General features: G+C 41.2%; 1 protein-coding gene across 1 annotated transcript; it reads right to left on the minus strand.

Annotated features, from left to right (window-relative positions):
* Positions 1-21525: 21525 nt before the first annotated feature.
* Positions 21526-102159, minus strand: PEAK1 (pseudopodium-enriched atypical kinase 1). Its single transcript, XM_006888280.1, has 4 exons — positions 99017-102159; positions 65169-65371; positions 47552-48294; positions 21526-22689 (listed from the first exon to the last, which is right to left on the minus strand). Exons 1-4 carry the CDS (start codon positions 102157-102159, stop codon positions 21526-21528), a joined length of 5253 nt encoding a protein of 1750 aa, XP_006888342.1.
* Between the last annotated feature and the right edge of the window lie 29711 nt (positions 102160-131870).

The following is a 131870-nucleotide window of genomic DNA, read 5'->3' on the forward strand; positions in this document are numbered from 1 at the left end:
GCGCAGGAGGGGAAGGCCCTCTATGAGGTGGACTGATTCAGTGACTGGGATAATTGGGATGGGAGTGTCGGAGACAGTGTGATTGGCACAAGACAGAGTGGAGTTTAGGGCTGTTGTACATAGAGTCGCTATGAGTTGCAAGCGACTCGATGACACATAACAACAACAAACAATATCTCGCGACTAGTAGGTAAGGAGTTGTGTTGTCAATCCAAAGTGATGCTGTTTGAACCCACCAACTGCTATGTGGGAGGAAAATGGGAGATGTCTTCCCATGCAATTTACAGCTTCTGAAAACTCACTGGACAGTCACCTGTGAGTCGGTCCTAACTTGAATATACATAGCAACAACATTGTGTTACTGAAGCTGTCAGTATAGCCTTTCTGAAAATATGGTACTCAGAAATGCTATGTCACCTATCTTTCTCCCAGAATTATTGAACATTGATTCTTTGTCTTTTAATATGTTGTGATACAAACGAGAAGACTAATGGTTCTCTATTTTGGAGAAAACCATTTTCATTAACTGAAAATTCATAGAATTTTCTTTGGAATTCAGATTTTACCAGACTTTGTTTAGTTTTTTTATTCTGCTTTGCTTTGCCCCAATATTTCCAGATTGTCCCTCAACCAGTTCTTTTTGTTGAAAAGATACAATTATTTTTTTGATTGTGGAAGTCTTTTCCTATGATTTAAAAAAAAAGTTCTGGTGGCCTAGTGGTAAGAAGCTATGCTGTAATCACAGAAGTACGCAGTTTGAATCCACCAGCTGCTCCATGGAAGAGAGATAAGCAATCTCTTCCCATGCAACTTACTGCCTCTGAAAACCTGCTGGATGGTCAGCTATGAGCCATTTCTGACTCAACAGCACACAACAGCAACAACTTATTACTTTAAAGATTGTATTCTTTTGGCATATGTTCTCAGTCTGACGATAAGCAAATGATCCAAGAACTGATACTACTGTTAGGTGCCATGGAGTTCCTTACAACTCCTAACAACCCTATGGACAATACATCTGAACCGCTCTCTATTCTGCATGATCTTCCTCGTCTCTGATCTGGAAAACTGTGGTCTTTGATCTTCTGTAGTCAATGTTTCAGGCCTACGTCACTTTCAAATAGCAAGTTTTTGCCATATTCATAGCAGCTTTGTTCAAAGCAAAAATTGGGAAAACTTACATGTTTATCAGCAGTAAAACAAATAAGCAATCTCCAATGCATCATTTCAATGGAATTCTCCTAAAAAATAAATAGACCAATACCCAAATATTCATAGCAGTTTTCTTTGGAGCAAAAATTGGAGAAATGTAAATATTGATCAGCAAGAAAACTGTAATATGTTATTTCCATAAAACATTGCTAACAAAGAGAAGATATGCTGACACTTGTAACAACGTAGATGAGTTTTACATACAAGAAGCTAGACACTGAAGAATTGCAGATTACAAGCATATCCATTAATGCGAAGTTTTAGAGTAGTCGTTGTTGTGTGCCATTGAGTTGGAACTGACCCATAGCTGACCCTCCAGCAGGTTTTCAGAGGCAGCCTATCCTTCTCTCATGGAACAGCTGGTGTATTTGAACCATGTGCCTTCGGGATTGCAGCACAGATTCTTACCACTAAGCCACCAGAGCTCCGTACCGTAAAGAAGGCAAAGCTAATCTACTGTCATAGAACTGATTAAGTGGTTCCCTCTGGAGATGGAAAAGGGGCCAGTGGGAGTTTTTGGAGGTGAAGGAAATGCTCTCTATCTTGGCAGAAGTAAGAGTTTTCTGAGCATGATCATTTTCAAAATTCATTGAGCTGCACGCTTAACATCTATATAATGCACTGAATAAAATTACACTTCAGTTAAAAGTTAACGCAAGACTTCTCAAAACCTTTAATGAGTTAAGACATATTAGGAATGTCAAGAGGGATTTATACCACAGAGAGGTTTCTAAACTAATTTACCTTTCCTGAAGGAGGTGTGGACAGAAAATGCTCCCTTTCAAGTGCTCTTGTTGTTGTTACGTACCATCAAGTTGGAAGTGGGCTTTCAGAGGCAATAAATCACACAGAAGGAGATTGCCCATTTCTCTCCAGTGGAACAGCTGGTGGATTCAAACCATATACCTTTAGATTGGCAATGCTACTCCTTACCACTAAACTACCAGAGGGCCCTTTCAAGAGCTTGAGTTGGGAGTAAATAAAAATTCTGCAGGTCACAGACTTGGCAGCAATATTAGGATTCTCATTTGGCCTGTCCCATCTGTTGGTAGAAATTCCTCAGAATGACTGCTCTGTTGATGGGACCCTGAAGACCTTGTTTTCTAACACTGCTAAAGAAATGCTATTTTTCTCTTTCTCTGTGAGCACAATGGGATTGCACTTGGACAGATGGGCAATTTATGAATGAGTCAGGGTGACAATATACGAGTATGTGAGTGATATATATGTGTGTGTGAGACACATACACACATAAACACAGAGACCAAGACAGGCAAACAGATATGGACAGGTATGTGTATGTATGTGAGCACAAATATTTACCAATACCCCTGTAGGATATACCCAGGCAGGGGAAGGGGTTGGAGAAATGGTAGGAGGCAGCAGACAGCCCAGCCAGGCAGGTGGCCAGTCTTCCCCAGGAAAAGTCCTTGGTGCACTCAGGAATGACATTGCTGTGTGGTGGGGCTGACAGATGCTCCGCAGGAGATTAGGAAATAAGTCTGCATCTCCCCTGGGCCCTGATACCATCAGCGGTTAAGAGGCCTGTCTGATTTCATTACAAATCTCCCGTTCCCGGGGCTTAGAGCTCAGCCTCCAGACTCACAGGTGTGGGAGGACAGCGGGGCCACGGCAAGGGCATTTTGCTTTTAATTGTGGCCATTAATCTGAAACCAACAGCTGGTCTGTCCTGCTGGAGAAGTGGGTGGCGGGAAACCCATCAATTGGGAACCAGTTAACTCTGTTGTTTTGCTCTCTTGGGGTGGGGAGAGGTAAAAGTGTCCCAGTCGTAGTCTGCAGGATCCACTTTCCTGGCCTCCTTAGGAAGGATCTAGGTTTGCTTCCTCCCTGCATTCTGTGGGAGTCCTCCAGAGCCTGAAGACTCCCCACCTCTAATTTAGGGTTCTCTTATTTTCCTAGGGACAAGGCCACCCTGGTGTGCTATGGCATCTTGCCCACTGCTAGCCCCACTCCAAAGTCAAGGTGTGTCCTGGTGTGAAGGGCCGGGTGACCCCGGAGTCAAGTAAGCATCCGGGACAGAGCAGTGTGTAGTGGGGAGAGGTTCTCAAAGAAGCTGAGGGAGCCCTGGCACCAGTGGGGACGAGCCCCAGAGAGTGGGTTTGAGTCAGGGCTGGGGAGGGTGGGGTGGGAAAGGAAGAGAGGTGGCACCTAGAGAATTTGATCCCTGCTGGAATTTACCAAGGTGGACCCGGGGTGGGGTACTCAGGCGAGGGGCTCTGGGAGCATTCCAGTGTCACTCAGCAAAATTGAGAGCTTTCTGAGACACTAGAAGAGGAGACGAGGAAAATCCCAGGAGACTTGGGAGGAGGTGGGGTAGACTATGGCTTTGAGGAGTGAACAGAGTCCTGCAGGCTGAGAAAGGGGGCCACGTGGCTGTGGAAGGGCTATGCTGGGCGTTGGACTGCTCGGTAAAGAAACTACCCAGGTCTGGCCAGTGGAGACCTTAAAAACAAATAAACAAACCCACCCCAACAAAAACATTCAACCCAATAAATCCCACGTGGGTTGCTGATTGTTCTGACTGGTTCCAGCTCACAGTTGCCTGTGTGCTGCTTCATGCATCTGTGCTCCAGTGACCATGACCTTTCCAAGATCCCCAGTCATTCCTTCCAGAGTGTCTCTGGGTGGCTCAAACTGACAGCCTCTGATTACTTCTTGTTTAGTGCTATCAAGTCAGAACCAACTCAAAGCTGACCCGCTAGCAGGTTTTCTGAGGCTGTAAATCCCACAAGAGGAGACTGCCCATCTTTCTCTAGCAAAGCACCTGGGGCATTTGAACCTCTTGCCTTTGGGTTGGAAGCACATCTCCTTGCCACTAAGCCACCAGAGCTCCTTTTGGCTGCTAGTGAGTACACAACTCAGGGATGCTCCCCCTAAGAAAGAGGTTCCCCAAACAGTGAGCTTGATTCCTGGGTGCCAGGTCTTGGGCTTGGTGTCTGCTCCTATGAGGACTTGGCCATGGTGGTCCTGTGTCCTTAGGATCAGTGGGGCAGACGTACCACACGCACCTCCTGTAGGCCAGGGTCCTATGTATAGGACATTCCCTGGGACCCCCCTGGCCACCCAGAGGGTAGTGATGATGGACAATTACCTCCATGAGGCAAACAAAACAGTGCATGCATGCATTGGGGAAGGGACTTTCCCAGGGTCACACAGGGAATGAACATGTTTGAGTCCAGGCTCTTCTTGGTATCCTTTGTGTCTTCCAGGAGAAAGACCACCCTCGACTGTCTTATCTCCTCCTATAGGAAAAGAGAGGCCTGGGTGTGGATTGGAAGGGGTCAGGGACCCTGGAGCTATTGTGGGAGATGTTTGATGTTGAGAAGGCCTTTGGATTTCTCAGTAAAACCTAGAGTCTTATTGCATGTTCTGTTCTATTGAGTCAGAACCAACTTATAACTGACCTTCCAGCAAGTTTTTAGAGGTAATAAATCACACAGGAGGAGAGTATTTATCTTTCTCCTGTGGAAAAGTTGGTGGATTTAAACTGTGTGCCTTTGGAATTGCAGCACAGCTTCTTACTGCAAGGCCACCAGAGCTTCCTTGCTGCCTGCTACACTATATTATTTTGATAGGAGTTGAATCTGGCCCATTTAGATGTGGAGCACACATTTATTTTGGGTTGGTTATGGAGGCCTGACTCAGCCTGGGCGAGCTCCCAGACCAGTGACCTCAGGGATCATAGTGATTGAGGGCTGCTGAAACAGAAATACCAGTAGGGGGTGACTTTCTTTTTTTATTGTTTGGTGGTTTTTTTATTTGTTTGTTTGTTTTACTAGTTATTTTTCTATTTATACAATAACAGTCTTATATAGATTTGAACTTATAAGACTTAGTTCACTCAGCATAATGTTCTCTAATCCCTCCCAAGTTATTTAGTAATTTTCTAAATCATTGTTCTGCATGCTGTGTAGTATTCTGTCATGAGACTGTACCACATCTTCTCAATCCATTTGGTGTGGACATTTGGGCTGTTTCCATGCTCTCGTGATGGTGAATAACAATGCTATGAACATTGGTGTGCAAATCTCCATTTATGTCTCAAGTTCTAATTTTCTCGGAGTATATTCCAAGCAGTAGGACATTTCTTCCTGTGTCTGTTGGCATTCTGAATGACTTCCTCTGTGAAAACTCTTTAATGGGTGACTTCCACAAACATTTCTTTTCTCACAGTTAGGGACCTGGAAGTCTGAACTCAGGGTGCTGCCGCTGGTGGTGATAGTCTTCATCTCTTGTCAACTCAGAGTGAGTGAGGGTCATTCTGAGTTGCCCAGCACTCTTCTGCTGGCCCCTTCAGCATCTGTCCCTTGGCCATCTTCATATGGCACCTGCTGTCCCTACCTATGCTCATTTTCTTTTATATCTCAAAAGTGATTGGCTAAGACATGCCCTCCACTGACATGGCCTCATAAATACAACCAAGGAAACCCTGGATCCAAATTTTCTTATACCTTCACCTTTAAGGCTCCTATAGGAGCTACTATAGGAGCTCTGTTAGCTTCATGGTAAGGAATTTCACTGCCAAATGCAAAGGTACACAGTTCGATTGCACCAGCTGCTTTGTGGGAGAAAGATGGTCCGTCTCCTCCCATGCAGTTTACTGCCTCTGAAAACCCACTGGAGGATCAGTTATGGGTTGATTCTGACTCAGTGGCACACAGCAACACAGACGTGAGGCTGTACAGCACAGTATTTTGAGGTGACACAGTCATGTCCATTTTCCAATGAGCAAGCCATTGGCCGCCTCCTAATCCTTGGTTTTCCCATCAGTGTAATGGGGTCAGAAAAGGGCTCATCTCACAGGTTTAAACAAGCTACTCAGGAAAAGTTCATGGAACCGAGTGCGGGTGCTGACAGGCCTTTGCTGCTGTTGCAATTTTTACCACCTCAGCACAGTTCAGACCAAGACCAAGTCAGTCACTTAGCAAGGAGTTTATCCAAAAGGAAGGCCTCACTGGCTCCCTTCTTCACCTGCTTCCTCCTGGGAACCTCCTTGGAGGCCCTGAACTTCAAGCCCCCTGGCCAGGAACTGTTGACACTCTTGGATACATTCCTGGAATCTAGCTCTGTCCTTATCTTTATGCATTGAGCTGAGCTCTCCCACCTGGCCCTCTGTCCCCAGCCTCCCTCCAGGGCCCTTCTCCAGTACAGCAGCCAGAGGGGTCTTCCCAACTGTGCAAACCTAGTGTCCTGCCCTCATGGAGACCATTTGTGGTTCCTATTTGCCATGATCAAAAACTTTTCCAGTTGCTGCTCGTGTCTCTCAGTGCTGTGGCACTGTCTTCCCTCCAGGTCTCATCTCTAGCTCTGCCTTGTGTCCTACATGTGATTCCTAGAACCTTCTCCATATGAACTTGCCTTTGCACATGTGGTTGCCTCTGGAGTGTCCCTTTCTCTCAACCCTGCCCACTTGATTAAAGTCAGTCTAGCCTTCAAGACTCAGTGCAGATAGTTCTCCTCTTGTAAGCTTTCCAGGCTGACTGCCTTTCCTCCCCAGATGCCAGCGGTCACCCTGGCTGGTCTCACGCTGCTTTCCTGTGTTGTTTGGGTCCCTCTGTTTGTCACCTTGTTTACACCACTGTCATCCGCACATACAGCTTCTACAAGGACAGGGAGCACCTTGGACATCTGCTATCTCTCTGGCCTAGATCCTGTCGGTTCTGGCTGGTGAAGACTGAGTTTATTATTAGTGGAGGATGCAATAGTCAAAGGCATCCTGGGCTGGAGGTGTTCCCTGAGCCATGCTGTGTGACCTTGGGCACACCTTTTCCCTCTCTGGGCTACAGTTCCCACATATTTACAAGGAGGAGGTGATCAGGGTCCCTGAGTGTCAGTAACTGCCCAAGGCTGACCTGGCTGCTCTGGAGTGAGCCAAAACTTTGGAAATCATCAATTCCACCCCTTCAAGGTGACTGGTGTGTTTGGGAGCTGAGGAGATGCTTGCAGAAGTCAGAATGTTTTTTCCTGAGAGAAATGGAGAAAGCTCATTAAGCCAACTTGGGAGAAGTGGGTCATGCCCCGATGATGCCACGCAGGGCTACCACTTGGCTCTGTGAGCGAAGCCCGCTGTTAGATTTCAGATAGAAGAAATAATCTGCTCCCTGCCCTTGCCTGATCACTTTATTAGCACAAAAGATAAATTTAAACCACAGACTCATGACAAAAAGGAGTAAGTTCACATTCTCCTCCTAATTAAACCGAGAGAAGTCAGCTAGATCCAAGGACACCCGGCCCACTCAATTAATTAACACTTATTACAATCAGAAAACAATCTAATTCAATTAAAATGTTTCCACAAAAGTAGTTTAATGACGTTCCCCAAAATAAGGTACATTAGACTGGAGCATTTATTATGCCAAGGCACAGTGTGATGAGGGGCACAGCAATGGCATCCCTGATGTGGGCAGGACAATTTGTAGGAGGTTGGGGGTCCAGGCAGAGCCCCCACTGAACAAAGGCCCACAGGCCCCTAAGGAGTAAGCACCCCCAGAGTCGGGGGGCCCTGGAGACTCCTTTGTCCTCACCCCCACGTCTTACGGCAGCCCTCTGCCATTGTTCCCCATTCAAGGATGAAGCTGGTGGTGAGAAGAAAGGGACAGGTTTGGATTCAGGAGCCCTGGACCTCGTGCCATCTCTGTGTCACCTTGGACAGGCAGCAGGTGTCCAGAGGAAGGATTATTACCACAGCTTTTTTTTTTTTTTTTAAACTCAGCCAGTAGCCATTTGGGAAGCTGGGGAAACTGCCACTTAGAAACTGCAATCAGTTTTCCAAGTCTCATGAGGCAGAGATTTGAATTCACTGTGCCTTTGTTCAGCAAAATATTCTCTTGATGGGTCCTTAGTTATGAAAAGAGAAAGCAAATACTCACTTGGGTTTACTCTTTAGAGTGAAGAGGTTTTTTTTTCCTTGAAATTTTATTTATTTTGTTGTTGAGACACAGCAACCCACTTGTCAAACCAAACACACTGCCATCAATTCGCTTTGAGTCTTAGTGACCCTTCAGAACAAAGCGGATAAGCCCCGGGGGGGGGGGCTCCAGGGCTGTGGCTCTTTGTGGAAGCTGACTACCACGTCCTTCTCCATCAGAGCAGCTGGTGGATGCAAGCCACACATGTGGCTAGAAGTCAAGCATTTAACCACCACACCGCACAGCAAACACGTACACTAAGCTGACAGCTTCTGCATGTATAATTTAGTGACCTGGACGACGTTCTTTGATTTGCACAACCATTCTTATCCTCCTGTCCTGACTTATTTCTCTCTCACTAGATCAAATTCACTGCTCTCCAAGCATTCTAATCTTTCAGGCTAATATTAGCATTTGAACCCATATTGATAGTTGTTAAGGAGGACTGCTGTTTGATTTTAAGATTTCAGGGATATTTTTGGTTTAAGGTTTTAAGATTATCTTAGGGCAATGGGTTCAGGGATTCATCTACCTCTCATGACTCCAGAAAGTACAGATCCCATGAGAATTTGAAATTCTGCCCTGTACTCTAACCTCACTTTGATCACTGGATCAAAATATTCAGTTATGGTAGCTGGGCACCATGTGTACTTCTGGTCTCACTGCAAAGGAAGCAATTAGTTACATATCCCACTGATTCCTCATGCTTCCCCCCCCCCTCTGTTTTTCCGAGTAAACAGAGATCAACAGTTGAGCCTTGAATGGCTGCTTAGAAGCCTTCAAGACTGACCCAGGTGCTATGCTGCAAACTGCAGAGTAGAACAGAGCACTGAATACATCATTAGGCCAATTTACTGGATGTCCCATGAAACTGTAAGCCCAAAACTCCAAACCAAGAAGTCAAATCCCACAAGGTGTTTAGTTGTATACAAGTAGCCTCAGTAGTGACTGTTTTATTTGTGCCATTACTATAAATGTATCTGGAGCTCTGGTGGCCTAATGGCAAGAAGCTGTGCTGCAATTCTGAAAGCACACAGTTCGAGGCCACCAGCTGCTCTGTGGGAGAAGGAAGGGCAGTCTCCTCTTGTGCGATTAACTGCCTCTGGAAACACACCGGAGGATCAGCTGTGGATTGGTTCTGACTCTACAGTACACAACAACAACATAAATGTATCTATCACACAACTTTTGCCAATTCTGCTTTTTACAGGGCAGCTTACTAACAGCAATTATAATAATCGGCTGTGCAACCCTACCCTTCACCAATGCCATTTCTCTATCTCTGGTCATCTCGTTTCCCCCTTCCTCCCACCTGTGGTTATCACTAGCCAACTTCGTCCTTTCTATGTGAGTTAGGTAATAGGATGTTCGTCCTTTCGTGATTGACTTATTTTGCTCAGCGTTTCTCCAAGCTCACTCCACGCTCTAGCAAGTATCAGTGCTTCATGTTTCCTATTGGCTGATCATACATTTGATCATATGTAAACATGACATTTCACCTTCTGCCTATTGTGAATAGTGTTGCAATGAACATTGGTCTACCAGTCTCTCTTTTTTCCCTTTTTATACTGGTTTACTTACAAAATTCATATCTATTGTTTTTCACACTGGATCTTTGCCATTTCAGCCCCTGCCCTTGCTCAGCCTCACCCTCTGCCCTCCGCCCCCCCCCCCCCCGCCAACTTGCAAGGTTCTGTTTTCTAGTCTTTTGGTGCATACCAAGGAGTGGAATTTTGGGGTCTATGATACTTGTAATTTTAGTTTTTTAAAGAAACACACAAATTTCCAGAGCAGCTGCCCTCTTTTGTGTTTCTAGTAGCAATGGGCAAGGGTTCCAATTTCTCTTGGCCTCACCCATCTTTGTTAATTTGTTGTTTATTAAGTCATGCCCATTGTGTTGTTGTTGTGTACCTTTGAGTTGCAATCTGTCCACAGCTGACCCTCCAGCAGATGTTCAGGGGCAGTTGATGACATGGGAGGAGAAGGCCCCTCCTTCTCCCATGGAGCAGCTGGTGGATTCCAACTACACACCTTTGAATGATGGTTCTCATTGTGGTTTAGGGAGCTCCGGAGGCTTAAAGGTAAGGCACTGTGCTGCCAATGCAAACGTGGATGACTTGAATCCACCAGCTGCTCCACAGGAGAAAGATGGCCAATCTCCTCCTGTGTGACATTGTTGAGTACTGGCTTTCTGAAGTGATTTTTCCCAGTTGATTGCTTGTCTTTTAATTGTTTTGGTAAAGTCTTTGGAGAAATGAAAGCTTTTTGCTTCTAGGAAGTGCCATTTATTTTGCCTTTTGCCCTTTATCCCTTTGTTCTCATATTAGATAATCCATGGTTGAAAGCTAGACCTGACACCGTTGGTCCTGTTTGCTCTTCTAAGAATGGTGAACTCTTACTATTTCTTGCCGGCCAGTAGACTTAAACATGGATGATGGATGGTGTCTTTGTCGTCTCCACTTTGCAGCTGTTGAAACAGTCTGAAAGCCTGTGATTTCCACACTCTGGTAGTCAGAACAGCTCAGACTCCAGAGAGTGAGAGACTTCTTGTTCATTGGACTCACGTGGAGCCCTGGGGTACTTCTTTTGGAAAAACACACTTCAGTGCTTATCTGGAGGATGTGACGTCTCCACACCCCATTGCATCTATTGGGGCAACTCTTGCCTGACACTCTGGGCTTAGAACCTGCAGTTCAGCTTTGGTCTCAGAAAAGTCCGTTTTCATCCATTCAATTGCCCCAGCACTGGCTATACGATGCATACTGTTATCAGCAGTGAGTATTTATAAGCTTTAAAAAGAGCTGTGTTAATTTAATGGGCTGAAAATGGGATTCCAACAATATGATCCTAATTAAAAACGAAAGCGAGTATACAACTATACTGTGAACATTAGTGGTGGTGATTTCTGGATGAGGACCTAATGGCTTGATTCTATTCTGTTCATTTTATTGTCCAAATTTTATGCCATAAACATATATTGCTTTTATAATCAGAAAACATTACTATGAGGCTTTACAGATACACCTTCTTAGTGACTCATTCCTCTTATTTCTAGAAAGGTTAAACATCTTCGTTCTTCTGTGCCTAGTTCTTATCTGGGGCTTTATGTTCTTAATGATTTGTAAAAGCTCTTTATAAACGAAAGGATTTTAACCCTATGTCTGTTATACTTGGGGAGATATTTTGTCTGGCTGGTTATTTACTTTTCAATTTTGTTTCTAATGCTTTCTGTGGACAAAGGTCTATCATCTCTAGGTAGTCAAAGCTATTGATCTTTCCCTTTTAGATGTCTTCTATTGCTTTTTAACTGAGAAAGTCCTTTTTCAACAACAGATAAAGCAGGTATTGACTTAGCATTCTTTCTAGTTCTCATGCTTCCTCTGCCCCCTTTCCTTTGTACCAGTGTAACATCTTGTTTGTTCTGTTTGGATTTATTTTGGCTCACAGTGTGTGGATTAATTATTTTCCTAACAGTAAACCAATAGTCCCACAGAGTTTAAGACCAAGACTTCCTTTCCCTTTTACATAGTCATTCCTTGTGAATCACATATTTAATATTGATATTTACTGGTTTTGGTTCATATACTTATAGAGGCTCTCAATTCCACAATTTCTGATTTTTTTCACCTATTCATTCTTCCAAGTGACTTTTTTAAAAAAAGAAAATGTTCATTTTATATTGGTTTATTAACAAAGTTCATATACAATGTTTTTTCACACTGGCTCTTTCTTTCAAGTGACTTTAAAAATAATTTTGCAAACTTTAAAGAACACCTCAAAGCAACTCCCTGAAATTTTCATTCAAATTTCGTGGAAATATTTGAGAAGACCACACAGTCTTCCTTCTCAACATCGTGGTTCATGGCTTCTTCATCTGTACAGCTCTCTCGGGGGCACTTTGTAGTTCCTTAAGTTTAATATTTATCCAGCCCTGGGAATAAGGAGGGAGCTCTGCTGGCACAGTGAGCAGAGAGCTGCACTGCTAAGCAAAGGGCCTGGCCTCTCTGGCGGTTTGAATCCACCAGCTGCTCTGTGGGAGAAAGATGGGCAATCTTCTCCTGTGCAAAGCATATCCTCTGAAAACCCACTGGAGGGTCAGCTGTGAGTCGGTTCTGAAGCAACAGACTTAGAGTTTTGAGGAGGAGTCCTGGTGGTACAGTGCTTAAAGTGCTCAGCAGCTAATGGAAAGGTTCGTAGGTGATTTGAGTCCACCAACCACTCCAGGAAGAAGAGGTGGCAGCCTGCCCCTTTAAGGCTTGGCAGACATCCCTTAGGGACATTCTACTCCAGTTCTGTTTATTCCGCAGTGTGTCCAAAGTGACCCGATGGCAGAGGAGTCCTATAGAGGCGGAAATAAGTGAACTATTACATATTATGCGATATAATACTGTCATTAGTCTGAGAAGCTATTTTGAAGCTCTGTCTCACATATTCTGGACATAGGCCAGGAGGGACTGGTCCTTGGAGAAGGACGTCATGCTTGGAAAGGTGGAGGGACAGCGCAGGAGAGGAAGACCCCAGATGAGATGGATTGATACAGTGCTAGTGTGAGTATGAAAGTGTCCTGGGCTTTGCAACCTTAATTTTCATGACAGGGCAAAGAAAATGTCTTTGATTTATTAGTGAAAAGGGGAAATTTCTATAACCGGCCTCATAGGATTGCAATGGTAAAATTAGGCCCGTGGATAGCACCCTGGGGCTGGCTCTTTAGAGAAGTCAGGCCAGGCTTCTCTGCTCCTTGAGCAGGGCCTGGGCTCAGTTCTCCGAGGCTGCCCAGCACTGCCCCTTCCCTGGGGAGACCCCCCACTGTCCTGCCACTCTCCTTCCTAAGACATTCCCCCAGCCTCAGCTTCCTGGATGCCTCATCCCCACACGGCACACGGGCCTTCAGAGGGAAAGAGCCAAACTGGCCTGAGGTGGTTGGAGATATGGAGATCAAGAAAGTGGGGAGAAAAAAAAAGTGGACAAAACCAGCGATGTGCAGATGCTGGAGGTGAGGCCCTTAGGACCCTGGCCTTTCAGAGAACATTCTGGCAAAATGTCTTTCCCCCTTCCCCAGGCCCTTCTGGAAGGTCTCAGGTGTGCTCTGCTCAAAATAACAACTCTGGTCAAAGCGTTTACACAGATGTTACCTCTGTGACCCATCCTCCCAGCCGCCTGTGGAGCAGGGTAGAAGGCAGGGCCCAGATCTACAATGTATTAAGTAAAGTCCAGAGAAGTCAGATGTACTCAAGATCCCTTCAACACAGGCTTCTCAGATCCAGCAAGGACCTGAAAAGATGTGGTAATGGTGGGCATAATTCAACAAGGATTAAGTTTATAGAACACAATGTTTGGGAATGAGTTTATGAAACACAATGTGAACGAAGGAAAGTGTGAAACACAGTGTATAAAAATTCTGCATGTAAACCAATATAAAACAAAAATGTTAAAAAAAACCCCAAAACCCAAAGAATGTAAGGATGATGTTGAACCATCAAAAAAACCAACAAAACACACAAAAAACCAGGCTTCTCCTGGGGGCAGGGTGGTTGTGGTACTCAGGGTGGGAAATTAAGGCGGGAGCTGAGAGGCGCCTGGAGGGCTCACTCTCCCTAGAGACCTTGGTCCCCTCACTCAAATCCCATCCAGCTCCCAGCCCGAGATTCCTAAGATGACCCTCAGGGTATTTCCCTGCCCAGCGTGGAGTCCAGAGGGGAAGAGGACAGGAATTTGGGAGAGGGTCCTGGCCTAAAGCATTCCCTCAGATCTCCAGGGAGTTGGGTTGGCTCTGGCAGCTTTTTTCCACTCACAAGTTTGCAAATTTGAGAACTGAATCTTGGCAACCAATCTCTTCCCACCCTGGGCCCAGTGTGAAATCCAATTTTTAAGTTTCAGCTGTAATTGCCTTGAGCTGCTCTTAATGACAACTTGTGATCCTCCAACTGCGGTTCTTGGCTCCTGGGGTCCTAATGAAGTCCCTTCCCTGAGAGAGCCCCGTGGCTCACTTCAGAGGAAGCAGCATTGCTGGGCCTTGAGGGCAGGCAAGTGGCTCCCCGAGAAGATGCACCCATAGGCCAGGCACCCAGACAGTGCCCAGTGCCAGCTAGCTCATTATCTGTGGCCCAGAGTTGAAAGAAACCAGTCTGTATGCCTATGGATGGCAAACTGTTGTCTACTGAACATGAACATGGGTGACAAGAAGTCAAAGAGAAGGCTGGTGTCCCTGAGGACCCACAAGAGGAATTTCCAGGGGTGGGTCTCACACTGAGCAGGTGGAAGGCTATTTCTCTCCAGTTAAACTACAACACAAAGCTACCCTGTTAGTAGATTGAAACCTTCACTGAAAGTCTGGCTAGGGCAACCCCGAGTCCTGCTGGCCTGTAACCAGGGCCCCGGGGTGACCACCCCCACCAGCAGAGCTGCACATGGTGACCAAGCCCAGCACACTCCACTTCTGTGGTGTCACCTCTGTGACCTCTAGCCCCCCTGCCCGCTTCTTTTTGAATTCACATCAGGAGGGGTAGCAATTTGTGTCTGTGGGTTTGATCCTCTGGAACTGACCCCTCCTTGGACCCAGACCAATATAGGGTTCACCTCCTCAGCAATACAAGACTCAAGTCACTCTTGTGGAATGTGCCTTATAAACAACGCCTGCAGATTCCAGAGTGCTTGCCAAGAGAGGCAGACGCACTGGGCTGGAGACAGTGTCCACTTTGGGGGTTTAGAATCTAATTTTAGTCTTCACGTTTGCATTTCCATTCTTTCCACTCTTGTAACATGACAGCTGCTGCTACCACTGCTGACTCTCCTTTCCCAAGCCAAAAGGCCGGCCTCCTTTCTCTGGCGCAGGGAGCGTCCCCTCGAGTGTGCCTGCCTTTGTGAGGACTGGTGTGTGACCATCTACAATGAGGAACACATGAATTTCTTGCCGGACGATGCCAGAGAGGCACTGGCCGTGCTCACAACTGCACAGCTCTGTGATTGCCAGTCAACAAGCCTCTTACCCATTAGTACAAACCAAGGACGCCTGTATTGTACAATGAGTGGTCACCAGGGGGCAATCTCACATAGCAATCCAGCAGCTTTCTGCTGCCCACTGGAAGACGAATGCTTTCATTTCCTCTTTGAGGCCTGCTGTATTGTTATGGGTCATCTAGGACTCTCAGTGGCTCTGTGGACAACAAATCAGAACCCTGCCCTATCCTGTACCAACCTCATGCCCGAGCCCCCTGTGAGAGACACTGTGTCAATCCATTTCATTGAGAGGCACTTCCTTTTTCCCTGACACTCCACCTTTCTGGGCTTGATGTCGTCTCTTGCCAAGGACTGGCCCCTCCTGCTAACATGCCCAAAGTAAATTTACTCCAATTCACTAAAACTCATTACCAGTGAATGAGAATCATTCATCAATACCAACTCAGAGCTAACCCTCCCTTGGGTTTTCAGAGGCTGTAAATCCCATGGGGGACTACTCGTCTTTGTTCCATGGAGTCACTGGTAGGTTTGACCTGCCTGAGACGTAGAGCCTCACAGTTAGCAGGGCAGCTCCCTATGGTGCCAGGGCTCCTCTACTCCAGTTGGGGTGTGTGTGGTAATAGTACATGTCAGCAGGGGAGAAGGATCCAACAGGGCAGAAGGCCCGCGGCTGAATGCTATCGTCCCTTGTCTTAGTAAGGACACATTGACCACCTTGGCAACCGCACCCTCCCAGCACACCACTGGCGAAGAGTTGCTGAAAGGACAAGAGCTCATCTGGTTTTTAGTGTATATTAAAACAAATTTATTTACACAGTAACATGTTGCCACAGAGTACACAGCAAAGTACCACAGCAAACCAAAGGGTGGCGCCACCTGGTGACAGAGGGGGCCTTGAATCGATTTATACAACTGTAAAATATGTTAAGTAGAGAGTTGAAGCTCCAGGAAAGAGTAAGGGAAACAAAAATACTCAAATATAAAAGCGTGGGCAGAGTCAGGCGGGAATCTGAGAGAATGGAATGAGGGCCACCGTGATGAAATCATCAAGAGGATGACATCTTGCTTCCTGCCTCGATCTCATGCCAACGAGCCCTACGTATCAATAGAACATCCCCACCCTGTGTGTTCACACACAGCACTATGGCCGGCAAGCGACATCCAAGTAGTGCTGGGAGCAAGTTTCCTGAAGCTGTGTGGTCTCAACCTCTCAAAAATGCTACCCTGAAGCCATAGGGCTGGTTCAACATTCAAGTTATCACGAGTGCAGACACACACGTACACACGCACTCACACACATACTTGCCTTACACTAGACGGGCATAGTGGATTTCCTGTAATACAATAATATTCATAGCAAAATATATGATTCTATGCTTCTGCTAGATTAAAAAATTTCTGGCCTCTTGATTCCCTGAAACTTCCTTGGGAAACGTATTGTGGGGGTTAGGGAGATGGGATGAGAAGGGAGGTTGGGCAGATGAAGGTGAGAAGCTGGAACAGGAGCGGAGGCTCTGGGCATGGTGGGAAATGTAACACGGTGTCTGGAAAGGCAGGCACCATCACCCCCAGTCACCAAAGTGGGGGAGGCAGCCAACTGTGGTTGATGCAAAAACCTACTCTAATTTCAAACAGCTGCAGAGAGAGGGTGTTCGTCAGCTGTATAGCACCTTGTACCTTCTGGGCACTTATAGGAAGGTTGATAAAAATGATTATAATTTGTTAAGAAATTCCCCAAGAGTTCTATTGAAACTACCATATCACTTACAAAAGGAAAAAAAAAAACAACCAACCAAACCAACCCCAAAGCCTTCAGCTAACAGTGTCCTAATGATGAGATGTTCCTAAGCTGAGGTTTGGAATATAGCTCATCTTGTCAAACTACAGCCATGGTCTCCTCTCCATAAATCCATAAATACTGGGGAACTTTGCAATCTGCCCAGAGCTTTCATCATCACCTTTTCTAATGTACACAGTGGTCTTGCTTTAAAAAATAAAACAACAAAACCCTACAGGTGCTTTTTATAAAAGAATTTATCAGCTGAATACCCTGATGTGGAATGTATGTGATTTCCCCTTCCCTGGCATCGGCCACAACTCTACCATCATCTCTCAGAGGCATCAGGATAGGCGGCTTGGGCTCTTTGGTATCACCTCTGTCCAGGGCCTGGCACTGCTGCTCTTCGTCTCCCTTTCTGGGATGGGTTGATCCGTGGAACCCCGCTGTCAGGACTTGAGGGCACACTTCAGCAAGAGCAGCACTTGGACACACCTCGGCACAGCACTTTTGGCCTTTGAAAATATCAGCTTCAATGAGGTAAAACTAATAACCTGGTTTTGTAGGCAGCCATCCTGTTCAATTCATGAGGCTGGACCAGAATTCTCAAGCTAGTGAGCGGAATGGGAGGCATGTCAGAATGGTCCTAGAAAGTCAGAGCTCTCTGTCCCCTCTCCAAACATGTTCACACTCTATTCACAAAGCTGGAAGTTTGAGATAATAGTGCAGTACCCTACAGCCATCCTGATTTCTGAGATTAGCCTGCATTTGTTTTTTCAGATCACTGCGGATAAAATCTAAGGAGGGGAGGAAAGAAAATCTCAATTTCAGATTTCCAACAAATCCAAGTCTGGTTACTTCCCAGCACCAGAGCACCTGTAACTCCAATGTTGGAGGTGAGTGCAATGCTTCTATGCCCTCCTACTCGTGAGGCCGAAAAGCTTTCATAGGCATTGTGCACGGCTCACTCAAAACTCACTGCCTTGAGTTGGAACTCCTTCAGAGACCCTCCAGTGGACGCCAAGGCTACAAATCACATGGAAGGAGACTGCACACCTTTCTCCTGGTGGATCTGAAACATCAGAGAGGCACGGCTTCAGGGTTAACAGCAGAGCTCCTTACTGACTTCACCACCAGAACCAGAATCTGAAAAGAGTTTTCCATGTTCACAAACTTATTCTGAGTTTGGGAGCAAAACTGGTCCCATTTAGTCTAACAACGGCTACTCAGGCTCACAGTCCCACAGACACGCTTTGCTTTCATCACCTCAGCATCAGTAGGTGCTTGGGCTCACTTCACCCGGCTCCTCCAGCTTCTGAGGACACACCATGAAATGCACTGCTATAATCCTGACTCCCAGTTTTCAGCCCCCATTCATAATTCTTTCATCAATGTCCATAGGCGTCCATAGGTTCTGAGAGCTCTTTGACCCATTCTGCCCCTCTTCTTCCAGAATTATGGTCTGGGCATCACATATGCAGAGAGGCACAAAGGACTCTCCCCAGACCAGCACGGGGAAGCTTCTCATTCGTGGCCCTCCTTGCGGCAGCCCATCCATTGACTCTCTTCCTTCTAAGACTAGTTTTCACTCTAGCAAGGCACTCGGCTATACATTCAGTCTTGGTCATGGCCACTGAGGCCACTGTCTTTGTTCTCCAGCACCCAGTGTGTCAGAGAGATTGTTCTTGCTCTATGTGGCATTAAAAAAGTTCCTAAAGTGGCTTATTTGTTCAAATTATCAATATAGTGGAAGAATTTAATAGGAAAAAAGCACCCCACCAACCTCCAATCAATATTGAAAATGTTGAGAAAACTTAAAGTGCTATATACTACTCACAATCCAAAACACCTGTGTGTGTGTAAATGTATGTATGTGCAGGATTTTTTTCCAGTTAATGAATGAATTAAAAGTTCCTACCACAGTCAAAACAGAAACAGCAAGTGGACAAGGTTAGAGTAACTGTCATTTGGAGACAACAGAGCCTGACGAGCATATTTGTAGTACTTCCTGCCTAGATGTACAGTTCTTTCCTGCATCCTGTTCTAACTTCCTACCCTCTTCTCTGCCGACCTCCCAAGCCTCACCATCACTCAGAGGAAAAAAAGTCATCGAGCCATTTGACTCTGGGAAGGCCCGAGGCTCTTCTGTGACTAGTTGACATTCATCTTTCTCCTTTACCAAATTTAGATATAAAAACAGTAATAAGCACATCTGATATGAGAGGTGCTCAGTTTGCCAGTGCTACAAAATTATGGGAGTGGAGTGTGTCCATGGTTATTATACTAGAGTAAAAATGAAGACTAGGAAATAAAAATATATATATACACACACACACACACACACACACACACACACACACCTAGAGAACAAAAGGGGAAGATTCTGCATTAAATAGGAAAGCTCATTAAGCAGTCAACATTCAAAATTTACATGGGCAAGGCACCACGAGAGTGACACTCGTAAGCTACGTCTCAATGTGGGGACCGTGGGCAGGGGGCTGAGGGAATGTGCTGGCTGACGCGGCCAGTGGTCTGTATTCTGCCAGTTCAGTGTATAATCAGGCAAGGAGTTATGTGCACACGGGCTATGCTAAGGTGACGCTAACACCAGCCTGCCAGGTCACCAGACACTGATAGCATGCGGACAGGCTGCCTGTAGGGATGCCCACCTTGGGGCCATTGCTGGGGGCTGAGAATGTACCTCTCCTTTGGTGAGAAGAGGCAAAACTCTACCAGCTCTCTTCCCTTGGTGTCCTGTACTGCTGGCCAGGACAAGGACAGCCTCACCATGGAGCTGCATGTATCCCTTTCAAATGTGTTTCTTTAAAAAAAAAAAAAGAGCACAATAAAATACATTCTCCTTTCTTGATCCTCTTTGATACAGGTGAATCACATGAAAGGCTGCTAAAATGTGAAAGGTTTAGAAATGTCCAAGGCCACTAATGTACTATTAAAATAATACTGCACGCTCAGTCTTGGCTTGTAGAAGCTCCGCGCTGGTGGCGGAGGGCCCAGGACGCCCTCAGGGACTCGTGCAGAGAATGTGCCCCCAGAGACCTCGCCTCCACGCCTGGCTGCGGTGCTCACCCCGCACCAGCACACTCACCACGTTGGTTGGGTGACTCTCGGGAATTCAAGGTTGCAGTAAACAGGTACTCACAGCTTGGGATAAAATAAGTCCATTCACACGCTTGCACGCACAAATACACACTCACACACCCCTGTGGAAGGAACCCTCGTCTCTCAGCGCAAATATGTGCCAGGGGAAGAACGGGGAGCGTTTCGGTCGGTCCCGCTTCAGGTGAAGTTGCAACATAAACACTGTAATATACAGCTGAAGAGAAAAAAAATACATACAGAAATTGCACATATATCCATAGGGGAGGAGCGCAGGCTCCATGCAGGGCAGACAGCGCTCAGCCGCCCATGCCGGCCATCGGGATTCTCCGTGAGCTGTCCTCCGAGCCGTTTCTCGGGAGTCAGAGGAGCAGCAGCCAGCGCACTGGGTGGCTGGCTCCAGAGCGAAGGCCAGCATTCTGAGGAGGAGGACAGCAGTCTCATTGAGTGGCTCTGTCCCCTCCCTGGCCTCGTGCCACCCCAATAGCTGGCTGCCTGTGCCCTCTCAGGTCTGAGACCTCAGTTGACAGTCATTCCGTTCAGGGCTGGTGTCCACAGAATTTAGTAGACTAGTTAACAGTGGCTACTGATGGAAGGGAACTAGCCGATTATTGCTTAGGGGGAAAACGGTGATGGGCCACAGCCAGCCCTGTCCCCACTGCAGACAGCAACCAAAGAGCTGTGTGTTAAACCCTGCCCCCTGCCCCCTGATGGGTCGCACAGCCAGGAAAATCATCTCTTTGGGTGCTGTGTGCTCTTTCTAAGATCTGAGCCTCACTCCACCCACTGAGGCATGGTGGCACCATGGATGAGCTCTGGAATGAGCCACAGGCCCCAACAATGAGAGCCAGTGGGGACAGAGCAGAGGTGGTGTAGCAGGAGCGGCGGCCGAGGGGAAGCTGTGGGGCCATCTCTGTGCAGGGCACACTCCTCTCAACAAGAGAATGGAAAAGGACCCCAAGGACGGGTTCCATCCTCTAACTTGTACTCTCAGCTGGAGCAAAGGTCGTAGTCCCCAGGAACCACAGCTGGCCTGATGCTCAGAAGGGCGTGCCTGCCTGATCCCCAAGGCAGCGACTGAGACCTTCAAGAAGGAGGCGTCTCTTCTGAGACTTACTGGATGATGGCTAGTTAAACTGTCTATTGCTTGTGAGAAGAAATATGTGGTGTTTCACATGATGGATGATCATGGGAGTTATGGGGTGACTGAAAACAGCTCACTGAACTCATCCCGGAGGATGTGTCCTCCTGTGCCTTTACGTGCACTTGGGGGGACTGTTAAGAGTCGGGGTGCTTCAATGGAAGGCCACTGCCCGTTTGTACAGCTGGATTTCTGTAACGTTTGGACAGACTCAGCTTCCCACTTGATCTGGAGCTGTGGGAAGCCTTTCTGGATGGACTTATTTGCTCACGGGGAGGGACAGAAGGCTTGTCTCTCTTTTTTTCCTTGAATTCTGTATGAGTTTAGGAAGGGGGAGCACGCGGGTGACACGAAGAAGGTGAGAACGATATGAAAGCAGCATCCAGGCCACGCTAACGGTGCTGGAGGATTTTCACAACACAACTGAGGGAGTCTGTAGTGGCAAAAGCCAAATACTGAGCACAAAGCCAGTCCTCGAGGCTGACGCCGCCCTCCCTGTCCAGGGACTTCTCGGCAAACTTGATCATCAGGAGCGTTCGCCGGATGTCCAGCCAGTTCTGAAGAAGGGCGCTCCTCTGTGCTGGGCTGGGGGAGGTGGTGAAGGTCTGGAAGATGTCTTCGCGGGGGCCCCAGAGGAGACACTGGAGGATGCCTTTGGCATCTGAAATGAGGATCCGCTCGGAAGGGTTGGGGTTCAGGAGGCAGCTGGCCAGCTGCTGCAGGCCCCGGGAGTAGGGGGAGCGGAGCGGGATGCGCGGCAGGTCTGCCCGCGTGTACTCCTTCTCCTTCAGCTCCGGGTTCTCGTCGAAGGGGTTGGGCAGGTGCAGCATCTCGTAGATGAGGATGCCCGTCTGGAACTCGTCACACTTTTTATACTGGGTGGCCGTGATGATCTCTGGGGCGAGGCGGGACTGGTCCCGGAGGATCTCGGGGTCCACCAGATGGCTCTTCTGCTTGGCCTGAGAGAAGTTGCTCACAATGAGCCTGGTGGGAGCAGACGGGGTGGGGCTGGGCTCTGCAGGCCTGAGGCCCTGGGTGGGGCCCCCGGGCTGGTAGTGGACAAGCAGCAGGTTCTCCAGGCGCAGGTCGCAGTGAGTGACGTGGTAGGGTTTGAGGTGCTCCAGGCCGGAGCACAGCTGCAGGAGCAGGAGGCACACTTGCCTCTCATACAGATCAGGGCTCTTCCCGTGCTGGGCCAGGGAGTCGCGCACAAAGTCGGCCACCGTGAGACAGGGCACCTCCCTGGTGATGACCACCACGTGGCTCCTCTGCTTCCTGCTCACGTCTCCCTGGCCATCCTTCTGGGCGGACTCTGCTTCAGAGCTGGCCTCTGGGCTTTTCCCATCAGCCTCTCCCTTCAGCTCCTCGTCTGGCTCTTCCTCTTTATCCTCGTCCTTTTCAGGGGCATCAGGATCTTCCCAGGGAAGGAGGCGGTTAGGAACTTCGGCGAGGAAATGGCCACAGTCCTGCTGGATGTTAAAATGGATAGCCAGACTCTGGCGGATGGCCAAGCTATGATAATACTGCTGCGATTCTTTAGGCTTGCTTTTACAGATCTGAAACAGACAGAGAGGGAAAGGGTGAGGGAAAGTGCATAACAAAATTTAAAAAGTACACTTCCATAACCAACATAACTGGGAGGTGGCTGGCTGGGGACAACCAGAGTTACAGCCAAAGGCTTCCACAGGGGTCTTGGGAGTTCAATGCTGATTCGCTGCAGTATGCATCTCTGGTGTCATCGATGTGCCACACTGTGCTTAGCATTTGGATCAGAAGGGACAGAGGCTTTCCTGTCCCCATCATGGAGCTCGTCTGACCCTGGTACCCCCATGTCAGAAAGAGGAAAGGACGCCGTGGGACTTTCAGGGCGATGATTTTCATGGGCACGTCTGCAGATCCTTCATAGTAAGTAGGCAGTTGTTGTTTACCACAGAGTTGGAACCAACCCGTGGTTGACCCTCCAGCGGGTTTTCAGAGGCAGTAAATCATACAGGAGGAGACTGCCCATCTTTTCCCCATGGAGCAGCTGGTTGACTCGAACCATGTACCTTTTTGTTGGCAGTGTAATTCCTTATCACTAGGCCATCAGAGCTCTGGTGATCCAGTGTTAAGGAGCTGCACTACCAACCCAAATGCATGTGGTTCAAATCTACAAGCTGCTCCTTGGGAGAAACATGGATATTCTCCTCCTGTGTGATATACTGCTCTGAAAACTCACTGAAGGGGAGCTATGTTTTGGTTCTCATTCCAGAGCACACAAGTGGCCACCAGAGTTCAGGGAGAAGGCTGAGGATCCAAGAATTTACAAAAAGGAAAGAAAGGAAGACAGAAAAGCCTAGGGTGACAAGTTTGCAAGCCTGCTTGTCTAATGTCAACACTTGCTCTTTCTGCCGCACCCTGCACCTCATCTAGAAAACAGTACAAAATAATTGCTCATTTACTTTCTGTGGAAGTTTATCGCTCAGATTCACCTAGCAGCCCAGTCAATAGCTCATAAAGGAGGCCCCAAATAGCTTATTTTATCACTCTTTGTATCAACTCATTTCAGAAGAGTGACATGGTGTCCAGGTAAACTGTGGTGGTTTCTGACTTTTCAACAAAGTGCCATTTGATGGCTACAACCCAGATGCCAATGGTTCATGGACAAGGCAGGACTAAAAGGCTGGGAGAACCATGAGCCTGATCTTGTCACAGCAAAACTAATATTTTAATGGTTAAGTTCTGAGTTTTATGCTTTCCCTTAACAGGCCTCATGGAAGTCCAAATATTCAACTAATAAACTCTTTCAGAAAGAACTACTAAACAAACAAACAACAACAAAAAATTATTACGTGGCTATGGGTCAATAAGAGTTCTAGGTTTAAAAGAAAAGAAGTGAATAAAACTGCTTGCAAAATGTTCATCCTCATGATGCCGAGAGGTGGACAATGGAAGACTCAAATCTCTATGGGTGGACAGATTATAGCAACCTGAGCAGAAAACTCCACCACAGCCCTGTCGAGTGAGGGGTGCTACTCTCCTCTTCCTATGGAGTCAGGCATGTCAACTTATTCCAATGACATCAAAGCCACCCAGCAACAAGTATTTTCTAGTGTCTATAGTACAGTACCTGTTTATTAAACAAATACTTAAGTTTATATATAAAAACAAAAAAAAAAAGTCAACTGCTTTGGAGTCAGTTTCAACTCAGGAATCCTCTGTCAGGTTTCTTAGGCTGTAAATTGCAAGCAGGATTTAGAAGAGGCCGTGGCACCGGGGATATCACTGCTGATGTCAGATGGATGCTGGCTGAAAGTAGAGAATACCAAAAAACCCCATCTACTTGTGCTTTACTGACCATGCACAGATATTAGACTGTGGATCATAATAGATTATGGCTAATATTGAGAAGAACAGGAATCCCAGAGCACTTAACTGTGCAAATGAGAAACCTAGACCTAGACCAAGAAACTGTTGTGTGAAAAGAGCAAGGGAACACTGCACGGTTTAAAATTAAAAAAGGAGTGTGCCAAGGTTGTATTCTGTCACTATACATCAGGGATGTATTATCTCATCATACCTATTCAATCTGTATGCTGAACAAATGATTCGAGAAGCCAGACTCTATGAAGAAGAATGTGACATCAGGCTTGGGGAAGACTCGTCTTTGTTATGCAGATGATACAACCTTGCTTGCTGAAAGTGAGGAGGACTTGAAGCGCTTGTTGCAGATCAAAGAATATAGCCTTCAATATGGAGAGTATCTCAAGGCCAAGAAAACAAAAATTCTTATCACTGGATTAAGAGACAACATCATGATAAATGGAGAAAAGATTGAAAGTGTCAAGAGTTTCATCTTACTTGCATTCATAATTAACACCCTTGATACCAGGAGTCAGAAAACAAGGAGATGCATTGGAATGGGAAAGTCTGGAGTCAGGAACTCTCCAAATTATCTAAGAGCAATAATGTCAGTTTGAGGACTGAGATCCACTTGATCCAGGCCATGGTCTTTCTGATCACTTGCTAGGCATCTGATAGCTGGACAATGAATAAGGATGACAGAAATGACAGAAGAAGAACTGACACCTTTGAGCTGTGGAGTTGGAGAAGAGTACTGAACACCATGTGGTCTGCCAAAAGAACAAACAAATGTGTCTTAGTGCAGCCTCAGTGCTCTTTGGAAGCAAAGATGGTAAAGTTTCATCTCACCTACTTCGGGTATGTGCTAAGAGAGGCTAGTTATTGGAGAGGGACATCATGCTTGGAAAGGCTGAAGGTCGGTGTAGGAGAAGACCCTCAACGAGGTGGGCTGACACAAGACAGGACAGGGTTCAGCTATGCTGCTCATAGGGCTGTCATGAGTCATACTTGACAGCACCAAATAACAACCATAACAACAACCATAACAACAACCTGCCATGAGTGAAGATGATCCAGTTTTACCCCAAGGAGCTGCTGGAGGACTGAAATAGCTGAAGACTTGCAACCTTCGAGTTTGTATGGCAACTTGTTACAGACCATGTCATCAGAGCTCCCTAACGTATTATAGAAACACATTTTAAAAAAGCATTTTGCTAATAATTTTCATTTAAAAAGACAAATGTATTGTTTTTTTAGGATGTTGATGGGATCCCCAGTTCTGAGAAGTGGCATGCTCTGATTTCCACTCAAGTTGTTGTTGTTATGTGCCACCGAGTCGGTTCTATAGTGGATGTGGAAAAAAAAAAGTCCAACGGCAAGGATCTGTCAGGGGAGAGGAGTATCTCTCATTCACTGATTTATGTATATTTGTTATGGCCAATGCAAGTCCAAATTGAGGCTGAAGAAAATGAAAACAAGTCCATAAGAACCAAAATAAGACTTTGAGTCTATTCCACCTCACTAAAATCCTCTTAAGACTGAGCACTAATGAATGAAGACCAGATGAGCTGTGGCATAACTTCAAGAACATCATTCACGAAGCGAGGAAACGGTCATTACAAAGCTAGGGGAGAAAGAAGACATCAAAAACAGATGTCAGAATGGATTCTGAAAATTATACTAGAACATCAAGAAGCCCCCAAAAGGGGAAGAGACACTGCAATAAAAGAGCTGAACAGAAGATTTCAAAGGGCAGCTCGACAAGACAAAGTATTAGAATGTGCAGAGGACTGGAACTGGAGAATAAAATAGGGAGAACTTAGCATTCCTCCAAGCTGAAATAAAAAAAAATCAAGCCTTGTGTTGCAATAATGAGATATCCAGGAAGCATTAAAAGAAGATTTAAGGAACACACAGAATCACTGTACCAAAAAGAATTGGCCAACATGGAAATATTTCAGGAAGTACAATCAGGATCAGGAGGAAACAGTGATAAAGAAGTTCAAGGTACACTGATGGCATTTGTAACATAAAGGCCCCAGGAATTGTTGGGATATCAACTGACATGCTTCAAATAACAGATGAGTCCCAGTCTGTGCTAATCAGTCTATGCCAGACAATTTGGAAAACACCTACCTAGCCAACTGAATGGAAGAGATCCCTATTTATTCCCATTCCTCGGTAAGATAGTGCAACAGAATGTGGAAATTATTGGAAAAATATCATTAATATTGCATATATGCAAAATATTGCTGAAGATCATCCAAAAACAGCTAGAAAAGCACAAAGACATAGAACTTCCAGAAGTTAAGGCTGGGTTTGGATGCGGCTGTGGCACCAGAGATACCACTGCTAATGTCTGATGTCAGAGGGATCCTGGCGAAAGCAGAGAATAAGAGAAGAATGTCTATTTACGCTTTATTGACTATGCAAAGGCATTTAACTGTGTGAATCGCAACAAACTACGGCTAACATTGAGAAGGATGAGAATCGCAGAACACTTACGCTCATGCAAAGCCTATACCTAGATCAAGAGATTACTGTCTGAACAGAGCAAGGGAACATTACATGGTTTAAAATCATGAAAGGGGCCTACAACAAGGATAGAACAAAAGAAATTAATGACACCTTCTAAAAATCCATTCCCTATGCACATCAAAAAACAACAGGGTAATAAGGAAAGCCACAGACTGGGAAAAAAAATACCTGATAAGGGAATCATATCTAAAAATTTATAGACTACTCCAGCACCTCAACAAGAAAAAGGTAAACAATCCAATCACAAAATGGACACAGAATATAAATAGATACATTACCAAAGGAGACATTCAGATGGCAAACACATTTAGAAAAGTTCAAAATCCCTAGCTATGAGAGAGATGCAAATCAAAACAACTAGGAAATATCATCTCATCCCAGCAACAATAGCAAAGTTCAACAGAACAGTAAACAATAAATTCTGGCAAAGGATATGGAGAGATTGGAATACTTAGTCATTGCTTGTAGGAGTGTAAAATAGTGTAATCACTATGAAAGGTGGTTTGGTGCTTTCTCAAAAAAGTTGGAAATAGAAATACCATGGGACCCAGCAATGTCACTACTGGGAATATACCCTAAAGAATCCAGAACTGCTATACAAACAGATACATGCACACCCATATTTATTGCTGCATTATTTACAATAGCAAAGAGATGGAAGCAACCCAAGTTCCCATTAACAAATGAATGGCTAGAAAATGATGGTATATTTATACAGACATTATACAATGTGGGTGACTCTGGAGAATATTATGCTGAGTGAAATATCTCAGTCACAAAAGGACAAATACTGCATAGAATCACTGCAGTAAAGCAGGTCTTACATGGGAAGTTGGAAGGAGAAATAGGATAAGAGTAGATACATAAAGAACATGGCATTGGGACAGATGAAGGAAAGAACTGTTTAAAATGAATGCATGATTAGGCATTATACTTATGACAACAGCCCAGAATAAGAGGTGCACTGCAAAGAGGACTGGGCGGAGGGCAGAGGAAGTTAATTGTGCAATAATGAATAAATATTAACAACAAAAAAAAATGAACTGGGGGAGGAGAAAGGGAGGGAGAGAAGATAAAATGTGCAACAATGAATGACTGACAATTTAACTTTTCTATAAACTTTCGTAGGGTGTTCTGCGACTTCTTGTTGACAGAACTTAGTGTGGTCCGTATGCACGCACAGGTGTTATGGCAAGTTTTTGGAGTTGAGCGCTTTTTTGGGCTTGTGTTTGACTTGCAGGACTGCTCTGTCCCCCAGGAGCAAGGCCCTCAAGGCTTGGCCTAGGGTTTAAGGCAGGAAGGGGCTTCAATCCCCAACAGGAGAGGGGAGTGGAGGTGGCCATGTTCTTTCTGGTTGGCTCCTCTCAGGGTGTTCTGCGACTTCTTGTTGACAGAGCTTAGTGTGGTCCACGTGCACACACAGGTACTATGGCAAGTTTTTGGAGCTGAGTGCTTTTTCGGGCTTGTGTTTTGGGCCTGTGGCCCTCGAGCCAGATTCAAATTGCTTTCCTGTCAAACATTCTTCTAGGTTGTATAGCACTAGTCTGTGCATTGCTGTACAGAGGTAACTTGTGGTTGCTGTGATGCTGACCACTGTGACACTGATGTGCCAAAAGTGGTAATGGTTACCCATGGTGGACAGTGTTGGCTGGAGCTTTCCGACTAAAACAAGCCTGGAAGCAGGAGCGGCATCCACTTCCGAAATGGCTTGCCTCCAGAAACCCTATGAACAATGCTCAGGCCTTTCGTTCATAGGGTCACTATGAGTCGTCTACAACTTGACGGCACCAAACAACAACAACATAAACTTTTGTTACAATCATAATTAAATTTATTAAAAAATCATGAAAGGGGTGTGTTAGAGTTGTATCCTTTCTCTATACCTATTCAATCTGTATGCTAAGCAACTCATTCAAGACATTGGGCTCTATGAAGAAGAATGTGGCATCAGGATTAGAGGAACACTCATCAATGACCTGTGTTATGGAGATGGTACAACCTTGCTCACTGAAAGTGAGGAGGACTTGAAGTACTTGTTGCAGAAGATCAAAAACTATAGCTTTCAATATGGATTACATCTCATATAATAAAAATTCATGAAAACATCAATTCTTACCACTGGACTGATAGGCAACATTATGATAAATGAAGAAGATACTGAAACTGTTAAGTAACTTCATCTTACTTGGATCCACAATCTTTGGTACCAGCAGTCAGGAGATCAGGAGATGTACTGCATTATGGAAGTCTGCTATCAGGGACTGCTCCAATTTACTAAGAAGTAGTGATGTCACTTTGAGGACTAAGGTACACCTGATTCAGTCACTTACTATGTATCTGAGAGCTGGACGGTGAATAAAGACAACAGAAGAATTCTTGATACCTCTGAACTATAGTTAGAGAAGTATACTGAATATCCCACGGACTGCCAGAAGAACAAACAGATATGTCTTGTAGAAAGTAAAGCCTTGTAGTCAAAGATGACAAAGCTTTGTTTCATATACTTTGGATGTGTTGTTAAGAGACACTATTCCTTGGAGAGCAATATCATGTGTAAAAAGGCAGAGGGTGGGCGAAAGAGAGGATGGCTCTCACCCAGACGGATTGACAGTGACTGCTGAAATGAGCTTGAGTATGTCAGACATTATGAGGATGTTACAGGATAGCAGGGGGTTCAGATCTGTTGTTCATAAGGTCTCTATGAGTCATACTTGACTTGATGGCAAACAACAACAACATTATAGTCAAAGAGACCTGATACCAGTGATTAGTGCTATAAAATATGTGTATACATACATATACATATATGTGCTTACATGTACATACATACAGATTATATACACAGAAATACACATACACAGAGACTGAAAGATAGGAAAACAAATTCCTTCAGGTCTTCTGCCACCTACTTAAATGAACTTGAGGTACTCCAGGTATTTCTTCTTAAAGCAAATTTCTAGTCTTGAAACAGAGATGTCCCAAGGCTGTGTTCAAGTTCAAATGTCTATCTTTCAGAAAAGATTATCTTTGAAAACTCTCTGAGCCTCAGCACATGCAGTGTAATATATAACCCTATCTGCTCATCAATCATAACATGAATTCTTTCTATACTGTACTGCTGCTGATATTTCATATTTATGTGTCATAGGTATTTAAAAATCCTATACTAGTCATCATTTATTTGTGCAAGAGTTGGATCCAGAACATGGTACCATTAACACCATTTTCCAGTTTTAATAATTTGCCCAATATCACATTGCCTGCTGGAATTAAAGTTCAAAGGCCTCTCAACCCTCAGTCTTTGAAAAGTCAATCAAATCCCACCGAGTTTAGCTGAATGAGACTATATAAACTCTGGCTGTCACAATACAGAAAGGACACTCACCAAGGACTTGCAGTGGCCTTTCCACTAGCTGTGTAACCTTGGGCATTTCACTTACTTTCTCTAGGTCCCCATTTCTTTAGGGAAGGAGACAATATATAAAAGAATATAAACTCCTACCTTCACCAAGTAGCTGGAGGTACTAAATGAGATCAAGTATGTGCAGTATGCCTGTAAACGACAAAGCCCTCCAAATATAACACTGACAGCTACAATTTACAAGCTGGAAATATTAAAAAGTGATATAATCTTATGGAATCATCATAGTTTTGAACAAAGAGGGCAAAGGGGGGGGGATCCCACAAAGCCACTTCCATTTGAATTCCAAGAGCCACTGCCAAAGCAGTGAGGTTATGACCATGGACTTGGTATAGAGAAACGAAAAAGGATTGAACAAGTGCAACACCTCTTGCCAGGGTCAGCCCAGACAAATGAATCCAGATCAGCAGTACGTTCTGATGCCAAAAAGGACACTCTAAGGTTAGAAGACAAAAGACCACAGCCTCTAATATGGATTATACCTCAGAATCAAGAAAACAAAAATCCTCATGCCTGGAACAACTGGCTACATCATGATGTAGGTTGAGGCTGTGAAGGATCTCATCTTACTTAGATCCATAACCTAACTAAATATCCATAGTAGCTGCTGTCAAAATACAAAGATGTGTTGCATCAGGAAAAATCTGTCGTTAAGGATCTCTTTAAAGTGCTAAAGAGCAAGGATGTCAGTTTAAAGACTAAGGTAAACCTAACCCAGGCCATGGTAATTTCAATTGCTTTGCATGCAATTGCATAATGAATAAGTTAGACCAAAGAAGAATTGATGCCTTTGAGTTGTAGTGGGGCAAAGCATAGTGAATATCTATCTCATGGACTGTCAAAATAAACAGAAATCCATCTTACAGGAAGTACCACCAGTGTGCTCCTTAGAGGCAAAGATGGGAATGCTGTGGGCACACTTCCGGAGGTGGCAGCCTTAGGGAAAAGATTAGCATACTTGTAAATGTAGGGAGTCAGCAAAATGAAATGGATAGATGAACTGACAGCAAAAATGGGCTAACCATAGTGGAGACTGTGCAGGATAGGGCTATGGTATTGATTTCACATTCACGGGGTCACCATGAGCCCTTGTTGACTGGACAGGACCTAACAACAAGCCTGGAAGGAAACTCTGGTAGCACAGTGGATTAAGTGTTAGGTTGCTAACCGGAAGGTCAGTAGTTCAAATCCACCAGCTACTCTGTGGGAGAAGAATGATGCATTCTGCCTCCATAAAGATTTACAGTCTTGGAAACCTTCGGGGCAGTTCTATTCTGTTCTTTGGGGTCATTATGAGTTAGAAATGACTAGAAGATAGCAGAGGTTTTTAAAGCTATGAGACAGAAAATTGCTTGGCCAAATCTGTAGCTTTCCCAATTCCAAGTTGCACTGAGGGGGTGGTGCAGGGGGAAGTGCCATCTTGTAGTTTCACATTAAAAGGAGAAGAAGATATTCTAATCGTGACTACTACTATTCTAATCCTTTCTGGACATAAACAAGTATTTTTAAAACATTCTCCAGAGCTCTGCGAGTAGATAAGAAAATGGATACTACAACAAGAATTTATGTTCAGCTTCACAGATCAACTTGAGATAAGGGTTCAGAGTGATTTACGAAGAAGAAATGATAAATTGTTTGGCCATTCTGGATGTTCTGAAGGCAAAATGGTCTGCCCAGAGAGCCAACCTGAGTGGGTGGCACCTTCTTATCTCTTCATCTCACAATACTTCCAGAAGCTGAAGAATAATGAGTCACTCTAGTTTTAAGGGCAAAGGAAAAGGAAAAGACGGGAGTGTGAACAAGGGGGGAAATACTAGGGCTTTTAATTGGCTCATAACCACAAGAACAGTTACAAGCAAGACACCAACCTACAGAGATTTCCATAATAGGGTTTCTCATATGATGGTGATCTCATAAATCTTTATTATGGAGCTTGCAATGGTGTTAATTTAGGTAGGAGTATTATATTATTCTTTGCACCACCTAGTAACCATTTTTCAAATATTAATAACCTGACTCCTTTAGATTTTTAAAAAACTCCAAATGACCTGACTTCACATGATAAATTTCTAGTCCAAAAGTTATTTCAGAAAGCAAGCCCCTCTTGCCAGAACAAATGGACTGAAGTGTTACCTGCTGCTTGTTCCTTTACTCCTTCTCGCTAATTTCCTCGACCAACGATTAAACCACTGCCTCATCCTCCTGCTTTCATTTATCTTTATTGAAAGGGGTTCACTTTCCTGCTTTATAAAAGGGGAACTGTTCGAACTGAAGGAATCTCAGGAATGAGTCCAAGAATGATTTCCACCAGACTCTGAGGATCTCCAAAATTATGAAGTAAGAACAAATGTGGAGCCAGAATCGCCCCATATCTTCACGCAGGGCTGTTGCTTCCTGATGGTGGGATATCACCTGATATTTGTTTTAAAGATTTATGGGAAAACCTACTTGAGATGCTGCCAGTTTTGGCAGATTCTGTAATGTCTCCATTTTAAGAATAGAAAAAACCAACAACCCCCAAATCAAAAACCTCGACCAGAGCCTTGGGCACCACTGTGACACTAGAGGGAGCTGTAATATCAGCGTCCAAGAGTCATTTCCTCGTAAATGGTCCAGGAGAACAAAAACAGTGTGGGGAAGGGTGAATCCTGTACAGTATGCCATCAGGCCTATTTCTGGTCGAGATTTCAGTTCTGTGAAAGTGACAATGTCAAATCCACACAAAGAAATTGCTGTCTGCGGAGAGCGCATGCTGGAAGTAGAGCCCACCCTGAGCCAGGGTTCTCTGCCCACCTGCTTGCTCACCACGCCCTTGAACCCCTCTCTGCCTGAGCTGCTTCTCCATAGGAAGCTGGAGGAACACCATCAGGGACAGCCAGCAGCCGGAGGGGTAAACACCCACACTTATGGCAACATGCATAATGCACTGCAGCAGAAACAGGCTTGGGAGAAGCGGAGTCCTTCCCAGAGTTAATAAAGATCAGCGAGGACAGACAAAGGGAAGGAGAAATATTGATTTCTGTCAACTGAGCACTGAAACAAGTGACTGCTGGGTCGCAGCCCTCCCCACCTGGGAAGCCTGGCATCCTGAAGCAATCTGGCCAGGTCGGCAAACACAGCCAGGTGGTCAGCCCTTAACCCCTGCCCAATCAACTGAGGCAGAAATGGAAACCCAAATACATGCTTCTAGAATCGCAGCCAAATTCCTCCTCTGGGGACCTTTTTAGACCCAGGTCGAAGTTCACACCATGCACAAGCCAGATTTCAGTGAAGGAACAGAGCTGACAGGGGTTCCTGACAGATCATCTGAAAAGTTTCATTCCAAACATTCATTTCAGTTCTGGGGCTCATTTTCTGTGTTGCTCATGGCAACTGCTCCGCATACCTCTGAGGCTAATGTGCCATTATAAAGCATTTATGTTTGTAATAACAACCTCAACCAAGACAGCTAACTTTCAAAAAAGCAGCCTGGGGTGGGGGAGAACCGAGGAGATGGATGTTAGATGCCAGTGTCTAGAAGTCAAGTCCTTCGATTCTTCTAAAATACCCACAGTGCCCTGGGGTCTATTGAAACGATGGACATCTTGACCTTTCGACTCTGAGAACTAGGACAAGCACTCAGTTTATAAGCAACAAAGCAGAGAAAGGGTGGGAGGAGGAAGGTGGTCATTGGTAACGATAATAAGTCCATGAAACTAATTGTTGAACAGAAGGACTGTGACTCACTCCTCTTCACTTGACGTCTTCATCTCCAAGGCTTCTTGATAATGCCAGTGTTTGGGCATCTGCTCTTTGTCCTCTTTTTCATTTGACACATTCCCTTCAGCAAGTTCAAGGCCTGAACCGTTCACTGTGTGCTGCTGACTCCCACATTTATACCAGAATGGCCTCTGCACTTTAGACCCATCTACACAACGGCCTACTCGATTTCTCTTCATGGATGTCTCATAGATGCTATCAACCTGACAGACCAAACCTGAACGCCTTTTCCCGGCAGAATCCCCGCTCTTCCCACATTTGCTCTCTTGGTGAGTGGTTCCATTTCAGTTTTAACATCTGAATGAGAACCAATTTCTCTTTGGATTTCAACCTCATTTACTCTTTCCATCTAATTAGTTACCAAACTCTAATGTTTTTATTCCAAAATAACTTTCAAATTATAATTACTCCATCTCCATTATCATTCTTTGCCACAAAAACTTCTAACTAATGCTCTGACTCTCATGTTGTTATTATTAAGTGCTGTTGAGTACGACTCATAATGACCCAAGAGATCTGAGCCCTGTTCTATCCTGTGCCTTCCTCACACTTCCTGACACACGAGATCCCACTGCAGCAGTCACTGTGTCAATCCATCTAGATGAAGGTCTTTCTCTCCTTCGTCAATACTCTGCCTTTCTGAGTATCATGTCCCTCTCCAAGGAACAGCCTTTCCTAGCACATACCTGAAGTATGTGGGATGAAGCTTTACCATCTTTGCCTCCAAGGAACACTCTGGCTACATTTGTTTGTCCTTGTAACATTTCACGGTATGTTCAGTACTCTTATCCAGCACCACAGCTCAAAGGCATTGATTCTTCTTCCGTCATCCTTATTCCTTGTCCAGCTCTCAGATGCATAGCAAGCCACTGGAAGGACCAGGGCCTGAATCAGGTGCATCTTTGTCCTTAAACTGACATCACTGCTCCTCAATAATTTGGAGAGGTTTCTGACTACAGACTTTCTTAAGGCAATATGTCTTCTGATTTCCTGACTGCTGGTAGCAGAGTCTTCATTGTTGATCCAAGTAAGATGAAGTTGCTGACAGTTTCAATCTTTTCTCCACCTATCATGATGTTGCCTGTAAGTCCAGTGGTTGAGAATTTTTGTTTTCTTGATGTTGAGATATAATTCATATAAAGTCTATATTCTTTGATCTTCTGCAAAAAGTGCTTCAAATCCTCCTCACTTTCAGCAAGCAAGGTGTGTCATCTGTATAACGCTGGTTACTGTTAAGTCTTTTGATCTTGACATATTCTTCTTCATGGAGTCTAGCTTCTTGAATAATTTGCTCAGCATTCAGCATGAATAGGTATGGGGGGGGGAAAGCAATGTATTATAATTGGATGTGAGGAGACCTGAATTTGGGGAATCAAAAGGGAAGAACTTGCTCTGTATTTCTCAAGCTAAGAGAACTAAAAACAAATTTAAGCCTCACATTACAATATTAAATATATTGAATGACCCAGAAGCATCAAAAGAAGATGGAGGGAATACATAGAGTCACTGTACCAAAAAGAACTGACTGACATGGAAACATTTCAAGAGTTATTATTAGCAGAAACCAACTGGAATGAAGGAGAAAGTGGAAGTTGCACTGAAAGCAAAAAATAAGGCCTCAGGAATCAATGAGATAGCAGTTGTTTCAACTAACAGATTCAGCCCTGGATGTGCTCACCAGTCTTTGCCAGGAAATCTGGAGAACAGCTGCCAGGCCAATGGATTGGAAGAGGTCCGTATATGTTCTAATTCTCAAGAAAGGTGATACAACAGAATGTGGAAACTGTAGACAATACTGATAATATGCAAGAAAAATACTGGTGCAGATCATTAAAAAAATGGCTAGAATAGTACATAGATAGGAAACTGCCAGAAATTCAAGCAGGGTTTAGAAGAGGCTGTGGCACCAGGAATATCACTGTTGATGTCAGACAGATCCTGGCTGAAAGTAAAGACTACCAGAAGAATATCTATTTATGCTTTATTAACTATGGAAAGTCATTTGACTGTGTAGATCATAAGTTATGGCTGACATTGAAGATGAATGGGAACCTCAGACCGCTTCACTGTACTCAGGTGAAACCTGTACCTAGACCAGGAGGCTGCTGTGTGAACAGAGTAGGGAAACACTACATGGTTTAAAATTAAGAAAGGAGTGCGTTGGGTTTGTATTCTCTTTCTATACCTATTCAATCTGTATGCAAAGCCTCTCATGTGACTCCCTTTAAATACACTTTCCACATGGTTACCAGAGTCAGCTTTCAAAACCACATTTCTGATCTTATAATTTGCCTATTCAAACCTGCCGGTGGTTCAGAGGATATAGTCTTGGCCTTGTCTTCCATTTAAAGCCTTTTCCCCACCTCTCTTTCATTCACTCCTACTATACTGAACCATCAAAGCCAGCTGCCACCCCTCCTACTATCAAACTGTTCTCTGTGTTTGGGATCCACTCCTTCACCCTTTACCTGCCTAAGGGACTCCTACTCATTCTTTCAAAGCCCTTCTGAGGTGTCATTTTTGTCAGAAAGAACATGAGAGAGAGCTAAATACTCTTTTTCTCTTCTCCACACTTATCTTGCTATTAAAGTCATCACATCTTTTGTCTATTTTAAGAGTTGTTATGGTTATGCATCATTTAGTTGGAACTGACTCACAGCTGACCCTCCAATGGGTTTTCAGAGACAGTAAATGAATCACGTGGGAGGAGACTGCCCATCTTTCTCCAGTGGGACAGCTGGTGGATTTGAATCTTGTGTTTCGGGTTGGGCAGTGCAGCTCCTTATCAGCCACCAGAACTCTGTGTTTTAAGAGTCAGTATCTGTATCTTTAGGATCTATCAAAAAGCAAGGCATATGCTCAATATGTGTCTCAACTGAGGCAGTCCCAAGGTTTTTTTGCTCGGAGCACCTCGAACACATGAACAGCTTTTATGAAAAAATGGAAGCTGGCAAGATGAGGAAGAGGGAGCAAGGGCAGTCAAATAGGAGCAATGCACACTCATTACCTGATAATGCAAAGGAATAAAATCAGAACAGTGAGGGCTGTCTGCTGAGGCCTCTGAGTTACAGAGGCTAGAGGCTTCTCCAATTTGCACTGCACAGAACTGCACAGAGCAACTGTTGTCGCTGGATGCCAATGAGCCAGTTCCAGATCACAGCACCTCACAGGGTACCAGACAAGGACATGCTGCCCAGTCTGCACCATCTTTCACAGTTGCTGTCACGTTTAAGCCCATTGTTACAAATACTGTGTGAATCCATCTCACCGAGGAGCTTCCTCTCCTCCACTGACCCTCTACTTTTCCAAAGCATGACATCCTTCTCTGAAGACTGGCCCCGTCTTGATAACGTGCCCAACCTCTGTGCGACGAGGCCTCATCATCCTACCTCTAACGAGCATTCTGGCGGCACTTCTTCAGAACACCATTACTCTTTATTAGTCTGCTCCGTTTTCTCTCTGCTCCCCAAAGAAAGTAATAATTACAAAACACAGATACTCTTCAAAAACGTTCTACATTGGTTTTATTTTTCCATGATGGGCCCCATCAACCTGAAGGTAGGCCTTCAGTCAACTTCCACTTTATCAGCGGGGAACCTGACTTCCATCTCACACTACGCATTTTACAGGGCCTGGATGAGCCTTAAGTGAGATGGATATTGTAAGGAATGAACTGTAGAGAGACAAAATGAGAAACACACACTATACCATCTGTGCTAGTTTATTACGTTACACAAAAGCACAACCGCCAGTGGGACAACACACAGAATGAAATCCTGCAAATTCTCCACTGGTACCCAAAATTTGGCACAACCTTGCTCTAAGAATACAGGCTGATCACTGAGTGACCTCGATTTCCTCATCTGCCTACAGGGTATCGCTTTACTTACTGCTACAGAGCCACAGCACATACACCTATTGAGAGTGGCTACAACTACATTCAAAGTGGATTAAGTGTTTAATATATAAAATGCTATCTGGGTCTAAAGTATCCGGAACTGTGAGCTTTAAGAAGCTGCCATGAGAGCTGTCAGGCAGGCCAGGTAATTTACAGCTTGAATTGCTGCAGGAATGCCCACATGCCCAAGACACCCATTTTGGAGCTTACAAGAAAAATCCGGGAAGGCAACTGTATACGATTTTACTATTTGTGAGTTACACTAGTCAAATCATTTCAAGCTCCCACCAGGTATGCGGATTCAAAGCAAAGCAGGAGGATTCTTGAGTCAGTAAGGCAGGCTGGCACTGACATCCAGGATGCTCACACTAGAGAAACTGAGGCGCAGAGGAGATCAATAGCCAGCTCAGGGCTTAGATTAAATCAACATATTTTATTCCCAGTTTATAATTCCCCACTGTGTCATCTCGCCTCATTAAAGCCAGAGTTCCCTTTCCACGCTACACAATTAATTTTGACTCTGGATTTTCATGAGCACTCAAGTCTTTTCTTTCTAGATCAGTTCTCAGTTGAGACTCTTACGTGCTTCCAGATACATTTACCTTTGAAACAAAGTGGACACTAACCCCTGATGACTATTCATATGTGTACCTGCTGATTTACCACTTCCTGTAAAGTTTCAATTTGGGAATATTTACATGGAATTATGAAAGTGGAACTAGTTTCCCTGCTAGTTCCCCCCCCGCCCTTATTACCAAGTCAATAATTAATTACTTGTGTCTATTATGTGAACTGGTTGTGAATTCCTACCAGTCATAGTTATTCCTGTTAATGCTTTTTCATTTTAGTGTCTTGCTTTCTCAGCATCCACACAAATGAGATAAACGGGGACACTGGAGTGAAGATTGCAATAAAAGATGCTGGTCGCCGCAGCTCACTTCTACTTTATTATAAGCTTTTAAGAAGATTCTTGGAATAGCTGGAAGGAAGGAGGCAGCCGTACTGTGTAACAGCGAAGTGTATGCACTGAGCGCTGTGAGATCTGTCCTTGAGAAGAAAGACTTGGACTCCTTTAAAAGGAGCAAATACCTTCAGCTCATATTTGGGATGGCTGGAAAAATAACTGAGAAATTTATACCTTTGGCGTATGGGAGATTTTCATCATTTTTTTCCTCAAAGTCATTTCAGCCCAATTTCTTCTGTGGTCTCACATGGCAGCGTTCTGTTATAAAATAATCTCCTGAGAGCAGTGAAGAAAGTACGTCCCACGGAGATTGAGCCATAGTTTACCAACCTCCAACCCTGCTTCCAGGCCTGAAGCTGTCATTTGTCCACTCAGGGACAATACCGAGGCACTGCAGGAGCAGTTTACTGCCTAAGGTGTGACAAAACAGGAAAGGTTCTGGCCTGGGAATCCGGAAGAGGCCTGCCAGGAGGCTGGTGACCCTGTACAAAAAAAGGGATCATTTCTCTCCAGCCTAGGTTTTTTTCCTGTGGACAATGGGATGAAGGCCTGCTAGGTTCATTCTCATCTACTTTGAGAATTGGGTTTTTGGTCAGTGGCTACCCAGATTCTTTGAAAGAAAAAGCAAGGTAGATTTTATTTTGAGAACAGGGAAGTTAAGTTCACAGTAAGTTCGCGTTCAGTTTTATTTAGAAAGCAGGGGATTTAAGGGCTGGAGGTCAGCCAAGCGCAGCCCACAGAGACAGATGGACCTGGGTGGTGGCCCACCAAATGGTGTGAGGGGATAAACGGAGACACGGCTGAGGCAGAAATAGGAGTGGAAGGTTAAATATGGCCTGCACGTCAATTTGTCCCTTCCTTCACTGATACACTTTTTTTAAAACATAGGTTGTGTTTACCGCCCTCATCTTCCAGTCTTCCTCTAACTCTCTGCATCTGGTATTCACTAGCACTGTAATCTAGATGGTATTTCCTTGAGAAAGACGAGGGACTGAACTTCTGCCTTCTTTTCAGGCTTCACTCTGTTCAAGTTCTCTGTAGCCCTAGACTGTTAATTCCTCCACCCTGTGTTTTTAAGGTTCTCTTCTCTGTCCTATGGGACCTGCCCTTTGCTACTGCATTTCCAATTGCTCCAAATAGTCCCTGCTTTATGTCACTTAGAAATGGAACTTATCGCTCTTTGTGACTCTTCCATTTGAATCTCACATATTCCCACAGTTTGAACTAATTCAAGGGCTCCAAAGTCCCATTTCTGGCCTGACCTCTTTGCCTATTTTCTTTTACACACTTTTTTCAGCCTACTTGGCTTCTTTCCACATGGCTGTCCCATGGGTATGATCCATGGAGAGCTCATCTTTCTGACTTTTCTCATTTGTATTTCAGTTAATGGCATCACTCTTCTCCTGGGTTCTTCAACCTTGAAACTGCAAAATCATTTTCCTGATCGCATTTCCAGCCTCTCAACACACTCAGTCATGCCCATCAACTCTCTCACCATCTGACCCTTCTTTTCCTCTGCCGTGTTGGAGAAGAGTACTGACTTTCCCATGGACTGCCAAAAGAACAAACACATCAGTCTTGTAGGAAATACAACCAGCGTGCTCCTTAGAGGCAAGGATGGTGAAACCGTATCTCATATACTTTTGACATGTTGTAAGGATGGGCCAGTCCCTGAAAAAGGACATGATTCTGGGAAAGGTAGAGGGCAAGAGAAAGAAAGGAAGACCTCCAACAAGATGGACTGACACAGTGACTGTAACAATCGATTAGAGCTTGCTGAGATTGTGAGGATGGCCCAGGATAGGGCAAGGTTCAGGTCTGTTTTTCACAGGATTGCTATGAGTTGTAGGTGTGAGGGCACTTAACCACCACCACCACAACACTCCAGGGTCTTGTATCATTCACCTGGGCTACTGCAATAGCATAATGATTGCTTTTTTGCTTCTCATCCTTCTCTTTGACTACTTCCACCAATCATCTTCTAAAATAATTTATTTTATGTTATTCTTGTGTTCAATCCTTGCTAGCCTCTTCCAAAATATAAAATCCAACCTCTTAACTTCATTCGAGTCTTAACCTCATTCAAGTCTCTAAATCTGGTTCCAATTGCCATAGTGTTTCTACTACTCTTTTCATGCACTGTTTCAGCCACACACACACACACACACACACACACACACACACAGCTCAAGTTCAGTGCCAAGTGGGTATCAAATGTCCTTTCTTTATTGCCCCTTAAATAAGCACTGACATTGTCTTCTTCCATTTACTAATTTTTCACTCATCTTTACTGTAGTCTGTCTTGTTTAAAAGATAGTTATGCCTCTGGATGTCTTTCCACTGAGGAGGCTTCGCCTCTTGTCTCATTCATATTTATTTCTGTAAACGCACACAGATACTACAATAGTATTATTGTATATAGTTTTATATAGTAAATGTTTGTTAAAAGCTCAAGAAATAGCTATTGGATGCCTATTATGAAAGATATTGTATAAGATGCTAAGGATATAAGGCTTAGCCAGCCATGGACTTGACCATTACCAGCCATGGAATATCAAAGGTAACAGTGGGGAGGGGAGACCTGTTTCTGTGGATGTATATTTGAAGATCTGTGTAAGTGTAGCATGGTAAGTGCAGGATGTAGAAATTAATTCGATATAGTGTGGGTATACAGGGATGGGGCCATCAACATATACTCAGAAGATCAGAGAAGATAGTTCATGGAACTTAGTTTTTGAAAAGATGCACATGAGAAGAGAATCAAGGTGTATCCATTTAATGAACATTTACTTTGCACCAAATGATGCCATGAGTACTATATTCATGTACATAGTATCTAAAGTGATTTTCCACGACAGTTTTAAGAAAAATGAATTATTTTCTTCATTTTATAGATTAAAACATACAGGGCTGGGAAAAATGCCAAAGTAATACAGCATATAACTTGTCAAAGCATCAATTTTAACCTAGGCCTGCCTAACATAAAGGCCTGAATACTTAACCACTATGTCAATAATTCTGGTTTTGTTTGTAGGAACCACCTGGGAGTGTGTATTATAAATGCAGTCTTCCCAGGCTTCACTCACAGAATTGTGATTCTTCAGGTCTGGGATGGGACCAAGAAAATCTACATTTTTAATGAGGACCCTACAGGTGATTTTGAAATAGGTCACCGATAGCTCACAATAAAGAGATTCTTCACTGTACCGTACACACTGCTTCCCCACAGAGCAGTCAGAGGACACAGTATATGCGAAGGCCCAGTGTTATGAAGCAGAAGCTGCTCAGAAAGTCGCTCTAGAATAGGAATCCACGGATGAATAACTCACGATACCCACCTTCAAAGAGTTTGGTATCAAGGGATCTAACACCTCTAATTCTCTCTTCCTCGCTCTCTTTTTTTAATTGAACAGGCATTATGACACTTCTTTTTTTGTAAAGATCAAAATAACCTGTACTATTACCATGCTAATATAGCAATTATTTGCATATTACCATTTTGTAGGCCATTTATTATAAAAAAGTTATGATCATGCTATTTGGTACTCTGCTTACTTTCCTGGGATATTTTACAAAAAGTATGTTTTCCATAATCTTTGTAATTATCATTGTTAATGGCTGTAAAACATTCCATTGGGCTGATGTACTATAATTTGTTAAATTGTTTCCTTAATATCAGGCAGTTAGGTTCTTTCTAATTTTTGACAGTACTTAAATTTTGAGGCTGTTTGCATTTTATAGCTTTTCTTCATTTTTTTTTAAAGAAGATGTTTATGTCTTTGAAGTAATGAGGAAGAAAATATCTAAGTGCAGAATGGCTCTAAATGCTCAGGTTGGGGCCTTATATTAGAGAATAAAAATAGAGAGTGACATACAGAGTGTTGAGTAGTAGTTTTCCATTATTGTTTATAACAACAATGATTTGCTTTATAATTTTATATATACTGTACAGTTTATAACACAGTTACACCTCATAAATACATGTGAACTGTAACAGTCTTATAAAGTAGGTAAATTAATATTCAATGATACGAAAATCAAAAGGTAAGTCACAAACTTTACAGAATGACTCAGCACAACAGCAAAGTTAGAACAACAAAAACAAAGCAGAAAACAACAAATGATGAAGGAAGATGCAAAGAAGTTTGAACTCTTTCACACTGATGTGTATAATGGTAAGATGATTCCTTAACAAGTTGGAAACAGAAATGTCATATGAATCTAGATTTATCCTAGAGAAACAAGAGTTGTGACATGAACAGGTGCACACCCAGGTTCAACGAAGTTTCCCTCACAATAACAAAAAGAAACATCCTACGTATCTATGACTGGATGAAGGAATAAACATGGATAAATAAACTATGGTATATATTCAACTCACTGCCATCAGACCTGACTCACAGCAGGTTTTTGGAAGCTATAAATCTCACAGAAGGACACTGCCCGTCTCTCTCCAGTGAAGCTGCTGATGGGTTCAAACCACTGGAGAAGTGCCACCTTTGAGTTAGTGCAACCCAAACCTAGACCTATGGACTAGATTACCAGAGCTCCCTATGGTATATACCACAATGGAATACTATACAATACAAAATAATAATGAAGGATTAATGAAACAACCTTATAACATGAATGAACCTGGACATTATACTGCATGAAATAAGTCAGTCACAAAAGGACAAATATTGCGTGATACTGCTATTATTAAAAAGCCTAGAAAAGCTTTACACAAGTGAAAAAATTATTTGAAGAGTTATTAGGGATGAGAGGCCACAGGAACAACTATAGACTTAGAACTTGGACCCATGTTACTGGACTGCAAATCTCCAAATCAAAACACAATACTTGTTCTGTATTGTGATGCAGACTATTAATAATAATAGTAATAGTAATAGTAACAATAATAATAAAGCTTTTCACACTGAATGATAAAATGGATAAAATATGAAATAAAGTCCACAAATCCAGTAGAAGTTCCAAGTTGAGACCATTTTATAGCAAAGACAATTTACATTCAAAGAAAAGATCTTAGTGATTCATCACTGCAGTGACCATGGCCTGGCGGCTCAGTTTGTAGGAAATTGTACTGCTGCCTAAAAATGGGCAGGTCCAATGTACCAGCTGTTCCTCAGGAGAAAAACAGACGGGCAATGATGTCAGCTATGAGGGCAATGATGTCAGCTATGAGTTGGCAATGAGTTTGAGTTTGATCTTTGGGCTTTTGCTTGCTGAACTGTAACACCAATTTCCTTCTGTAACATTTTCTAGATCTTTTGACATCTTCAGATTCAGTTATACCTGTTACCAGAGTGAGATCAGTGAGGTCAATTTCAGCTCAAAATGATCCTATAGTATGGAGCTGTGCTGTTCCATAGGGTTTCTAAGACTGGTGGCCTAGCAGCAATAAGCTGTGCTACAATCCCAAAGCCACTGGTTTGAGGCCACCAGCTGCTCCACAGGAGAAGGATGGGCAATTTTCTCCCGTGAGATTAAGTGCTTCTGAAAACCTGCCAGAGGGTCGGCTATGGGTCGGTTCCAACTCAATGGTACACAGCAACAACAACTTTTTTTTTTTTAAATTATACTGGTTAACATACAAAGTTCATAAAGTTTGAGTACATGGTAAATCTTAACAGAAGTGTACTGTCTCATCTTTCCCTTTAGGGGGTAGAGAAGCTGGTGGCTTCAGACTGCCAACCTTTCTGTTAGCAAGCAAGCACTTTAAAAGCTCCCTTCACCCCTGCTACCCAAAAACTGTCATGGAGTCAATTCCAACTCATGGCAGGCATCCATCGGGTTTTGAGGGTGTAAACCTAACAAGAGCAGATTGTCCATCTCTCTTCCAAAGAGCACTGGTGGTTTCAAACTGCTAACTTCTGTTCAACAGCCTAGCACTAAGCCTACTATACCACTGGGTCCTACTCCAAATTCCATTAATATGTGGAGGGGTTTAAGGAAACAGCAAAAATAGCAGTTTGTGTGGACCAAATGCTAATCTATTTTCCTTATCTCTGCAAAGGTAGAGTTCAAAATGCCCTGGTAGTCCAACTATTCCTTTAAGGTTGTTCAATCAATTGGGTACTTCTGGAAAGGCCCAGAGGGTCTTCAAAGAGACATTTATATTCAGCATTTAGTGTAAAACATCCTTTCCCAAACCTGCCAACAACTCCCAGTATATAATCACTTGCCACCTGTTCTTTGAGATTGCTTTTGCATCATTACAAGCAAAGAAATCAATACCAGACCATTGATTTGAGAAAGAGACAAGATTGCAAAGCAATAATACATAAAGTTAGTCAAGCCCTACTTCTCAATTGTTTTGAAAGAACAGATAGTTCAAGGCCCCTTTCTGAAATAGGCACTCACCCAGCACTGGTGATCGTGTAGCAGCAAAAAAGTCCCAAGACAGATGACGCACCGTAACCCCAATTGATACAACAGCTCTTGAGTGCTATACACAATTTCAAAATGCCTTTTTAGAGTCGATAGTAATGTTTTAACTCAGAATCTGGATCCCCTCTCTGCAGTTTACCCCTCAGTTTAATTGAAAAAGTGTAGGCTGGAGTATGAGGTCACTTTGTTGATGCCACCAAACAGTCAAGTGGTGGAGGTGCTGCAACTGCAGAGGGAAGCTTGCTGAAGGTCTGGCCCAAACAAACATTCTGCTTGGACAGACAAGCAAAGCCAATCTTTTTTTTTTTTTTTTAGCTTATTCATTAATTTACTGAGACATCATCTGGTCTTTCTAAACCAAATGAACATGAAAAGTCATTTAGATGTATTAGTTTTGAACCAGTGAATAGAATCAGTAAAAAAGGCACTGAAGGATTGAACACTGCTTTAACCTGCACAGAATTTTTGTGTTTCCCTAATTCTTTCACATGCATTACCTCACTAGGTCTTCACTTCAACCTATAAAGCAGCTGGGTTATATGAAGGAGGAGACTGAGGCTCAAGGGTTGTTACTTTCTTAAAGTAACCTAGGGAAGAGGCTAAGCCAACACCCAACTCCTGCCAGTAAGTCAATTCTGACTATCAGTGACCCTCCATCGGGACTCGGGGCTGTAAATCTTAGCAGGAAGACACTCATATTTCTCTTTTGGAGTCACTGGTGGATTTGAACTGCTGGAGATTGGAAGCCCTTTGGTTACCAGAGCAAGATGTTCCATATTAGGGATGGTGATAAAAATGAATATATACCAGGGACAGAGTGTTTGGAACACTGACATTATGTTACCCTTTAACCAACCTGCTCCCTAAGTAAGATAGGTAGCATCTGAGGAAACCGAGACTCAGAGAAGCAACTTGTGACAAAACTACAAAGTGGTAGGGTCAGAATTAGAATCCAAATATGTTGTCACAGAGAATGTAATTTTTACTTCTGAAGTAGATTACCTGATTATCTCCTGATTCTTAAGTCTTCAGTAAAGTTCTTATCTCTGTGAAGTTTATATAAAATAAAACAAAAATAGCAAGACAGACTAACGACAGATCATGGAGGTAGAGAGAACTGAGCTTAAGAATCAGTTCCACTACTTAGTATTTGTTTGATCCTAAGACAATGACCTCTCCACTCTGCTTCATTTTCTTCTATCACATGGACAAAAAGATCATAATCTCAAAATCTGATGCAATGATTACATTATATAACATATGTAAAGTTCTTGGCACATCAACAAGTATTAGCCATCTTTCCTTTTTTTTTTTTTGGTGGAGATGCCAGGGAACGAACCTGGGGCCTCATACAGGTAAAAGCCATCTTTCTTTATTAAGATGTTTCCCCAGGAAGCACAGTAGATAAAAATAGTAGGGATAAATAAGGGGCTCTTCTGTGGCACATAATAAAGGTAGAGCCACAAAGCAGAAGGCATGCAGCAGACCATGTTTTACAGCTAGCCTTTGAAAAGAATGAATTACTTAGTTTATGAAGACTTCTCTGACTTCTAGGTTCTGAGCTTAAATCTTTCCAGGCTACCAGAGAATGCTACTTATCTCTAACTCAGTACTCAGTCTTATAGGGAGCTCTGGTGGCCTAGTGGTAAGGAGCTGTGCTGTAATTCTAAAGATTGCAGTTCAAATCTACCTCGTCCTCCAAAGAAGACAGACCGGCAATCTCCTCCCAAGCAATTAAACTGAAAACCTGCTGGACAGTCAGCTCTGGGTCAGTTGTGACTTGATGATATAAGACAATAACATAACTGTATTATAATTCTGTCTTTTTACATATCTATTTTCTCCTCTAGATAATAATGGTCTTGCTTATTACAAGATCTAGTATAAAGTAGATGTTCAAAACCTTTTGGTAAGCAAAGCAAAGAGCAAACTCAGCCCAATGGACTGGGCATTGATTAAGAATAAAATCAGATTGGCGGTTTTCCCCTGGTCTGTCTCTCTCTCCAGAACAAGGAATCCCGCCCAGGAGCCCCCTTAATAAAGCTGTATTAAGCTTTCTCTTTTTTAAAAAAAAAATAATAAAATCAGATTGAAATATTTTCTTACCTTGACTGCATAGTTATTCAGGGGATCTTTTGCATATGAAGCTGTGTAGTAAACTGCATCACCTGCCTCACAACATGGTTTGTCGCTCGTTAGCCTGAAGTCTGACCAGCTGTCCACCCCAAAACGGAGTTGGTCTTTTTGACCAGCCATGAAGAGGTCTTCGCATTTAATAGCCAATTTCTTCAAAGCATCTGTATAAAGGTTTCGGATTTTACCCACCACTTCCTCCCGGTTCTCAAGTCCTCGATAAAGTGCTTGTCTCTGTGGTTTCTGGATGCTTCGGCCCTGTCTGCAGGAGGGACCACGCCGGCTGGACAGGGACTCCATGCTGTTGGAAAATCTGTCCTTAAAACTGAGAGTGAAGCTGGAGATGCTGTTTGCAGGCAGGGGTGGAGGTTTCTCCTTGCGCAAAGGCCTTTCCAAGGAGTCACCAGACTCAATGTCCAGTCCCTTGAGTTCATAGCTGATGGAAGAGCCAGCACTGCTGGCATCCCAGTTGGGGTCGATATCATAAGTAGGATTGGCCACAACATAAAGACTACTTTCTAGGGACTTCTGGAAGTCTTTGGAGAGTGGCTCTGTGTTGGCTCTTATGATCATTTTCTTTGGCAGTGGGGGTGGGGTGGGCTGGAAAGCATTTAGTACTTCTTGGTCGATTTTACCCCCAAAGGAAATGGCATCATCTGAAGCTGCCTTTGGCTGCCGTGGATGCTTGGGAGGGATCATGGCTGCTCTAGATTGCCCTACATTGTTTAAAATAAAAGAAAGGAAAGAAAAGAAAAATAATTAGGTCAAGTTTTCATTCTTGTTACATAATTGAAACTTAAGCAGAAATAAGTAATGTAGTCAAGGTAATAAAGGAGTCAATGCCTTAAGTCAAAAGGGAAAAGATATTAACCAAAGACCCAATACCTAAATAGTGACAATAAGAATCCAAGATGTGGTAGGAGCAACAAATGTGAATAGTATCTCAGCATCACGCTGCCAGGGTAACAGGGGACTCTTCTGAGCAATAGGTTTTGTTTTCAAAAAGGGATTCAGATTCTCCACATAATAATACTCAAGAATGACACTCTATCATGCTATCCTATTATGCCAGAATAGAAATGATAACCTTTGAAGAGAAAGGAATACTTGGGAGCATTAATATAAACAGAATTGAAACTGGCAATGGGGTCTCTAGACAGGTGCACTGCAAACTTGGTCTGAAATTATACTGTCTTGTACATAGTATTTGTTTGTTTTTTTAACCAACACATTTAAATAAAGCTTTATAAACTCTGCTTTCTTATTTTACCAAATAGATGGATTCTAGCACTGCTTAAACTGGTCTATGTATAAGATCCCTGTAAAGTATAAATAGTCAGATGATGTGTCAAATAATCACTCACAACTCTAAACTCTGATTTTTTTAAGGACATAGCAATTATAACTTGAGAGCTACTTTTGAAATTTAGACAATCTTCCCCCCCCAAATAGAAAAAAGAACTTTATTGTTTGTATTATAACAATGGAGTTAAAACGCATTTGTGGAAGATCTAGAATCCCAATGTCTCTCTTTCTCTCTCTCTTTTAAAAAATAACATTTCTGTTAACAGCCACATCTAGAAAGACATATTTTTTATGTATTATATTTTATGAAGTTAATCACCATTTCACAGAGGAAGACATTCAGATGGCCAACAGACACATGAAACTCAAACACTCCGTTTTCTCCCCCTCACAAAGAAAACAGTTTTATTCAGTAGAAGAGAAAAATTAATTGGCAGGGCTGGGTTCACTGTGCAATTAGTAGTCTTTATAACAGTCTTTTTCTGTTCCCTCTTGAAAGTTGGCTCTTCCTTCCCAATACTGTCTAAAAAGGAATACAATTTCTACTGCTTCTAGAATTCTAATTTATATAACTGACTGAATTATTTTATACTCAATAGAGTTTAATTGGTTCTATTGAATTATACAGGTAAAAATATTTATAAATAATTGCAATCTTATGCATTGCTCTGTAACAGAACAAATACAAAGATCCAAGGGAGGGGGAGCAGAGGGATGAGGATGGGGGGGCGGTTAATCATAGGGTCACAAAATTTGATGGGTGGAGGGAGGGGTGGGTATAGAAAAGTAGAAATATATCTGGTGTGGAAAAACAATGTATATGAACTTTGTAAGTAAACCAGTATAATTTTTTTTAAAAAATAGGATTAGACAAAATTTTTAAAGCCCAAGTTAAAGAAACAACTATCTCTGCTCACTTTTCTGACTTACACTTAGAAGATGATAACATGCAAATGCATGTGTTCAGTGACACCTTTAAGGCTCACTGTATGATGAAGAGGGGACATTATTTTTTAAAGAAATAGAAATATACCATGAAACTTTCATAGCAGCTATTAAAATTATTCATGCTGTTAAAATGAGGCCTCCACTCCACATCTCAGAGTTGAGAGCATAATGTTCCCACTGATGATTAGATAGAGTGGAGGGCAATGATGGTCCTGAGGGGGATAATGAGCAGAGGCAGTGGTTTGCTTTGTAACGCTGTGTCTTGTTGAATTCTAAGGGTAAGTACCAATGTAAGCGGCAACTATAATAACACATTCTATTTCCTAGATATGCAATCATCTTAAAACTACCTAAGAGTTTTTACACACTGTGACAATACATGCATGAAACCTAAACGCCTACTTTCTTGACCAAACACATCTAGCAATATTTTTACAAGGCATGGAGTTGCATTCAACAGAATGAAATAAACATTTATATAAGGAGAGTGTGAGAGGGAAAGAATATGAGAACGTTGAGGTTTAAGAGAACTAGAATTTTTGTTTTATTCATTGTTTCTTCTACAAGAATAGAGTTGGGATATACTCAATGCTCAATAAATATGTTTTCAAAGACTGAAGGAGTAAACATCAAGGGCTTAAAGAGAAAAAAGAAGTGTTAACACTGCATACGTATTTATAACATGAAAGAGAACGAAGTAGTAATCTAAAAATTCCCCACAAAGAACATACCAGGACTAGACAAGTTTACTGATAATTAAAGGAAAATTATTAAAGGAAAATTAATTAATATTAAATGTTCACAACCTCTACCAAAAAAGAAAGGAGGAAGGAATATTTCCCAATTAATTCTATAAGATCAATATTATCTGTATGTTGAATCTAGCAAAGACTAATATCATTTATGACTATCCTCAGAAAATACTAGCAAAACGAGCTTAGTAACATTGAAAAATGACCTATCCATCATGATCAAATAGGATTTATTCAAGGAATGTAAGGTTGGTTTAATGCCTGAAAACCAATCAACATAATAGACACCACATTAATAGAATACAGAGAGCTTTGGTAGGATTTCTGTACTGTTGTTTTAACTAAAAGGTCACTAATCAGAATTTACTGACTGTCCTGCAGGAGGGAGAGAAGCAGTCTAAAAGAATAAAAATCTTGCATGATCATCTCAATAATTACGGAAAAGAATTTAAGAAAATCCTATACCCTGTCATGATAAAAACAATAAACTAGGAAATAGAAGGCAACTATCTCAATCTGATAAAGGATATCTATAAAAAACCAAGAGTTACTATCATACTTGATGGTAAAAGACTGGATGCTTCTCCCTTAAGGATTAACAGAAGACAACATTCTGCTCTTCCACTTCTATTCTATTAGGATAGAGTACATTGAAGGTTTTAGGCAGGATAACTGTTATGTTCTGCTGAGTCAAACCCGATTCACAACTGACCTTGCAGCAGCTTTAATAACAAGCTATAAATAACAAGGAAGGAGGCTGTTCATTTTCCTCCCATGGAGCAGATGGTGGATTTGAACTGCCTGCCTTTGTATTGGCAGCACAACTCCTTACCCACTAGGGCCACCAGAGCTTCTTAGGCAGAATAATTAGGTAAGAAAACAAAATAGCATCTAGATTGGAAAGGAAGGTGTAAAACTATCACTATTAGGAGGTGAAATAATCTCATATGTACAAAGGAGTCTGAGTGTTGTAAACAGTGAAATGCTCAAATACTAGTGGAAAGGCAGGGAGGTTTGAACCTAGCCTGGGGCCCCCTGGAAGATAAGCCTATGATCTGCCTCTGCAAGGTCACACCCAGTCTTGAAAACTATGGAATAGTTCTACACAGGGGGTCACTGTAAGATATCATCAATTCTACATTGTTGTTGCTGTGGGTCGTTGAGTCAGATCTGACTTATAGCTGATGCTCTAGTGGGTTTTCAGAGGCTGTAAATCACACAGGAAGAGACTGCCCATCTTTCTCCCATGCAACATCTGGTGAATTTGAACTCTGTTCCTTTGGGTTGGCAGTGCAACTCCTTACCACTCAGTTTCCAGAGCTCCCATAGCAACTAGCAAAAGCAATTCACAGATAATAAAATCTTGTATATAGAAAATCCTAAGGAATTATTGAAAAAAAAATTGGAACTTATGTCTAGTTTAGCAAGTTTACAAGAGAAGACAATATAAAAAAATCAATTTTATTTCTAAACACTCACAATGAACAAGCCAGAATTGAAATTAAGAGAAAAAGTGCATTTACAGTATCACCAAAACCAATAAAGTAATAAAAAAAAGATTTTAAAAATCCACTTTAAAATCACTTAAGGACTTGAAAAGATATTTTTTTCCAAAAACAAACCCAAAACAACAACCCATGCACAAATAGCCAGTGATGGTGGCTGTCATCAAGTGCCTCTGAGTAGATTCTGACTCATAGGAACAAGAGAATGAAACCTCTCTGAGCCTGGGCCATCCTCACAGCCTCTGCTGTGCTTAAACTAATTTCTTTCTTTTTTTAAAAAATTAATTTTAATGAAAGTTGACAGAGACTTAGGGTTTCCGGTCATTCATTGTTGCACTTTTCTTCCTCCTCCCCCAATTCACTCTTCTTGAATACAAAACAAAACAAAACAAAACAAAACAAAACAAACAACTCTTTAATTGTTAAGTAATCGCTCTCCCCCAAGTCCACTCCACTGGCTTTAACTCATTTCTATAGTCACTCTGGAAGCAGGAGCGGCATCCACTTCTGAAATGGCTTGCCTCCGGAAACTCTATGTACGAACAGTGCTCAGGCTGTTCGTTCATAGGGTCGCTATGAGTCATCTACGACTCGATGGCATTAAACAACAATAACAATGATGATGACCAAGAGAGAGCTACGTTGGCCTAGTGGAAAGGAAGCTGTGCTACCAAGGCAAAGGTGGGTGATTTTCATCTGTGGCCCTCGGCCAGGTTCAAATTGTCTTCCTGTCAAACATTCTTCTAGGTGGTATAGCACTGGTCTGTGTGTTGCTGTACAGAGGTAACTCATGGTTGCTGTGATGCTCAAGCCTGTGACAGTGATGTGCCAATCATGGTAATGGGCACCCATGCTGGACAGTGTTGGCTGGACCTTCCCGACTAAATCAATCCTGGAAGCAGGAGTGGCATCCACTTCCGAAATGGCTTGCCTCCAGAAACTCTATGTACAAACAGTGCTCAGGCTGTTCGTTCATAGGGTCACTATGAGTTGTCTACGACTCGACGGCATTTAACAACAACAACTATAGTCACTGTGTCTATTCATCATGTTGAGTCTCTTCCTCTTCTTCTCTGACCCTCCACCTTCCCAAGCATGATACCCTTTTCCAAGGACTGGTCTCTCCAGATTACATGCTCAAAATCCTTAGGAAAAAAGCAAATGAACTCATTATGAGACAATATTTCACATCAATTGTTGCTATGTCCCATCAAGTCGCCTGCAACTCATAGTGACCCTGTGTACACAGCTCTGAACACTGCTCTATCTTGAGCCAACCTTACTCTCTCTGACACACCTACCCCCATTATCCTAGTCACAGAATCATTCTATCTCTTTGAGGGTCTTCCTCTCTTTTACTGTTCCTCCACTCTCCTAAGAATGATGTCCCTCAGACGAAGCCTCAGAATCCTTGCCTCCAAGAATCAGCCTGGTTTCACCCTCTCTAGGATGAACCTGTTTGTTCTCCTAGCTTGTTGTTGTTGACTGCTGTTGAGTCGAGCATGAATCACAGTAACCCTATGAACAAAAGACATGTAGCCTTTAACTATTATAGTTTTTCAAAGTTCATATTTCCAGAGGCATGTTTAGGAAGTGGATGCCACTCCTGCTTCCAAACTTTGTCTTAAACTGGGAGCTCCATCAAACTCTGTCCACTATGAGTAACCGTTATGCATTTGACACCCCAGTGGCACGAAGTTCAGCATCAAGCAACACCTAGTTACCTTAATACAGCATATTGACAAAAAGTACACTTAGAAGAATGTTTCTCCAAAATATAAAAAATAAACAAACAAATAAATAAATATAAAGACCCTACTCGAGATCTTGCTGATTCTAAACAAGAGGCTAAAATAAAAAACAACAAAGATAGAATGTTGTGGTTGTTATGTGCCATTGAGTTGCCTGCAACCTATAGCAACCCTATTGTACAGCAGCTCTGAACCCTTCCTTGTCCTAAGCCAGCCTCACTAATTCTGACACACCAACCTCCATTGCCCCTAGTCACTGTATCAATCCATCTTACCCAGGGTCTTCCTCTCCTGTGCTGTCTGTCCACCCTTCCTAGCATGATGTCCTTCTCCAAGGACCGGTCTCTCCTGGCCACCTACCCAAAGTATGTGAGATGGAGCTTCAAAATTCTAGCCTCCAAGGAGAAACTTGGTTTCACCCTCTCCAAGACAGACCTATTTGTTTTATTAGCAGACCATGGTATGTTCAAGACTCCTCTCTAGCCCCACAACTCTAAGGCATCACTGCTTCTTCTGTCATCCTTAGTCACTGTCCAGCTCCCTGAAGCACAAGTAGCTGCAAAGACGATGGCCTGGACTAGGCGCACCTTTGTCTCTAGACTGACATCGTTGCTTTTCGGCACTCTGGAGAGGTTCCCTAACAACAGATTTTCCCAATGCAGTTCATCTTTTGATTTCCTGACTGTTTGTGTTAAGTGTGTTGACTGGGGAGCTGAGCAAGCTGTAACTGCTGACAACCTCAATGTCTTCTCCATCTATTATGGTGCTGCCCAGTGGTGAGAATCTTTGTCTTCTTGATGTTGAGCTTCAATTCATATTGAAGGCTGCAGTCCTTGGCCTTCTACAACAAATGTCTTAGGTCCTCCTCAGTTTCAGAAAGCAAGGTGTGTCATCTGCATAATGTAGGTTGTTGATGAGTTTTCTTCCAGTCTTGATGCCACATTCCTCCTCATAAAGCCCTGCTTCCTGAATGACCTGTTCTGCATACAGACTGAAAAGGTTATGGAGACAGGATGCATTCCTGACATTCTAGAAGTTGATGGTATATTCAATACTCTTCCAGCACCACAGCTCAAAGGCATCAATTCTTCTTCTAGCATTCCTAGTCATTGTCCAGCTTTCTGATGTATAGCAAGTGATTGCAAAGGCCATGGCCTGGATCAAGCACACCTTAGTCTCCAGACTGACATTGTCCATTATCAGAAAAAAAAGTTTATTATAAGAAAAATAGAAAATAACACATGTTGGAGAAGAGATGGAGAAAATGGAATTGCCATGCATTGTTATTGGGAATGTGAAAGGATTCTCTCACTGAGGAAACCAGTTTAGTGGTGCCTTATGACAGAGCATTCCACTCTTAGGTACATGCCCAGAAGACTTTCTAGGAGGGACTCAACTGGATATTCACTTATCAATGTTCCCTGCAGCGTTACTCTCAGTACCTCAAAGGTAGAAACAAATGTCTATCAGGAGAAGAATCTCTCTCTCCCTGCTGTGGAGATCATTCTGGCTTATGGTGGGCCCTCCAGAGGATGTTAGTCTCTATATCACATGGAAGGAGGCTGCCCATCTTTCTCCTGTGGACCTGCTGGTGGATCTGAACGGCTACAAAGGCCTCTGAGTTAGCAACTCCCTATGGACTATACCACCAAAGCAAAACCATGAGAGAACACTTGACAGTTACTAGGATGGCTATTGATGAAGTACTTGGCTGCTAACCAAGAAGTGAGAGAAGAGCCTGGGGATCTGCATGGGTAAAGACTATGGCCTAGAAAGCCCTTCGGGGCTGTTCTCAACTATCATACTGTGTCGCTATAAGTAAAAACTGACTTGGTGGAACCTAACAACAAGAAAATGTTTGACTAAAATAAAGAACTATCATCAATTCTCTAATGTTCATGGCGTTTCCAAAGGCATGCTGTTTTAGGAAGTGGATGCTAATCCTGCTTCCAAGCCTGTCTTAATCTTGGAGCTCCACCAAACACTGTCCTCTATGGGTGACCACTATTGCATTTGACACACCAGTGGCACAGCACTCATCACAGCAACGTCAAGTTACCTCAGTACAACGAACAGACAGACCAGTGCTGTTCTACTTAGGAGAATGCTGATGATAGTTATAGAACAGGGTTCAGATCTTTGTTCACAGGGTCATTATGAATTATGCTCAACTTGATGGCACTTAACAACAACAACAACAACAAGAAGCAAACAAAGACAGGCAATGACAAGTGTGTCAGGATGTGTATGAGAAGTGTGTCAGGATGTGTATGATAAGTGTGTCAGGATGTGTACGGCATAGGACTGGCAAAGATTTGGATCTGCTGTACACAGGCTTGTCATGAGTCAGTTGACTCAAAGGCAGCTAATAATAATAAGAAGAACATAGTGTCACTGGAACTATCATTCACTGCGGAGGAATCGATAAATTGTACACATAGTTTGGAAAAGTTTGCCAGTGCCCCACAAAGTTAAGCAAAGATTTACCACCCCAATATCAGCTCACAGAGACCTTCCATGTGTTTTTTGTAAACCTTTACAGACAGAGACTGTTCATCTTTCTCCCTTGGAACTCTTGGTGGGGTCAAGAACAGCAATACAATACTTAGACAAACAGTTAAGAGGAGGAAAAACACAGACCCTCACACAAACTTGCACAAGAGTACTCACTGTTTCTTATTTCATGAATGCCAAAACACAGAAACAATTCAAATGTCCATTAGCCAATAGTTGGACAAATAAAACAGTATGGTCACACAAAAGAATATTACTTAGCCATAAGAAGGAATGAAGTTGCGATGTATGCCATGACTTTGATAAACCTTGCAAATCTCATGCTGACAGAAAGAAGACACAAAAGGGCACATATTGTAGAATCTCATTTACATGAAATGTCCAGGCTAGACAATTCCATTGAGATAGAATGTAGATGAGTGGTTGCCAGGAGCTTGGGGAAGGAGAGGATGGCTTCTAATGAGTTTTCTTTTGAGATGATGAAAATGTTCTTCGATTAGATAATGGTGATGGTTGTACAACTACGTGAACATACTAAAAGCCACTGAATAGTGTAATTTAACAAGGTGAATTTTAAGATATGCAAATTACATCTTAATAAAGTAAATGGTCAATCCATTCTTAGTAACTATCACAGATTCCGTTTTCTTTTCCCAATTTCTTATTCCCTTGTGCCCTTAACATCACACCAAGGACACAGGCACTTGCATTTACTAAATCCTTCCTGGATGATGACACCTCCCTCCTTGATCTGCCTCAGTCCCGTATTTCCTTGGCTAATGCAAAAAGTCAGAGCCATAGTTTATTCACAAGCTGACAGAAATATGCTCTGTTGTGTCAAAAAGAGAAAGCCCTCACATTCTGTTGCTGACCTGGACCTTGCCGAGATGAAGTGCTACTGAGAAGGTCAGAAGCAGTGAACTGCACCAGCTCAGATATCCTTGTCTGGCTACTGTGACAGTCTCATGATTATTATCACTACCTCCAGTTCTGTCTCACTCACTGCACTAGTCACTGGAGAGAATTTTTCAAATACCAAAGCTGATTATGGCACTTCTCTGCTTGAAATCACTCAGTGTCCTCAGGATAAAGTCCCAAATCCAATCACGCTATACAAGCCTTTCATGACCTGGCCCTCACGTACCTGTTTCCCTTACAACATTTCTCCCTGCATTCTAAGTCCTGCTTCCAAACTGCCCCCGGGCTGTATGCATCCTTGGCTACTTCACTTTGTGCTCTGAGCCTCTTCTCAGGCAGAAATGGCTTCTCTGCTTTCTCATCTTCAAATACTCTCTCTCCAGGAAGTGTTTCTTAGTGCACCCTCCAAAATGAACTTTTTCATTCTTGGGGTTCCAGGTACACTCTGTGAACACTTCTCTCTTGGCATTTACAGCTTCACTTGTGTACCTGTCTGAATGCCCTACTGGTTTGCTCCGGGAGGGCAGAGAGTGCCTCTCATACACAATACCCACTAGTAAGCAAAGACTCTCACCATGAGTAGCTGATTAGTACATGGATGATGATGAAGTAAGTAGAAGAGAAAACTAGAAACATGAGTTTATTCCTGCTTTTTCAAATGGAGCTATGGAAGAGCCTTCTCTATCACTATCTACTCTTGTTTTTCCAAACAGAGAAAAACCAAAGATAATCCTGGAGGATTAAAACAAAACAAACAAACAAAAAACAACAACACCCCAACAACCACCACCAAAAAATCAACAGGCAAGTGAAACAAATTCTATTACCACCAGGTATTCTTTCACGCTTATCTGAGGAGTCAGAACAGGGTTGATCATGCCACATTGCACTACCCAATCAATGAAGTCCAAACTTCTTAACAAGTTGGTCAAAGCTCTCAGTCTTATCTATCACTGTTCCTCATCAACTCTTTTACCTGAATCACTCATTTCCTGTTCCTTTAATATGCTTCCTGTTTTTCTTTCTATATCCTTGCTTGCCTCAACAGAAGTGTTCCAACCTAACTATACTTGTTGATATTCTACTCCAGGCCAAATGTCTCTCCTACATAAGCCTTTCCTATTTAACCTCCACCTCCAACCTGGAGGCCATCACTTCCTCCTCTGTTTTCTTAGTTCCTTTTGGCTCTACAATAAACGTTTGTAGGGAGCTCTGGTAGTCTTTAGCACAGGCCATCTGTATCCAGTTGCTTGAAGCCACCAGCTGCTCCAAGGGAGAAGGATGGGAAATCTCCTCACATTATAATTTACAGCCTTGGAAACCCAATAGATGGTCAGTTATGAGTTGGAATTCTCTGAGGCAATGAGAGAGAGAATGAGAGGGAGAGATTTCTTTCTAAACAGCATGATATGATCTCTGGGAGCTAAGGAGTTGCTTCACTAAAAATTTCCATATGGGAATCAAGAATGTTCGTGTTACAAGTGAAACCACAGCATTCCACAGGCAACGCAAGTAGGTCAGGCCATTCTCCTAAGTCTAAAAGTATTCTCTGTTTTTTATTTTTTTTCCTCCAACAAAGGACGTTCTCCTAACTGAATTCCAATCATCTGGGTCAATGTTTTAAAAGCTTGATATCTTAGCTGTCTTTATTTTAAACATTTGATCCTGTACATTCCTCTCAAGCCTCTGGGACCGGATACTAAGCTTGGCTTTCAGCAGGCCTGATATAACATCACATACTCTACATTTTTGTGGCATACCAGTTCTCTAAAAAGAAAAAATAAAAAAAAATTTAAAAAAAGCATTATGTTCTAGATCTTGTCTTACTATAGGCTAAAAAAGTTCTGGATGAATATATTTGCTTAAATGAACTTAAAACCTCACATTCCTCTCTTTTTGAGTTTCCATATCCTAACTTTATTTTCTCCCTATTTACAAATGGCTTCAGGATGACAGGCAAGATCCTCTCTCACTTTCTGAAAGGCAACTGATGAGAAGGGGATCAAAAGGAAATAATTTAATGACATTACTTCAAAGAAGTCAGAAGGGTGTTTAAAGCATCTCAGGACAGAAAATGATTGATACTGGGCTCTTCTGACACATAAGATGATAAAAAGAAATAAAGGAAATAAGAAAAATAATAATGCTAAAGATCAATATTTTACAGATGCCTGAGTCCTGGAAAATGCAAAGCAAAGGCCTTGTTATAGTGATCTACTGGGGTTACAGTGACCGCCTGCTCCCAGCAACCTACTGCTCTGGAGTTAGGTTCAGCAGACTCAGAGCTGGGCCCCTGCTGGGCTTCAGTAAACTGCATGCAAAGAGATCACCCATCTTTCTACTGCAGAGCCACTGCTGGATTCAAACTGTAAAGCGGGGCCTTTGGTTCACAGTGCTCCCTGCGGATCAGGCCACCAGAGCTCCAGAATGCACACCAAAACCAAATCCCTGCAAATGCTTGCTTAAAACCTGGCAATCATCAGTCTTAGTATGCGAGGGATTAATGGCACTTAGTAATGACCCATTTGGACATGGCAGCATGCTAATGACCATAATTAGTTCTTTATTCTAATGAGACAGGAATAAGTATGATCTCCTTGTTGTTCTCTCATCCTCCAGTTATCTCCCATAAAGCTCCTAGAATGATCTTTTTAAAATCCTGATCAGGTCTTCCTATTCAAAATTGTTCAGGGACCATCCACTTCTATAGGTAAAAGACATTCACTGTGATTCAGCTGTACCATTTATGATGTGGCCCCTCTCTCTCTCTGTGTGTGTGTGTGTGTGTGTGTGTGTGTGTGTGTCTCATCTCTTCCATTCTGCTCCCGTTCACTCTGCACTCAAGCTACCCTGAATTAATTACTTGTAGTTAATTGAACATTCATTTCTCTATCAAGCTCCAGGTCTTGTACATATTATTCCCTCGATGTGAAATGCCTTCCCTTGCTTTTCTACCTAGCAAATGACTACTCTTCTTTCAAGCTGTGCTCAAAGCCTCTGGGACCCCCTCCCAGACGCCTCCAGGCATAGGAAGCCTTCACTAAACCTTTAGGTATCTGCCCCACAACAACGATCACATAGGTTCCGCATCGTCTGGCTTTTCTATCAGGACCAGGATTGCCTGGGAATAGCAGTAACATTTACAACAACTAGTTTATCTAGTAAGTACGAGGCTGGGGGGGTCAGGGCGTATGGTACAGCAGAGTGTGTCTATAAATGCTGGCTGCATGAAAGTACTAAGCTCAAACAAATGGAACATACCTGGTGGCTTTTAGTATGAAGTTGTGCTGCCAATACAAGGTTCAAATCTACCAGTAGCCCCACAGAAGGAAGACTGGCAACTTCCTCCTGTATGATCTACTGCCTCTGAAAACCCACTGGAGGGTTGCCTGGCTCGGTTCAGACTTGAGGATACATAACAACATCTTTCTGTTTAGACTGAAATTTCAATATTGATCTAATTTTTTTTCTTAAAGTGTATGACAAGTAATACATAATAATAAAGGCCTAGAAGGGGGAAAAGGCAGCAGGAGGGAGGAGTGAGCACTTCCAAACTGGGATATAAGCATGAGGATTTCTAAACAGAGATACCACACGACATACTGTGGCACCAATCTTGTCAAGAGAGGAGCGCCTTTTGTTGGTTGAACTCAGCCCTAATAATAAAATATTTTCCTTTGACAGCAGCTGTCAGTAGCTTAGAAGGAAGTGTCCTAATCTACCTGGGCATTAGTATTGTGCTGGGTTTCACCACAGTCAGATGTAATCAACAATTGGCAAACCACACAAGGGATATAGCAACTTCAAGCCAAACAATAAAACAAAGTGGACATCTAAAGACTAATTTGGGCTTAGTCTTGAACATACACATAGACCACTTTGAAGAATGCCAACAGTGGTGTAACAGCTGACAGACTCAATTTTTTATGAGGCCTCATTAGTGGAAACCTCTCTCAGAACAGAGCTTATTTATTTAGGGCTAAGTTATCTATGTAATTTGAATATTTCACTCTGTCAACTAACTCCAGCATACAGGAAACTATTTTTAAATGTGAATGCAGCTAGCTTAAAAAATAGGGACACAGTCTAAGATTTCTTTTTAAATAGCAATAATTAGATTTTTTTAGGAAGCGCAGCAAATGCCCAAAACAAATACTCAAAGCTGTAAACTTTAATTTTTTTCACCCTTCAAACATCCAGATAATCTTAAAAACATGCAATTCTTTTAATCTTTGGGTCTAAATCATTACCTCTGCAGTGTGTGGAACAATGTCTGGCTGACAGAAGCTTTTTACTGAATAAATGCATAAACAGTAATAACAGTCTTCACAATTATTTTTCTAAAAATCTGCTATTTACTATGAAATTATCCTATAATTACATCAAGGTTAGCAGTGTAATGACATTTTTTCAGGTACATCCATCTCTTACTGTCTAATACAGACAGTCCGTACAGCACCAAAGAAAGTTCTAAAGATACAGACTTTCAGGTGCTTTTTTCTAGGAATGACTGAAGGGACAGCTGGAAGGAGACACTCAGGTAAATAAGCTGAGAAATGTGGACAATTTCTAAGGGATAAACATAGAAAGGCAACAGGAAGCTCTAATGGAGCAGTGGTTAATGCATCTGGCTGCTAAATTAAAGGTTGGTTGTTAAAATCCACCAACTACTCTGTGGGAGAAAGATGAGATTGTCTGCCTCTGTAAAGATTTATAGACTTGGACACCCTTGGAAAAACTTGGGAGGCAGTACTTGCTACTATGTCCTACAGGGTCCATATGAGTTGGAATTCACTCGATGGGCAGTGGGTTTGATTTTAGAAAGGAAAAAGAGGCATGGTTTACATACTACCTTAACTCAGAAACTCCTATGAAGTTAGGGGAGGAAAAACAAGCGAGCTGATTAACAAAGCAGTAAATGAAAATTTTCTACAAACCTTCCAGAGCATAATCTGATTTTGACTCATTCACTGAAGCATATGACAATCATTTACTTTGTATGTTTTAGATAACGTGTTAGGTAGTAATGACATAGAAAGAGGAACCAGCCAAATATCTATCTTCAAGTAGAGGCCGACCTGATACATCTTCCCATAACCAAGAGTGAAGCAGCCAATTACCAACTGAGTAAAGGAGAGCTAAAGTCACCAACTTATTTCTAGCATAGTGGAAGTTATTATATGCTCCTGATTTCAGCAGGCTGATAAAGTACTCAGATGTGCCAAATGAAAAGCCAGTGATCTTTTTTCTTAGACATTTAGAGATAGACGCAAAAACCATGGGGGGAAATGCTAAAGGTTTGAATACTAAAACATTCTATCACTTTGCTGGGACATCATTCTGGGTGGCAGGCCTTCTGCAATATTCAGTTTGGAGTGAATTAAACTGTTTACCGGTCTGAATTTGGTCAGTGACCTCATCTCACCACCAATCAGAGCAGAGTAATCAACTCTGCAAGGGTAAACCTTCTCACAGAGTCTTCAGTTTGCACAAAGATCAATCCAACTTTTGTTTAACAATACATTCCCCTCAGAGAACTGACTCTCTAAAGCAGTGCTGTGATGATGGAAATGTTCTTTATTTTGTGTTGTCCAATACAGCAGCTCCTAGCTAGATGTAGCTACAGAGCCCTTGAAATAAAATGCAGCTCAAAAATCAAATAACAAATCTAGGTATGAACAAAATAAAGCTTGCCTTATTTGTTTTAAAGACATGAAAGAGGGCTTCCATATGAACCCTGGAGAATGATTTCTAAGGTACAAAGGAAAAATGCAGGTGTCACGTAAGTCAGCAGATTTTTGTGGGCACAGCTGAATTACAATGGCTCTTCTGATACCACAGTGGGGTGCTGAGACACCGCCTCAAGGGCAGAGATCTTGTGGGAGATTGTGCAGCAAGGTAACCAAGGACTTGTTAAACTGAATTTTTAAACAAAATTTACTAGTGTTCAAAAATGATATAAAAAATATGGAACTAAGTTTCAGAAAGCTAAGAGAAAGAAATAGGAAATTGCAAAAAGAACCCAAACCATGTGACTTTAACAATTTGCTGTAATTAGGAGACCTTGGGGGAACCGGATCTGCCACAAGTAAGCGGCTAGGATCTGTCGCCTGTGATCTGGTCTTTTCTTTAGCCACGTGGGGTCCCGGATGCCATTTCATGTTTCACACCCTCAGTCATTAGTATTTTTCATAGATATTAGTGTTTGGATTTCTAATTTGCTCTTCTGCTTCTTCAGTGCCATTTAGTAAACATTGTAAATATTTTCTACTTGATTGTGTATTTTCAGGCTGGCACATCTAACATATTTAAAGTAGAAAACAACTTGCTTTGGGGAAGAAACAAAGAAAGTTCACAATTACTAAGCATTTCTAGGTACCCAGTCCTTCTTCTGCCACAAGTCCTGTGAGGAAGATGTTATTATTCCCGCATTTCTGATAAGGACACTGAAACACAGAAGATTAAATAACTGACCCACAACTGGCAGTGGCACAGCTGTCATTCTAATCTATATCTGTCTGATCTTAAAATGTGTATTTTCACTAAGTTATATTCAATTTTTAAAGAGAACTTTATAATCTGAATTTCAGAAACAAATTCCCTAGTAAAACTGATGGTAACCTTAGCTTTCCTGTCTGTTTCTTCTATTGTTTGTCCTTCCTCTGCCTCATGAATGAAAGAAAAGAAAGAAGAATATGGAATAGTTCTAGAGTGGATCTAAAGCAATAGCACCAAGAAGTCTTGTTTCCTTTCAGTTTCTAAACACACATGTTACATATATATGTCATCATTCTGTGCCACTGAGTCATAATAGACTCATAGCTGACCCTCCAGCCAGTTTTCAGAGGCAGTAAATCACATGGGAGGGGACTGCCCATCTTTCTCTCATATCTCACTATATCCAACAGAGCTTTAAAGCATTAAAAACAAACACTCAAACCTCTCAAAGGGGTAGCTTACAATTGTATTCATGCAAATGATTTGCCTGAGTTGGCAAAAGGACACGGAGTACTTTTCCTATCATTTCATATCCAATGATAGGGATTATTTTCTTGAATCCAAATGCTCTAAGTAAAAAATCTGGGATATATAATGGACTCCTTATACTATCCAGATCTAATGAACTACCAAATCTGATGTAGTTTACCTTTAACTAATTCCCAAATCTATCCATTGTCCCACTATTTTCGATTATGTCTCTCCTTTTCATCTCTCTGTGTGGCCCTTAATAGTATTCAAGGATCAGATTTCCTGCTACCAACTATTTTGCTTCTAACCTATCCTTGCATGGAGCTTACAAAATGGATGTTCTAACATGCAGACCTTATCACATTATTCCTCTGCTTAAAATGTTTTGATGATCCACTATCAAAATCAGTAAAAAGTTGATGGTTTTAGCCGGTAACTCCTGTCTAACTCTTCAGTTCCCATTTCAGTAACACAAAAATGGTGATAGTATGTGAAGGCACCAAGTTCTTTGGCATCATCACGCTTTTTGTTCATGTTGTCTAGTTGGAATACTCTGCATCTCCTATGTCAGCCAGCTGATGTAACTCAGGAAACCTTCTTTTCCTATTCCTCCTCCTCATGCAATAGAAAAGAACATTCTTTCTATTGCAGCATTTATAATATACTGAAATCGTAGCAAGTTCACCTGCTCCCCTTGAGATGAAAACTCTCAATGTATGGATGATGTCAGCACCCTTGGATCATGGTAGCAGATGCTCAATATATGTCTTGTAAATATCAGGGCTTTTTCTCTGATGTTAAGTTAAAAATTTATAATTCTAGCTTTTGCAACTGGAAGCAATAAACCTTCAGGGAAATACAGGAGTTGGCTAGTTTAAATACTGGTTTAGCGAAGTTTAAACATTACTTCTGTGATAGTTGTACTTACCTAAATTACTGTAGGTTGCACTACAAGGGCTCAGATCCATAGAATCTGAATTATCTTCTTTCTCTTCTTCCTTTTCCAGTTCACTGCAAAGTAGGGGCAATGCTGGTGTGATGGAAGCAGAGCCTCCACCATCTTGCTTCACAACCACAGTTCTTGGATCCCGAGAAGAAAAATCCTCTTTTGTCACTTCGTGGGTCACATGACTGAAACAAACCAGACCATATTGGTTTGAATGTCATACTGGCATTCAAAAGATCCTGCTAAAATTTAGATTTACAAGAAGGTATATACTGCCTATCAACACAAATAACTAGTCTTATACTCACAGCAATGGTTCATAAAACACAACATAAATGTCTGAATACAAAGCAGACCTTCATGCAGGCTGAAACTCTATTTACCTTACTCCACACATACCGAGAATACAATATGGTAATGGAAGTACAGTAGGCTCAGAGGGAAGATTGAGAATAACAGGCAAAGGGAGGAAACTGATGTCTTTTTAAGGGTGGTACTGGTGGTAGAAGTTTGGCTGGTTAAAGACAAATATGTGAAAGTATTACATTACAATAAAAACTCAAGACTCACTGCTGTCATCTGTTCTGACGCATGATGTTGTTTGGTGCCAATGAGCCAAGTACAACTCATAGTGACCCTATGAACAGCAGATCTGAATCGTATCCTATCTAATGCCACCCTCATTATTTCTGATATACTCCAACCTCCTGCAGTCACTGTGTCAATCCATCTGGCTGAGGGTCACCCTGTCCCTCACTGACACTCCACCTTTCCAAGCATAGTGCCCTTTTCCAAGAAATAGCCTCTTGTAACAAACATGTCCAAAGTATGTGATACAATGCTTTGTAATCTTTGTCTCCAAGGAATACTCTGGCTGTACTTTCTCCAAGACATATCTGTTTGCTTTTTTGGCAGTCCAAGGGATATTCAGTACTCTTTTCCAACACTACAACTTAAAGGAATCACTTTTTCTGCTATCCTTATTCATTGTCCAGCATATACATACATATATATATATATATATATATATATATATATATATAAATATATAAATTGACTGACAAGCCTGTATCAGGAGCACCTTAGTCTTCAAACTGACATCATTACTCCTCAGTAATTTGGAGAGGACCATGACCTCAGACTTTCCATGTGCAATGTCTCCTATCTCCTGACTGCTAGCACTAAGTGTGTTCATTGTAAGATGAAATTGTTCATAGTTTCCACCTTTTCTCCAACTATCATGATATGATGTTGTCTATTGATCTAGGAGTGAGAATTTTTTGTTTTCTTGATATTGAGATGTATTTCATATTGAAGGTTTTGGTCTTCTGCAGCAAACGTTTTATGTCTTCATCACTTTCAGCAAGGAAAGTTGTATCATCTGCATAACATAGATTACTAATGAGTCTTTCTCATCCACATGATGTGGCCTGATGCCAAACTCTTCATAGAGTCCAACTTCTTGACTCATTTGTTCAACATACAGAATGAATAGGTATGGAGAGAGGATACAACTCTGATGCACATTTTTTCTGATTTTAAACCATGTATATATAGTTCCCTCGCTCTATTCAGACAATAGCCTCTTAAGTATAGGTTTTGCATGAGCACTGTTAAGCATTCTGGGATTTCCTTTCTTCTCAATGTTAACCATAATTTGTTATGCTTCACACAGTCAAATGTCTTTGCATAGTCAATAAAACATAAAAAAAACCATTCTTCTGGCATTATCTGCTTTCAGCTAGGATCCACTGGACAGCACAGTGCTATCCCTAGAGCTACAGCCTCTTCTAAACCCAACCTGAACTTTTGGTAGTTCTCTATGTACTGTCCGGGTCTCTCTTGGATAATTTTCAGCAATATTTTGCTTGCATGTGGTATCAATGCTGTTGTTTGATAATGTCTATATTCTCCTTTTATAGGAATGGGGGGGGGGTAGATGGATCTCTTCTAGTCATTTGGCCAGGCATCTGTCTTCCAAATGTCCTGACACAGACTGATGAGCATATCCAATTCATACTGTTGAAACGTGCATCAACATCAATTCCTGGGGTCTTATTATTTTTGCTAATGCTTTCAGTGCAGCCTGAACGTCTTCCTTCATCACCACTGGCTCCTGATTATGTTACTTCCTGAAACATTTCTCTGTGGGCCAATTTTTTCAGGCACAATGATTCCGTTTATTTCCTCTATCTTCTTTTTATGCTTCCTGGATCATTGTAGATTTTGCCCACAGCACCTCTCTGTATTATAAATTAAGGCTTAAATTGGTTTTTCAATTCTTTCAGCTTGAGAAATGCCAAATAAGTTGGTTCTTCTCTTTTTATTCTCCAGTTCTCTGAACATTCCCTTACAGTACTGTGCTTTGTCTTCTTCAGCTGCCCTTCAAAATCTTTCGTTCAGCTCTTTTTCTTTGGTATGTTTTCCCTTTATTTTAGTTTCTCAACACTCTAGTACAAATTTTAGTCTCTCCTGACATCCACTGTGGTTGTTTTTTTCTTTTTTCTCCTCTGTCTTTGTAATGATCTTTTGCTTCCTTCATGGTTGATATCCTTGATATCCCACAACTCATCTGGTCTTTTACCATTGGTGTTTAATGCCTCTAACTTATTCTATTCAGGTGGGATAGACTCAAGATCATCTTTTCGTTTTTATGGATTTATTTTCATTTTCTTCAGCCTCAGTTGCATATGAGTAACTGACTGATCGCCTGTTTCACAGTCAGCAACTGGTTTTGTTTTGACCTCTGATAGCGAGCTCCAACAATTTCTTCTACAGATATCATCAATCTGAGTCCTATATAGTCCATTGGTGAGAACTACGTGTAAAGTTGCTGTTTTATGTTTTTTAAAAAAGTTATTTATGATGAATAAATCATTGAGCATACAAAAGTCAATCATTCTATTTCCAGCCTCATTTCTATCACCAAGTCTGTACTTTCCAACCACTCCTTCTTCACGGTTCTAAACTTTTGCATTCTTGTCACCAATTATCATTAATGCATCTCGACTGCACACTTGGTCAATTTTGGACTGAAAAAGTTGGTAAAAGTCTTCAGTTTCCTCCTCTTTCACTTTGTTCAGTATTCTTATTTATTTATTCATTGTTGCACATTTCTCCCCCCTTCACTCCTCATCCCACAATGCACCCCTTGTTCCAGATTGTTCTCATACATATAATGCATAGTCATATAATGCAGTGTTCGTGATCTATCCACTCTTTCCCTAGTGCCTCCCCAATCCCTCCCTGTCTGTCCTATTTTATAACTTTGGTGTTATATAGTATTTGTCTTTTTGTGACTGAGATCACTCAGAATAATTTCCTCAAGGCTCCTCCAGGTTGTGTAAGGTTAGTATATTTAAATAATAGTCACATTAACAGGTCTAGGTCTTCCTTTTATATGTATGGATAATATCCTATCACTTATAACACTGTAATTTAGGGTAGAAACTGAATAGAACTTGTAAGTTCTGACTCGCAGCAATCCTCTTATGGGTTTCTGAGGCTATAAATTTTAACAGAGGATACTGACCATCTTTCTCCTGGGGAGAAAGATTCAAACTTTGGAGACCCTCAGCCTTTGGGTAAGCATCGCAAGCCACCATGGACTATACCACCATATCATAAGATGTTTAGTTCAATAAGTACTGAACACTTTTCTGTATAGTATTTATTATCGACGAGTGTATTTATTGGAGTCCTTGGGTGGAGCACATGGCTAAGTGCTTGACTACTAATTGAAAGGGTGATGATCTGTGTCCACACAGAGGTGCTCTGGAAAAGACCTGGCCAGTTACTTGTGGAAAAACCAGCCACTGAAAACCCCAAGGTCTACTCTGACACACATGGGATCATAAGGTGTTTGAACTGAATTAATGGCACCCTTTTCCCCCCCCCCTTAACGGAAGTATTCAGTGAAGGATTAGTAATAAAGTTGAGATTTAAGTATCTAAATATGGAAGCAGCTATTTTAGTAGGTGAACAGAGGCCAGGAAAGGCTTGCTGCCAGCAGAACAGAAGCATCAACCTTGGCCTGTGGGCATGAAGCAGGCAAAGCGAATAAAAAGGAAGTTCCACATTCGAGGCATTTTCATATACCTTTATAGATTTCAACTTCCAATCCTGTCTCACCGCTGCCTGCTTATAGCTCCCTCTTCCCATCCATCCTTACTCCCCGCAGTCCAAGAACTCTGACAATTCTGTGGCTATCATGACTTGCATTTATCTTGTTCATGCTTTACTAGAGGGAGTTATTAAACAGGGAGAGGCTAAAGAACAAGCCTTAAAACATAAATGGAAAGCAAAGGGGCAGGAGATATGGAATCCCCAACTTCGGCTTGATGGTAAAGGGCAGAATCACCAATGGGAAACGGACTAGAAAGCATTTAGGTTAGCACATTTTGGTGGTAAGAGTGGAAACAATTATTGTATTGTCTGTTTGTTTTAATATGGGCAACAACAACAAACACTGAGGCTATCGGTACAAGGGTCATAAAGATGCAGGTGAAGAAACTAGCCTACTCAGAAAAATCTCAGTGGGCAGGTCAAGAGAATAAATTCAGGCATGTTTGGAGTCCACTAAGGAGAGTCCCTGGGATGTCACACCCTCATTAGCCCTTCTTCTGGTTTTCCTTCTGAACAAAAGGAGAGGAAATATCTACCAAAACTCCAAAGAGCCAATCCATTACTATAGAGTTGATTCCAACTCAGAGCTATTCTACAGGACAGGGCAGAACTGCCTTTACAGGGTTTGCAAAGCTGTAACATTTTACAGAAGCAGGCTGTCACATTTTCTTCTGAGGAGACAGATAGCAGGTTTGAACTGATGACCTCTTGGTTACCACAGGGCTCCTTTCTCCTATTTAACCCATTGTTGTTGACTCTGACTCACAGTGAATCTGTAGGAATGAGTAAACTTATTTCTAGGGTTGTAATCTTTACATCTCAAGTGGCACCTCTGCCCAGAACAGAACAGCTGTTATGTTCAAACTGTGGATTTTTCAGCTGGCGTCTGAGTGGTCAGGCGACCACTGCACCAACAGGCCTCCATCCCAGGGATGTCATTTCTAGATTTCTAACTGGTAGTGAGTCATGGTGACAATTACAGGTTATCTTTAAGAGAAGTACTCTGATTGTGTGTCACCAGAACATCCATCACCTATGGATTTGTGGGAGTAGATCCGAAGGAGAAGGAGTATCTACTTATCAATCTTTCATTATGGAAATTATGCATGTGCCTGGGCAGAAAAATAAGCCTTGAAGTCTACTGGATACACAACTTTAAAAATATCCTTTGAAAACTGGAGCAGCCAGAGGCTTCTGTACACTGGGTGTGAGCAGTGAGCGGGAGATTCTGTTAGGAGAACTGACTCTTGGGCAATGTGGTGATGTGAGAAAGCATCAATTCCAGCCGACAAGGTAGTCTAAGTGAAGGAGGCCTCATTCAGTAAAGCTTGCTGTCTTTTCACAATGGATGGCACCACTGATCACGCCAAAAGAGGGACTCCAAACAAAGCTGCTTTTTCATAACATGAAACATCATAAAATCAAAGTGTGTGTGTGTGTGTGTGTGTGTGTCTACTGTCATGCATGAGAAGACACAGAGCAGAACTAAACTTCAGAGACACTTGGGGGCACCATTTGGTATCAAGATCACTGGGCAGTCATCAATATTTTCCAAGAAAAAGTACATGCTCCTTGCCGGATAAGAATATAATCTATTTAATTACAAAGCAATAAATAGTGATTTACAAATATCAGGCACTTCAAAAGAAAAAAGGTTAACATTCCAGAAATTTTCTTATTATTCTATAGAGTCAGTGTCAGGGGTTTCCTAAAAAGCTACTTTTAAGTTCCTAGTCTCTGAAACCGCTGCTTATCATCCCCCCAAATATTTTCTTTCATAGTAAGTTGCTTCAGAGCCATGATCCCACCTTTCCACATCTGCTTTCCTTCCAGGGAGTGCCCTACTTAGAAAAAAGGACGCTCTGCTCCTGTGAAACCCCCAGAAGGGTTGTTATTATGAACCTGAAGGAATTCCATGGGCTGGTTCCCACATACAAGTGACACAGCTCTTCCAAAAGACTTGTCAAAATAAAATATGGATTGTAGGAAGTAAAAAAATATTAAAGACTTACCCTTTGTATGTTCTTATACAATTCCCCATTACAGAAAATTCTCACAGGGCCTTCCTGAGTCTGCTAATCATGTTCTGAAACTGATAAACCCTAGATCTCACTGAGTGCTGGTGAACTACAAGCTGGGCAAGCTATGAGCAAAAGGCTCTTGTGCTGCACATTAATATCACCCACTGCACCTTAACCTTTACCTCTGGGCAACGTGCCAAATTACCTTTGGGGAACCAGGCAAAGTGAAAGCAAGTTTTATTAACTCTTTGAGGGCCAGGGTCGAGACAGCAAAGACTATATTCTAGATAAAGATTAGTTTTCATAAGCACATTTTAAATGAGTGCACTGGTCTATTAAATCACCAATTAAAACAACTGTCAACTATAAAGAACTATGCAAATAGAGCTGATGAAAGTAAAATCACATGGGTTTGCTGGGATTTTTAATCTGCATTTACAGTGACAGCAGTGTCTAAAAAAGCAGTAAGAAATTTAAAAAATGCATCAATGATATTGCACGTCTTGATGCTTGAGGGAAGAACAGCTCTTTGTATGACTGAAGTGGTAAAAGGGAGAGGTGGAGGAAAGGGAGAGGTTCTGAGAGTTCAAGCTTAGATGTGGTGACATGCTGTGACTGCAAAATGAACAAAGAATGGAGGACAGTGTCAGAGAAGGTGGATTCAGTCACCATGTATAAATAATATCAACAGACCAAGGAAGAAATAAGTAACCTATCTTACAATTAATTTACCATTTGGCACATGATTTTTTAAGGGAACTTAATTTTTGACCATTGATTATCTCACATTTAGACATAAAACCAGAAAACTCTCTCACATGATAAAATGGTACTTTATAAATAGAGGTGGGGTCACCTCCAACATTGCACAGGGAAACTGTTTAATGAGATAGAGAAAATACCAAAATCGGAATCCTGGGTACTGTTTCTCTAAGTTTCTGGACAAACTAGATGACAGCTCAGGAAGGAGATAATGCAGAAAGAAAAATTTCCTCATCTCGTCCATGTTTTTTAAAAATTTCTTTAAGTTAAATTGTAAAACATATGTGAAAATGTCTAACAAATGGTATTAATTAGACTTTTTTCAGGTATCACTTAAAAACAGAACTGTTAAACGATAAATATTCCACGATGTATGACTTAATATTTCTGTTTTTTTAAAAAATAAATTTTTATTGTGATTTTTAATAGAAGTTTACAGAAAACTTGGATTTCCATTCATTCATTGTTGCACATTTTCCTCCATACCCCACACCAAAGCTTGCTGTTCTCTTAAAAAAATGCATTTATTGTGCACAATTTCCTCTCTCCCCCCACCCCAGTTCACTTTGCTATGCATCTCTTATACTAGACTGTTGTCATGCAAATAATGCCTAATCATATATTCCTTTTAAATAATTCTTTCCCTCATCTATTCCAATGCAGTGTTCACTATTTACTCCCTCTTTTCTTAGTTTCTCCCAATCCTCAATGTCAGTCCTGTCTTGTAACAATGGTATTATGCAGTATTTGTCCTTTTGTGACTATGATATTTCACTCAGCATAATGTCCTCCAGGGTCACACATTTTGTATATTTTATAAGTTCTTTGTTTTTCAGTGCTGTGTAGTATTCCATTGTGTGAATATATCACAGCTTCTCTATCCATTCGTTTTTTGTTGTTTTTTTTATAAGCATTTGGGTTGCTTCCCTCTCTTTGCTAGTATGAACAACACAACAATAAAAATGGGTGTGCATATAACTGTTTGGGTGACAGTACTGGTTTCTTTAGGGTATATTCCCAGTAGTGGAATTGCTGGGTCAAATGATTTTTCTATTTGTAACTTTTTGAGAAAGTGCCATACTGCCTTCCACAGTGGTTGCACCATTTTTACACTCCCACCAACAGTGAATAAGGAGTCCATTTTCTCTACAAACTAGCCAGCACTTGTTGTTTGCTGTACTGTTGAACTTTGCTATTTTTACTGGGGTGAGATGATATCTCATAGCTGTTTTGATTTGCATCTCTCTTAGAGCTAGGGATTTTGAATACTTTTTCATTTGTCTGTTTGCCATTTGAATGTTATCTTTGGTGAAGTGTCCATTCATATCCTGTGACCATTTTGCGATTGGGTTGTTTATCTTGATCTTGTTGAGGTGCTGGAATATTCTATAAATTCTAGACATAAGTCCCTTATCAGACATATCATTACCAAATATTCTTTCCCAGTCTATGGCTTTTCTTTTTACCCTGTTGGAGAAATTTTTGATGTGCATAGGGATTTGATTCTTAGAAGGTCACATTCATCAATTTTCTTCTTTCCTGGTTGTACATTTCTATTTCTGCTTTTAAAATTTATGGTGAAATTGCTCCTAGCTCTATATTGCTATGAGGAAGCCCACAAAGACTATGACCTTCACATCTAGGACTTAACTAGTAGCTTGACATAAGCCCTGATTTAGTTTACTCTGATCTGGACCCTCAACATTTATTCTGCTTTCAGGATGAAAGACAACACATAAACGACTGTCTGTCTGCCAATCTCTCCAATCGACTTTTCATTAATGTCTACCTTTTAACTGATTTTTGGTAGATCTGGCATTTCCATTAAGCTATCCCACTTTCTGAACATAGAGAATGAATTTGAGGTGTTCAAAAGAAAACAGTAATATCATGGATTTGTATGTTACACAAACGAATCCCTTGGTAAGGTGCTATCTCATCAGCCTGCAATATTCATAATACATAATTCAAAGCTGCAGAAGCAATCTCCAGTGGGAAACTCACTTGGCTTACCCAGGTGGCAGGATTAATCATTACACCATCAAATGAAATAATCCTTTTTCTTTCCCCCTAGCATATTCATTCAAGACTGATTTTTGCAAAAATTCTGTTAAATGTCTGAATATATTTTTTAAAAGGTAAATCAAATTCCACATTAGAACAGATTAAAGGTGAAACATTGTTTGATATACTGGGAGAAGAACCCCTCAGGTTGGAAAAAAACCCCAAAAACAAACACATGCTGTTGAGTCTCTTCTGACTCACAGTGACCCTTTAGGACAGTGAACTTCCTGACAGAGTACTTTAGGCTGACCTGAAGGCCTAGTGACAAAAAGCTTCACTGCAATCCTGAAGGCATGCAGTTTGAGGTTACCAGCTACTCTGATGGGCAGTCTCCTCCTATGCAATTAACTGCCTCTGAAAATTCGCCGGGGGGTCAGCTACGGGATGGTTCCAACAACAAGATTATCGCTGGACAATGATTAAGGATTACAGAAGAACAGATGCTTTGAGTTGTGGTTCTGGAGAAGAGTACTGAACATACCATGGACTACCAGGAGAACAAATAGGTCTGTCTTGGAGAGGTGAAACCAAGTTTCTCCTGGGAGGCAAGGATTTTGAAGCTCCGTCTCACATTCTTTGGGCATGTTGCCAGGAGGGACCGTCCTTGAAGAAGGATGTCATGCTTGGAAGGGTGGAGGGACAGTACAGGAGAGAAAGACCTGGATGAAATGGATTAACACAGTAACTGGGGTTTAGGTGTGTTAGAGTCAGTGAGAATGGCTCAGAATAGGGCAGGCTTCAGAGCTATTGTATTTAGGGTCGCTATGAGTTGTGGATGACTCAATGGCACACAAAACCAACATAACTGTGAAACTGTACAGATGGAAAACACAGGACTCAGATCAAATGCATCTGTTGAAAAAGTTAATGGAGAAAGAAGTTCAATATAATTAGTCAGAAAATGACCAGAGGATGACTCTGAAAAAGAATATCAATTTTTCATGTGAAAGCTCAAGTTACATCTGAAGATAATTAAAACAAGTCCACAAGAGCCAAAACACAAACTTGGTCTCACCTTAATTTAGCAAACACCTCAAGAATAGATTTGACTCACTGAGCACCAATGACCAAAGACTAGGCAAGTTGTGAGATGAAATCAAGAGGGAAAAATAAAATGTAAAAAAAAAAAAAATTAGGAAAGAAAGAGAAGAAGGCCAGAATAGATGTCAGAAGAGATACTAAAATTTATTCCTGAATGTAAAGTAGCTAAGGATAATCCAAGAAATGATGAAGAGGTGAACAGAAGATTTCAGACTGGCTCAAGAGGACAAAGAACTATAATGAAACAAAGACCTAGACAGAGTTAGAAAACTACAAAGGAAAAACATGGCTAACATTTCTCAAAAGAACAGAATAAAAATTCAAGCCTTGAGCTGCATTATTAAAGAACACTACACACAAAATATTGAATGTTGTTGTTATGTGCCATCGAGTCATTTGTGACTCATAGTGACCCTATGTACAAGAGCCCTAAATGCCGTTCCATCCTGTGCCAACCTCGCTGTCTCAAACACATTCATTCCCACCACTCCACTCACAGAATCGATCCATCTCACCGAGGGTCTTCCTCTCCTGTGCTGTCCCTCCACTCTCCCAAACATGATGTCCCTCTCCAAGGACCAGTCCCTCCTTGCAACATGCCCAAAGTATGTCAGACGAAACTTCAGTATCCTTGACTCCAAGGAGCATTCTGGCTTCACCCTCTCCAGGACAAACCTGTTTGTTCTCCTAACAGTCCATGGTATATTCAACACTCTTCTCCAGCACCACAACTCAAAGGCATCAATTCTCTTTCTATCATCCCTATTCACTGTCCCAACTCTCCAATGCAAAGCATGTAATTGCAAAGACTATAGTCTGGATCAGGCACACCTTAGTCTCCAGCCTGACGTCGTTGCACTTCAGTACTGAATAATTTAGGAAATATAAAAAGAAGGAATGCAGAGAATCACTGCACCAAAAAGAACTCATCCGTACCCAACACTTCTGGAGAGAAGACATGATCAAGAATAAAAAGGTAGTGAAGAAGTCCAAGGTACACTGAAAATATTAGATAAAACAAACTTTAAGAATTGACAGAATACCAATTGAGATGTTTCAACAAAAAGATGCAACAAAGGAAGCATTCATCCATTTCTGCCAAGAAAATGGGAACATAGGTGGGTTATATTTGTAAGAAATTCATATTAGTGTCCATTCCAAAGAAAGCTAATCTAACAAAATGAGGAAAAATTGTCAAAAAATAGAACTTACATCACATGCAAGTAAATTTTACATATTTTTAAAATGACTGCAGAAATACACTGACAAAGGCTGACAGAAGTTCAATAGCTTCAGAAGAGGTTATGCAACAAAAAATATCACTAACTATGATGTCAGATGTATTTTAGCTTAAAGTATAATGTACTACTTTTGTTTTATCAAGAGTATAAAGGTATCTGACTGTGGGATCATAACAAATTATGGTTAACATTGCTAAGAATGGGAATTCTAAAATATTTAATTTTGTTAATGCAAAAATGGTTGATTTCAAGCAGCACTTGCTTGAACAGAGTAAGGTGATTATATATGTGGTTTAAAATCAGGAAATAAGTGCATCAGGGTTGTATACTTTCACCATATTTATGAGCAAATAATTTGAGAAGTTGGACTATATGAAAAGAACATGGTATCAAGACTCATTAACAACTTGCAATATTCAGATGACCCAATTTTCCTAGCAGAAAATGAAGAGGACTTGAAGCACCTACTGAAGATCAAAAACTGCAGCCTTCAGTATAGATTTACATCTCAATACAAAGAAAATAAAAGTTTTCATAACTAGACCAATAGTCAACATCATGAGAGATTGACAGATGAGAGAAAAGATTGACATTGTCAAGAATTTTCTTTCTTTCTTTTTGTACCATAATGATGATGAATAGGCTGAGATTGTTCACAGCTTTAGTCTGCTTGGCTCCACAGTCAACACTCTCGGCACCAGTAGCCAGGAAATTAAAAGACGTATTGCCATGGGAAAGTCAGCTGTTAGGGGCCTTTCCAAATTACTGAAGAGCAATGATGTCTCTCTGGAGACTAAGGTGTGTGTAATACAGGCCATGGTCTTTGCAATCACTTGTTATGCATCAGAGAGTTGGACAATGACTAAGGAGGATAGAAGGAGAACTGATGCCTTTGAGCTGTGGTGCTGGAAAAGAGTATTGAGAATACCATGGACTGCTAGGAAAACAAAGAGATTCATCCTGGAAAGGGTTAAACCGAGCGGCTCTTTGGAGGCAAGGATTGTGAGGCTCTGTCTAATATATTTTGGACATGTTGTAAGGAAGTACATCATGCTGTAAGGAGGGACATCATGCTTGGGAGGGTGGAGGGCAGGTGCAGGAGGGGAAGGCCCTCTATGGGGTGGACTGATTCAGTGACTGGGGTAATCGGGGTGGGTGTGTCAGAGGCAGTGTGACTGGCACAGGATAGAGCAGAGTTTAGGGCTGTTGTACATAGGGTCGCTAAAAGTCAAAAGCGACTCGACGACACATAACAACAACCATAATGAACACCCATGGAAGCAGTGAATGTCCTAAAGGACAAGGGGAGGAGGTGATAAATGGGGAAGAGTGGGAACATTGGGATAGGGATAGCAAAGTTTAGGGGGTGGATGGGAAAGGGGAAAATGTGAAGGAATGGAAAACCTTCAATGGGGACTTGAAGAGATGGGGTGATAACAAGCATAGATTAATAGCAACTGGTTGTATAAAGTTCAGCAAATATGGGTGATTGCATGAAACACAGTGTACATGAACTAAACATAGTAAAATACATTTTAAAGAAAGAAATCAAATATAGTATTGGACAAATATGTTACAAAAAACCTCTTTAAAGTGTTCAAAGGGAAGGAGATCATTTTAAGAACTAAAGTGTGCCCACCCTAAGCATGGTATTTTCAATTGCCTGACACATTTGGAAGATTGAAGAACTGATACTTTTGAATTCTAATGCTGGCAAAGAATATTAACAATGCCATGGACTGCTAGCTAGGAAACAACTCTGTTGTGAATGATGCACAGCCAGGATGCTCCTTACAAGTGAGGATATCGACACTTTGCCTTATGTATGCTGGTCATGTTAACAGATGGGACCAGTCCCTGGAGAAGGTCATCGTGTTCAGTAGAGAGTCAATAAAAAGGAGAAGGCCCTCAGTGAAAAAGATTGACACAGTTGCTGCAACAATGAGATCAAACGTAGTGACTGCCTGTAAAGCAGGTCTAAGTTTTCATTTTCATGTACACGGGCTACTATGAGTGGGAACTGACTTGTTGGCACTTAGCTACACTTTTCATTTAACCTCATCTGTGCACTCAACAGCTTTAATTCCGCTTCACTGGGGACAATATATTAAACCAAGATAGAGGAGCATCCATCTCCTTCTTAATGCAATTTACCAACTCTCATGAATGTTATGAAGAATGTGGCATCAGGATCAGAGGAAGACTCATCAACAACTTGCATTATGAAAATGACACAACCTTGCTCGATGAAAGTGAAGAAGTATCTGAATTGTCTGCTGCAGAAGATCAAAGATTATGCCCTTCAATACGGACTGCATCTCAACATCAAGAAAACAAAAATTCTCACTGGGTCACTAGGGAACATCAAGATAGATGGAGTTGTTAACAATTTCATATACTAAGGTGCACCAGATCCAATCCATGTTCTTTTTAATTGCTTCCTATGCATCTGAAAGTTGGACTATGAGTAAGGATGACAAAAGAAGTAGTGACATCTTAGAATTGTGGTGCTGGAGAAAAGTATTCAATATCCCATGGACCGCCAAAAGAACAAACAGATATATCTTGAACAAAGTGCATCTGGGATGTTCTTCAGAGACCAGGAAGGTGAAGTTTTGTCTTACATTCTTTGGGCATGTTAGAAGAAGGGGCCAGACCTTGGAAGAAGATACTATGCTTGGTAAAGTTGAGGTTCATTGAAAGAAAGGAAGATCGTCAGCAAGATGGACTGACATTGTGACTGTAACAGTGGGCTTAAGTATGCTGGGGAGGATGAGGATGTCGTGGGACAGGGCAGGCTATCGACCTTCTGCTCTTTGGGTCACAGATGACTCTACGGCTCCTAACAACATGAGCAGTTATCTCCAGTTGTCCAGGAAAGCCAAGAAATAAACAACTATGTGATTTAAAAAATTCTTTTGTTCCTAAATATCAGGCCAAAGCACATAAGGAATAAAATTCTATTTATAGTGGAATAATTTTACAGGGTTGCTGGGGATATTGGACCTTTTTAGAAATGGTATCTGTACTGACACTTGAGGATGATAATTCAAAGTCATCAAATCCCTCACCTTTCTAATCTATTGGAAGGAAGGCCAGAGATAAAAATAAAAAAAAATTTTAAAAAAACAAACCCAAAAAAACCCCTTACACACACAAACACACAACCAACCAGCCAACCAAAAAAACCTCCCACTTCTATTTTTGTCTGTCTCTGCTTTTAGGACCCCCATCAATGTGACATTTCTTAATCCTATCTTATCCTTCAGGTCATCAATTTGATTTTGGTACACCTTCCAATCACTGGCATTTGAAAGTAGCAAAGTGTTGTGTCCATTGATCATTATCTTAGTGTCTCCAATTTCCTACTAACCCTTTTGTAGTCTTTAACTGGAAACTTCAAAACTTCTTATTCTGAACTGAGATTAACCTTTAGAGGAGCTCTGATGAGTTCCTACTAATATGTCTAACATAGCCTGGTCAAACATAAAGTAGCTCTTCAGGGTGTGAACGAGTGGCTAACATTTGGAATAGGGATGAGTGGCAGTCATGTGAAGTCCTGAATAGATTATAATTTTCTCCTATCACATATTTTCTTCTTCTCTTTTTAAAATGTTTTAACAAATGTAAATAGAAAATTAAAAGTGTCTTCAAGGCACTTTCGTCTTGCAATCTTATGTCAGATTATAAACAAAGCAAAGTAGATAAAAACACAAATCACTGTCACCTTTGTAAAAATTATAAAAAGTACAATTTTAAAATCCCAATAAATATGGAGTTAGAAAAGTATCTGAACAAACTACTTTTAGAGAAGAGCAGTAAAATAAGTCTGGTTTTCTTGATGACAGGAGTATAGAAGCCCTGTCTCAGTATCATCATTTCATCTTTGGCTCACATCTAAAAATGGGGTGAAATATTAATAGATGTGTTTCCTGAAAAAGCAACAGAGTATAAGAACATACCCATGGCTCTAATCCAGGGAATATCCTCTTCTGGAGTCCTAGACTTTTAGCCTTGTGACCCAAAGAACCAGAGAGATAAATTACTACAACTTTCCTTACTTTCTTCTTATCTCACTCAACTGCCCTTCACGTCAGAGTAGGGAGATGTTAAGAAATACCTGTGTACATAAAAGTCTTAGAAACTATTTCAGGCTTGCTGAGGGATGTGGAGAAGGAATGGGACTAAAACAACTTATATACTATTCATTGCATAAGCACAGCATGTTTCCATTTAATTCACACACACATACACAATCCCAGGAGGTAGATGCAATTCTCTTCCTTTTAAAGATGAGGAAACTGAGAGGGAAAGAAGTGCAACGAATTGCCCACAAGAACCTGGGAATTTTGGTGGCAGAATCAGGATATGAATGAAATACCAAATTCTATTTTCCATGTTCTTTCTATCATATCGGCACCATAAAGCAAGCTCGTCACACTGCAGAGATATAATAAGTACTTGATCACAAAAATGAAGAAGCAAAAGTTCTTTGAAAATAAAAAAACAAAGTGTTATTATGAGGTATTAATGACTGTATGAAGGTCTGCCTGATACAGGCCATGGTCTTTGCAATCACTTGTTATGCATCAGAGAGCTGGACAATGACTAGGGAGAAAAGAAGGAGAATTGATGCCTTTGAGCTGTGGTGCTGGAGAAGAGTATTGAATGTACCATGGACTGCCAAGAAAACAGATTCATCCTAGAGAGGGTTAAACCAGGCTACTCCTTGGAGGCAAAGATTCTGGGGCTTTGTCAGACATACTTTGGACATGTTGCAAGGAGAGACAGGTCTTTGGAGAGGGACATCATGCTGGATAGAGTAGAGGGACAGCGCAGGAGGGGAAGACCCTTTATGAGGTGGATTGATTCAGTGACTGGGGTAATCGGGATGGGTGTGTCAGAGGCAATGCGATTGGCACAAGATAGAGCAGGGTTTAGGGCTGTGGTACACAGGGTCGTTATGAGTCGCAAGCGACTCGACGGCACATAACAACAACAACAACATGTATGCACGTATGTATGAAGTATTTATGATTGTGGTTGTATTTTAATTTGGAAAAAGTATAATAAAAATGTCACTATTTTTCTTACAAAAGAATTTCTTTAAATAGCAGTTGCTATAGTATAGAAAGACTGTGTTTATAGATATTTGACTACCTGATAATAATCACTACCACTACCTCTACATTTAATGAGTGCTATGCACTATACTCAAATATAATATTTATCTTCTAACAGTAATATTCTGAGAAATTTTTGTTATTTGCAAAATAGCAAACAAAAACAGCAGCCAAAATTTACACAGTGCTTGTTCTTTGTCAGGTATTGTTCCATGTCATGTTTCTCAAAAGTGGAACCACTGGTATTTTGTATCAGAAGATTCTGTTACAGAGGGCTTTCCTGTGCATAAAAGTATCATACTAGCATTTCCTACTTCTGCCTAGTAGTTGGTGGAATAGTTCCTACAGTCCCCCAGTTGTAAGCTCTAAGTATATGAGACAAAGCTTCACTATGCTTGCTTCTAAGGAACATTTTTGTCTATACTTTTCCCAAGATAGATTTGACTATTCTTTTGGATCCAAAGTCAATACTCATGGATGAAATAAAATTATATATTGCAGTGGGCAAAGCTGTTGTCAAGGACCTGTTTAAAATGCCAAAGAGCAAGGATTTAGACTAAGGTGTGACAGATCCAGGCCATGGAATTTTCAATTGCTTCATAAGCCCATGAAAGGTGGACAATGAATAAGGAATATAGAACAATTGATACTTTTGAATTGTGGTGTTGGCAAAGAACCCTGAATATATCACAGACTACTAAAATAAACACTGTAGCAAATGGGTTATTACTTCTATTTTACAAATGAGGAAACTGTCACCAAGAGAAGTTAAGTCACTGGCTTTGGATAACATAGCTGAAAATTCAAACCTCTGCAGTTTAACATTATAATGTGGCACACAACAGCTAAATTACTCTTTTTGTTTATAGACAAAAGGTACTGAGAATTAGAGGTCATACTCACATAAAATGACACGGCTAACATGCAGGGAAGGCAAGACTGAAACGAGATCTGAATGCTTTCACAAATGTGTGTTTTAAGATATTCTGCTAATGCTAATCAAACTTTTATGTAGGTAAGTTGCTGAAGACACAAATATGACTTCTCCTCAGATATAAGCAAATGCATTCTAAGACTAATTTTCTGAACTTGAAGGCTTAAACCCATAGTCTCATAGTATAGAGTTCACAAAGATCGTGATCTGAATCCTAGTAAAATGAGTAACATCTGGGGTCTTAAACACTTTTACGTGGCTGTCTAAGAATCCAGATTGAGAAGGTATCTGGAGCAGCCAGAATCTACAGAGGTTTGTTTTCTGATTCTGGTGAGGCTTGAGGGGGGAAGTTTACTTGCCATTCGGTGTGAGCTGACTGGATTTGGCCTCCTAATTAAAAGAGGCAAATGATCACCAGTTTGGGGCTAGAATCCAGTTTGGGAAGTTGTCCAGAGCAGCTGGATTCTACAGAGGTTTGTTTTCTGGTTCTGGTGAGGGTTGGGTGTGGAATGTTGAATATGGAGAAATGATGAAAGTTATACAGAGCTCAGGTCTTTCATTCATAGGGTTGCTACAAGTTGTCTACGATTAGATGGCACTTAACAACAACAACAACAATGTAGAGAGAGTTCTGTGGCTTAGTGGAAAGAAAGTTATGCTACCAAGCCAAAGGTGAGTGATTTAATCTGCGGCCCTCAGGCCTGGTTTTAATTGTTTTTGGTCAAATGTTCTTCTTAGTGGTATAGCACTGGTCTTGGTATAGCACTGGTCTGTTCATTTGCTGTAAAGAGGTAACTCATGATTCCTGTGATGCTAAACACCATGACACTGATGTGTCAAATATAATAATGGTTACCCATGGTGGACAGTGTTTGGTGGAGCTTCCCAATTAAAGAAAAGCTTGGAAGAAGGAGAGGCATCCACTTCCGAAAGAGCTTTCCTCCAGAAACTCTATGAATATGGAGAAACGACAGAAGTTATACACGTGTTCAGGTCTTTCGTTCATATGGTCGCTATGAGTCATCTATGACTCAACAGCACTTAACAACAACAACTTTACCAGGAGGGAAAAAAAAGAGTAAGAAGGTAACTAAGAGTTCAGAGAAGAAACATATATATCTACATGAGTCACAGCCTTATTTACCCTGAGACCAAAAAACTAGATAGTGTTTAGCCACCACCACTAAACATCTTAAGGTGAGTCACAATATTTGGTTTTGGATAGAATGAGAGAAAAAAAATAGGAAGCAGAAGCCATATTCTTACATACATCCAAAGCTACATATAAAGCCAGATAAGCAAGAACAGTCAAGAACAAAGGAATCTCTGAGACTGTCACTCAGAGACATTTTAAACCTACCACTGAGTCTATCCCAAGATCACCTTTCAGCAAAACAGCAGAGGGACTCCCTGAATAAATGATTGGTGTCTGACCTTCAAGAATGTCAGAGTGAAACCAAAACGTCAACAATTACTCAGAAGCAAAGATGAGGAGACAAGGGGGCAGGGCAACTAGAGTACTGGAAAGGGAACACACAGGCAATTTAGGAGAATGCTGACACACTGGGATAATTGCGAGTAATGCCACCAAGCAATCTGTGTGCAAATCGCTGAATGGGGACTTAACTTGCTGTGTACACTTTCACCAAAATGCACAAAGAAACATTGCTTAAACAATCATCTTGGAAGCATCCAGCTTTTGAATAGCTCTGAGGTACAGCCCGGGAAATCTGCACTTATACTCCAAGTGATTCTGTGGGTCCCGAGACTGGGCCCTGAGAAACTCTTTTTCATTGCTTCTCTCCCCACAAATAGAACAAGACAATAAGTATAGAGGAAATAAGGTAGAAAAAAAAGTAGAAATATTTTAAATAAAACTGCATTGTTGCTTAGAAGAGGCTGAAAAGAAGGGGTTTAATTTGAACGGTCTCAGATGAAAGATTCCAAATAGACTATTAAAAAGAGGGGGAATATTTTGAGATCATCCCAAACCTTGTAAGGTTCATTTTTAGAGTCTAATTATACACTGTTTTGTTCTGTTGTACATAGGGTTTTCAGAGGCCTGCTATTTCAGAAGTGGATGGCCAATCCTTCTTCCTAGTCTGTCTTAATCTGAATGTTCAGATTTAGAGAAGTATCAGGCAAGTGACCAAAGAGGATAGAAGGAGAATTGATGCCTTTGAGCTATGGTGGTGGAGAAGAGTACTGAGGGTACCATGGACTGCTAGGAAAACAAACAGATTCATCCTGGAAAGGGTGAAACTGGGTGGTTCCTTGGAGGCCAGGATTCTGAGGCTCCGTCTAACATACTTTGGACATGTTGTAAGGAGAGACCGGTCCTTGGAGAAGGACATCATGCTTGGGAGGGTGGAGGGACAGCACAGGAAGGGAAGGCCCTCTATGAGGTGGATTGATTCAGTGACTGGGGTAATTGGGATGGGAGTGTCAGAGACAGTGCGATTGGCACAGGATAGAGCAGAGTTTAGGGCTGCTGTACACAGGGTCACTATGAGTCGCAAGTGACTCAACGGCACATAACAACAACAATAACAACAATTATACACTGGGCTCTGTAGAGTCAAAGAAACTTTAACTTCAAGGGAAGAGAAGAGAGTGACGATCAACACAAAGCTGAGATGAAGACCTAATTCTATTCTACAGGTTTGATTTTTTAAGCCAAATTCCAACACCAGTTGTCCTCTCAACAGCATTCTCTACTTCTCTTGGTTGATGATTTGTTTTAATAGCCACAGAGAATTCACAGTTCATACAATTATGTGGTTGGTTTACTTGGAAAGTATCAGGGTACAATTTGGGATCAGAGTCAATTTAGAAGTACTAGGATACAGATTGTCAATCAGGATATATTGTGTGTCAATCAGGAAAGCTTTTAACTAGGACAGTTCTCAGCTGCTGCTTGGTCTTTCAGTCTAGCCTTTTTTTTGGCTAGTCCTACCATCCTGCCTTACTCTTGGCCTGGCCTTCTGCTGCTGGGCCTCTTCCTCAGCCTGGTCTCTGTCCTTGGACTTGGTTCTCTGTCTCTGCCCTGCCTGTTGTTATGTGTTGTCGAGTGGACTGCAACTCATAGCGATCTTATGCACAACAGCTCTGAATGCTGTCCTATCCTATACCAATCTCACTGTTTCTGACAAGCCCCCATTTACCTCAGTTACTGTGTCAATCTATCTCATCCAGGGTCTTCCTCTTCTGTGCTATCTCTTGACCCTTCCAAGCATGATGTCCTTCTCCAAGGACTGGTTCCTCCTGGCAACATGCTCATAGCACTAAAGGGAGCTCTGGCGGCCTAGTGGTAAGAAGCTGCACTGCAATCCTAAAGGCACATGGTTCAAATCTACCAGTTGTTCTGTGGGAGAAGGACAGGCAATCTACTCCCATGAGATTTACTTGTCTCTAAAAAAACCTGCTGGAGGGTGGAGGGTCAACTATGGGTTGGTTCTGACTCAAAAGTGCACAACAATAACAACACATAGCTCAATTTATCTCAGTTAACAAGGCTTGGACGCATCCCACTTTGCCACCAAGCCTGTTGTCCAAAGGCACTCAGCTTTCTTGTGCTATGGGCTGGCTAATCCACTGCCAAGTGCTTTACTCCAGGGTCGAAGCAGCCCACTACAATCATCCTGCACCAGTCTTCTGATTTTCTCAAACTTATGCTGTCTAATGCCATTTCCAGCTTAGGGTTCTCTCTGTCTCCTCTGTCTATGGGGTTCTAACAGAGACTAGAGGTTCAAAGGGTGCACTCTGCTCCAGACTTTTGATGGCAGTGAGGCCCCCCTACCCTCTGTGAGATTAGCTTCTTATAGGCCTTACTCCTTCCACTACGACCATAAACAAACCATTGCCCTCAGTAGGTCAGAGTCACCTAATCTGCATGTCAACTGACCAATCTCTGAAAGAGTTTTCCATTTCTTATTTGCATAGCAAACAGTCTAATCCCTTTAAGGCATGTAAAACAGACCAATTTGGCCCAGTATGATAGGATTTGGGTTTTTATTAGAAGCCTTGGCTGGCCGAAGACTATCTTAAAAGGGAGAAATAAGATCTTGGAGTGCAGTATTAAGTTTTCCAACATGCAGCAAAGTCTTGATTATATTACAGAGGACAGAGGTGGAAACACAGAGGGCAGGTCCCTGTGACTAAGAAAATCACCATGAGATGAGGGATCACAGTACCTTTTACAGTCTGCAGAGACTCTTAACATACCTCTTGCAGTAAGCTATTTCTATTCCACATCATTTGTAGGCTCTTACGGTTTGTTAAGGTCAAATCCAAATTCTCCCTTCAGTATCTCAAGGCTCTTCCTCACAGGTGCAATGTACATTTTCATCTTTATTACAAATACGGAGACATACTTCCTCAACTCCAAACAAGCCAATCTAGTTCTGTATCATAACTCCCTATGCCTTGGACACAGTATATACTGCATCTCTGCCATGTCTTTGTTTCCTTCCTACAAAAACTACTTCCCTTCTGTGTTCTATCTACCCTAAACTCAGCCAGCCTTCATACACTATTCAAATTCTTTATTACGCTCACATCATTCAGCTGACCTCAGAGACTCTACCTTCTTTGAATATCCATGGCAGAGGAGTGATGCACTCGGTAAATGCACACTGACTGAATCAACCAGGTGGGGTCTGTGCAATCAGGCTAGAGAATGCTCACAGGTTCGGCACTCCCATTCCTCCCACTGGAATTCATTCCTGTTCCCAATGGGCCTGGGACATGTGCCGACGCAGAGCAAGCAAGTGGGGATGAGAGAGTCCTCCTCCCTAGAAAGTCAGAGGAGGGGGCACCCTCCCAGCTGCAGAGTGGAGCTTTAATGGTGTATCAGCAGCACACAAAGGCCAACTGGCTGATTCCTGAGGGGATTTCACTTCATGTTAATTAGGAGTGGGAGTGAGAGGCTGAGTCCTCTGCTCCAGTCGCCATCATTTTATTCTTCTCAGGCAAGCCTTTCTCCTAGTTATTAACAATCACCATTACAGAGCTACCATATGAGGATAAACTGCTCGTCTCTGGAATTAAACCTTTAAATATCACCTGATGACTCTAATCAATACTTTATTGCAGTTATGTTAAATAATCACTGACTGGAACCTGGCCTAAAGGAATGAAGGCAGGTCTAGAAATGAGAAACTCAAATTTAATTTCAGCTCTGCCATCAACACTACTCCATCTGTATCTCCCATAATTCGTCTGTAAAATGGGTGTAGTGACAGTGATAGGAGGATGTAATCATTAGGGCATTCACAGCAAGTGCTTTTAAGAGAGTGAAGAAGTCCGCCAATGCTGAGTACTTCAAGATTTCTTGACAGGCCAGTGAGTCACTCTGACCTTTGCTGGTCACAAACATGAGTTCATATCCTTACCCAGACTTTACAGGGTGAGGCAGGCATCAATTGATTGAGTCATCATTCCCAACAGTCACAAACAAATTAGTTTTGAGTCTAATTGTCCCTGAAGTCAGCACTGGCATATGTAGAGTGACCCTGGGAAAGTCAACAGACTTCTCTGGTCCTCATTTTCCTACGAAATGAGGATGATGCACTGTCAGAGCGGTTGGGATGGCTGAGGTAACATGAGGGTTATATAATAAGATATGGTTAGTAACCATTAGATTCCTTACGCAAACAAGTAAGCAAAAGAGATCCAACCAGTGGCAAATAATTAGCTGAACTGTTGACTTTAGAACATATTCACGATGGGACTCTAAGCCAGCCACTTAGGGAGCTTGGACAGTAAGTCCACTTCCATCACAGTGCTCATAAACAGAACAATTCTTTATTATTCTGCAACTGAGATAAAGATGGGCAATCTCCTCCCTTGTGGACAGCCCTGGAAAACCTGATGGAGGATGAACTATGAGTCAGTTCTGACTCAAAGGCAATGAGGTGCTTGTTTGGGGGTCGTTCCCCCCCCCCCGAGAATTAGGCTAAATTAAGATATTTATCAATTTCTCTTAAATAGGATTATTTGAAAATTCAATGAGGGCTTCATGAACTAGTTTGAACTTCACCACCAGAAGTAGAGGTGATCTTTATAAAGGCTGGCAGGCCAGAAGTTTTCTTTCAGAACAAAAGAACAAATGATCAGGAGGGAAGCAGCTACTTTCAGTTTCTTCTTGGGTCAATTTCTTTATGAGAAATAGGAATTTGAACTTCAGAGGCCAGTTTGGCCCTAACCATGAAATGATGACTTTGATAGGGCTTCTCTTAGTGGAGGTAATAAGAGGAGGATATAACTAGAACATACGCATTAAGACTTCTGACTGAACTTTCTGGAGACACCATCACTACTAACACCATCAGGTGCCCCTATAGGAACTGTCCCACAGGGCTTCGGAGGCAGGGAGTCTTCGCAGGAGCACGATGCCTCATCTTACTCTTTTGGAGAAGCCCGGGAGTGGGTTCAATCACCTTCAGGTTAGTAGCCCAATGCTCACCCCACTAAACCAGCAGAGTTCCTTTGCTGGAGGGAGGGCCATCCTCTTTTACCATAGTCATGAGGATACACAGGCTCTGTTAGACTGTGTTAGAGCTTAAAGCTGGACGCACTTGGTCTGTGGTGGAGGCTCAATTCCATCTTGATTTCTGACATTAGTTCACAAGTCATTTGAGTTCTTTGTAACCAGTGAACCAGTCAGGGGGCTCTGTCTTAGGGAGGGGAGAGTTGAATGTAGATTATAATTGCCTCAAGAGGGACAATTAACCACAGGACTTGGTGCATGTCCTTAATGATTCCCAGGAGGCTCATCTCTGACCACCACCCAGCTAGTTGGTGGGCACTCCAGAATCAATCCTGTAAGTTTTTAATTTGAAATTGTGTTTTTTTCCCCCCAATCATGGTAGGATTTTTTTTGTTTGTTTGTCTGGTTTGCTGAAATGTGGCTTCAGTAGTGCTACCTGCAAGCAGGTCTAATCTTTTTTATAAATGAAAACATCGCCATGATGGAGGAGAAAATCTTCAGCAGGAATGGTTTTCCTTGTTCTAGAATGCTTTGTCTGTCTTTGCCCTGTTTAAACAGAGTGGTAAATTTTCGGACTAGGGATGATAGAGAATTGATGCCTTTGAGCTGTGGTGCTGGAGAAGAGTGTTGAATATAGCATGGACTGCTAGGAGAACAAACAGGTTCGTCCTGGAGAGAGTGAAGCCAGAATGTTCCCTGGAGTCAAGGATTCTGAAGCTTCATCTGACATACTTTGGGCATGTTGCAAGGAGGGACTGGTCCTTGGAGAGGGACATCATGTTTGGGAGAGTGGAGGGATGGTGCAGGAGAGGAAGACCCTCGATGAGATGGATAGATTCTGTGATTAGGGTGGTGGGAATGAGTTTGTCGGAGACGGTGAGGTTGGCACAGGACAGAGAAGGGTTTAGAGCTCTTATACATAGGGTCGCTATGAGTCGCAAGCAACTCGATGGCACATAACACCACCACCACAAACGGAATCCATTCGTTTGAACTCACTCTGAGGGAGGAAGATGGTCAGTCAGTCTCCTCCCATTAAGATCAACAACCTCAGAAGCTCATTGGAGGGTCACCATGAGTCAGAATGGATTTGATCACAGTCCCTCATCCAAGCCTTCCCAGCCTACCCAACTCCAATCTTGCCTTATAAAATTGTTTGACTCTGGATGTCTTTTGCCCACCTAGAACAATATATAAGATCAATAGGAGTTAAAGTTAACTTGAAAACAACCAACAAATCTTTTTCATACTAGATGTGTGTGTGTGTGTGTGTGTGTGAGAGAGAGAGAGAGAGAGAGAGAAAATCAGCCTGCCCAATTTCTTATTGTTGTCAAGTCAATTCCAATTATGACCTCAAATGTGCCGATCAAAATCACTCCCTAGGATTTCAAGTCTACAATCTTTTGGAACAGGTTCTGCCCTGAGGTACCTCTGGATAGACTCAAGCTGCCAATTTTCCTGCTAGTAGCTGAGCACTTAATTGTCTGCACCACCTAGAGACTCCATTTGATTTCTTCCACGAGCATTAAACATGTCTAGTGTTTGAGTGTAAACCACTATCATGCCTGAGAACTACAGACAAGTCAGCTATTACAGCACAGTACCAAATTTAAAAGGGCCAGATAGTCAATATTTAGGTTTGCAATCCATATGATGTCTGTCACGACGACTCAATTGCGCTGCTGTGGTGCAAAGCTGCCACAGCTTTGGGAAAGAATGAGCATCGCTGTGTTCCAGTAAAACATGTACAAAAACAGGCTACAGGTTGAATTTAGCTTGTCAACTGAGTCTACACCTGTGAGCCCTGGAGTTGATTAGAGGGTACCCAAGATTAACCCCTGGATTATGGAGGAATACAGTTTAATTTTATGGACTCAAATGAAGATCAATAAGGCCTTAGAAAGGTGACAGAAGGTCATCCAGATGAACAGTATTCCTAAGAGTTAAAAAGCTGTACTAAATCCAATCTGCCTGCCCAGACTAGAAGTCAGGTTCCTAAAGTGGCTCTGTACATCTTAAAGAAACCAGATTTACACAGTGTCCAGGCATATTTGCTAATTAAGAACATAGTGTGCAGGGGTAGAGGGACTAGGAAGATTGGCTGAAAATCTTGGCTGTTCAGGGGTAAATGACACCCCTACCCTTGCCTGGAAGTGTTACAGCAGTGTTGGGTGAGTTACAGTTGTTTCTTCTATCTACCCAATCTACTATCATTAAGTTGGTTCTGTCTCACAGTGATCATCCATGTAAAAACATCAAGGACCACGTAGGGAAAGGCCATATCTGACCTTTATCAACTTCATGTAGATTTTATATCTGACAACTAAACTGATATGTAAGAACATGGATGAAATAAATATGACTTCAGTCAAGAAGCAAAAGTTTATACCACAGCTAGCTGAAGCAGTACTAGAAGTGTGCGATTCAGGAATATGGAAATTGAATTCAGAAAGGAGGAATGAAGTGGAAGAAGAGTAAAAACAGTGATAAACAAGGTTGATGTGATGGGAGTGACTGATGGATGCAATTCTTCAGATTTGGTGATCAGTGAAAAATTTTCTGACATTTAACTTGACCAGCAAGGCACCAGCCATATAAAGTGTACAAGCAAAGATGTCCTCAGGTGGTACAAATGCTAATGTGTTTGGAGGCTTTTGGAAAGGTTCAAGTCCATCCAGCTGAATTCTCATATCTACTTTTGCATTAAATCTACTGTGACATGTTATTTTAGTTGCAGTATATGAAAACAAATAAACAAAATTTAGTCTCACCAGATAAGCGGGTTGTTATTATTATGTGTTTTCGAGTACCTGTGACTCATAGCGACCCTATGTATAACAACTCTGAACCTACTCTATCCTGAGCCAATCTTTATGTCTCTGACACGCCCACTCCCATTACTCCAGTCACTGAGTCAATCCATCTCATGCAGGGTCTTCCTCTCTAGCACTGTCCCTCTATCCTCCCAAGCATGATGTCCTTCTCTAAGGACTAATCCCTCCTTGCAACATGCCCAAAGTATGTCAGATAGAGCTTCAGAACCCTTGCCTCCAAGGAGCAGCCTGGTTTTACCCTCTCCAGGACAAACCTGTTTGTTCTAGAAGTCTATGGCATATTCAACACTTTTCTCCAGCACCACAACACAAAGGCAGTTCAACTTTCCCTCTATCATCCTTAGTCACTGTCCAGCTTTCTCATACATAGCAAGTAATTGCAAAACCCATGGCCTGGATCAGGCACACATTAGTCTCCAGACTAAACTCATTGCTCTTCAGTACTCTGGAGAGTTCCCTGACAGCAGATTTTCCCCAGTGCAATTCATCTTTTGATTTCCTGGCTGCTGGTACCAACAGTGTTGACTGTGGAGCCATGCAAACTGAAGCTGCCAACAATCTCAATCTCTTCACTGTCTATCATGATGCTGCCAATCGGCCCAGTGGTGAGAATCTTTGTTTCCTTGATGTTGAGCTTTGATCCATATTGAAAGCTGTAGTCCTTTACCTTCTGCAGCAAATGCTGATTCAGGGTCCTCCTCAGTTTCAGCAAGCAAGGTTGTGTCATCTGCATAGTGCAGGTTGTTGATGAGTTTTCCTGCCATCTTGATATCACATTCCTCTTCTTAGAGCCCAGTCTCCTGGATGATCTGTTCCACATATAGATTGAAAAGGTACAGAGCAAGGATACATGCCTAGTGTACACCTTCTCTGATTTTGAACCATGCAGTGTTTCCCTGCTTTGTTCTGATGACTGCTTCCTGGTCTGAGATAGGTTTCTCATAAGCACAGTCATGTATTCTGGGATTCACTAATAGTGGATGTTCTTTGGTACTGTGCCAGAACTTGGTAAGTGGCAGTTTCTTTAAGGTTAGTTACAAGGTAGAATCTGAAGACATTTCAATGAACATTTTGTACTCAGTTACATTACAATCTTGTCTATCTTGTATTCATGCATAATTTTGCAATTTCATTTCCTTTGGAAATTACTGGTTCACTGAGTTCTAAAGATCTTCCAAATGTTGACACATTTCATTATATAACATTTTTAAAACCCCCCTTTAGTCACAGCACTAAATCTTACTGGAAAATAGTTTAGGGTTAGAGAGCTATCGAGGTCATTCATGGAGGCAGATACAAATTTTCTGAAATTCCTATTTTTGCTTAAAAGCTTAAATTGCTTTCCTCAAAGTGATAGGCTTGCTACATTCATTCTTAAAAAAGTACCTGCCAAACACCCCAGTCTAAATAACCATAGTTTATTTGTCAGCTGGGGCTAGTTCAGCTTTACACCTCAAACTATTTCCTAAGTGTTTCTCCCTGAGAAAACCATCATACTTCAGTATGCAGCAGAAGAGCTCTATGTGCACTTCCCATTTTATAACACAGAATTTTAAAAAGACAGGTACTCAAGGGTTGAGATTTAAAAAAATTTACTACTTCTCTGAGGACATTCCTAAGTGAAACTGGCTTTTCCCTTTCTTTCATTTTTAAGATTAGTACAGTTTGGTGCCACAGCTTTGATTTGTGCGTAAGTGACAGGAGTCTTACCTCCTATTGTGTCAAACAATGAAAAAAGACAAGTAAAGTCTTTCAATTATTATAAAAATAGTTTTGACCTTGCATGAACCACACTTTAAGAACCCCTTGTCCCATCCACTTTTATTTCCAGTCCCATGTTCTGCTTCTGTCTGCCATGAGCCTCATCCCTGTGATTTTGCATATGTTGTTTCTTTTGCCTGCATTGTTTTTCCTAACTAGTTGGCAAAATTCTAGGTGTCTTTTAAGTTCTGATTTCGATTCCATTCCTAAGGAATCTGTTTTCAGCTGGTTTAGTATCACTCTACACACACACACACACACACACACACACACACACTCACTCTCTCACTCTCTCTCTCTCTCTCTATGTTTTAACATTTATCACACTGAGGGCAACATTTTAAAGCATTTCATCTTGGTTGTTGGTCCAAACCCATTTAGTGGTTGTGCAGGATAAAGATCTGGCAATCTCCTTCCATCAAGATTACAGCTGAGAACACTCTATAAGGCAGTTGTAAAGTCACAAGGGACTGGTATGAAGTGGAATGAACATGACTGCACCCCAAAATGACAGCTATGTGCCAGATCTTATGCTAAGTCTTTTTAGATACTTTCTCATGAAATCCTAAAATTATGTAACGCTCTCTGAGAGCTGAGCTCTGGTGGTGTAATGGCAGTGAGCTGTGCTGCTGACCCAATGCGGAAGTCTCTGGCTCATCAAATCTACCAGAAACTCTGAGGGAGTCTGAGGTTTGTGTGTGTGTCTATTTTGGTGTTTTGGTTTTTTGTTTTTTAAAATATATGATAGCTACCGATACAGCCATTACACCCTGAAGGACTAGACAGATGGCTGAAGCAGAAATTAAACTCAAAGCTAGTATTTTGGTAATGCCACACTCTTTTCTCCTATTAGCTCCAGGACCTAATACAATATATGACACATAGTTAAGACATTCGATTTATGTCTTCTGGCCAGTCAAATAAATGAATTTAATAACAATGCAATCCCAAAACATAAGGCTCTACAAATCTCTTATCTTTTAGAGCCTGAAGCCTTCAGGATAACATTTTCTGTTCTCCATTTTTTGTATATATTTTGACTTTGGAATCTTCATTTACTTTTAGAAAGACTTGCTATTTCATTCCTTCTATTAATGTGTTGCCAGCCGTGGGATGCTAATTTAATGATTACACTGCCATCAAGCCGGAAACACAAATGTTGACATTTGACAGTAATGTTTGTGCTCTCAAAGTTGCTTCAAGTAAATACCAATGGTGTATTCAAGTAAATGAGGTAATTACTGAAATATCAAATGTTGTATATTTTTCAAAATGCAAATTCTTGTCTTAATTTTTTAAAAAAAGTCATGGTATAAAAGGAATAAAAGAAAAACATCTGAATATCTTTTTCTATTTAATGTGCTGGGAGTTGTGGTGGTGTAGTCTGTAGGGAGTCGTGTTGTTAGACCAAGGTGGTTCGAATCCACCAGTAGCTCCACAGGAGAAGAATGGGCAAATCTCATGTGATTTACAACCTCCAACATCTGCTATGAGTTAGTTCCAATTTGATGGCAACGAAAATGATGATGAGATGATTTTAGTGTTAGGCATTATGAAATTTATAAATTCCTTTGTGTCCCTTAGAAAACATTTAAATCTTTAAGTTTGCTTTTATGAAAGACTATATAAGTATCTGTTTTCTTTAAGTAAAATAAATCCAAAGAGGATATTCAATTTCACAGAAAATGGGAAGGGAGTGGGGAGAGATTAGCACTCAGCTTTTTTGGGTGTTTTTTTTTTGTGTGTGTGTGTACACTGTCAAATCCATTCTGACTGGTACAGGAGGAGATTGCCCGTCCTTCTCCAGCAGAGGATCTGGATGATTTGAACTGTGTACCTCTGAGATTGCAGTGCAGCTTCTTGCCACAAGGCCACCAGAGCTCCCTTGAACATTTGTTTGCAGCAAGCCATTAAAGAGCCTATGAGCACCCTGAGTAGGAGGTGCCAAGCTCCTTCCCTGGAACTACACCTGGTACACATCACCAAGTTTTTGAACTATGTCTTTGAACACTATTTGTTAGTGTTATTTAGGTTTTAAGTGTTATTTGGTATGATTTATTAGGATTATTATTTTTTAGGTTTGGATTGCTTACATTTCCCCCATATAAATGAATGGTAATTACTTCGTCACTTTCTACAAAAGGTTTCATAGGACTGTACTACTTTTGACTATAGGCAAACTTGTGTTTTAATCACTATTTCATTTAGATGATAGTTTTGGAATGATAGTGAGACCACTGGTTGTCAGCACCAGACCAGCAGTGTCAGAATCATTTAGGACCTACTTGGGATTGTTATGTGCTGAGTTGCCTGTGACTCATAGCCCTAAACCCTGCTCTATCCTGTGCCGATCTCACTGTCTCCGACATGCCAATCCCCATTACTCCAGTCACTGAATCAATCCATCTCATCGAGGGTCTTTTCCTTCTGTGCTGTCCCTCCACCCTCCCAAGCATGACGTCCCTCTCCAAGGACTGGTCCCTCCTTGCAACATGTCCAAAGTATGTCAAAGCTTCAGAATCCTTGCCTCCAAGGAGCAGCCTGGTTTCACCTCCTCCAGGACAAACCTCTATGTTCTCTTAACAGTCCATGGTTTATTCAATACTCTTCTCCAACACCACAGCTCAAAGGCATCAATTCTCCTTCTATCATCCCTAGTCATTGTCCAGCTCTCTGATGCATAGCAAGTGACTGCAAAGACCATAGTTTGTATCAGTTAGAAATGCAAATTATTAGGCCTTATTCAGACCGGAAACTCTGGGGGTGGGACCCAGCCCGGGTGGGACCCAGCCCAGTAATCAGCCCTTCAGGCCATTCTGATGCAAGCTCATGTTCTAGAACCAAAGGACAGACTAATATTTGGATTCATGGATGGTACCAAGTAAACTTTGGAAAATATGACTTGCTTATTTATCAATAAGGAGCTCTCTTGGGGTAGTCCGTGGGGAGTTGCACTGCTAACTCAAAAAGGCAGTGACCTTCTGGCAGTTTGAATACATCAGTAGTTTGGCCAAGAGATGGCCAATCTTTTCCTACGTGATCCCAATTATGAGTCAGCTCTGAGTCAGAAATGACTATGACAATGAATTTTGTTATGTGCATGTATGAACAAATTTGTGAAAAGATAAGCTGCATATTAAGTTGTTTTATCTTCACGGCCTGGTGTCCCTCAGCCCAGATACAGTTAGAGTTTAGTTCTACAGAAAAGAGGCTCTGCTATCCAGAAGTGGCTAAATACACCACAGCAGTACTTAATGAAAAGTAAAGCCATTTATTGATCTGTATGAACTATCTGCTAGTTCCTTATAGGTTAACTCCAACATGGGCTGCTTAAATTGCTTCCTTCCTAAACATAAAATAGTAACTTGCACTACGTGTCTTTTATTACTCCTGGAGTACAATATTCTATCATCCATATTCAACTACCGATAACAACACTATTCTTTCCAGGAATATATTACCACTATTCTAGTTGCTTTGCCACTGTTCTAGTTACATGGATTTAGGGAATACAAGGAACTGCTAGCATTGTGACAACTCTTGGGGCATAAAAAGCTTACTTTTGTCAAGAAAAAAAAATATATATATATAAAATTCCTATTGTAGCAATGAAAAGCTGTTAGCAAGAACCTTCCTTTCCCATCAAAGTTAGCCATCTTTGCTGGACAGACAGGCAGGCCTGGGTGAGAAGGCTTACTGAAGCCAGAAGGGAGAAGGGCCAGAATCAAATGAACGAACACTCAGGGCCTGTATTTGTTAAAAGGAAAAAAAAGCAATCACCCTATTTGTCACAAACTTGGGATACTAATGTCTTGGTTTTACTGGCAGCTAAGTAATTTTGCTTACAACTGAGAACTATTTGAGCTTCCTAAACATACCAATTTATTTGGATTACTAAAAGTATATATTTAACAATTTTGTTTAGAAAGAACACAGTAAGCTGGGTTAGAATCCTGGCTCTTGAGAGTTATTGTCTGTGACTAACCAAATACTAACTTCTCTTGAGTTTCATTTTCCTCATTGGAAGAACACATCAATTTATTAAATATTTGGGATGCTCTGTGTATGATGTCGGACAGAGAATAGGTGATCAAGAATTGGCTAGTGATGAACTAAAGGAAAGAAAAATAATGACCAGAGAACTGAATGAGTACTACACAACTGTTGTTGTTGTATACCATTGGGTCAGAACCAACTCATAGTTGACTCACTAGCAGGTTTTTGGAGGAAGTTCAATCACATGAGAGGGATTGCTCATTTTTTCCCCCTGTGGAGCAGCTGGTAGATTCGAACCACATAGCTTTGGGATGATGGCCTAGCTTCTTACCATTAGGCCACCAGAGATGCCTATTACATGACTAGTTCTCAAGAACTAGCTTTCCTATTTCACCTACACAGTAAGTGCAGTCAGGGTTCACTTTGGAGGTAAGGATGGTGAAGCCCTTTCTCTCATTTTTTTGAGATTATGTTGCTAGAAAAGGCTATTCCTTAGAAAGTTGGAAAAGTGGGGTTCATCAAAAAAGAGGAAGAGACTCTCAATGAGATGGATTAACTTAGTGACTACAGCAATGGGTTCAAATACGTCAGAGAAGATAAGGATGGCTCAGGATACAGCAGGGTTCAGATGTGTCATTCAAAGGGTCACTGTGAGTCATACTAGACTCGATGACACCTAACAACAACCACCACCTCCTCCTCCTCCTCCCTTACATCACTTGGAAGATGGACAGAGGAGAATAATTGAAAAAAAATTTCCTTAAAAGAAGGTGATATATGTGGAATTAACACCTTTGAGAAAGATGGAAGTACCTGAAGTTTTATTTCATTTACAATGAAGGAAAGAACTGTACCACCATTTATTCATTTGACCCTGTTTTCTTCCTAGGGTATGCTAACATTTCAAAGCACCATATTACTTTTTTTTTTTTTAGGTGTGTATAAACAGCACATTCCATGTTTTTTATTGAGTTAAAAAACAGAGACATAACAAAGGTGAATGTCAAACGATAAAGCAATCTCCTTTTTTGGAAACAAATTTTAGAATGTGTGTATAACTCAAAATACAGAAACAATATTTTTATTTTATTTTAAGAATTTTTTTAGTTTTAGCACCATATTATTTATTGCTAGAAAGGTGTTATGGATTTGCTTTCTTACCTTAAAGCTCTTTTGCAGTTACCAGAATGCAGCAGGCTACTTTAGCCAAAGATCAAGGACCATAAACAATGTTCAGCACAGTAAGATCATGCCAGTAATATTCTAATCTCAAAATACAGTTATAAAGATTGATGATGGACACAGAATGCTACCTACAAACAGTAATGGCTCTATATCATAGAAAAGATAAAAACAAAAATTAAGCACCTGAAAATGTGCTACAAACAAACAAACAAACAAACAAACATTATGCATTCCGCCAGTCTAGCTTACATACCTGAACATTTTTTTAGGAAGGTGCGATGGAGAAGAATGGCTCCTTTTCTTCTTCTCTGAGTCTTGTCGAAAAGTATCTTCCATTCCACCCTTGTCCATGGCTGCTGTCTGCTCAGCGCCTGCCTGGCTCTGCTCCCCACCGAGCTGACCTTGGGCAGGGTCACACCTGTACATAAAGACAATGGATGGCTTCTCACTGGACTCCGCTTTGGTTTCTGTAAACCAGTGATGGCGCTGAACTGGTGGAGGGGGCAGCATGTGGATGACCGTGCCGTCCAGGCCTACCAGTTTCCCTTTCTCTCGCTCTTTTTCTTTGTCATCCTCCTCATCTGCTTTTCGACGGCGGAAAAAGCTTTTAAAAGATATCCAGCGTTTAGGTTTTGCATCAGTCGCCCTCCTACTGCCTTCAGAATGCAAAATGGATTCAGCTTCTGTGGATCTGGTAGGGCTAGTTGGCTTGGTCCAGTTGGTGAAATGCTTCTGCAAAAGGTTACTTGCATGGTAAGGAGAGGAAGTGGAGCGTGGAGGAGGGAAAGGAGGGGGTGGCTCATTCTGAGGGCTTGCTACTAATTTGGAGGGCGGGGAGGTGACTATCTTCGAGAGTGGATCTTTGTGTGCCTTAGTGGTCGGACTCTCTGTGGTCTGAGGTGCTTCAGCCTCACCACTGGGCTGAGCCGTAAAGAGAGACTTGGGCCGGACTGGTGTACTCTTAGGAGTGCTCTTGGCAGTGTCGGCATCTGGAGGAACAGCATAAAGCTCCTCCACGCTGCAGGCTTTAGGGCCAGACTGAGGTGTTTCAGGAGGAGACTGTGGGGGCTGGATGGAAGCCACAATCTGGGATAGAACAGCACTTGCTTTCTCCCTGGTGCTGCTGCTGCTGCCCATGGTTGGAGGCTCCTGAGCACCTTCTGCTCTGGCCACAGGTTCTTGAGTGGTTCTCTGGATCTTGGTTGGGGAGCTGTGGCTAGAACTGTAGCTTCTCTGCGGTGAAGACTGACCTCTGCTAAGACAGTTGTTGAACTCCTGCACCTTCTGTGCCACCGAGCCTCTTTTACGCTCAGTGCTGCTTGAAACCACCTTAGCTGGGGGACAGTCGATGGGTTTGCTAGTGGTGCCGTCAGACGCTTTGCTCTCAGTTTCTATTTCTTCATAAGTATGGCTTATAATACTTGTGGTCTTTTCTTTCACGGAAAGCTCTCCGCTCGTTCCCAGAAAGCTTTTGTAGATGGCTAGATTGTCATATGCATTTGGATTGATTACAATGGGAACTTTGATAGCGTTTTTGGAACTCCGCGCGTAAGTTGGCTCATCATGGATGATAATTGGAAAAGGTGGCATCCCAGCATTGTTGTAACTATTAAATTTTATTTCAGACAAGTTAGGTGACTTCACAGGGATGGTTCTGGAGGAGATGTTTGTGGCTGTGGGGGATGTAGGTGCTGATTTGTGACAGCTTTTCCTTGGAGGGATATTTGGTCCTGTTCCACCACTGATTAATTCCACCTTGGGAATCTTTTGTCGTGGACTGGTGCTGGAAGTCCACACTTCCTGGTATCGGATTGCACTGGATTTCTGGAAAGGCACACTTACTTGTCCTGATGTCAGTGCCGTGGCCGTCACAGGAGAGCTTGGAGTAGAAGATGAGCTTTTCACCTTCGGGCTGTGGGTGGGGCCCTCCAGGTGCTCGCTGGCCATGGCTGCAGACACATCCACGACAGTATATGGCTTGCACAGTGGCTGTTCTAGATTTACGACACGGTAGGGCTTTGCTTGCTCTTCGACAGGGACGAGGCTTATGGTCACTGCTTGGCCAGCAATGTCTGTAGAGGTTTTGCTTTCTTGCTTTTCAGTTTGTACGGCAATCTTGCCATTTTTCTCTTCCAGCCGGAGGGCAAGGACTGCTTTGTGTGTCTCGGGAACTTTTGCTGGGCTTTTAGAAACCTGTGCTGAATCCTCTGGGTTACTGCCAGAGAGACTTTCATACTTTGGTTCCGTTTCCTTCAGGTTCTTTGAGTCTCCCTGGTGACCAGGTGACACGGCCCCATTGCAAATCTTCTGAGATAAACTACTGGCAGTCTCGGAACGTGATTCTTCTGTTAGAGAAGAGTCTGGTGATGTGGAGTCAGTCGACACCATGCTCTGCAGGCTTCCAGGTCCATAGGAGACCACAGAATTCTCCTCGTAACCATTCAGGATTTCATCATAACTATCATCATAGTCCACAGCACAGATTCTCTGCAGGGATTTGTTGCGCAGGGGGACAGTATTCCATTTTTTATCCACAAAGAACCGAACAGGAGATAAAGTATTTGCCCTAAAGTTAGCAAAGCGAGGTTGCCCTCTCATGCGGATCTCCATGGCTAAGAGCTCTTCGTCACTCTCATCCCAGCTCTCATGCTCTCCCTCCACGTTACTGAAAAGAACATCGTCCTCACTTTCCTCACCACTTGAAAACTCTGGGTAACAGAAGCGGCCCCCTTCATTACTGATCACTTCCGTGCTCCCACTCAGAACGACATGCTTTCCCTGAGTGTCCTTTAAGCCTCCCATCATGCAACTTGGTGGAAGCTTTCTTTCCAATGACCTTTTGTAGCAATTATTTATTCTTCCTAAGAATGTTTCTCTAGAGGTTGTTTCATTTCCTCCTATCTGAGGGGTGCTCTCTAAGCCGGCTATCTCCTTTAACACTTCCGTCAGCCCGTTATTGTTATTCGATACCTTCTTTGCACTGTCATTACTGCTGTAAGGCTTAGAAGCATGGCTAAATCCTTCAATATCATCTTCATTGTTATTGTTAAGTGGTTTCTGAGTCACGGCAGTCCTGTTTCGGTTCCACCCTATGATGACAGGTTTATTCTCACAGTGTTCTTGGATGCTAAGCTCACCGCATAAACTCTGCCCATCTGCCACCATCATAGTGGGCTTCACAGCTATAGTGGGCTTCTTGGCCACCGGAGGCCGGACATTTGCAGTGTTCCTGATGCGATGGTTGTTACTGTGGTTGGCGTTCGTTTTCACATTGCCATGGGTGATGGGTGCCTTCTCAGGATCTGGGGGGAGCTGGTGCAAGCTTTTGGGTTTAAAACAGTTTTTGCATTCACCAGGTTTCCAAACGTGTTCAGTAAAGGTGTTACAAGCAGACATTTTTTTAAAAATAGAACTTCACAGGCAAATTTTTTCTTTCAGTGCATGGCAATACTTTCATCCACTAGTTTTCACTTTCCTGATGTGTTATAGCAGCTCTTCTAAGTAGGATCTATCTGTGAGGGGGAAAAGAAGAAGAAGAAAAAATCATAATGGAAAAGATACCATGAGGCTTACAATGAATGACTTGGAAAAAAAAACAACCCAACAAACATGGTTTCATTCTCAAATGTTTCCTTAAAAGATTAAGTTAGAAAGAAACTAATTTCACAATCAGTTCATTATCTACCATCATCTTAGAAAGTGAGCCTTTTAACCATAATTTCATACATGCTCATTAAACCATTTCTATTTCACTTGATGTTTCTATGGCAACGATGCTACTGACCTTCCCCTCCTGGAAATGCCTTTGCCACTGCTCTTTCTGTTACTCGCCAGCCTCTCTCACACGTCTTAGTCCATTTCAAGTTGTTCTTCTTCTACCCACCCTTTAACACTGCCAATGAGTTGACTGTGATTTGGAGTAATTCCTCACTGGGTTTCCCAGGCTGTAAACCTTTAGGGGAAGAGTCTATCTTCTCTTGCTCCCACAGAGCAACTGGTAGATTCAAACCACTGACCGGGTTAGCAGCTCAACACATAATAAACTACCTCATTAAAGCTTCTCAAACTCTGCATTCAAGACTAATGCTCCTGGCTACTCATTTTCTCAGTACCTCATCTCCACTTCTCAGTTCTCTTTTAGCCCCCGGGTTATTTACTTTCTTCCTTTTCTTGATATTTTAGCTAATGTCACAATAATTTATTTATTTGGTTAGGTTTCAAACTTCAGATCATTTTTTAAACTCTCCCTCTACTTCTAATTACACATATTACTAACTCCTCAAATTAATCCTGTCAATTTTATCTCCTACATTTCTCTGAAACCCACTCTTCCCATTACCAGAAGCTGCTAGTAGTTCCAATACTTACCATTGCTTGCCTAGATTATTGCAATAAACTGTTAACTCACCTCCATGCCTATAGACTCATCCCATTCTAACCCATCCTCTGTACCTGTTACTAAATGTGTGATCTTCTAACCAATGGCATCTCTTACCTACAGGCTTATGGAAATGCAGCACTGTAAGTTCCACCCTAGACCTACTGATTCAGAATTGCATTATAATAAGATTCTTGGGTGATTCCATTGCTCTGTATCACTATCAGATCCATCTTTCTAAAAATGCTAATATGATCATTTTATTACCTAGCTTAAAAACTATTCCATGACTCAGTATTACTCAATGCAGTGACTCAAATGTTAGTGTCTCAAACTGGGGATTCTGGATGCAGGTTTAGGGGAATCACTGAAGTCTGTGAGTGAGACAAACTGCCCTTGACTGCTAACCAAAAGTTGCCAATTTGAACCCATAGCCCACCTAAATATGCCATGGAAGAAAGGCCTGGTGATCTGCTTTCTTCAAGATTATCACCAAGAAAGCAATGTAACACATTAGATTATGATGAGACAGAACAGACTTAATGACAGTAAGTTTGGATTGATGAGGAACCACCTAGACCTATTTACGCAGTCAATTTCTAAGAGAAAGGTCTAGGAATCTACATTTAAAAATAAGCCTAATTTGGTGTGCAGTGAGGAGCCAGTATCTCTGAGCTACAGGAGGAAATCCAAGCTTCGAAATGTTTCTCCTTTCTCAACTCATGTCTTAAAATCAACAACTGTTGTTGTTGTCAAGTACAGTAGAGTCAGCTACAACTCACAGCGACCCTATCAACTACAGGTGTGAACTTGTTCTATCTTGTGCCATTTTCACCATCTCTGATATACTTGAGCCTTTTTGTTGTTGTTGTGTACTGCTGAGTCAGAACCTACCCACAGCGGACCCTCCAGTGAGTTTTCAGAGGTGGTATATCACATGGGATAAGACTGTCCGTCTTTCTCACATGGAACAGCTTGGAACCATGTGTATTTGGGATGGCAGTGCAGCTTCTTACCACTAGGCCAACAGAGTCAACTTAGCATACTCTAAATCCCACTGGGTTATCCATTTCTCTTTGGAAATATCAAAGCCTCTTAGATATACATCCATAAACAAGTACTTTCATGGCTGTCTGTTTCCTCACTTGTTTTTAAAGTTCTTTAGGCATAGGCTATATCTTATTCTTCTCTCCATGTTTAGCATAAAGAACTGAGTGAACACTGGTTGATTAAAAATACAAGAGCTGAATCTTGTGGCTTTCTTTTGTCTTAGCGACACAGCTACACACATTCACACACAATATTACTAGTTTTATGTTTTTACTTTGGGTATCATAAGAAGTTGGCAATAGGCATATAAGAGCTCCTTCAACAGCTAGAAGGTGCAAATTAATTATGTACAATGAAAGTGCTAGAATCCTGGGTTTGGTCAGAAATCCACACTTCCCATCAAGTTTTAGAAAGAAAACCTTTTCTTTAGCTTATATATGCAAAGCCAATTCCCATGTAAACAACACTTGCACTCTGCTTTAGTGGAACAAGTATAGACCAAAGAAATTCAAACAAAGAGCCCAACAACCTGGCTGAAGTCCAAGTTCACTCTTTGCTAGAAACCACTGGTAGGTGCTTTTCAATAAGGTTAAAACACTTTCTTCAAGTATTTGTTGGAAAACATTTACCCTTTTTGCTATTTTTAAAGTAATATCATTCAGTTGATAAAATAATTTCCTGTTGATCTGAGAGTGAGGTATTACGAGCAAAGGGAGAGAGGTATAACATTAGGTTAAAAAGGAGTATGGGAGTTGGTTCATGCAGAGCCTTTGGGGCTTTTAAAGATCACACGTTTATCCTGACAGCAGTAGGACGCAACCAAAGGTTTTCAGCAGGTGATACAATGTGAGCCAATTCACATTTAAAAGAGATTTCTCTGACCCTAGAATAGAAATTTCTTAGGTGTAAATCTGTGTATTTACAAAATCTAAAATCTACGTGAAGAAAAGGACAAAATATTGATAAAAGAAATCCAACATCTAAATAATTAGAGATACACCGGGTTCATGGATTAGAGGATTCCATTAAGGGGAAAATGTCAATTCTTTCTAAATTACTCTGTAGAGGGCATGTAATGCTAATAATATTTCAAGAAAGATTTGTTAAAAATAGAAATCCAAAAGTTAATTTTTAATATTTATGGAAAAGATACTATAAATAGCCAAAACCATTTGGAAAAACAACTAAGTTGTAGGATTCACATTACCTGATTTCAAGACTTATTATAAAGCTATATTAATCTTGGCATTAGTAGTAGCAAAAGACTGGAAACATAGAACACAGGGTAAGCAAACCACAGTCTGCAGGCCAAACGCAGCATGCTGCCTGCTTTTAGAAGCCAATGGCTATGCATTTCCAGCATATGAATCCGTCAGTGGCTCCATGGGGAAAAGACGGTTACTTTCCTTCGGATACAATTTACAGTCTCAGAAAACTGATGGACAGTCGGGTCTCTATGAGTTGGAACCAACTCAACTGCAGTGAGTTTTGTTACTGAAGTTAAGAATGCTTTTGTCTATTTTTCCATGGTAGGGAAAAAAAAAATCAAAAGAATAATAATACATTGTGACAAGTGAAAATTACATGAATTTCAAGTTTCAGTGTTCATAAGTTCACTGGAACACAGCCACCTCATTTGTTTATATATTGTCTATGGTGGCTTTGTGCTGCAAAGGGAGAATTGAATACTTATGAGAGACTGTATGTGGCACTCTCATTGCTTTGCATTGCTTTTTAGCACCTTATATATAAATTCAGCATTTCATCTGCTATATTGCATTACCTATATAAAAAGACACTTTTCAAAGATAAAAACCATAAAATTGCTTAACAGGTCTGCATTAACAGATAGAATGTTTGCAATTAGTTCTGTTGAAACATTAATTGTGAATTCCAAATAAGCAAAATTTTATCCTTTTGTTAATATATATATAATTCTTATTAGCAGACTTACATTTAAAATAAAAAAAGATTTTTTAGTTTTATGGAAAAATAGAAAAGATTTTTCTTTTTTACAAAAGTGCCCATGTAATATAGTCAATTTTGGCTTTTGGCCTACAAAGTCTAAAATATTTATTACTTGGTCCTTTATAGTTGCTGACACTTGAGAAAGATCAATGGAACAGAATAGAGTCTAGAAATAGGTCCAAAGAAATACACTCAGTTGATCTTTGACAAGAAGACAAAGTTATTCTTTTTGACAAATGTTATTGGAAAAACTAGATATTCACATATATATAACCTTTGACTTCTTCGTCAAACCATACACAAAAGTTAACAAAAAATAGACCACAGGCTTAAGAAGAAAATGCAAAATTATAAATTTTCAAAACAGAACATAGGAAAACATCTTTTTTACCTTAGTTAGGCAGAGAAATTTTAGTTTTAACACCAAAATTATGATCCAAAAATAAAAAAAAAAAATCTAGTAACTGAGACTTCATCTAATTTAAAAATATCTGTTTTGTTAAAGACACTGGATAGAAAGAAAAGACAAATCACATAATGAAAGAAAAGTTTTTTGCAAAGCATATATCTGGCAAAGACATATATCCAGAACACATAAAGAACTCAGAAAATGCAGCAAACAAACAAATCCAATTAAAACTCAGACAAAAGACTTGAAAAGACATTTACCCAAAAAGATAGAAAAAGATGTTGATATTTGTTATTACAGAAATGCAAATTAAATTTACATTGACTTGCCACTACATTATTAGTAGAATTGTTACTCAACTCATTGCTGTCTAGTCAGAACCAATTCATAGCTGCCTCTCCAGCAGGCTTTCAGAGGCTGTAAATTATACAGGACGAGACTGTCCACCTTTCTACGTCAGAGGAGCTGGTGGATTCAAATTGCACACTTTTGGCTTGGCAGTGCAGCTCCCTACTGATGAGGTTATTAGAATTGATGTTGTTATTGTGTACCATCTAGTCAGAACCAACCCATAGCTGACCCTCTGGTGGGTTTTCAAAGGCAGTTAATCACACAGGAGGAAATTGCCCATCCTTCTCCCATAGAGCAGCTGGTGGCCTTGAAGTGTGTGCCTTTGGGATTATGGTGCTGCTTCTTGCCAGCAGGCTATCAGAGCTCCCTATCAGAGTTGATATAAAAATTAAAATAGGCGAGCTCTGGTGACCTAGTGGCAAGAAGCTGCTCTGTGATCCCAGAGGTGTGCAGTTCAAATCCACCAGATGCTCTGCTGAAGAAGGAGGAACAATTGCCTCCTGAACCAATCAGATCTGATTTGACAGTACACACATAAAAAAAATTAAATTAAAATGAAATCAGTACTAAAAAAAATCTGATAGATGATTATAACTCTCATGCATTGTTGGTGGTAATGAATATGGTTCGGCTAATCTGGGAAACAGTTTGGAAGTTTTTAAGAAACAAGAACATAGCCTAGAATCCAGCAGGACCATTCTAGGTATTTACCCAAGATAAAGGTAAACTTATGTTCACACTAAAATCTGCACATGATGGTTTATAGAGATTGTACTCATAAATGTCAAAACTGGGAAACAACTCAAAACAAAAAATATACCATCTATGTATGGTGGTGGGTGCAATATAGCCACATATATCTGTCAGTATTTGTGCAACTGTACACTGTTGTTGAGTTGAAACCGACCCATAGCTGACCCTCCAGTGGGTTTTCAGAGGCAGTCAATCACATGCGAAGAGATAGCTCATCTTTGTCCCACAGAGCAGCTGGTGGCCTTGAACCCGGGCCTTCGGGATTGCAGCACAACTTCTCAACAAATGAAACCTTAATAAATCTACTTTTAAAACAGTTCTAGCTAGTATGTGAGTGAACTGGGAGAGATCAGGGTAGGAGGACTGGAGGTAAGGAGACTATTTAAAGAAGTATTTTGGGTAAAGAAAGAGATAATGAGGGATCGTGGAATTATGGTGTGGAAGCAGAGAAGAAGGCAAAGAAAAGTAGATGTGTAAATAGTCAGATTTTGGAGGATGTTAGGGGTGTTGATGGAACCCAGATGGCACAGTTAAGTGTTCAGCTGTTCTCCAAAAGATCAAAGGTTTGAGCCCACCAGAAACTCTGGAGGGAGATATGACAATCTGTTCTAGAAAGATTTATAGCTTTGGAAATCTTATGGTGGTTCCTATGGTGCTCTACTCTGTCCTGGAGAATCACTATGAGTTAGAGATGACTTGACAGCATTTGAGTAAGAGGTATTATGGTATTTTAGTTAAGGTATTTTAATAATTTGTCAGGCCACTTCCTAACACAGACTATACTGGAGGAGGTGCAACTGTTGGCAAAAGATTCAGAGTCCAGATTTCATCAGCCTACAGCACAGTTACATATAACACAAAAAATGAATTCTGTTCAGGAACACTAGTAAAGAGTCTATCATAGCACGATATATCAAGAAAATTTGAGACATTTAGTGAAGAAGACCAAAGACTACAGTCTTCAATATAGACTGTATCTCAACATCAAAAAAACAAAACCCCTCACCACTGGCAGCATTATTCTAGGTGAAGAAAAAATGAAGTTGTCAATGATTTTATTTTACTTGGAACTTAACAATCAACAGTCATAGCAGCGTACTCAAGATGTGTTGCCTTGGGAAAATCTCAGTCAAAAACCTCTCCAATGTGCTAAAAAAGCAAGGATGTCAGTTAAGGACTAAGGTGCACCTGATAAAAGCCATGGTGCTTTCCATTGGTTCATAAACATCTAAAAGTTGTGCAATGAGTAAGGAAGATAGATTATCTGATATTTTTTTATATTATTATTAAATTTTATTAGTTTCAATGAACATTCACAGGGATTCTGGGCTTTCACTCCTTCATTGCCACATCATTCTCTCCACCCTCCTCCCCAGTTTGTTCTTCTTCCCCGCCATCTGAATGTCTGTTTTAATTGTCCAATTGCCACAGTGCTTGTCAAAGTCAGTTCTGATTAATCTCCTTTGTCGGTGTGTCCTTTGCCATTCCCTATCACTCCTCCCTGAGAGAGACTTCACCCTGATTCATAAGGAAAAGGGGATGGCGTATTCTCTTAGCTACTTCCTGCTGAAAAGGGACGCTGTGGGTTTCAGGGTGAAGATCTTCTCTCACTACTCTAATTGTTGTCTTGGAGAAGAGTACTGGGCTGCCAAAAGAACATACAAACCTATTTTAGAAGAAGTGCAACCAAGGTGCTCCTTAGAGGCAAGGATGGTGAAACTTTATCTCACATAGTTTGGTCACACTATCAACAGTCTTCATGGAAAGAGAAACTGTGCTGGAAAGGCAGAGGACCAGAGAAAGAGAGGAGACCCTCAAGGAGATGGACTGACAGAATAACAGCCAACAACGGGTGTGAGCATGGCTGAGATCATGAGCCTGGTGTGGTAGAGAGCAACGTTCTCATCAGCTGTTCATAGAGTAGTTTGGAGTCAGGTGACTCAATGGCATCTAATGACAACAAAAGTGTTGAGTTACATAGGGTAAATGAGCATAGAGAGTGAACTGAACACAACAAGATAAAGGTAAACAATCTAATTGAAAAATGGACACAGGATATGAACAGACACTTCACCATAAAAGATATTCAGATGGCCAACAAGCACATGATGAAGAAATGTTCAAAATCCCTAGCTCTAAGAGAGATGCAAATCAAAACAATTATAAGATATCATCTCACCCCAGTCAGAATAGCAAAATTTAACAGAACAGCAAGCAACAAATGCTGGCGAGGTTGTGGAGAAACTGGAAACCTTATTCACTGTTGGTGGGAGGGTAAGATGGTGCAACCACTATGGAAAGTGGTGTGGCGCTTTCTCAAAAAGTTGCAAATAGAAATACCACTTGACCAAGCAATTCCACTACTGGAAATAGACACTAAAGAGACCATAACTGCCACCCAAACAGATAGATGCACACCCATGTTTATCGTGGCTTTGTTCACAATAGCAAGTAGTTGGAAATAACCTAAGTGCCCATCAACAAATGAATGGATAGGGAAGCTATGGTATATTCACACAATGGAATACTACACTGCATTGAAAAACAAGGAACTCATGCAATATTATTTAAAATGGGTGACTCTGGAGGACATTATGCTGAGTGAAATATCTCAGTCACAAAGGGACAAATATTGCAGAGTGCCATGTTGTAAAACGGAACTGGTATCAGGGTTACGGGGAGACTGAGAAAGATGGAATAAATAATGTATATTGAAAAAACTGAGGGAGAAAAATTATTGTCATGACAGGAGTCCAGAACGAAGGATGCATAATGGAGTGGACCTGGGGAGAGGGATTGTAAAACAATGGGGGAACTTTTCTTTTACTTTTCAAAGAGAAGAATGTACTGGAGGGGGAGAGGTGGGCAGGAGGAAAAGTACAACAATGAATGAACGGAAATGCAAGGTCTCTGTAAATTTTCATTAAAATTAATTTAAAAAATGATAAAAAAAGGAGAGTGAGTTGAAGGGGTGACCTGGGGGGGGGGGAACCAGAGATGAGGACAAGTCTACAAAGAAAACTTCAGAGAAACAGACAAAGTGTCATGACAAGAAGCCAAAGGAAGAGATTTTATGAAGGATGGAGAAGTCATCCATTTCAAATGCTGCTGAGAGGTAAGAGACCATGAGGACTTCATTGTGCTTACTGCTCTTGGCAATGTGAACTCACTGGTGACCGTGGTGTGAACTATTTTGGAACAGTGATGGAGATGGAAACCAGACAGCAGTTAAGTTGAAGAGGGAGGGAACACAAAGAATAATTGTAGATAATTTTTTAGAGAAGTTTAAGTGGGAAGTAGGAAGAAACAAAAAACTCTGGGAGTATGAAAGTCTAGACAGGATTTTTCCTAGAAGCAGCTAGATTGTATTGAATGTTAACATTGGAGATTATTATCACAGATCTTAGAATACTAAAACTGAGCAAGTTTCTACTTCAATCCTTCTGTTTTATAGATGAGAGAACTGAAGTCCAAAAAAGACTTTCTAATTTTACACAGTGAAAGTGAGAGACCCAGCTGGGGCCCAAGGATATATAACTATCGATAATAAACATACTTTTAAATAATTTTTTCTTTTTGATATATAAGTAATATATGTTCATTGTGAAAATTCAGAAAAGCATAAAGAAAATAGAAACCATAAGTAATCCTACTCTCCAGGAGTAACTACTATTAACAAAGAGGGCATTTCCTGTCAGTCACCAAGAATGAGGTTGTTTTTTTGGGCTGTTATTTTACATTCTCTGTGTAGCCATTATGTGCCACTGAACACAAAAGAATAAGCCATCCTGACTTAATTTAACACCTTGCTAACTAAGTTAAACTCAGCTCTGAGAAGAGAGGGACTGAGTTTTCTCTATGCAAGTACTATATGTATGTATACATATATCCCACTCTCTCATTTTCCAAGATACAAAGAACAGTAAAAATAATCTGTTCATTTTGAGTATTCAGTCAAAAGTTGAATATTAGGTTAATTAGCAGGTATCATGTTATCAACAAGAATATTAAAAGAAATTCACCCCCAGGGACATAAGAACCTTGTGTCAGTGTTATGAGTCTTTGTATTCGACAGTCTTTGCTAAGTTCTATGTACAACTGTATTCACGCTGCTATAAAACCAGGACCTGAGCCAAGCAAACACCTTCAGCAAGCACCAGATGGAGCTGCTGTCTAAGGCACAAAGCCTTAACTATGGAGGACTTCCTTTTAAACATTAATTATGTTTGGAGACAAAGATGTGCACTTAAAGACACTATAAAAACTACTTTAACTTATAACAAGCTCTTAGAGAAGCTGTATGTAGCAGGTATAGCTCTGTCCATAGAACACTCTTTGGCCCCATTGCCTCTGTGAAATGACTTCTATGGCAATCAATAACTAGCAGCTTTTCCTGCTCAACACTGACACCTCCCAAACGGGAAACTGTAGTCATGAAAGTTATGCTCAAGAAATAAGAAATGTGTCTCTTGAGGCACTTAAGCAAAGAAATATGACAGTCTTTGCTGTTGTCCTCTATTTATTTGCCAGAACAGGTCTGACATGGAGCTAGCTCTCAAATGGAATGCTTGGTAAGACAAGTTCCTTGGCCTCTAGCTTCCTTATGATTTCTTGATTCAAAACAAAGGCTGCCAATGCAATGGCTGATGGGAGAGTTTAATGGCTGATGCTGTCCCTAGGAGCTAGCCAGAATTTCACGATCTAAAATCTCATTTCATATTTGACTGTTTTCAAGAGCAAAGCCCTTCAGGCTATAGAGGAAGCTATTGAAGAGTAGGCTATTATTTCACTTCAAGTTATGAAAGCTTTTAAAGAACCTTTTACTGTTTCGGTTTTATGCACCCCCCAATAATTAATTAGTTTGTTCCTAGTCCAAGAGGTTCAGTAGATTTGATACAAAACAACCAAATCCACACTGGATTTCAATCTTGGAATAAAAAGGCTGGCAGCAAGAGCTGGATGCAATTTCCAAGTCAGTGGAGAGGGGGAGAATGTGTAGGTAGTATACTAGCCACCATATATAGCATTATTTCCTAAGGCATCTAAGGGGGATCTGTTAATAATAAAGGAGGATGAGGAATGGATTGCTAAACTCCTTCCCCAATCTGGCGACTCTCGGAGGCCATTATCTCTCTCTGTAAAATCTGTCACATTACCAGTGAGGCAGAGGCAGGAGTCAAGAATTCTTGCTGCTGTGCATGGGCGTTAAAAGGCATTCACTCGGAGGAACCTGTACCTTATGCCAGACGTTAGTCCATCTCCAGGATGCCAGAGTAAAATTCACAAGCCAAGGTTCTCATTAGGCTTTTGTAATGGAATGTGTGGGTCACTTACACTAAAAGGAAAGGAAAATGTGACAAACACCCCCACATCACTGTTCCCAACCTTTCCTTCTTCTATGGTGAAAAATGCTGACCCAACACCTCAACCAGCTGCCAAACCCTCCAGAACATGACTAAAAGGGTGGGGAGAGGAAGTGAAAGCAAGCTGCAGGAAGAGGTTTTGTAGGAGATAAAACACTGCTTTCATTTGGCTCACAAATGGAAATTCCATGAGTAAGAGGGACCTTCTTAATCTAAGCACTGACCAAAAGAATGCCAAAAAACTCAAAACAGACCCAACAAAACAAAACATACAGAGAGAACAGAAGCCAACAAATTCTCTTTGGCTATCACAAATGGGCAATATCTTAAAGCATGAGGTTCTAAAAGAAGTGAAAAGAAGGCAGCAGAGTAAAACTTGCTTAAGTGTGAAAACTAAAGCTCTGCTGAAAGGAGGAAGCCTTTACCTTTCCTGTCACATGGTAGCTGTCTCTGGGTAAGAACTGCGCAACAGCAAACACACCACTGGGAGAGAGCTGCATCACCCAGCTCCCAACTCATCTGTAATGTTCAAACCTTTGAAGAACTAGTTAATTATTATTACTAATATTATTATAAACTTGGTAATAACTAGTTGTACCTAGATTATAAGTTTGATGGCTCCCTGGACTCATCTCCAACCCCTACCTAAGAAGGTACATATCAGAGAGGAGGTTAAAACTCTATTTAAAAACCAGCCAAAGTTGCTACAGTCTTTAGGAGTTTTATTCTGTTCACAAGCCATTTCTTCTAATGATGCTCTATTTGTCTTTTAAGATCTTGTAGCTCTGTAATGAAGCCCCCTTCCTGACTCCCTAAATGCCTACACTATACTACTACATATTGTTCTTGGTGTTAAGTGTCATTGAGTTGAGCATGACTCATAACGACCCTATGAACAAAAGACCTGAACCCTGTTTTATAACTACTGTCATTTCTCTAAATTCATAGAGTTCCAGAGACATGTTGTTTAGGAAGTGGATGCCACTCCTACTTCCAAGCCTGTATACTGCATTGTAATTATATAAGTCCCTAGAAGGCAGCACTGTGTCTTTGTCATCCCTCTATTTTGTGGGTTGCTTGAAACAGACTAAAACCCAGTGCCAATAATTCTGACTCGCAGCGACCCTGCAGGACAGAGTAGAACTATTAGACACTAAGCAAGCACTTGCTGAAAGATAATAATTTTAGCTAGCATTTACTGTAAGTGCCAGGCACTATTTGAAGCACTTTACCCATGATAACTCTTAATTCTCACAAAACCCCTATGATGTACATACTATTATTAGACTCACTTTACAGTTGAAGAAACAGATTTGCTCAAGGTCACATAGCTAGTAAATGGCAGTGCCCGGCCAGGTGAATGAATGTGTGCATGCATAAATGGTAGGGCTCAGCTATCTGTGGCATCTGGAGGCTGCATGGCACCTGAGAGGCAGCCTACTCGGCAGTGGCGGCAGCAGCACTTCCCACACAGTGGAATTCCACCGTCAATCAGTGTTAGAACCTGGCTCCCAGCTCCTTCTCAGCTCTGCTCTGTGAGCAGGATCCATGTGCTCCCTGTAGAATAAACACCCAGCTAGCTGGGTTACCCAAAAGCTTTGCTTATGCTTTTTCCTTTCCTCTTAGTTGTTGTCACTGTGTACCACTGAGTCAGAGCTGACATACAGCTGCCCCTCTAGCAGATTAGGCAGTAAATTGCTTGGGAGGAGACTGCCCATCATTCTCCCATGGAGCAGCTAAGATTCAAACTGTGTACCATTATGCTGGCAGTGCAGTTCCTTATCACTAAACCACCATTCTAGGGAGATCTGGTGGCCAAGTGGTAAGAAGCTGTTCTGCCAACCCTAAGGCATGAGGTTCAAGTCTATCTGCTGCTCCATGGGAGAAAGATGGGCAGTTTTCTCCCATGTGATTTAACACCTCTGAAAACTAGCTGGAGGGTCCGTAGTAAGTTGGTTCCAATGCAAGGCCACACAACTTAGTAGTATAGACCTCAGAGCTGAGGATATGAACACACTGGGAGCCACCTTCCACGTGTGTGTACAAGTGACTGGCTGAAGGTGAATGCTGAGATACTGTGCTTCTCTCACCAGCCACAGTTAGCTGCCCACCAATGAAAGCTATTCTGTAGACTAAATGTGTGTGTGTTGACAGAAATTTCTGTCATCACAGGAGACTAGAGCGAGGGCTACATGGTGGAGGGGACCTGGGTGAGGGTTTGTAAAACAATGAAAGAATCTTTTCTTTTACTTTTCCATAATTTTTGGACTCATGTACTTATAACTTGTTAGTCAAATTTGTGTCTTCTAGGTTGCAACACCCCCATGATACATCTTCAAGGATATATGAACATGTACGGCCAAGCACAATCAATAAGAGTGTATCTAAATTCCAAAATCAATCTCCATAATAGTCTATGTGTTTCCTACTGCCAAAGGGGCCCTTTAGAGTAGTGAGAGAAGATCTTCACCCTGAAACCCACAGTGTCCCTTTTCAGCAGGAAGTAGCTAAGAGAATACGCCATCCCCTTTTCCTTATGACTCAGGGTGAAGTCTCTCTCAGGGAGGAGTGATAGGGAATGGCAAAGGACACACTGACAAAGAAGATTAATCAGAACTGGCTTTGACAAGCACTGTGGCATTTGGACAAGAACAAACTGGGAGGAGGGTAGAGAGAATAGTGCAACAATGAATGAGTGGAAGCCCAAAATCTCTGTAAATGTTTATGAAAATTAATAAGATATAATTATAGAAAAAAATAAATGTGTGTGTGTGTGTGTGTGTGTGTGTACGTGTACATACGCGCTCGCGTGCGTGCATGTGCATTACAGCTGATTGAGAAGTAAAGAGATTAGTACTCTCTAGTTTAAAAGAGGGGAAATAAGGGAACAGTAATATTTAAAGCTAAGAAAAAGAGAAAGGAAGTGAATGGAAATGAGAAAAGTTGTGGGGTTTTTTTGGTTAGAAAATTCTCACTTAAATGTTTACAATAACATATCAGAGAAAGCAAAGGCATTTGTTACTATTACACCACTGTCAGAGTATTTGGTCTATCTTGGGTGATCGGTACCTTGAGTAAGATTTATTATCTTTCAAATACCTGAATTTTACCTTCTCCTAAAGTAGAAAAGAGAGAATAATATACACTGTGAAATATATGTAATTAAGACTTGTAAAAGTGAGAAATATCCTAAAATCAAACCTGTAGCTGTAGCGCCATTTCAGAGTACTGACAACCCTGCATTGGCTTCTGAGACCATAAATTTTAACAGGAAGAGACTGCCTCATCTTCTCCCCAAGCAGTGGCTCCTGGATTCACACTGCCAATTCTTTGGGTTAGCAGCCCAATCCTTAACATACTGGGAACCCAACTTTTATTTCTTTTAATTGAGATTTTAATGAAAGTTTATAGAGAACTAGGATCTCCATTCATTCATTATTAGACATTTTCCTCTGTTACCCCCCGCCCCAAGTCTGCTTTATCCTTTGGGCAGGAGGGAAATTCTTTCATTGTTATATAGTCCCCCCACCCCAGTCCACCTTACTATGTAGCTCTTTTTCTGGACTCTTGTCACGCCAATAATACTTAATCATATATTCCTTTTATACAGTTTTCTCCCTCATCTGTTTCAATGCCATGTACATTATTTATCCCCTCTTTTCTTAGTTTCCCACAAATACCCATGTCAGTACTATTTTTAACAGTGGCAGTATTTGTTCTTTTATGACTGAGATATTTCACTCAGCATAATGTCCTCCATGGTCACCCATTTTGTATAATATTTCATGAGTTCTTTGTTTTTCAATGCTGCATTGTGTGAATATACCACAGCTTCTCTATCCATTCATTTGTTGATGTGCACTTGAGTTGTTTCCAACTCTTTGCTATTGTGAACAAAGAAGCAATAACATGGGTGTGCATATATCTGCTTGGGTGGCAGTTCTGGTTTCTTTAGGGTATATTCCCAGTAATGGAATTGCTGGGTCCAATGGTATTTCTATTTCCAACTTTTTGAGAAAGTGCCATACTGCCTTGCCCTGGTGTGGTTGCACCATTATACACTTCCACCAAAATTGAATAAGGGTTCCAATTTCTCCACAAACTCACCAGCATTTGCTGTTTGCTGCCCTAACAATAACTTTTAAATCAACCAAAAGGAATTTCAGGATACGTTAAAGAAATCTTTATTGCTTTCAAAGAGATAATGTAAAAAAAAAAAATTAGTTTAACAGTCTTTCCTGATTGAAGAACTTAGAGGACCTACTCTAATAAGAATTATTTTTATGACGGCTCCAAGTAAATATCAAAAAAACCTTTACTACCATTAAGATGGAACTGACTCATAGCTGACCATCCAGTAAGTTTTCAACGGCTGTAAATCACATGGAAGGAGACTGCTTATCTTTCTCTCGAGGACCTGCTGTTGAATTCGTCTCTGGGTTCAGTAGAACACCTTACAGACTAAGCCAAATGCATTAAACATCTCCCCAGCTAGGACCCAGGATATATTTTCAAAGGTCTATGAGTTCTCTAAAAAAATGTTTAACCTTAAAAGGCAAGTAACCTTTAAATCGAAATTAATATAAACATATGCATGCCACTTCTGAGCTAATCACAGCAACAACATTTCTAGGTCTACATATACACTGGTATTTCCATTTGAGCTGGAACCAAGCACTCTACTTTAATGGGAAGGAATTAAAAGAAAAGATGGAGGCTCACTTAATGACTTTGTGTATAAACTATATTCCCATTAAATGAGACCAGAATGACATCACAGCACAGTTACTGTACACTGCACCAATCTGGGTGTTTCAGGATCCCTGGAAGAAACATGGTAGAAGAGAGCCAATGGCGATGAAAGACTTGAAGGTAACTAACGCGAGGCAGGCAGCTCACAGTCATGTCATCAACAGCAATCCAGTTTCAGCAAAACATCATCTATTATATTAAATTAATGCTGTTGTTTTGTAGGGTTCATTTCCCTACTTTTAAATTAATTTGTTTATAGCTAAATGAGAACGATAAGCATAATGAATTTACACCCAATGTTATGCTGCTTCATTTATAAAGTAAAATTAAAATAATGGAACTCAACCCTGAGAGACTTCAGTTACTTTCCCCCCTTCCCAGTTAAAAAGAGTGCTTACATTACTCAACTTTGAAAAGTAGTGCTTAAAAACATCAACCTCTTAAGTTGGGTAAGCATTCCTCTTATTATCTTATTTACATTATTAATTTGCTAAGTATCTGTAAAAGTCGTATAATAATTACCTATTTCACAAAACTGTCAAAGATGAAGTAAGATACATAAAGTGCCTAGCATGGAAGCTGATGGATAGTAAACATTAAATAGAGTATTCATTCTCTCCTCCATCATGAAATCTCTTTGCACTCAGAGGAGGACAGGAATGAGAGCGTTCCCTTCCAATTCCCTCTGCACACAGATCACATCCCATCCCATCGTGACATACCAAATGGGAAATTGGAAAGTTATTTTTTATGGAAACACTGTTAACTATGCTGGTTAGGCTTCAATATCATGGATGAAATATTCATGAAAGTTTCATCTGGCTTGTAAACCTATCTAATACTTAGACCTTGTTGCTACAGGGAAAACATACTCTAAGTTCTGAATAACTGAAGTGCAAAAAACCCTTCAGCATCTCATCCTAGGTTTACATCTTGCAACAGTTCCAAGAGATACTGTTGGTAATACCAGGAATAAATTGCTGAAAAAAGAGGAATATCACACTAACTATGCTTCAAGAAGCCTTAGAGATACAAAAAGGATACATTTGTCAAGGAGGCAAGGTTGGAGGCACTGTGGCTGGTTCAACTATTACGAAACTAGACAGAGCCCCAATGTGGTGTTGGGAATTAAAGAGCAGTGATGGATCTGTGAGGCCAAATGAGCAACAATAACAACCAGTGGAACATTACAGCAAAGGGACAGGGAGGGCCCAAAGATGATCCTGTATTCTATTTAGATCAAAAGGTTATTCTAGAAGGGTACTGTGGTTGAAAATCAAGCCCAATATTTTGTAAGGTGTAATGAAAAAAATGCTAAATGAATAAAAAAATCAAACACATTTTAAAATTATGTGATTACAAATTTTCCCATTAAAAAACACACTTTTATTGTGAATTCTGGTGGCCTAGATGCAAGAAGTTATGCTGCAATCCTGAAGGCACATGGTTTGAAACCGCCAGCTGCTCTGCAGAAGGATGGGCAATCTCCTCCTGTGCAATTAACTGCCTCTGAAAATTCGCTCAGTGGTACAACAACAACATGAATAGAATGAATGTATCTTTCACCAAATCATTCATGAACATTCTGCTTCACAGTATCAGTTATAATACATACAATGTCTGATCCATTCATTCCACACTGTCCTTCCCTTCCCCCACCCCAGTAAGTGTTCATTGTCTAACAATTAATTTTCTACTCCCCCTCCTTCCCTTCCTGGTTCACCACACTAGATTGATCTTCTCTGTATATAAACCTGTCTCTAGCTTTTTATAACAGTGGTCTTACATAGTATCTGTCCTTTTGCAACAGACTTATTTCACTCAGCACAATGTTCTCTATACTCATCCATATTGTGTTGTGTTTCATGAATGAATTCTTCATTGTTTTTCAATGTTGAATGGTACTCCATTGGTATTTTCCTTTGCTATTTTCTATATGAACTTGACTTCAAATCTTGGGTGCAAATAATCTTGAATGAGAGTAATATAAGGGATGCAGGTTGCGAAAGTGGGTGGAGGGGGAAGAAAAAAACATAAAGTGACAATTCTCTAGTTGGTCTTCTCTATCTTATTACAGATAAAGATGGAAAAAGAAAACTTGGGCTGAGTGACTGAAGTGATGGGGTCAGTGAACATTGAAGCACAGGAAGAAGGAAGATTATGACTGCAGGGGGCATGCACTTTGGATAGGCATGAGAATATGCCAACAGAGTTCCACACACAAGTAAACAGCAGAAACTTGGGGTTTATGGAGCTACTGCATGTTCACAGAGGAGGAGACCATAGTCTGCTATGAGAAAACCAGAATGATCATTAACAGAAAATCATGTTGAGACTTCTCATTGGTGAGGTTCTTCACCCGTGATCTGCATCACTGGATTACTACCGAGCCAATGCTTCTCTGAATGACAAGTGACAGGAAGCCATCTGTTCCCGAAAAGGTACTGGATATGTGGCTGTTGGCATGCTAAAGTCCAAGGCAGCATTTCCATTCCTGTGGTAACAGCTCACCAAATAGGTGAAACCTCAGAGGAATATGAGAACAAAACTCAATGCCATTTCTAATAGCTACTCCAACTATGTCATGTTCCTTATCTTTTTCTTTAAAGGAAAAAAAAAATCCCAACCCAACCCAACCCAACCCAAATCTCCAAAAAACCAAAATCAAACCCAAATACTTTATATCAGATAAGAGCAATCATTAAAAAAAGTCAATAAAACCCCAATTCCCACCCTTTCTCCCTGCAAAGTAATCCCAAGTTTCACTATAGACCTTTTAAGGTCTTTTTCCTGTACACAAATTATGTTGTACATACAGACACACAGATATATTTAACACAATGAACATGTCTCTTAGTAACAAATAACTTTATAGTAATTATCAAAATGTGTTATCTAGTCCAAACATTATATAAATGTAAATATGGGTTAACATGGCATTTTTTTAATTTCTAAAAAAATTTTAACAACAGGAAAAATGAAATTGTACTCATTCCTTTAGTAACTTCTGATAATTGCAAATGTTTCTCATATATAATAAGAAATAACTATTCATTATGAAAATAGTTACCTGGCAAGTGTAGTTACTCAGGACACAGTTACAACTAGACACCAAAAGTGTCTCTGGGTATTATTTGTAGACTCTTTATTCTTGTTTTACAAACAAATTTAACTTTTATCAACTTAATTTTGCTGATGCTGCTTGCACAGAAGGGTAAATTTGATACATGATAAACTAATGTCTCTCTCATGTTCCCTCATAGTTGCACATCCCTCTCTCTTTACATTTCATTATGAATACACTGAGACAATAATGATGACTTACTCAAATAAGATATGTGCCTTCTGCTGCTCTTACAAAAAGGTGTCCAAACATCCCTTCCACCAAAGTCCTCCAAAATTTAAGATTCAACTAAACTACATCTTTGGGGAACTCCAGTGGCTGAGGGTTAAGAAGCTGAGCTGTCAACACCATGGCACGTGGCTGAAATCCACCAGCTACTCTGTGAGTGGAAGATAAGCAGTCTCCTCCTGTGTGATTTACAGCTTCTGAAAACCCACTAGAGAGTGTTGGTTCTGACTCGATTATACATAAGAACAATAGCTGTATCTTCTGTACTCTTGTATAATATTCCCAAATATTTAAGGGGTAGAATAATATCTCAATCTATACCTTTTGCCACTGTCTCAATTTTGAGCTTTCAACTTCTGTCTGCTTAAAAAAATCCATCACTGCCATTTAGTTAAAATTAATTGACCTTTTCAGCAGGTTTCAACCTTTCAGCAGGTTTCTGCAGCTGTAAATCAGACAGGAGACTGCCTATCTTTCTTTCTCACAGCCCCTTGTGGATTCGAACCACAAAGAGGTGAGGCCTTTGTGTTAGGAGTGCAACTGCCTATAGACTATACCACCAGAGTTCCCTAACTGCCTATTAGAGCTCTCCAACATACGCTGTTGTTCAAAATGTGGTCTACCTATTCTGGTATCATAGCTCTGGTACTCACATCACTGATAGTTATCTGGCTAGAAATGGCTTGGACAACTCTGACCTCTTATGGTCCTTCTCAAGTTCTTTTATTCAGTGGCCAGGCCCTGTCATTCCATTTGGTTTCCTTCCTTCCTGAAATTCCACCTGAATTTCAGAGGAATTCTGAGACCTAGAATTTCATCATTATCTGAAGCACTGGGATAGTATCTTGTTGTCTTCTAATGCTTTTTAAATACAGGTAAGTAATATGTACTTCCCTCTTCATAAAACTATCAGCAGTTGTCATTGCTTACATAATACCACCAAATACCTTAAAATGAAATGCAACAGTTCTGATACCACCTAATCTGTTAAAAAATTAATAACATATTCTACACGCCCACATATGTAAGAACTGCTCAAAATTCCAAGTTATTTTGATGCTCTAGTCAAATGCCAACTTGGGATGTTTCCTTAGACGTTCTAGAATTAGATGTTCTAGAATTAAATGTTCCTCCTTGAAATTCCAAATACCCATCACATTTGTGTATACTGCCATACAACTCTCTTCCTTACTAGCCAACTCCTGGAAGGCAGGAGATATGCCTCACTCATTTCTGGCTCTCTGTTTCTTGAAAAACTGGATAAATAACTTATTATCTGATTCCTAGACCAAAATAAATTAAAGAAGGATAGAAGCAGACAGAAGTGGCAAGTGACAAATGACTACCCAGTGGCAAAGAGGGAGCAAGAAAAAGACAAAAAGCAAACTCAGGAACTCAGAGAACATTTCAATGTGAGACAAACAGCCCTATATTTCTAAGGGCCTCCCAGTATTCTAGACTAGTGCTGTGACTGATGTTGATATTAATCACTGCAAGAGCTCAAGAAAACAATACGTTATATTCATGGCTTTGGTGATGCAGTGGTTAAGTACTTTGCTGATAAATGACAATTTACAGTTCAAGCTTCCCCAGTGGCTCGAGGAAAAAGACCTGGTGACCAACTCTGTAGAGACTACAGCCAAGAATACCCTCTAGGCAATTATACTCACATAGGATGTCTACGAGTCAGAACTGACTTGACAACAATGTCCTGTGTCTAAATGACCCTGGAGGACATAATGCTGAGTGAAATGTCTCAGTCTCCAAAGGACAAATACTGCATAACACCACTATTATGAAGCAGAACTGACATGGGGGCTGGGAGGAGAATAGGATAAGAGTAGATAGATAATGAACTCTGTATTGGAACAGACGAGGAAGAGAACTGTTTTAAAGGAATGGATGATTAGTCATTATATGCAAGACAATGGTCCAGAATAAGAGGTACACTGAAAAGAGGACTAGGGAAAGTGGAGAGGAAATTGTGCAACAATGAATGAATATTTTCTTTTTAAAAAAAAAGTAAGTGAACTGGGAGAGGGAGGAAAATTTACAACAATGAATCAATGAAAATCCAATTTTTCTGCAAACTGTCATTAAAACTGCAATTAAAGTAAACAATTTTAAAAAATGAAGGGGAGAGAAAACCAAAAGTGTAAACTGTGCAAAAAGAGTGTCAATCAAATGGTTCCACTACTGAAAGAGTTATTTATTTTATGACAAGCAAATATTCATTATAGTAAACTTGGAAAATAAGGAGAGAACAAGAAGCATACCAAATATCATTGAATTTTCTTTTAAATAGGTAACATAACCATTAAATGGTTAATCTAATAAAAGCTTGTTGATGTTTTAAAAAACTCAAGCTCATAGTTATTAGAAAATTTGGCCAAGTGGAACTCATTCTTTCCCAAGTCAGTGAGAGCTAAGCGTCTACTGATCAGTGAATAAAGTTATTCACTGAACTCTCCTGTCTTGTTGTGTGAGGGTGAATGACTGGGTGGGGGAGGAATATAAAAAAATGGAGAGTGAGAGATACAGAGAGGGGACCCAAAATAAACAAAAGGTAGAAGGGCAATCAAGACAAATGAGAGGAAGAATGGATAAACAACAAAGGCAGAATCTCAGCAGAGGAGCTGACACATTCAGAAAAAGGACAGCTCTTCTTTCATTTTCCCCTAGCTTAACTTCCTTTGTTCTAATTGACTTTAGGCTGATGTGTGTGCCCTTAGATGCATGCTGAATGCCAATGAAGTCCTCCTACACAGATACTTTATACCAACACAATCCAGTTAAAAGGATTTTAATTGGTGTGCACCATTCCCTGCAATTTCAACATTTTAAAAATGAATAGTCTCACTAAGTACCAGATGGTGACATGTACTAATTAATCAGGCCTATTCAATGAATGAGCATATTAAAATGAATGCACCTATTAGACATGTGTTGCCGATGCTCTACCCTTAGGAAGCCTCCCCTTAAGTGAGTGCCCATGGAAGGTGCTGATTTACTGTGCAATACTCACAAGTGTCTCCCGCAATTATTTGCAGCAGTAATACCATCACTTTTGCGTCTCCTTCTAGATCACTCGATATTTCATGATAAGGAACCTACAAGCCCTGCTATCCCTCTATAAATTTGTTTAACCTTCGTAATCACAAGTCAGCTAAATATTGGGTCTACCGTTTTTTCTACTAAAGAGAAACCTTAACAATTCATCAAGGTCATTTTTAAAACGGACAATGGGTAAGGGATGGACCAAATAAGGCTCTTGATCCTACCCCCTAATTTGCCTGTTAGGCAGAGAAAGCCAGAGCACCGCTAGCTAAGGCATGAATACAGTGCAGAGAGAAATCTGGTATGACAGGCTGCCATGCTCTGATTTCCTTCAAGAATTGTCAGCACTGGAGAGAAACGTACAATTGACTGGTAAGTCTCTAAATACTTCCAGATACTCTTTGAAAGCCAAAAAGATCCTAGAAATCATTTGTTTCCTTAGTTCTTTATACTCACATCTCTTCTATTTTATATTATGAAGTGATTCTAACAATGGGTGTAAGTGCAGCTGAGTTGTGAGGCTAGAGCAGACAGTAGCAAGGCTTTGATCTGTTGTACAGAAGCTTTCTATGAGTCAGAAGCAGTTTGATGGCACCTAACAGCAACAACACGTGCTCACCGAAATTCCAAATGTATTTCTAAAAGTAGAAAATTCGAAATCTGCTCCCAAACTCTAGATTTTCTGAGAAACACTGATTTCTTATTTATGGATGGCACTGAAAACTGAAGCGCTGATCACGTAAAGCTTAGACAAAGCATAGGTGTTAGAGAAAAAAAGGGGTGTTTTATGACATGTCTCTTGTCTGGTACATGGCACGCACAAACAAATGCTTGTTCCCACCCACAGAAAACAACAAATGGAAAAGAAAAAACATTTTGTGTGCCTGGTAAATAATCAACTTGCATGGAAGGCTAACTGTAGAGAAATTGAAATATAATTACCTTTAGAGAAAAGAGAGATTATGGTACAGAATGTGATCTAGGATATACCTTTATAATTAAAACCAATATAACGTACCTTCCAAACTAAGTCTGTTAGCTGTTGTTGTGTCTTGTTGAGTCAGAACTGACTCACAGCCAACCCTCCAGTGGGTTTTCAGAGGCTGTAAATCCCACAGAAAGAGACTGCTAATCTTTCTCCCAGGGAGCAGCTGATCGACTTGAACCCTGTACTTTTGGGTCTGCAGTGCAATTCCTTGTCACTAGGCCACCCAAGCTCCCCTAAACTAAGTCTGTCATTGTTGCTGTAATGTGCTGTTGAGTCACCTGTGACTCATAACGATCTTATGTACAACAGTTCTGAACCCTGCCCTATCCTGAGCCAGTGTAACTGACTCCAACACAACTACCCCTACTGCCCCAATTATTGTGTTAATCCATCTCATCTGGGGTCTTCTCTCCTGCACTGACCATCCACCCTCTGGAGCATGATGCCCTTCTTTAGGGACTGATCCCTCCTGGTCACATGCTCAAAGTATGTGAGATGGAGCTGAACTTAAGAATGCTACCATCCACTAAGAAAGATTGGCTTCACTCTCTCCAAGATAGGCCTATTTGTTTTTTTTGAAGTACGTGGTATGTTCAAGACTCTTTTCCAGCACCACAACTCAAAGGTATAAATTATTCACATTGTGTTTTATACAATCATTCCCATTCATTGTGTTTTCTAAACTTAAGCGCCATTAGACTGTGCCCACCATTACCCTGTCTTTTTGGGTCCCTGCCAGATCTTTCCTATTTCCTTTACCTCCTTCCTCTACCTAACAGATTGTGCAACTCTACTTTTTTGCCCCTTCCTGTCCTCACCACTGTGGTCCCACACCTTTCCCTTTTGAATCCCCATACATGTTTTACTAGTTATCCTTCTATTTTTATAACAATTATCTTGTGCAGTATTTGTCCTTATGAGACTGAATTAGTTCACTCAGCATAATGCTCTCCAGTCTCTCCCAAGTTATGTAGTATTTTTCAGAATTTTTGCTCTGTAACTACAAATTTTGTTTCTATTATTGATATGCCCTTGCCTAAGAATTCTTTTGAGTAATATTCTAATTTTAAACAAGAACCTTGCCCAGTGTCACAACCAGAAATATAAGCTCGGTTTTGAAGAGGCCATGGCACTAGAGACATTATTGCCAATGTCAAGATGAACCAATCTTGGCAGAAAGCAAAGAGTACCAGAGAAATGTCTATCTGTGTTTCATTGACTTAGCAAAGGCTTTTGACTATGTGGATCACAAAAAATTGTGGGCAACCTTGAGGAGAATGGGAATCCCAGAACACTTAATTGTGCTTATGAGAAACCTATGCTCAGACCAGGAAGCAATCCTGAGAACATAGCCAAAAAACACTACATGGTTCAAAATCAGGAAGAGAGTATGTAAGAGATGCGTCCTGTCTCCATACCTTTTCAATTTATATGCAGAACAGATCATTCAGGAGGCTGGGCTTTTTGAGGAGGAATGTGGATTAGAGGAAAACTCATCAACAACCTATGTTACACAGATGACACAACCTTCCTTGCTTAAACTGAGGAGGATCTGAAGTGCTTGCTGCAGAAGGTCAAGGAATATAGTCTTCAATATGAGTTGACTCTCAACATCAAGAAGAGAAAGATTCTTACCAGTGGGCTAATTGGTAGTACCGTGATAACTGGAGAAAAGATTGAAGCTGTTAACAATTTCAGCTTGATTGATTCCACTGTCAACAACTCTTGGCACCAGAAGTCAGGAAATCAAAAGATGAATTACACTGGGGAAATCTGCCGTCAGAGAACTCTCCTGAGTACCGAGAAGCAACGATGTCAGTATAGAGACTAAGGTGTGCCTGATCCTGGCCATTGTCTTTGCAGTTACTTGCTATGTATCAGAGAGCTGGACAGTGACTAAGGATGACAGAAGAAGAATTTATACACAACATACACAAATTTTGTAAGCAAACCAATATAAAATAAAAATGTAAAAAAAATTGTAGTTCCAGACTAGAATAAGCCTCTTTAGTGACAAAGACAATTTTTATTTCATTTCTCTTCCTAAATCTTGCCAAAAAATAAAAAAAGAGTGAACTCATTATCAAGCACAATTAATTAATTTAGATATAATTAAGAGCCTAAAATAACATGGACATTGTCCTCACGAGGTTTCTATGCAGTATTCAATAATTTAAAAAAATCTATTACTTTAATTTCATCATTTTTTGGAGAATTTCTATTACTTACTAAAATCTTGGTACTACTCTTCTCCATAAATAATAACTGCAGCAAATAGACTTTCATGAGAGTCTTGTGCTTAAAATTTAAAAGACAAATCCCAGGAAGATAAGATATCCCAGCCAACCACAACCCCAGGTCCAAACACTAGAAAAGAAACCATGTTGTTTTTGTTTTTTTTTTAAAAAAAAAACAAAACACCAAACAAACTGAACCTGGACCCTGACTAAATGAAGCAGCAGCACTGATTTAGACTAAGAAGCCTAAAACAGCTTTCCAACCACTCTAAAGCATAATGTATTTCTAAACTGTAAAGAGCACCATTGCTTAACACCCCACAAACTCATTCCCCACCCCCATTAATGCAAGAGGAAAACATGATGCTTCTTGAACACAGAATGTGAACAGCTTAATGTGAAGCTTGACGAGAAAGGGCACCGTACCCATACTTAAGACAATAGACAGCTCAAACAAGAAGAATGCATTAATATGAAAACTTAGCTTGATTTGGGACAATACAGGGACCTAAAACAAGTGCCAAGATTGACAAAAAGGAGATGAGTCAGATGCAGAAAGGGATTTGGTGTGGTCTAAGCACAACATCCAACACAGTTAGGGTTGGAGAATCAATTTTTGCTTTTGTCTTTAAGATACGTCTCTGAATTTAGTCATTTACGCCGCTGGCTATGTGGCAGGCTACATCTAAGGTGCCTGGAATTACTTGGAAAGGGGCCATGAATATATTAACGTAAAACCAGATTCTGAATTAGTCCAGATGATACACCAAAACGATGAAAAGATAATTAATATTTAGAGTATGCTAGATTTCACGCAGTATTTTCAACACTGGAAAGAGCCTTAATTGATCAAAGGGAGGCAGAACTAATCCATTTCTTCATGAAAAAAATATGATGTCTGAAAATGGGAACACTAGTATCTAGACATAAAAGCATATTAATCTACACAGTGAAATCTGGGGTTAATGAACAGATCTCAAAGTTGGAAAGACACTGCTGAAATGTCTTTGGAATCTAATCTCTGAAGTCAGTACCAGTAGTTGCTTAAAAGGAACTTAATACATTTAGCTGTGGACATAAAAAATCTGAGAACGCCTCTAGAATTGACTATTGAACAGAGAAGATATAACCTGGGCTTTAGAGGCAAAGATGGTAAAACTTGGTCTCATATACTTTGGACATGTTGTTAGAAGGGGTCAGTTCTTAGAAAAGGGTTTCATGCTTGGAAAGTTAGAGGACTGGTGAAAGAGGGAAGATTCTCAACGAAATGCAGTGACAGGGACTGTAACAAAGAGCTCAAGTAAATTAGAAATGATGAAGATGGCACAGGATGTTGTTGTTGGTTCTGTCAAGTTGAATACAACTCATGGCGACCCCAAGAACAACAGGTCTGAACCCTGTCCTATCCTGTGCCATGCTCGTCATTTGACATACTCGAGCCCACTACAGCAATCACTCTACCAGTTCATCTAGTTGAGGGTCTCGCTGTCTTTTGCAGACCCTCCACCTTTCTAAGCATGATTTCCCTGTCCAAGGAACAGCCTCTCCTAACATGTCCAAACTATGTGAGGTAAAGCTTTGCCATCTTTACCTCAAGGAGCACTATGGCTAGAGTCTTTCCAAGACAGAACAGTCTGTTCTGTGGTAGGCCATAGGATACTTTCTACTATATATTAACAACACTACTCAAAGGCATCATTTCTTCATCTGTCAACCTTATTCATTATCCAGCTCTCAGATGCACAGTAGGTGGTTAAAAAGACAATGATCTGAATCAGGAGCACCTTAGTCTTCAAATTGACATCATTGCTCCCCAGTAGGTCAAGATTTAGATCCATTGTTCATAGGGTTGCTGTTAATCATAGCTGACACACAGCACCTAACAACATAGAATTGACTACAACAAAGAACTCACATCATAGCATTACTACCTCTCCCTCTCTAATTGTCACTGAGCAGGAACTGATTTATAACTGACCCTTTATTGGGTTTCCAAGACTATAGATTGCAGAGGAGGATTCTGGCCCTATTTTACCCACACAGTCGCTGGTTGACTCTAACTGCTAAAGAGTTATGGCCCGTTGTGTTAGAAGTGCGACTTCCTACAGAAAGAGAATTATCAAATGAAGCAATTAATCCTCATTTTAGGGGTGGAAGGAAAGAAGGAAATGAACATTTCTTGAGTTATCATTCCAAGAACTTTCTTTGTCCTCTTACCTAGTGTCCTACTAATCCTACAAGACAGGCATTCTCTTCCTTGATTTATAGTTAAGGAAAATGAGATTCAAGGGTATAAAATAAGCAAGCAGTGGAGGTGAGATGAGTATTGAGGCTTGTTGGACTTTAAACTCTATGCTCTCACAATTAATGGCATCGGTAGCAAATCCATAACAAAGATATTTTGCCCCAGTGATGGATTACTAAGTATGATTCTATACATAATAACTGTCTAAAGTAGGTTTGAAGGAAAAGTTAAAAAAAAGAAAAATAAAGACATAATCATTTGAATCCTAAGTAGAACAATATGAAATATTGAGTCTACTAGAGAACCTTTAGAGAATGACACAATCAGCAGTTAATACAAAAGTTTCTACAGGTATGCTTCCCTTAGTCAGCTCTATCTCTTGTCTTCTAATTGTCCAGTAGGTCAGGCATGAGCAGCCTCTCAGAATAAATGAAAAGCTTCAAGTTTCTTAAAGTGGTTTTCAAATTGTGAAGATTATAAAATTGTAGAAGTAAGAGCTATTGTACCACAGTCACAGTTAGATAAAACTTAGTATTTCTTAGAGCAAGGTTCCTTACACTTTAATGCCCTTCCAGATTACCTATTTATCTTATTAAAAGTGTAGCCTCTGATTCAGTAGACCTGGAGTTGCAGACCACTCTTTGAGTAGCAATGCTTTTAAAAGTAACATTTTATTGAGACTTGGTATAAATTTACACAGCAAATTTGATTCCTATTTCGTATGTTCTAGACAACTGTTGGGTGATTTTAGTCATCTTCATCACACGGTAAGGACATTCTCTTTCTGTTCTGTTTGCTCTTATTCTAGGACTCTTAACTTCTTTCCATCCTTATCTTCTCATCCAGATGCTTTTTAAGTTCAGCACTGATCTTAGAGATAATATGCCTTATTTTACATGTTACTTATTCTGCTATTTTGCAGAACGGTGATTTCAAGGCATAGGCTTGGTTCTAGGGCTAAAGGGCAACAGAATCACACAGTCCTTTGTTCTCTACTGCTTGTTTGTATTTCCCCCCACCCCCCTAAAATAGAAAATCTGATTTTCTGTTCCACATTTTCTTTCCCTTCCACATGGAATCCTCCATGGTGAGAATGGTCAATGAGGGTGGCTGGGCACCACCTGATTGTAGCATAGATGACACTGTGACTCATGCAGACTTTTTTCCCCCTGAGTATTTGGTCACCTTCATACAGTTTTGCTCCTGGAGAACAGAGATTAATATGCATATCTCAGATGGGTTGCTCACAGGCATTTAATACTTGAGATGCTGCTTGATTCACTAGGATGCAGGTTATAACTTTTGTGAACTATGTTTTATCAATTTACTGCATTGTCTCATGAGACTATGTTCTTAAGTCTTCAAAAGCTGAAAACCAATCTGAGAAGCAAGGTTTTAGAATATTTTAATATATATATATATATATATATAGTTATGTGCCATCAAGTCGCTTGTGACTCATAGCGACCCTATGTACAACAGCCCTAAGCTCTGCTCTGTTCTGTGCCAATATCACCGTCTCCAACACACCTATCCCAATTACCCCAGTCACTGAATCAATCCACTTCCTAGAGGGCCTTCCCCTCCTGCGCCTGCCCTCCACCCTCCCAAGCATGATGTCCTTTCCACGGACTGATCTCTCCTTACAACATGATCAAAGTACGTCAGACGAAGCCTCAGAATCCCTGCCTTCAAGGAGCAGCCCGATTTAACCCTCTCAAGGGTGAAGCTGTTTTCTTAGCAGTCCATGGTACTCAATACTCTTCTCCAACACCAAAGCTCAAAGGCATCAATTCTCCTTCTGTCCTCCCTAGTCATTGTCCAACTCTCTGATGCATAGCAAGTGATTGCAAAGACCATGGCCTGCATCAGATGCACCTTAGTCTCCAGAGAGACACCACTGCTCTTCAGTACTTGCGACTTTCCCATTGCAATACGTCTTAATTTCCTGGCTGCTGGTGCCAAGAGTGTTGATTGTGGAGCCAAGCAGACTAAAGCTGAATACACACACACACACACACACACACACACACACACATACATGTTGTTGTTGTTATGTGCAGTCGAGTCGCTTGCGACTCATAGCGACCCTATGTACAACAGCCCAAACTCCGCTCTGTCCTGTGCCAATTGCACTGTCTCTGACACTCCCATCCCAATTATCCCAGTCACTGAATCAATCTACCTCATAGAGGGCCTTCCTC

Source organism: Elephantulus edwardii, unplaced genomic scaffold, assembly GCF_000299155.1.
Source record: "Elephantulus edwardii isolate Elephantulus edwardi_28Jun2011 unplaced genomic scaffold, EleEdw1.0 scaffold00066, whole genome shotgun sequence".
Lineage (NCBI taxonomy): Eukaryota > Metazoa > Chordata > Mammalia > Macroscelidea > Macroscelididae > Elephantulus > Elephantulus edwardii.

Coding starts and splice junctions, on each gene's coding strand:
- PEAK1 (XM_006888280.1), bottom strand. CDS start 102,159: ATGTCTGCTTGTAACACCTTTACTGAACACGTTTGGAAACCTGGTGAA. Junction 65,372..99,016: donor CTTCCTAAAAAAATGTTCAG/GTATGTAAGCTA, acceptor GGTTTGTTTCAG/TCATGTGACCCACGAAGTGA. Junction 22,690..47,551: donor TGAATAACTATGCAGTCAAG/GTAAGAAAATAT, acceptor TGTCTGTTTCAG/ATCTGTAAAAGCAAGCCTAA.